This window comes from Vanessa atalanta, chromosome Z (genome assembly GCF_905147765.1).
Source record: "Vanessa atalanta chromosome Z, ilVanAtal1.2, whole genome shotgun sequence".
Classification (NCBI taxonomy): domain Eukaryota; kingdom Metazoa; phylum Arthropoda; class Insecta; order Lepidoptera; family Nymphalidae; genus Vanessa; species Vanessa atalanta.
The window spans coordinates 2,039,826-2,184,004 of record NC_061902.1 but is presented as its reverse complement, the minus strand read 5'-3'; the positions used below and the strand labels follow the sequence as shown (position 1 = coordinate 2,184,004).

At 32.2% G+C, this 144,179-nt stretch overlaps 6 protein-coding genes across 11 annotated transcripts in view; 3 read left to right on the top strand and 3 right to left on the bottom strand.

The window, feature by feature from the left end:
- The window catches only part of LOC125075861 (probable cytochrome P450 305a1), a 33,214-nt gene extending 22,336 nt beyond the window's left edge, over window positions 1-10,878 (bottom strand). Inside the window, exons 1-2 of the mRNA XM_047687679.1 lie at window positions 10,660-10,878; window positions 391-645 (exon numbers count right to left, since the gene is read on the bottom strand). Of these exons, the coding sequence (XP_047543635.1) occupies window positions 391-645; window positions 10,660-10,747 (343 nt within the window). The 5' untranslated portion in view covers window positions 10,748-10,878. The remainder of the gene's footprint in view (window positions 1-390; window positions 646-10,659) is intronic.
- A 20,530-nt stretch (window positions 10,879-31,408) lies between these two features.
- On the bottom strand, window positions 31,409-46,865 carry LOC125076217 (probable cytochrome P450 305a1). Its single transcript, XM_047688278.1, has 8 exons — window positions 46,835-46,865; window positions 40,504-40,758; window positions 39,554-39,772; window positions 37,259-37,440; window positions 36,957-37,053; window positions 35,508-35,685; window positions 34,685-34,944; window positions 31,409-31,596 (listed from the first exon to the last, which is right to left on the bottom strand). The coding sequence occupies exons 1-8, from the start codon at window positions 46,863-46,865 to the stop codon at window positions 31,409-31,411; spliced, it is 1,410 nt and encodes a 469-aa protein (XP_047544234.1).
- A 7,427-nt stretch (window positions 46,866-54,292) lies between these two features.
- On the top strand, window positions 54,293-68,281 carry LOC125075959. Of its 2 annotated transcripts, XM_047687844.1 has the most exons (7): window positions 54,293-54,551; window positions 55,039-55,123; window positions 55,333-55,366; window positions 56,135-56,181; window positions 57,703-57,796; window positions 58,819-58,961; window positions 67,709-68,281. In XM_047687844.1, exons 1-6 carry the CDS (start codon window positions 54,399-54,401, stop codon window positions 58,952-58,954), a joined length of 549 nt encoding a protein of 182 aa, XP_047543800.1. In that variant the 5' UTR covers window positions 54,293-54,398; the 3' UTR covers window positions 58,955-58,961; window positions 67,709-68,281. The 2 variants fall into 2 exon arrangements, 1 of the variants encoding a protein (XP_047543800.1); XR_007120267.1 differs by lacking the exon at window positions 57,703-57,796.
- A 1,424-nt stretch (window positions 68,282-69,705) lies between these two features.
- Window positions 69,706-75,273, top strand: LOC125076077. Its single transcript, XM_047688025.1, has 6 exons — window positions 69,706-69,717; window positions 69,853-70,047; window positions 70,236-70,346; window positions 72,553-72,642; window positions 74,439-74,570; window positions 75,071-75,273. Exons 2-6 carry the CDS (start codon window positions 69,930-69,932, stop codon window positions 75,211-75,213), a joined length of 594 nt encoding a protein of 197 aa, XP_047543981.1. The 5' UTR covers window positions 69,706-69,717; window positions 69,853-69,929; the 3' UTR covers window positions 75,214-75,273.
- Window positions 75,274-75,792: 519 nt separating this feature from the next.
- Window positions 75,793-114,758, top strand: LOC125075945 (cold shock domain-containing protein E1). 4 transcript variants are annotated; one of them, XM_047687824.1, is made up of 16 exons: window positions 75,793-75,864; window positions 76,568-77,014; window positions 77,093-77,316; window positions 77,591-77,967; window positions 78,111-78,318; window positions 79,972-80,160; window positions 87,511-87,662; window positions 93,342-93,474; window positions 94,581-94,778; window positions 98,327-98,449; window positions 98,981-99,162; window positions 100,765-100,982; window positions 103,133-103,309; window positions 106,458-106,629; window positions 107,448-107,608; window positions 110,427-114,758. In XM_047687824.1, the coding sequence occupies exons 2-16, from the start codon at window positions 76,897-76,899 to the stop codon at window positions 110,441-110,443; spliced, it is 2,649 nt and encodes an 882-aa protein (XP_047543780.1). In that variant the 5' UTR covers window positions 75,793-75,864; window positions 76,568-76,896; the 3' UTR covers window positions 110,444-114,758. The 4 variants fall into 4 exon arrangements, with proteins under 4 accessions (XP_047543780.1, XP_047543777.1, XP_047543779.1 ...); XM_047687821.1 differs by having other exon boundaries at window positions 107,445-107,608; XM_047687823.1 differs by having other exon boundaries at window positions 75,846-75,864; window positions 76,571-77,014; window positions 107,445-107,608.
- A 1,718-nt stretch (window positions 114,759-116,476) lies between these two features.
- On the bottom strand, window positions 116,477-142,183 carry LOC125075947 (peptidoglycan recognition protein-like). Of its 2 annotated transcripts, XM_047687825.1 has the most exons (5): window positions 141,769-142,173; window positions 123,871-124,029; window positions 119,952-120,153; window positions 119,513-119,625; window positions 116,477-119,108 (listed from the first exon to the last, which is right to left on the bottom strand). In XM_047687825.1, the coding sequence occupies exons 1-5, from the start codon at window positions 141,977-141,979 to the stop codon at window positions 118,834-118,836; spliced, it is 960 nt and encodes a 319-aa protein (XP_047543781.1). In that variant the 5' UTR covers window positions 141,980-142,173; the 3' UTR covers window positions 116,477-118,833. The 2 variants fall into 2 exon arrangements, with proteins under 2 accessions (XP_047543781.1, XP_047543782.1); XM_047687826.1 differs by lacking the exons at window positions 116,477-119,108; window positions 119,513-119,625; window positions 119,952-120,153; window positions 123,871-124,029 and adding exons at window positions 133,195-135,676; window positions 135,893-136,051 and having other exon boundaries at window positions 141,769-142,183.
- Between the last annotated feature and the right edge of the window lie 1,996 nt (window positions 142,184-144,179).

The following is a 144,179-nucleotide window of genomic DNA, read 5'->3' as shown; positions in this document are numbered from 1 at the left end:
AAATTTAAAATTAAATATCAGAAATTATACACGCGATTTGAAATTTTTTTACTGAAAATAAATTTCGTGTTCAGTGATAAGACTTTAACTGAAGTTAAGACGTAATAATTAAACACCATTAAAAAAAGAAATTATCAACAAAATAACATTCAGTACCAAATTGATAGGTATAATCGATGGAAAGTCTAATAAAGATAATTCGAATGACATACCATGACCCACTGCGCTGCTTTTTTTTAAAGACGCTATAATAACTTTTATCAAGTCGCAATAAATTTCGATAGTCCAATTTCAGTTATCGAATACAACAGCAGAAAACAAAATTTATTACGAGCAACGAATGAATTAAGACTTGAACATTAATACTTATGATTCTATTAAAATTCTTACCCATTCTCTTGCCGAGACAACGGAGCTTAATAAAAAAAGTATCGGGTCGTCCTTCGAACTCTTTCTCAGTGAAAACTCTTCGAACGTTATTTTCTCCAAAGACGACAACGATCGGTTCCGATCCAAGCTTTATTCCGAGAACTTTCGTTGAATATTCTTTCGCTATTTCTGATAAGCCTTTCCACTGAGATCCGTGCTTCCTGACCATATTTTGAACGAGCGCGCTGCATCCGAATATTGGGTACCATTTTGGACCTGTGAAAAATAAATTATTTGATTTTATATGTCTTTCTACTTTGTATACTAAAATATCATTATTTGTATCACTGTTAATTTTTTTGTTTCAAATCAGGTCAAATTATGTTTTCAACAAATAAGCAGCTGTTGCTTATTGATATTTAAAAAAATCGTCGTATCTAAGAAGCACCGGAGAAATAAACCCAGCGGTGTTAAATTTCTTTTTTATATATTTTAATATATATTTAAGGAATTTAATAAAATAATTTTGAATATACAAAGTAAAGTCAACATTGTAGTTAGTGACGCCCTCGTTCGTTTTAAAAGAAACTTAATATGTCCACTATGGAATAACCTATCTATTTTATTCTAAACAAAAATAATTGAAAACATTCCATTTGAAAATTTATAGTTGTTCGATTTCCACAGTGAAATACGAAACGCGGAGAACTATTCCATATTAAACTGGCCCGGAGTTCCGACGTGGTTTAAACTCTCTTTGTGTCGCCCGCATTTATTAGCAGACAATTTTCCAGCACAAATAAACTATTTTTTCCCATCGATACAATGTAACGACATTGTTGGTTTTAATTATTAAACGAATTGACTCAAGCAAGTCAGCGTTATCTAATTAATTTAAAAAACGGTAAGAGACATACGTTTGCCTTGCATTGGAATTAGAGATATATTCAGAATGATTTTAAAGCAAAAGATCACGTCATTATATAAGAGCAACCACGTAAATAATTCTAATGTGGGTTGCATGCAATCAGAGTCTCTTTCAATTGAAACGTGATTGATACTTGTTTTTGATAATTAGTTTACTGGCGGTATGAAACGAGACATTCATATTTCATTCGCATCGTACGATGTCGAATGTCATGCATTTTAATTTATTGGTTTCCTACCAACAAGTCCTACTAATTTCGTTCCTCATAAAGCTATGAAGAATACACATAAAAACGTTTTGATGTTGAAATATTTCAATCAAGCAAGAGAACAACTAACTATTATATTAGACGGTAAAATTTGTGTCTCCTGTTGAAAAACGTTCAACGATCTTTTCATTTCTGTTGTCAATTTATGAGATGCCAAAAGTTTGATATTGGTATCAATTATTAGTAACCTTTTAAAACACATTGGTCTCGACTAACGTCAAGTGTAGACCGTTAAGGGCGAAAGCTAAAACAGTTAAATCAAGCCAACGTTACAAAAAATCATCTTGTTAATTCCACCAGTGATTCAAAAATTACAAATGATGGGAAAAATGTCGCGAACATTCCTTTATTGCAAGAGATTATGATTTGTTGCAGTACAAATTTTAAATTGTATGTAATATGATTTTGGCGTTAAAGTTAACTTTTAACGGAATTACAGATTTATTTATAATACAAATTATGAAGACTCGTGTAAAACAGATAAGTTACACGTGGGAGTTCAATATCAATATGCATTTCTAGCATCGTATTTGCTTTTGACGTACCCTCACAATTATAACACTATTCAAAGCTGAAACGAATGGAGGCAATCAAAGCGCTTAACAAATAGACAGAAGCGGTATTATTTTAAATTTTCTATATTAGTTAGTTTGATTGGATATTGTTGAGTAAAGTTTTATTACAACTTCAAGGCTTCAATTTCGTTTAAAAGTATGAATACTTTCCGGAAACGCCTCGTTTTCACCATTGCGTTCTGTTCCTTTATCAAATAGTAACTTGTATCATAGAACTAATTAACGAACTAACTAATTAGCTGAAGTATCGAGAGCTAAATGAAATCTTTCGATAAAATCGTTATTAACCATTATTTATATATAAATTTTATTTTACTTTTATGTAACATTTAAAAAAAAATAGCTAAATAAATTAACATCAGATCTTTCTGAGATTTTATATTGATATTTAACATGCAGAGGAGCAGCTCAGTATCGGAAAATAAGTCTAAAAGGGACACCTAAACATGGAATCTTACATCTAATCTGTCCAGACTAGAACACAAAATCTTCTGTTAAGATCCACGTGTTTTATAAACTGGACGGTCGCTGCTCTGTTATATGAGCAGTAGGTATAATAACAGCAATTGAAAAGCTGACGAAAGCGTCACGTTTGTGTTCACAATTTACTTTGAAAGGTTATACCGTATTCTTTTGTTTTAACACGAACTGCACGTTTTGATCAAATCAAATATACTTTATTCAAGTAGGCTGTTACGAGCAACTTTTATAAGTCCCTTTACAAGATTTATTTTAATTTAAAGTTACCACCTGTTTTAATTTAGACTGTACCAAGAAGAATCGACAAAAATCTATATAGTTGCTTTTATCCGACAATTTACTAGAAAAGAAAGTGGAACTGATGAGAAAAGAAGACCAACAAAAAAAAATGGCCATCGAAATCGGAATATATAACATTCATTTGTACAAAGAACAAACACAAACTAATTACTCCTGTAACTTGACTGCATAGTGTCAGCAACTATTTTGTGGGACAATGTTTATAGTTTCACTATAGGATCCCAGAAAGCGTACAATTAGAAACTATTAAGTAAATGTAAATGAATACACAGCCGAGATGGCCCAGTGGTCAGAACGCGTGCACCTTAACCGATGATTTTGGGTTCAAACCCAGGCAGGCACCACTGAATTTTCATGTGCTTAATTTGTGTTTATAATTGATCTCGTGCTCGGCGGTGAAGGAAAACATCGTGAGGAAACCTGCATGTGTCTAATTTCAACGAAATTCTGCCACATGTGTATTCCACCAACCCGCATTGGAGCAGCGTGGTGGAATATGCTCCAAACCTTCTCCTCAAGGGAGAGGAGGCCTTAGCCCAGCAGTAGGAAATTTACAGGCTAATGTATGTAACTAATGTAAATGAATACTTGTGTGCGTAAGATTAATAATGTCTAATATTGTACTGGTCGTATTTCCGACTGATTCGATCACTTTATATGTTGTTCTTCAGTGAATGGAAGCAGTTTTACTAGTTTATATTGCCTGGAGAACAAAATCAATAAAACGGTTTATAAAATCGTTGGAAATTTGTTCAGTGCGATCTTACCCCATTGTCGATCTTGCCCCAACTCACCCTGGTATTCTTGCCACCATTCCACGCGGTCAAGATTTATACAGTAACTATTTTTAATAAATATTGGTATATATTTAAGGAATTAACGTACATGAATAATTCTTATGTAAATAAACTAGGTTCATAGAAAGTACAACTTGGGAACAAAATGATCGCCTCTTGGCGACTTCTTTGCTATGAATATTTGTAAACAATTTCAAATTCTGACAAATCTTATAAAATTTTATTTTTCGCCAGTTCTTCTTAGTTCAGGGTATTTTCTTTTCTGAACCAGTGGAACTTTTAAATCAAATATTCAACAATTTTAACACTTTTCTAAATAAAGTATTTTGAATTTGAAATTGAAATATCTTGAGTTTCATTATTTTACCTGTACGAATTACGGACTACCTTGCATATAACATATAACATGCTAGCTTATATGTTTTGCCCTTTAAGATTTCCGTACATGTACTGATTGAACTGTTGTTATCTACTTAAGAAAATTGCTCCCATCCAAGATGCTATTCCGATCGTAAAATCGCAGTAGTTACGGAAATCACTCGGAAAATAAAACTACTGACTTATAATACTATATATTATATGTAATTGAATTTTATGTATTTTCGTGTGTTTTACATCTTTAGAGATACGTATACTATATTTAAATACATACACACGTATGTTTTTTAACCCTAAAGTTGGTTGGAAGAAATATCTATTAAGCGAAATTATGCCGAGAAAAATTTTATTATTTTTAATTAAAAGTACCTTTGCCTTTAAAAATATAATAAAACACTATCAATTTATATCTAAATATATACACGAGGTGGATGATACGATTGTTTAATAATTATTAAAATTTAACTTATGATATTTCGAATTTTTTTAGTAATAGTAGATGCTCTTTATCGAAAACAATGTTTCGAGAACGAGACGTTTTGTAAACATTTTATGGGGACAAATTCATGTATCAGTTACATAATAAGATATTCAGCCTAATGACTGTATTGTCTTCAAAAAACAAAGAATTTATAAAAGTCAATTCAAAAGTAAAAAATTTAAATAGTCTATGTACCATACTTCTTTTACCTTGTAAAAAAAAATAAAAGACGTCGTACATACTGTCTAAATCATCCAAAAGAAAAAAAATCCATAATTCCATCATACATCTATGAAACTGACTAATCAATACCAGACAAATATTGTTTTTTTTTTTCCTTAAATTTGAATTTATTAAAGGAAACATAAGATCTGTGATAAAAAGGTAAATTTAGCTTGTAATATTAAATGCAATGTGCATATAAATATTTTCATTCACCTTCCGTGCAACCGAACAAACTTTTTATCTTAGAAGACCGTCAACTGTTCAAGGTATTAATTTCAAATATTATTTAATAGAAGTTTTAAAACAACTAGTTTATATGAACTTGATTCAAAACAAATGTTGGTAGAATTATGAATCTTATGTATTTACGTCAATATTTCCATATATACTGGTATGTTTATTTCATAATCATGAATGGGATTGATCAAGGTAAATATTAAGTACGGATGGCTTTTAGCAAGAGGTGTAAAGTATTATATGACGTTATAGCGATGTTATTATTAGAGGTAGAAATTAATAGAAGAAAAAAATTATCCTGCTAGTTTAAGGTCGGCTTTCTCATATTTCTAACACGACGTTTCCAAATCATTACATTGTATATATCTGTCCCTGTATATGCTTAAATCTTTAAAATTACACAACGGATTTTGATGCGGTTTTTTTTAATAGATAGATCGATTCAAGAGGGAGTTATTTATGTATAATATATGCACAATACAGTAAAGAAACACTGATAATTTTAGAGGTTTCTAAAGTGATGTCATAAATAAACACCTTTTTGCGTTTACATTGCAAACGCTAGCTAAACCCTGCGAGATAGATCAAAATAATGTACTACAGTATTGCACACCTTAAAAAGGTCTTCAAAAAAATCCACCATGGTATACAATGTCTATCTCTTAGGGATAGCCCACAAAAACTATTTTTTATCCTTTACTTTTAACGAGGAATAATTACCTATTTTCGAAGCAATTTTAAGCAATACAGCATTAATCCAATTAAGTACCTTAAATACATTGTGCATTTAATATATATCAATATGGCCCTTCACAGCATGTAATTTAAATGAATATTTTCGAAGATATTACAGATTTAAAACGCAGGGACATAGCGGTTTTGTCTTGTCTAATGACTGAAAAACTGTGAACGTTGTAAGACATTGTGTAGTATATTTAGTATCAGCATTGCACCCGTGCGAAGCCGGGGCGGGTCAGTAGTTATTAACATATAAACAGACCCTATATTTAAATTTATCATGCAATTTGCTAAAAGCTCAGCTACATTACTTAATTAATATATTATTCATTTATAATACAATAATATTCCACTAAACTATTTAAATTCACTATAAATTTATGTCCAAATATAAATTTGTACAGAATATCATAGATTATTTAAGCTCGCGTGAACCAATGATATCGCGTCCATTAAATGTCAAATGTAATCAAAGACAATGAGCCATAGACATAGACAATTTTATTATTTCTTACTATTTGATATTTTCCTAATCGAAAACAGCTGATCTGACAGAGATTTCTAATGCAATACTAATTAATTCGTTCTTGGAGTATATAAATAGCTTTTTTAAATTGGCTTTTATGTATGTAAATTTATGGGCGTGTTTTACTGACATCAAATTGTATGATAGGCAAAATTTTTTTTAATTCTCTATTACATCCTTGGGTTTATTAAATGGTTGGAAGAGCACTTACGTTAAACGTCTATTCTTTCGTTTTCCAGTCAAGCTATTTTATCAAAGTGCTAATTGAGATATACATATTTTATTGCATAGTATCTAAATAATAATCTTGACTAATATTATAAAGGCGACTGTAACTCTTTCTGTTACGCTTTCTTTTTCTTACGACTAATTTTACACTGAACCAAATTTGATGAAATTTGGTTTTGAATCTGAGAAAGGACATAGGCAATATTTGATAACTGAAACTTCCCCGACTCCCCCACTCCCTAAACACGCGGGCGAAAAGTAGCATACAAAAAAAAAACAAAAATATCAAAATTAATTAAATATCTGTATTTTATAATAATTCGGAAATTGCCATTTATGAGTAATATATGAGCATGGCATATGGTATCTAAACCTTAATATATTATACTATTATAATCAGATAAAATAAATTAATTTTAGATTCAAGAATAATTATTTAATGTAGACATTTACCAGCGTCATTCATTTATTAGAAGCACATAATCATATAGCATATTTGTCTGTGTACATAATCGGTAGTTACACGTACAGTAATCACGAAGAGAAAAGGCAGCACACATATTTGTCTCTTATTTCTGCATCTGGACAAAGGAACCGATAGTGCAAAAACGTTTCTAATACATATAAAACCCCGTCTTATTGCCTCCACTGGCGACAAGCGGGCTGGTACATTTTTCATCCAGGGAATTGGAATTGCGATTTAACTTGGAAATTTCCTAAGATTCTTGCCACCATTCCACGCGGTCATGATATGCGGTATTTTTAATTTTGATTTTTATATACTTATTTAATATACCTTTGCATAACAAATAAACTACATTTATTTTATAATTCAATGTAATGTTTTTCCGAAAATACAATTCGAAATATTTACCAATCGGGACAGAATCTTTCTTTGAATGATAGTTTAGTTAAAACCATAAATATATCATAAGTGGTCTAATTATAGAACTGAAATGGCCTAGCGACTAGACAATTGGATCTTAACCTCGGATGGCGAGTTCAAGGCCGGTAAACTAACGCAAGGTTTTCGTGTGTTCCATTTGAGCTTATAATTTACTTAATGATCATTGGTGAAGGAAAAAACTATAAAACACAACATGTGTGTGTATACAACACCCCGAGGAGGAATTACTACTTATGGTGGAATAAGTTTGATTTGCCCAGCAGTGGGACATTTGCTGATTAAATTCGGTAGTAACATATATAAGTTTTAATTTTATCTACTAATAATAACCTCGCTTATTAATGTTTTTAAATGTGCTGATAATATAAATAAATTAATTTTCTTAAAAACTAATGACTTTTTATTTTATTTGCTTTTTACAAAGGACATATTTTCTCTGTGATGGACAGCGCTTTTACTTTGTAAGAACTTGGTTCTATCTTGAAAATGTGTCCATGTGAAGATGAACCATGAGAATGTCAATTAATTCTTCTGCCTTCCTAATAAAATAAATATAGTAATATCTGTTTTATTTTATTTAGTTTTATTTACATAGAATACATAAAATATTCCTTTGATTTGAGACAAAATTCTTTTCAAATGGCTTTATGAACATCAATACTAAAATTAGTATAAGTGTAATTAGTGGTGTGTACGTACATGAATTTCAACTTACTTTGGTAAAGCAGCTTTATGTCGAAATGTGGCAAAATGTACTTCGAACGTCTAATAATAATGCTGCAGTACAATTCTGTAAGAAATTACTGAGTACTAGCGAAATGTTTACAACCATTTAATGGTAATGTGACTTTTTGACTTGTGTATTCTATAAATTTTATAATTATTATAGTTAACGACAAGATCACATTCAGTCATTTCACACTCTTGTACGTTGAGTAAACTGTTACAGTATTTTTTAAATTAATTTAAATAAATATTTACAGTTATAAATAAAAAATATAAATATATATGGTGTCTTTTTCTAATACTACACAAATAAATATATTATAATATTTTTAAATCAGTGGGTTCAATGCCCTAATTCTCATCAGAATCAATCCCAAGACTCCTGTGAGCATTTTATGGTAATTTGGTTTCTTTAATGCATGTATGGAAATGTATTATCATCTTTTTTGGGTCTAGTACAAAGATATTGTTTTTAATTCAATACTTTTTTAAGATGTAATTTAAGTCACTTTGATTTATATTTTGAGCAGTTTCCATTATATTGGCATAATAATGAGTCAACCAGAAACCATAAGCCAATATGAATAATATAATATAATAATGTTTATTATATATTTGTGATCTCAATAATCATAGTCATATATAATAACTAATAAATAATTTAGAAGTTATTTATCAGACTAGATATTTTTAGATTGAAGTTCAATTATGTGTCTTACAGCAAAGTGGAATGGTGGAAATCATCACATAAGGAATAAGTGACATGCCAAACTTTCCCCTTCTTTCTTTTTCATTTTATCTCTTTCTATTTTACATGGTTTGTTAGACTTATTAATTGTTTTTTCACATAGGATATTGAATCAACCATTTCATCATCATTTAATTATTCTCAAATGTTGATAATTTGTTTCATCGTGTCTGATATGGAATACATAATGACTACTAGCTTTACTTCTAGTAGCTTTACTTAAATTGTTTGTTAAATGAAGATTCAAAGGTGCTTGTAAAAGCCTACTTGAATAAAGTATATTTTGATTTTGATTTTTGATTTAACAAACACAACTTAATTCCAACCAGAGGTTCGACAACAATGCTATTTTTCATTTAATTTAATATTATAAACCTTATGATATTTTTAAAACCAGATGGTTTATGACCATTATGATAGCAACAACTATAATCTTTAACAAATCAAAACAATAGATAAAGAACTAAATATATAATTGACTGTATTATATTATATACAGATGCTTTCACATCAATTTAAGTAAGTTTGAGGTATTTTCTAATATAGAATTTATATTTTTAATTTTATTCCAGTGCATTTTTTATATTTATATGTTATTTAAAACTTGAATAAGAATAGTTTCTCATATAAATTTTACTCTTACAGTCTGTTGATGATCTGCAAGAATTCGTCTATTATATTAACTCTTTTCGATGACAATTATTGACTGTTACTTGAGTATTTTTAACGTACCATCATGATATAAAGTTATAAGATTAAGTTTAAATAAGAAAACTATGTTAAATGTGCGTATAATTTTTTTAAATTATTAGTTAACCTTATCAGTAATCCTTTACATATTAATAATTAACATAAAACAAAAAAGAACAGCAAGCAGAAAAATTCTTATTTTAAAAAGAGTTCGTTACCTGCGGCCTGCGCATTGGCAGCCGACGAACACAAAACGTAACACAACCTTACGATAATCCATGTATCCACATATATATTACAGCTTCATATCAGCTTAGAAATATTAAAATTAAAGATTTTTTTTTAAATAAAATCCTACAAAAAATATTATTATTGACATCTTCTTAATATTAGTGTTGCCACTCTCCACTTCTCAACAATAAAAAGAAATGTGTTAGTTTAGTAACAGACTTGCAGAGTCTAATTGTTGTTTAACTGCACGAAAAAAGTACCCAATCATTTTAACGAAACTTTATCAATTACATTATTCCATAATGAAATGTTAACATGCATGCATTTGCCTTCCGATGTTTTCCTCCATATTTGATTTGGATGCACGTCATATTGTATCAACTAGATCACTCGTCTCATTAACGATAACGTACACACAATGATATTCTTATTGAACTATCTACATGCACAATTTATTTACAATATAATTGCATTTTTAAGAGCATCGCTAGCAACACTAAAAGTAATCACCGCAAAAATTTGGATTTTTTTTATCACAAAATAGATGCTGAAAATTTAATATATTTAAGGATTTTTTATTCAAATAAGCAACGTTACTAGTGTCGACCACAGCGTTTCAAATACATATGTAATAACACTAATTGGTTAGGAAAAATAAACATAGATACAATAAAATAAGTATCGCTTGGCAGTCTTAAACAATATATATCTGACATCGTTAGACAATTTAAAAATAAACATAAGTCTTGAACGTTCAGTATTCGTTCAGCGCATGCTAGAAATAGTCAGGTCGCTAAAACAATTGAAAAATACTATATGAAATGTACCTGGAGGGAAGTTCTTCGGTTTTGTGATAGATTTAAGGATGTACCCAGTGATAACTAAAACAATCAACGCGCAAGTAATAGCACACATATTAATAGTCGTTTGTGAACACGCGCACAGCACTGACGACGTTCAAAGCAAGACTGTTAATGGTGTACATCAAGCACATTCTTTTTATATTTCATAACATTACGTAAAACCATAGTGTCAACTTCGATACTAATTTCACTTGACTTGTCAGTGACACGTTTCATTGATATCTTCGATATAGTTTCTTATGAACGAATACAAAAATCAGTGCCAAATTAATCTATACATAAATGTTATAAAACTACACCAAAAGCAGTATCTGAGTAATTTTTTCTAAAGTTGCTTTTTTTCAAAAATTTCAAATAAACGAAGATCGTAAAACATACTTATGTATTTTTAAATAATAATAGAAAACTTTCCAATCTGTATTGCAAGTATAATCAATGCAAAGTAAGATAATTTAAACAAAAACTCCTGACGATAAGTTATCTTACTCGATGTACATATTGTCCAGAAAAATTAAGCCCTTCGTGAACAGTTATCAAAGCTTTATCTCTTATTTTAACTATTAAAACACAAAATAAGTGAATTCGTGATATTTTATTTAAGGCTTTAACAGAATGATTGTCTAAATAATTTAATAAAGGGTCTTTATTAGATACCTAATTATCAGAAATACTTCGATAAGACAAAAAAATGACAGCAATTTGCAATTGCCGTCCTTGTCCAGTGATGGACTCTATACGATCACGAATTGTTAAATCTGTTAAATCTTAAAACTTAGCGATAAAGGTGATATTTAAATTGAGAGATTTGTAATATTTTATTTTTCAGTTTTTTTCTAATTGAATAACTTAATAAATAATTGAAAATAATATCAGGAATTGCAGGTTCCTGCAATATTTTTAATGTATGATAATTAACGAAATCCAAAGACTTATTACAAAACAAAAATGGAAGTTAAAGATTTTTATAACATGGGTGCATAATATTGTACTGTGTAATTCATTCATTTCCCTCTACTTTTATAATTGGGCATAAACTCCTAATTCGTGCCTTTCAGGAACTCTTATAATACAAGACATCTGTCATCTGATCCTCGTATCAAATTTATTATTTATAATATTAAAAACGCATAGCAACTGTAGTTAATATATATTATTATTATAAATGCTAAGGTAACTACTGTCTGTCTGTCTGTTACGCTTTCACAGCCAAACCAGTGAACCGAATTTGATGAAATTGGGTATAAAGCAACTTTGAACTCCGAAGAATGACATGACATTCTTTTGTACCTAACTTCTGACGTACACCCCCAAATTACGAGTGATACCGCGGGCAACAATTAGTTTAGCTTCCTTGTCATAAAATTGCACCTCGTGCCAAAATGCCAACCAATTCTCATAGAGCTATTTAATGCATTAAAGTTTACGAGTTCGACCCAGCTTACAAATGATTACTATAACTAAAGGCTTGTGTAGGTAAGTATGTAGTGTGCGTATTCGAGGATAAAAAGATCTTTGAGTGTGGTTAAGCTTGATCGATAAAGTTTAAGATGTTCCAAAAAATCAATCCTCTATCTGACACTGATTCCTGAACAAAGAAACAAAGATAACATTTTATGCAATTTTCTAATTATTAAATAAAATACCATAGTTTTAAATGTATATGTACAAAAAAATAAAAATATTATTAATTTTATACAGGACAAAATATTTTTAATTAGACTCTTCGAGCTATATAAACCCATAAAAATATGTAAGGTAAGGTTGTATAAGCAGTGAATCTTATATAGTTACAAGATGAATTAAACGTAGGTAGAGCTACAACCAATTCTGAATACTGACTTTAACGATATCTTATTGTATGTTAAATATCAAGACTAACCTTTACTTATACTTGCAATACAAATAAGAAACTTTAACCCTTTAGGAGTTTCCCCGTCTATTAGGCTATCTGTAAGTCAACTGTAAGTCTGCAAATACAATAAATATATTACGGTTGTAAAAAATTGGCTTTTATTCAATCGTTTAAAAAAACAAAACATAATTGATACGTAATGCATACGTGACTGATTTTCATTGCTAATAAAATATCGTAATAGAACTTGCATATTTTAAACCATTGCTTGGCAACAACACTACCTATATAAGTATCATTTTCGCTCCGTTGATTTGGCTCACTGTTCTGATATAAGCTCATCGAGTTATGAGTGAGAACGAGAACTAAAATTATACTAATGCAAATGTAACCCTAAATAATTATATATAAACACCGACGGTATTAGTAGTATTATGTAACTGAATCATTATTTATTATTATTATCGTCGTCATCATACTACCAACACTCATAGTCTAGGCGTCTCTTGGCAATAGGCTATTTGACAATGCGAAAAATAAAATTTCCATTATTTTAATCAGTATATATTATGAGATTAAAAATGGTTATATTTTAACGAAAGTTGAACATAATAATTAATTTATTCAAAAATCCATAAATAAAAATGCATTTTTTTAAACGTTTGTCACGTGACACAAAACGCTCCTGATTGGTCGGGCTTATGATGACGTCACTTGGTTGGTAACCTCGTTTGCCTACTGTATGTGGATTATATGTGCCATAGATTACAATGCAGGAAAGTGACGTCACCGACCCCAATGCAGCTATTTAAATATTGAATTTTTAATTTGATATTTTTCACCAAATATGTACTAGAATTAAAAAAGAACAACTTTTACTGAGTTCCTTTACCTCTACTTAATAATATAAAACGGATTTTAAAAACTAGTCAAATAGCCTCTTGCGAAAAAGTAAGAATGTAATTGACAGATTTTTTTGTGATATAACGACAGAGGTATCTTATTTTAGTCAGAGACAGATTTCATAACTACATTTGTTTAAAGGTTAATTTCCTTGTCCCAGTGATTATCGGGCGATAGCTGCACATAAATCGGTTATAGTCTCAGTCGGCTTGATTGCAATTTATTAAATTGTTATGAATTAATCTTCGCGTGCGGAAAAAGTTACTGGCCACGTAGAGTGCGTCTCTATAGCTGTATATATAAAAAAAAAAACAACAAATGAAAATTGCGCGAACAGACGTCGTCAGTTTTAAATTAAATAAAAATATTGTATATATACAACCGAAATAGGTATCCAAGATATATATATCTTGGATACTTATTTCTGTTATGGGTGACAACATGAAGTCGGAAGAAATGTTACCAAGCTTAGCAATTTCCCGTCAGCAATCGAAATTTAAATTCACTGGGCAAAACATTCGTTATAATTAAAGCAATAAGACTCAGAACAAAGAACCTAAAATAGAATAATTTAGAAGAAAACTAAAAAAAACTCTCTTAGATCCATATCCGTAGATACCATTTAAGTTTTTCTACAACCAAACCGTAATTGTAGTACGTTCTGTATTTTAGTTTTAAAATTTCCATGACGTCCTCAACAAACAGGAATCCTATATCTGAAATACCGTTACCCTTCTGTTATAGGTCTTATAATGTCAAATTCTTGGGGCAGACGATGACAGTCATTCGACATCGATTAGACAAAAAATATTTCTGCAATAATTTTTCCCTCTGTTCAAAATTTTACTTTAATGGCATTATAAAAATTGTCAGATTCTTTTGAAAAATGTGAGATTTTTTTTAATAAATAAGTACAATACATATATAATAGTAATCTTAGAATGGTCACAAGTTTAAACAACGATATTCTTCCAGATTCATTTATTAACACTATTTTCACATTTATTTTACCCACTAATCCGTGTTTCACAATACATACCGTATTATCCAAATCTCGTCTCTAATTCTAATTATTTTTAAAATTATTAGAATTATAAAAAAAAAACAGTCGCCGCGTTCGATTTCTTGACATTCTTTTTCTTTCCGGCCAGTTTCAGACATTCGGCCAGTATTAATCGTGAAAAATTAAAATATTACATTACAACATATTCTAAAAATAGTCAATCGACATATTATTAATTAAATTATTCTAAATAAAAAATATCTCTAACAGTATCAATATTTCTTATTCATTATCGGGGGCTGAGGAACCGGCATGCTTGCCACGCATGCGTATAACTGACCCGAACTTGTTCTATTATTTTTTTATAATAAATAACGTCTTACTTTAGAAAATATTTATACATGCGAAAATGTTAAGAATTTTTATGTACCTTAACTCTTCATTCGCTTCTTATGTTTTAAGAAATTATTAGAATCATCGACTCCAAATTTGAACCGAGAGTTAACAAATTAATGAGCAACAGTTTATTCATGCTTTGCATCTTTTATATTTAGTTTTTTATCTCACTTATGTTTTTATACTATATTCATTACAATAAATATAAAAGGATAAACTATTATCATTTAAAACGAATCAGCAATTTCTTAACAAGAAACGGTGAAAAGTTATTGAATCTCATCTTTTCAATGCTCCATCCCATATGACGTCAACGAAAAAATTATAACCAACAATAAATTCATCATACTTATTTAGTATTGTTTAAATAAGTTTTAGAAGCTTAACATATAAATGGATGCTCGTAGATAATTATGTTCTGTGAAATATGCTATCTCTGAAATTATTTTTCTCCTCGAGATTCATAATATAATAAATGCGGATGTAGAGCTGTCTTGTTAAAATTATAACTTCTGTAGGTATCTCGTCTCGTTGTAAATTTAGTTTTATAAAAATTGTACCTCCGATACAGGATATAAAAAAATTGATTCAGATTATGGTTGATATGGAGATTATTAACATCTAATGTCCATCCACAGCTTCGAACGCCTTTAGTTGTTGGGGGGAGAGGTAGCGTTAGTTAAACTTAAGCAAAGAAGTTGTCTTTTGGCCGCATATACAGACTTTTAGATTTGCTACTTAAAAAACATCGACCTACTATATATTTAATAAACTTATTTTAAGAACGATTGATTCATCTATTTCTAAGTCATCAATTAAACCAGATACAGTTCCTTTGAATTTGTTTTATTTTTAAGTTAGGATTTTATAGATTTGAATTTATAAAGCTTTGTTCGTTAAAAAACTTTATAAATGTATGCTTCAAATGACCTGTGATATATTATAGGAGTCATACGACGTGTTAATTGAAACTCAGTGCTGACAGTCGATATTTGGAATTGAAATAAATTGATCGATCTCGGCCCGAGACCGACAGTGCAGTCGAATATAAGCTTTTAGTATTAATTAATAGGTATCAATTTGGAATATGTTTTCTTAAACAAACTAATTGTTGTCAATAGATATTGTAACAGTTAAACTTTGTCTCTTGTATTATAGAAATACTTTATCATGTAGATTGTAGAGGATCAGAGCTCTAATTGTAGAAATTCCTAAAACAGAATTTCGAATTTCGATTAGTGTTTCTCTGGTTTAGTTCTTTTAATCAACTGTCTGACTTTAAAAATCTTGAAAGTATTTATTGTTGGGGATATGTCAAATTAGTTTAAAGTAGAGAATATAGTTCTGAAAGAAAAACACTGTGAATTACGGGTGCATATTGTAACATTTAAAAATAAATTCAGTTACAGGAAATGATCCGTTTTTAAGATATCGAAAAACATCCTTTCTCAAACATGTATCTCTTATATCTTATGAGCGATCTCAACATTCAAAAAATTCAAAAACAAAGCGGTAAAATTTTTAATTAGTATAGATACACTAATAATTGTGTTTATCTAATTCTAATAAAAATGTTGTAAAATATTTGTGTAGTGAATAAATAAATAACTGTACTGAAGTGGAACGAAACCAGAATCAATGTTCAATAATAACATAAATATAACAATACATAAACAATGATAGGTGAATCGCGCTAGCGGAGTGGCAATAAGAGGTGTTCCAATAGTAGTAATTTTGGGCCAAATTTTGTTTTTTCCTTTTACGCAAGGGACAAATTCTACTAACATGTAACGGTTATGTTATGTTCTCGTTTCTATTTCGATCCAACTTCAACAATTACTTACAATAATAAATCTCAGTTTAATCATAGCCAGTGCCGGATTAACCACGTAGCAAGAGCAGCAATTGGTACGGACCCCGCGCGAAAGGTGGGCGGGCATATTTAAACTCATCTTTGCCTGAGCGTAATTTTTTCAGTGAAACTTATTAAAATATTAAATTTACTTAATGACACAAAATCGTGAAACGTAGACAATCCACGTCACTTCGAAGACAATCCACATCAGACGAACGGTAATCGACTATTTCCTTGGCGTAAATAATAATACCGAATTTTATACGGTAAACGCACAAGTTTTACAAAATTTGCTTGTACAAACAAGAAGAATACAGCTCTACATAAATTCTGACTTCTTCTTCGTCTTCTTTATACTTAAGAACCGATAGCAGATCAAGTACTCGTTGGCATTGATTATATATAGCTGATGGCCAATTCTGCTTATTCGTATAGGTTGCGAGACGATACCGATTATATTTCGATTAAGTTTCGACCGACCGCAACTGGATTATGTTAGCAGAATAGGAAAACGGTTGAAAAGCAACGATCAAGTTTCGATTCGATTGCGATAGAGTGACGATTTGTCAGAACAATTGGTGTCCAGAAGTATTTAAAAATAAAATAAACTTTCATATCTACGCTTACTATATACAATTAGGTAAAATATATCTGAATGCAAAGAGCAATACAATATACTACCCTGAAAACATTTTGAAGAATCGATAAAATCAAATATTTACCGTCTAATATTTGGAAAAGTTTCCATTTAAAACGATAAGTTCAAGTAAGTTTATGACTTAATATACAAATTTCAAAATAACCTGTTCCTTGATATTGCATAATTTATCTAATGCATGCAGATCAATAAATATTCGCGAAGATATTCTTGTATGTGCTTGTAATATTATTTTAAAATATTGAACATTCTTATTGAACTCAAAATTAAAAATAAATAATTTGTTAAAGTGCGCTTGTTAGATTTTTTTATTCAATTTATAATTAATAATTACAATAAAACCAAACAATTACCTTAATTAAAATATATTTATTCAAGTAGGCTTTTATCGTCATTTAACCAACTATTTTAAAGTAAAACTACCACCGGTTCGGAATGTAGATTCTACCGAGAAGAACCGGCAAGAAACTCAGTAGTTACTCTTTTTCAATGTCCAAAAATACAATCATGTTAGTTAAATACAATTATACTAACTTTGTATATATAATACTAACTTTGTATATTAATAATTGCAAAAGACACAATTCATATATTCATCCATAATTTAACAAGCAATAACAACTATAGGGAAATATTAGTATCATTTTTATACACAAATATTTTAAAATAATAATTTACTAACACTAGCAAAAATAAAAATACATTACGTATCTCGTAGATGTTGACACTTCAGATCGCCACCAAAAGAGGCCGGTAAAATACTTACAAGGGGTATTTATACAAAAATTAAGTGTCAAAGTTGTCATATTACGTTTTTTAATTATGTTATTAAAAACTTTTTATCTTAAATAAATACTATACTGAAAAATAATATAATTTTAATAATATTAAGTCACAATAATTAATTATATTGATAATTTTATACAACTATCTATCACGGCCATACTGACAGTACTTCGTCCACGAAGGACAACTCGAATAAAAATATAATATCGTAATAGTTGACAATCTTGAATAATTGAAATTAATAGTGGAACAAAAATGATAAAGAAGTATTAATAACCAAAAGGAATAACTGTAAAAAAGTTGTAACAATTTAAAGATTTTTTTACGTTTCATTTGATTGAAAATTTTTCAACTTGTTATTTGCACAATTTGTTTTTCTTTCTCATACAATCGCGAGAATTAGATTTTGAAACATTATATAAGGTTTGTATTTGAGCCAGATACATAGACATGCCAATCACATTCACTCGCTGCTTGTGAGATAATTGGCACCAAGTATAAGGCCTAACAGCGAAACAGTTGAGCCAGTGACATAGACATACTGATTCCATTCACCTGCTGGGGGTGAGTAACTAACCAGTACCAAATCACGGCCTACCAGCGAGGTTTCAGCCAATAACATAGACATACTGATTCCATTCACCCGCTGGAGGATGAGTAACTAATCAGCACCAAATCATGGCCTACCAGCAACCTACCCAATTTAAATTTATAACTCGAAAAAAATAATTTAGCAAAAATTGTGCAAATATCAAATTAAAGATTCAATAACAGATGTTTTATAACAATAAAATTTTGTAAGAATTGTATTTTAAAAATATAACTTTAATTTTTATTTATAACTTATAATCTAGAAAAAATAATAATATACTAATATCAAATTAAATGATTTATTAACAGATGTTTTATGTATTATCGATAACAATCGTCTTAATACTATTCGAACATTAATGTTTTATATTTAATTATAAAAATTAAACAATCATTTTATAACATTTTCTTTTTATTCCAAGTAATAACTTCAGAAAGGGCTAATCGAAATTGTATTTATTTATATTATATATTTAACAATAATTTAAAATTTAATGTTTTATGCGACTTAGTTACATGGCATTTTCAACAGCAATGTTTTCGTCAACCCATTCGCCTGGCCAAAAACGCAATTTTTCTTTTGCAATCACAGTATCTCTTAAATTACCGAGTCCTTTTAAAGCGTAACGATCATTAGAAAGAATTGAAGTAATTTCATAGGGGCCCTTAAATTTCGGTCTTAATTTATCATTGCGTCTGTGATCCTGACTAACGTAGACTAAATCACCTACATTATAGATTATATTGTTTCGCCTGACAGAATCAAAACGATCTTTGAATTTTTTTGAAATCTGCTGTAAACGTTGTCTAGCAAGTTCACGATCAGCTTGTACGTCAATGTAAGGATTTAAGCTATTACTGTCGAGAATGTCGTTTAGACGAGCTTGAACAACGGGTATATTTGCTTCTACACCGATCAGTAAGCGCAAAGGAGAAAATCCGGTAGATTTTTGGACTGTGGTATTTATAGATTGTTGTACTTTCCATAACCCATTCGGCCAGTCTGACAAATCGTTACATATAGTGCTTAACATGTTAACTACTGTGGCTACATAACGTTCAACCTGTCCATTACTTCTAGGTGTACCAGTAGCTATCATGTGATGTTCTATAGATAATTCTCTAAAAAAGTTTTCAATTTGATTAGAACTAAAATTTGTTCCGCGATCAGTTATAATCAAGGATGGCGTACCAAATATTGTAATCGTTTCTCTTATGATAGGTATTAACTCTGCGGTATTTAAAGTTTTAAGTGGCCTTAACAAACAAAACTTAGTAAAACCGTCAACTATTAATAAAATATATTTGTATCCCTCTCTCGTTGCCGTGAAGGGTCCTGTGCAATCTAAATGTATTGTATGGAATGGAATAGCAGTTTTTTCAATGGGATGGAGAAACCCTTGTTTTGGACCTGAAGGTCCTTTTCTTTCGACACAAATCAAACAATGGGAAATGTATTTTTTAACAAAAGATGACATTTTAGGAAACCAGAAATAATCTTTAATTTTATGCAAAACTTTATCAAAACCTACGTGGCAATTTTCGTCGTGAAATAATTTTAATATACTCAGTCTATAACCCTTCGGTACAAACAATTTCGGTTTTGCATCTGAACTAACTTTATAATGAAGTAGATCATTTTTAATTAAATATTGATTAGCATCCAAATCACCCGATTGTAGTTTTGAGATAAGAGTTTGAGTTTCAGAGTCATTTTGCTGAGCAATTTTTAGCCATGATTGTGAAATATCTCTTTCATTAGAAATTTCAATAAGACTAACCTCACGAGTTAGCTTTGGGTCTGGGAGCCCGATCGGGTTGCGGCTAAGGAAATCGACATGACTTATAAATTTTCCCTTTTTATATTTAATTTCAAATTTAAAATCTTGCATTAGGGTCCACCAACGGGCGACCCTCGGTGACAAATCTTTTTTTGTCATGGTGGATTTTATCGCATTACAGTCTGTAACAATTGTAAATTCAATACCTAACAAATAGACTCTAAAGTGCTTTAGGGCATTATAGATTGCTAACGTCTCTAAATCATAGGAGCAATATTTAGATTCTGGAGGAGTTGTTCGTTTACTGTAATAAGCTACAACTTTATTTTGATTATTAATTTTCTGTAAGAGTATTGCTCCGTATCCTATGGAACTGGCATCGGTATGCAGTTCAGTAGGATACTTCGGATCAAAAATAACTAAGAGGGGTCTAGAAACAAGATGATCTATTATATAGTTTCTAGCCGCATCCTGTTCGGGTCCCCATTCCCATTTTTGATTTGTTTTTGTTAATTTATTAATACAAGCCGTCCGTGAAGCAAAATCGGGGATAAATTTTCGAAAATAACTGGCCAAGCCCATAAATTGTCGTACTTGCTTGACATTATTGGGTATACAAGAATTTACTAAAGCACTAACTTTAGATTCACTTGGCCTAACACCTTCACGAGATATGTGCCTACCTAGGTATTCAATATTGTCAACAAAGAATTTACATTTTTTAATATTTACTGTAAAACCATTAGAATCCAAAGCCAAAATTGTTTGTTCTAAATAATCAAGTCCCTCTTCAATGTTGTTAAATGGTATTAAAATGTCATCTATATATACTAATACAAATTTTAAATGTCGTAAAGCTTTAGAAATAGCTCTCTGGAACACCGAAGGTCCACCACAAATTCCAAATGGCATTTTGAGAAATTGGCAATGGCCATCCGGTGTTAAGAAAGCCGTGTACTTAGTCGAATCGTCATTTATGGGTATTTGGTAAAACCCATTTTTCATATCCAAAGATATGAATAACTCGCACTGACCTAATCTATCAATTTGGTCTTCAATGAGAGGGAGGGGGTATCTATCTTTTTCTATTATACTATTTAAAGCTGTGTAATCGATACACATTCTGTCAGTTCCGTCACTTTTTTTTTTAACCAAAATCATAGGACTAGCGAAAGCTGAATTACTTTCTTTAATTATCTGTTTATCTAATAAATCATTAACTATTTCTTTAACCTTCTCTCTCTCAATTGGAGCTAATCTATACGGCCTATAATACACAACTTCGTCTCTTTTTAATTTGATTTCTAGTTTACCAGTCTTAACATTTCCAATGGGTTTCAAAACAGACGGATATTTTTGAAAAATATCCTTAATCCTTATCTGTATACTATCATCTAGGTGTTACAATTTCTTATTAAAGTCGTCTGAAAATTATTAATTATTAATTTTTCTAATGAATTAATTTCAAGATTAATTTTAGGTGGATACTTCCGTACTAAACGAGAACCTAATGAATCTGTTATAATCTCAATATCGGGATGCTGTATAACATTTTTACCTATTAAAAGATCATAACGACAATCGTTGTCCTTAACCACATATATATCTAATTCGATACATAACTGTTTAAATTTAACGGGTACCGTAATTTTCGAAAATATATTTATACTACCTTTACCTATACCAAAAAACGTAAAAACAACATGGCGTTAGATGGCAACCTAATCGCTTTGCTATAGATTCTCTTATTATACTGCAATTTGCCCCAGTATCAATTAATGAATTGATTTTAACATTATTAATAGATACTACTGTTAATTTTGACTGAGGCTGGGTTCCCCTAAAAAATTGACTTCCTTATTATCATGTTTTTTATTACCGTACCGACAAATATTATCTGTATGTCCGGGTTTTCGACAAATAGTACAAAATCTTTTTTTTTTTTTATTTCTGTTTTGCCTATTGCCTAGACATGTCAAGTCCCTCCACCCGCTGCTAGTGGGATAGACTTGCATCAAGCAAAAGACCGACCAGCGGAAACAGATTTTTTTTTATATCGATTACCTCGACATGCTTGACCCAATCACTCGCTGCCAGTGCGTCGGACAAGCACTTTTTTTTTTATTTTTATTTATTAACAATCACAACTTTTGTATACTTCAAAATTTCCTTCCTAATCATATATAGAAATATAAATAATATGACATTACAATTTAGGCAAATATGTCATATCTAGTAACAATTAGTTATATGTAATTATTATCATCTAAGGCTATTTTCGAAAACTATGTTTTCCAAAGTTCGACCTCCAGAAGGCGCCAGACTCGAAACATTTTAAACGGAACCCCTTAGGGTCTTACCAGCCTTAGGAACAGCCATGCTGCTCCATCGAAATTCTTTTGACGGTTTCTTAATTTTCTGACACCAGCCTTCCGCACTGTTGTCACTGGTTGCTCGATCGTAGACGGAGTGCTGCGTCGTCATCAATACGGTGACGGCCAGATACAGCTCCTCGAATCGCGTTGACGAGACCATTGAAACACAAAAAATAAAAATTAGTAGGTACTTATGTGAATTGCATATCCCACTTCTGATGTTAGATTTTTTTATTCAATTTATAATTAATAATTACAATAAAACCAAACAATTACCTTAATTAAAATATATTTATTCAAGTAGGCTTTTATCGTCATTTAACCAACTATTTTAAAGTAAAACTACCACCGGTTCGGAATGTAGATTCTACCGAGAAGAACCGGCAAGAAACTCAGTAGTTACTCTTTTTCAATGTCCAAAAATACAATCATGTTAGTTAAATACAATTATACTAACTTTGTATATATAATACTAACTTTGTATATTAATAATTGCAAAAGACACAATTCATATATTCATCCATAATTTAACAAGCAATAACAACTATAGGGAAATATTAGTATCATTTTTATACACAAATATTTTAAAATAATAATTTACTAACACTAGCAAAAATAAAAATACATTACGTATCTCGTAGATGTTGACACTTCAGATCGCCACCAAAAGAGGCCGGTAAAATACTTACAAGGGGTATTTATACAAAAATTAAGTGTCAAAGTTGTCATATTACGTTTTTTAATTATGTTATTAAAAACTTTTTATCTTAAATAAATACTATACTGAAAAATAATATAATTTTAATAATATTAAGTCACAATAATTAATTATATTGATAATTTTATACAACTATCTATCACGCTCATACAGTTCCGATATAATGAAACACTCTTTCAAAAGGCACTGGCTTAGGAGAAGGACGAATTTCAAAGAATTTTGTAACACTGAATTTTAACAAATGAATATTTCGTATTCAAATATATAATATAAATAAAACTGTAAAATAATATTTTATGAATGATAATACATTTTACAGAAAATACAACTTTTATATCCCTTATGGATCAAATTTCTCTTTGTATGTCAGTAAAATGAACGAATTATATAATATCAGATTTAACTTTATCTCAATACAACAACCCACGCGATTGCACTAACAAAGTGTACATTTTATTTAAATGATGATGCCGTTCGTATGCCTAAGCTACGCCCTATCGTGAGTATCAAAGGGTAAAGGTTGTGATATAACAAGCACCAGATCAAATCCCCAAGAAACAGCGCTGGCGGATAATTTAAAAATAACGCCTTCTTTGCTCTTGAAATACTTTGTCCGACTCAGTTATCCGAACTAAAATACAATGAAGTAAAAATAGAATATAACAAGTCCTATATAAATGTTAGTATAAACTTCCGAAAAGCCTATACCTCCGATTGATTTTGGTATTTGGATTTGGAATTTTGGTATTAGACCTGTTCACACATAGGCGCGCCTTGGCGGGCGTTAAACTACAATTTAAAAATAACCTTTATTTTTGATTCGATTGTGTAATCTAATTTGCATTAATTTTCTGTTTCTACTCTTCTGCTAATCGTCTCATGCACACTAAGACACCTTATCACGATCGTCACTCAATACTAATGACCGCCGCTATATAAAGGTGACCAAAAGAAATCACGTCCACGAGTGACAACTTGTCCGGAAAATAATAACATTTATTTGTATTCCTATTGATTATTGAGAATACAAACTAAAATGACATTAATTAAGTACGAAAAGTACCAAGTGGTCATAATCTAACTATAATTATTATGACGCCATCAAAATATCCAACATGGTTTGACATCATATTAATTTGGCGAAAAAATTAAATTAATTAGTCCTAAGTAATTTTTTGTTGATATATTACGCTTATAATATTTAAAATTTATATTGACACTAGTCGTCGTCCGCGGCTCTCGCGTTTTAGGGGTCGATTGTCCGGTGTTAAGTATAAAAAAACCTATGTCCTTCCTAGTTGAGTTCATCAAAATCGCTTTTGTGGTTTCGCCGTGAAAGCATAACAGACAGACAGACAGTTAGTTTCACATGTATAATTTTAGTATAGCCATTTGTAAGGAGACTAATTGCTTTATATAATTATACATGAGTCGTGTATCTATGTACATCGCATAATGATTTATATGTGATTACATACTAATTAATATTTACGTGCGTACATTGTGTAACAGAAGTAATGCAATAAATAAATTATTATTTAAATTTACATATTCTGCAACTTAAATAATAATCAAAAACATAATACATAAATAATAGGTACCTATCTTACAAAACGGGCCTCCGACCTTGGGAATTAAGATTTTATTTCCCTTGAGCTACAAGTTACACTGGCTCACTCATCCTTTGCTGTTTGGCGGTAGAATATATGTCTATATGGCTGAAGAGTCGGTCATAACTCATACCTAACCAGACCATATTATCACTGATTGTTACTGAATGTTGACAAAATTATTGCTATCTCGTTTTATTGTACCTAATTAGTTTAGTTTAGAAAATGTGCAACAGAAGCATCAGAGTTTTGGAGTAACAGTCTCTCTGAAAACTGTAAACATCAATTCCCACTACAGTCAGATCTGTACGCCAATAAACAAATTCAGAAATTTTCCATCGGATTTCGTTTCTAGAATATTTTATTTACATGATTGTTTTTAAATATTTGCACGGGCCTTTGTAACGGAGTGTAGCTAACCACATAACAATGTATCTTCTACATAGTTATTTACGAGGTAATTACTGTAGTGTGTGCGGAAACTCAAAATCACCCCTTTCTCACACTTTCAGTATCCGACACGGCGTTAAATATTTCAAATTCCAAACTTCGGGCTGTTGTTGATAAATGATTAACAAACATATTCAATATTTTTTCAATGACGGTTTGAAATGAGAACTTCAGGATCTCCGGTTAATAATCTAGCTACTAAACCAACAATACAATCTTCCAATGAAACAGTATTTTTTTACTTATGCATACATTATACTGATAGACTAGGTATTATTATAATGTACGAAAGGAAAAAAAAATACATTGTTAAATACGTCATGTCGAACGAAATAATTACAAAATGAGTTGTTTTTATAACAAAAGAAACTTATCTCTTTATTTTTACTGTTGGTTGTTTTAAAATATCAAATTTTAAAACAAAACTTATTGTTTTCCATAATATTATATTTCATATCCATTAATTGTAGGCGCCTTAAAATAAAATATAGCAAGCCGATCATAGTAGGAATTGCATTATGGACGTCTTAAGGTACTTTGAAGTTTGCATTTAACTTTGCTATGAGCTCATCATCATTCATATTTACATTTATTCATGTCACTGCTTCAGCAGACATTTTTGCATACGACACCTAATACGTTTAAAGTTTATATTAAAAATTAATTAATAAGCAAGTCGTAATAATTGTTCCATACAAGATTAGCTATAAGAATGACTAACGGCTCGTACCTACTGTGCACGTATAAAATATTGATAATTAAAATACAAATATTCACTAAGGAGAACATTCACCAGCGAACGTTTTCATTCACTCATTTATTTAAATATATCCTAATTTTCTCAGAAAATCATGTTGTTTGAGAGTCTCCAAAATATCTAGAGAAAATTCAACGTCATTAATAAATATATCTATTATAGAACTTAAAGAATATCTCAACAAAAAAATCCATACGTAGTTGGGTCTTCGGAAGTGATGTAACTATAAAATTTAAACTTTTAGGTTGTGTCCCTTTGACCAAAAAAAAAACAAAAACAAAATGAAAAATGATTCCAAATTAAAAAAGATGCCTTTTATGTTTTCAGCTTAAAAAGTTCAGTTACCAGACTTTATTTAGGTAGAAAAGACTTCGAAATATTCTGGTATAACAAACAACGCAAGTGTTTTTTTTACTTTTAAAAATTCCATTTGGATGTGTTTAACAATACCGTGATGGGATGTAAAAGCGTACTATATACGAGGCAAACAAAATGCACCTTAAAATATAACAACGTTACGATCAGCTTCGTCATTCTTAAAAAAATATTCAGGCAATTATTATTAAAATTACGATCTTCATATAAGTATTTTATTATTGCTTTCGATTAAGATAATCGAACAAAATTTTGAGGGGACTGATTACTTTTTTATTTCGGCTGGGATATCTATAAAAGATACAAGAGTCTTGGAGGAACCGAGGGTACTGGATCATTGAGTTTAGTATGCATTCCATCCATGTCGTGTTCTACGCGTAACTTGACGGAGCACTCCTCAGGGTGCGAGAGTAATCTTGCGTTCCTGCTTTCCTGTGCGTGCTTTGTGAAAGGCTTAAGTCGAGCAGTAAACGAACATGAGCTGAGAATTATGAAATGTTAATCAGATACAAAATATACAAGGTATATAGTAAATGATGTAATTAATATTAAAAATAATACAAAACTAACATTAAATATAAATGTTACAACACAGACACCGTTTTAAAATAACTCGTTCACACAACATACATATTATTTTAAAGGAAATAATATTAAAATACAATTTTAAATATAAATTGATATGACTGTCAGTGAGCTGTGGTGTTGCGAGATACTGTAACAGTATCGATCTGAAGGGACACGTGTAACCTTGCTTGTAAAATCTCAATAAAAATGTACTTGCAATAATAAAACATCAAACGCTAAGGATAGAATATCATTGAATTAGTTTGTGCAACGAACATCAAAGCTTAGAGAGAAATCTACTAAAATATCTACTAATATATTAATAACGTAAGCCAATTTCGTCCCAGTGATTACGAACGATAGCTGCACATAAAAAATCGGTTACTGTCTCATGTTGAAGAGCTCCAGCCGTAGATGTGCAGACAATTAAAGAGGACTCTTGATTGCAATTTACTAAATTTTTCCGATTTAAATAAGAATTAATTTAAAAAAGTGTAAAAAAGTTACTGGTCGGTTTGAGAGCATTAAGTACTATAAGAAAAAAATGCAAACGTAAACATTCCAACTGAACTAATATACTAGAGAGAAGTAGTATACTAGTTGATATTAAAAATTTCATTTAAAAGAGGTTTCATTATTTTGGCGCCGAGTGTAAATGAATGACTTGCAGTTTACAATGAAATGAAATCGAAACTAAACCTGTCTTAGGTTTCGAAATTCCTAAAAAATCTTTTGAATAAACGTAAAAGTTTCGCAGAAGACTTACCAATTTTATATAAATTTCCAATGTACCAGCATTAGAGCTGATAAGTAATTTTAATAAGGTACGGCTTCGTACATTTTTACAGACGTTTTATTTAATTTATAATTTAGAAGCTGTTCGGAGTTTTATTAAGCGTTAAGCATTTACCATAGCGTTAACTTTATAAAAACTCTGATACCTACTACGCCTGTTTAAAGTCGATACTTGCACCTACTAGGTTAATTCAAGATGTTTAACTGGACCCACATTCTTTCTTCCTGTATTGTTATATATTATTGAAATAATTTATAATATTATCACTTTAAAATAATATGAGATATTTAAAATAAATTCCGTCAACGAGAAAAGCAATCTGATCATATCATTATTATGCTATTTCTTTGATAAAAGAATGTAGGTACTTTATGACTTTTATTTTGGTATATAGTAATCGTTACCCCATTTTTGTAAATATACAAATAGTAATTTTATTTCATACCTATATATAAAACATCACATATGTTCATTAAATTAATATTGTAATTATAAAGCACTAAAATTAAAGGAATTAATAATTATGTCCTCTTGACAATTGTATATATATAGTGTATGTGTCTCAAAAATTGTGTCGTCGAGGATATGTATCTAGGGAAGTCATCGGTGGGTAATTGTGTTGTGCAAACGTAATTTATTTTAAGTTCATTTATGATGATGTTGAAGTATAGCTGGTGACGTCGGCGTAGGTGTAAATATGTGATTACACGCTCGGTTTTCATACACTCCAATGAACATGCGGAAAATAACCAAGTTTAAATCTGCGGTTATACATTTGTATAAACTATAATAAGTAATGTAAATTAATAGCGTTTACGCCTTACGGCTAGAGAGCTACTTTTTAAGAACTCGCTTCGAATTTAAATTTTGGAAAATCACCTTTAATGATATGTTATTTTAATGTCCGTCCATTATCTAAATATGCCCTTGTATATTTGTTATATTAATAATCATGCAGGTCTACGATAAAATCGATCGAAACCTATCCACAATTATAGATCGTTAAAACTAATGATTTTTTAATCGACAACATGTATCCGCAAAATTCATATAATCGAGATATTTCGATATTAAATCCATAAAATTCAATGACTTGATTGTTCAACGGGCGGCCATGTTTGACGTTTACGGGTGCATTCAAAAATTGTGTTCCAAATTATATGTTGTTTCTACCGTTCCCCTTAGACCTGATGGAAAATTATCCATATTACACTATAGATCAACGTTTATGAAAAAATTATATGTTATATGAAAAGTAAAGCATTTTACTCGCGCGAAGCCGGGTTTTCATCTATATATATATATATATATATATATATATATATATATATATATATATATATATATATATATATATATATATATATATGTATTTAGAAACACTATATTATATATAATTTTAAAGGCTTAAAAATTCTTCAAAAAAGTCTGCAATGGAATGTGTCTAATCTCTTAGGGATTACCCAGAATAACTATTTTTTATCCTTTATTTTTTACGATAAATAATGGCTTATTTTCGAAGCGATCTTAAGCAGTACAACATTAATCCTTATCCAATAAAGTACCATAAATACTTACATTGCGCATTTAATATACATAGAGATTTAAAACGTAGGGACAGGAACGGTTTGTATTGTCTAATGACTAAAAGCTGTGAACTTTGTCTATAATGACATCCTGTAGTTTATTTAGTATCAGTATTGCACCCGTGCGAAGCCGGGTGGGTCGCTAGTATATCATAAATTAATAGCGTTCACGCCTCAACCGACCACAGAGTTACTTTTTAAGAATTCGCTTCGAATTTCACTTTTGAAATGTTGAAAAAGACCTTTAACGATACGCTATTTTTATGTCAGTCCATAATGTAAATTCCTAATTTTTTTACTATAGTATATGAATTTATTATTATATATTATATTATAATGTTTTCCACTCCACTTACTAGAAAAGCTGGTAGAATTGTGCAGTACTTGACTAGCGAAGAATATAAGTTAAATAAATTCGTTTAATTTATCTATTCACGTTACCGCTTCGCAGTTAAAGCTGCCCATTTGCATTTGTTCTGGAGTCTCGGGTTATATTCTATAAAAGGTCTGCAACTCGAGAAAAATATTAAAACAATCAGTAATACATTTTGAAGTACGATATTTTATTTCGCAAGGGAACTTCGGAAACAACGCACAAACGAAAGTCACGAATAGAACTAAATATTCGTGACTTTCGTTTCGTTTCGATAGAAGGATCGTTAAAAAAGATAAACAAATATAAATATGATGATTTATTTGTACTAATATTATAAATGTGAAAGTAACTCTGTCTGTTAGCTGTGGTGCTATTACGGTTCTACCATAGCAACTGATACAATCAAATAATTGTTGCGGATTGATATCAAATCAAATCAAATCAAAAAATTATAAATCAGTATAATGGACTTATACAGTAGCATAATACTCCATAATACTTGATCGACTGCAATATCTACCAATCCGGTACAAATATTTGATAGCAACAGTTTCATTGCTATAACCGTATAAGCCCCACTGTTCATGCTTAAACTGCTGAAACGATTAAATGATATTTGATAAGGAGATAGTTCGAGTTCCGAGGAAGGTTGTTACGAATTTCACAAGAAAAAACCGCAGATGCAGCTAGTTTTAAAAATAAAGATAATATGAAGTTTTAGTATTCATTTGTCTTAACATTAGTTTTGCGTAAACGCTAATCAGGGTGAAATTAGTTTAGTTAAATTTGAATGTTCCCTGGTAGATGACAGCCGATAACGCTGTATGAGAAGATATTATTAGTTTTACTCGGTGTTAACTGAATATGCATCTTTATCTTTTTTAATTTTGCTTTTGTAAATCCAGGCGGAATACACAGTCGACTATGACACTGTTTATACTAGTACAGAAATCAGCTAAATCTTCCTCATAATGTACTTAACATATCGACTGCTATTGTTTCAATGAAACTAAAATTTATTTTAAAGTTGACAAATGGAGAAAGGTTAATAAATTATAACAGATATTCGGTATTTAGTGTTTGTTAATCTGACTTCGATTAGTGTTTGGAAAGTGGATATAGTAATTAATTATGAAATAAAATATATATTATTTATTAATTGATTTTATTCTATAATAAATGCTTTCCGTAACCGTCTGTCTGTGTGTCTGTCTTACATTAAAAATATGTTATTACCCAGCAATATAAATAATAAGATACTACTTCTATTAATAGAAGTCACTGGCTTAATTTTCTTTTAATAAATCTTGCAGTAAATGGTCGAGGTTCTGCGAGCAACCCGATGTGGGGTTCACCTGAAGGAAGCACTCCATTACTGGATACAATTTTGTATTTCTGTAAGATCGCTACTAACGATGTCAGTAAGAAAGGCTTAGCCAACGGTTCCCCAGGACAACGTCTGCGACCTGTAGATGAAAAGACAAAGTATAACATAACGCATCATGAAAGTTAAATATATAAAATAACTAAACAAGATTCTCATTTATAAATTAAAACATAGTGAGGATTTTTGTACGATTCGAAAGAAACTCCGATATTTTTTTTTACTGGACTGGATCACATTGATTTTTTAAACTAACCACCGACCTGCCCTGGCTTTGAACGGATGCAATTTACTAATCAAGAACTTGAGAAGTGTCTATTTTACAGATTATTTTATGTCAAATAGTTGCCGTTCGCCATCAGGCGGGAGGTATGACCACTTATCACCAGGTGCCGGACGGCCCATACACAATGGTACTGTAAGAAATAACAATTTCTCATTTCTAACAATTAAGAATTAAAAGTTCTTCGGAGCTAATGTCTGGCTTGACTTCTACAAATAACTTGTTTTTTTTCTACTTTGACGCCTCAGTATTTTTATCCCGATCGAACAAGAAAAGATATACCATGGAATATGACCCGATTGCAAGGGCTGACAATGCTAAGCAAACTGTAGAATAAAACTTTATTTAATAGTTTACTGACACGACTTTTAACTCCATCTAGTGACGGTTGAGAGTAATTATTTTAGTGACATCTAGCGAGGAAAACAAGTATCGTAAAGCGTAGAATTAAGGAACTTGTATGTACTTTACTTTAAAATAAAAACAATATACTATCTGAATTATATATATAGAACATATATTTTTTCAGGCATGTTTGTTTGTAAGGTAACCCTTTTCAATAGAAGGCATATTCAGTTTAGGCAGCGTTCGTAAGAAACGCATTCGCTTGTACGGTTTTTCTTCGACTTACATTGCGAAATTGGTCTTCATGAATAATGCTTTTATTTAACGGGGTAATATTATATAGCCTATGTGTGAGGTCATCATCATCATTACATAATGTAAAAGTCGTTTACAACTGTCTGTCCCTATAAATGCTTAGATCTTTAAAATTACATAGTGGATTTTGATGCGTTTTTTTAATAGATAGATTGATTCAAGAGGAAGGTTTATATGTATAATACATGCACAATACTGTAGAGAAACACTAATAATTTTAGAGTTTCTGAAGTTCCGTCGTAAATTTTTAAGCTTACATTGCATGGCTGAACCCTGAACCTGAACGAGATAGAATAAAATAATGTACTACAGTATTGTACACCTCAGAAAGCTCTTCAAAAAAGTCCGGAATGGTATATGTCTATCTCTTAGGGATAGCCCACAACAACCATTTTTATGCTTTATTTTTTACGAAAAATAATGGCTTTTTCTCGAAGCGATTTTAAACAATACAGCAGTAATCCTTATTCAATTTATTACCTTAAATAAATTGTAAATTTAATATAGATCAATATGGCCCTTTACAGCATGTAATTTAGATTAATATTTTCGAAGATATTACAGATTTAAAACGCAGGGACAGGAACGTTTCGTACGTATTGTCTAATGATAAAAACCAATGAACTTTGTCTATAATGACATTCTGTAGTATATTTAGCATTGGTTGCAATTGGATGAGTAAATAATGTCTGTACATAAGTACAAACTTCATGTTTTTATAATCCGGATAGTTCAATTCATAGTAACTAGGTTGTTTTTCAACAGTATTTTTATATAATTTAAACATTGGATTTAAGTATAAATAGTGTTTATAAATATGTTTATTTCGAAATGATTATGTAGGTGTTTTAATACTTAACAATTGGAATTATTATTTATCTGTTGTATTAAAACTTTCATTGTAAATGAAAATTCGTGTAGGTGTTTCAATTTATATAGCAAAATTATTTCTCAGTTTTATATAATGATTATTAAAATACAAAATCAATACAAAAATATACTTTATTCAAGTAGGCTTTTACAAGCACTTCTAAATCGTCATTTAACAAACTATATTAAGTAAAGCTACCACCGGTTCTGAATGTAGATTCTACCGAGAAGAACCGGCAAGGAACTCAGTAGTTACTCTTTTTCAACATCTAAAAATACAGTCATGTTAGTTAAACACAATTATATATGTATGTTATATATCCTGCCTGGAATTTAATAAACATTGACTCCATTAATTTGATAAATTAGGGAAATAAAAGAATAATCTACACTACTATTATAAACTACACTACTATACTATTATAAAGAGGAAAAATTTGTATTTCTGTGTGTGTTCCGATCTCAAAAATTCTTTCACTATTGGAAAGATACATTTACCCCGAGTAACATAGGCTATATTTATTGCTAGAAAACATTGGGAATCCTTACTAAAACTGAAGTACTGTAACCCAAGGTGTAAAAAAGTGCCCTAAAACGTCTTTCGTCGCATGCGCTGCGGAAACTATTGATGATAGAACACAAGTATGTTCTACAATATTAAAGAACATATCAATATGTACAAAAAACTTCCCGATACCTTACGTCCAACTAATATCGTTATGTCACAATAACCACTTTTTCTAATTTTTAAGTTAATAGAAATACCACATTACCAATAACATTAGACCAAGTTATTCATACTTCTGTTTAATTCAGTTTTCAAGATTTTTTCATATCATATACTTAGATTACTTTTTTAATTGTTCAAATCGGCTATTCCATTTAATATATATTACGAATTTAATAAGTCATAGAAATATAAAAAAAAAATCTTTCCCTCTAACATTAAATACGTTACTAAAATAAAGAAACGTTGAACAAATTCGGATTGTAAATATAAATCGATAATGTGGTACTGCAATTAAAAAAATATAAAATCAAATCAAAGTGGTCAGTCAGTACGACAAAACGCTCATTTCATTTGTGAGGACCTATAATATAAAAAAAAACTTTTTTCAAAATTCCTAATAAAAGAGGAAGGAACTTAACAGTAAACACTTAGGTATGGAATTGATGGTAGAATATAAATTAAAACCTACTATCGTATTATCAAAGCTTAAAAAAAAATATCCTAACTTAAATAATTTGTTTAAGTATGTTTTAAATCATATAAGCATTTTACAGACAAACAATAAACACGAAAAATTATTATAACCTAAAAAGAATTAAAATAGATGTATGATAAAAAAACACTTACCCAAACCAAACGGCAGTGAAACTGCCGAAGTTTTCAGTGAGCCGTTCGCGTCGATAAATCTCATTGGTTCGAATTTAGTCGGCTCTACCCATAGCTCCGGATCTGTGTGCAAATCGCCGAGCGACACGAGAATGGTTGTACCCGAGGGAATTGTATAGCCATCCACGATGACGTCAGTAAGCGTCCTTCTAGCACCAGAAAATACGGCTATTGTATAATATCTTTGGACTTCACATAGAAACGCTGTAGTGTACACGAGTCTGGAATAAAATAGTATTTTATTTTATCAGTCGAAGTCAGATTTAGGTTAAAATATTTATAATATTAGATCCAAAAGTACTGCTTATAACCAAACGGATTGGTTTAAGTGAATAATGATGGGTCAGACGATGTACAATTAAAGTTTTTTAATGTAAACGAGACCAAAAGTAAACGTAATTTTATTTTTTATACAATTGAAAGTGAAACCTATAGAAAATATATACTTAATAAATAATGTAATAGCATCACAATGCTTTATATCAATTGGCTCGACTGTAGTAGTTGTGATTATACAGACATGCAGTAACACGCACACATGTTTAAAATGACAAAAATTGACGATAGGCTATTAGAATAAACGCTCTTAAAATGTTTCAAATATATGACATGTGATATGGAATATTAATTGAATTCGAAAATATTTTTTTTTATGGACAAGGTTTTTATTGCTTGTATGATATTCACTTGGTTGTAATTTGCCAACTTCCATAACGATTTTCAAGATAGTTAACATATTCTTGTATACACAAGCAGCTCTGCCAGTTTTCGTTATTATATTTACCTCTTTATGTCTAACCAATTATAATCTTCTTCACCTAGAACACTAACAATTTCTTGGTATATTTTTTCTTGAATATCTGCGTATCGTAATGTTGCTAATATCATAAAATCGAACGAACTCCCCGTCGTCTGCGCACCCGCAATTAGAAAATCTAAACATATACCAATCAATTGATCGTCTGAAAGAAAGAAGAAAACAAGATAGAATAATACGGTGTGATTCGAGCACGGTGTAAATTACTAATAAAATTCAACACGAACTTCGTTAAAGATACATGCAAATTAAACTACATGTTCATTTTAATGATATAATTTGATGGACCATTTAAATGATAAGTTGTATTTAAGATAGAATCATACAGTGAGTAGTTTAGTTCACACATTCAAATCATATTAATTGAATATGAGTATATTTACATTATAAAGCGGACTGTTTATAGTGATAGCTTATTAAAATATATCATAGGGGCTTTTTAACAACACGCAATTAACGGATGAACGAACCAATAACAATAAACGTAAAATTAAATGAGAGTAAACACTAACTATGAAACAGGTCACAAAGATATGAAAAACGGCCTCAAATAAATTTAACGCGGAAAAATCACAAAAATAGTGCTAAATTTTCTCAGAAAAGACAAATTAAAATCGTTTTCAACGAATTGAGATTTTAGTCTTTGGGAATTTATTCTTCACAAAATTTTAAAAAATTTACATTTAGCTGACATGGCGAAGTGGAAAGAACGAGAGATTATTAACCGGATATTCCTGGGCAAGCACTATTGAATTATCATTTGCTCAATTTGTGTTTATAATTCATCTCGTGCCGGGTGATAGAGAAAATACAGCATGATCAAATAAGCTCAAAAAGATAGGAGGCCCTAAGAGGCTTAGGGTTTAACCCTTCAGTGAGACAATAACAGGCTATTAATTATACTTTTTAATAATATAGCTAGAACAGTTGCGTAGCTATCGTAGGGCCTGGTTGTGCAGTGCACTAGGGTCCCAGACCTCAGGGGGCCTTCTAACCTAAGCTTTGAAGAGAGCTTTGAATAGAGATGAAGTATGGATTTAACCTACTAAAGATAAGTTCAAATCACTGTATCCTGTATGAGAATAGGATTATTCTTATTCCTATCTATAATTTTGAAGGGCCAATATAATTTAAAGAGGGGGTTAGGGCCCGAGTCTTTTTCTATGCACCTTAACCCTTGCCCACTTAGCTACGCCACTGAGCTATATGGATGGTATCTAAGATGTTACGTCACTTGTACCCGCATTTACCTTTCAAATCGAAACGTAGGTATAATACTACGATAAGTAGTAACTGTTTGGCGATAGAATATCTGATGAATATGTGATACCTACTTAGATGGGCGTGCACAAAACCACCAAGTAAACTTTTTACTTATATGCTACTTTATAAATACTATATATTATATTTACTCACCTGTGTACGTTTCTTTATTTTTATTCATTTCATCCATGAAGGCATATATATAATCTGGTCCTTTAACTGATTTATTTTTGTGTTTATTTATTGACTCCTGAAATTCAAAACGTGTTTTATTTAGGGAAATAATTTTTATCCCCGTTGATCTAGTGGTAAGCTTATGTGACTGCAAATTAGATCCAGGATTTTAATCCTTGTTAGGTCCAAGTAAAGTAAAAAGCATCGCTGGCTATTATTCAGAAATATATTAACCCCATCCCACTTACTGTAGAAATAGAACTTATTATTATTTGACTTACAATAATAATGTCATATAGTTGATCATTCATTCTCTTAATAACAGCATAACCGCTCCATTCAGGTGCTATAAATCTTAGGAAAGGCCACTGGTTCAGCCACCCTCCGGCCATCGTAAAGATTTTCGACCTAGCGCTCAGTAATTCTATAATTTTCCTAAGTTGTGATTCTTTTATATGTTCGCCTGAAATTACGTTAACTTTATAAATAATGATAATATATATAATTGAATCAATACCTAATATAGATAGGGTTGTTATATAATTTCTATAATTGCTTTATTCAAAGAAATCAAATATATAAACAAGCAAGCATTGTGACATTTTTTAAGTCACTCGACTGCTAACTAATTTTACAATGTTCGCTTAAGATGTTCTATTGAACTAAATAAGTTTATTGTACTCTTCTGTATCATCGTTAAGTTGTTTATTATGTCGATGTAAATTTATATGAATTAATGAAGATGTTGTAATTCCTTACTAGAAAATCTATAACACATAACACTAATACCAGAAGGTGCAGTGCATTTTGGAGAATGTTTTAGTGTATAAAAAATTTTAACTTGCTTGTCTATTAACGTCCAAGACGAAATACAATTATGGCAACTATGAGTACGGACCGCCAGCAGTATGTAGCACCACGCCACTGCTACGTAAATTTATCAAGACAAACTAGGCGTAATAATGCGTAGCATTGTAGCATCAATATGTAAGATGTTGTTTTGCATGACATACAGCTGGTTTAAATTAGGCCAAGATAACATATCACATCTGACAACTGTACATAGGTGTGAACATTTTAATATCATGATTGAGATTACTAATACGACAGGTCACCTATGAAATTGCCGTTCTGCAGTACTGGGCGTTTCTAATCAAAATATTTCTTGTTTGGCTATAAACTCTAGTGTTTTTATTTATTATATTTAAAAAAAAGGATTTTTTTTTATATTTAGTAATTTGTTCATTTATTACCGTTATGTTTTTTCATTGCATTTAAATCATTTTCGTCATCGTGGATACGTAAAAAATTCGAGAATTTGTTGAATATGAGTACCGTCATGGTAGCAACGCGGCATAAACAGCATGCAACATCAATGATTTTTACGGAGTGAGCAATACAAACAAACGCACCACCATGGTTTGTTCGCTTCCGTTCTAGAACGGGGTTCACATTTCAGGTCAAAATGTCCAGACAACGCCATGGTCGTACAAAATCTTTGATCGAAAAGTGAAAGTGGAAGAAGATGGTACTCCATCTATGGCTGAATTAGTTCATTTGCGCCTAATCGTTAATATAGAAAAGCTTTACAAATGGCTGTTCCACGAACTCGTGCCTCAAGGCATGCCTTGCACAACAGGCACACAAACGAATGAATTTTGATCTGCATTGTTACAAGCGATAAAAAATGCCGACTTCTATTTTATCTAGAAATTGGATAATTCTTTTTTGTACAAAATGGAATGAATTTATTGATTCCATCTGATTTCGTCAAGAATTGCATCAATAAACTGTCTAACGTTGACAAAAATACATTGAATTCATTGGATGGATTACTTTGATTAATAGAAATAAAAAAATATAAAAAAGAAATACGTTACAGTCGGTATAAGCTGATATTTATATTAGGTATATAACTATAGGCCACGATATTATTACCGTCCGTCCCACTTAAAGCCGTAAATGACGGCAACTGAAGAAAGGCAGTGACGGAATTGTGGCTGAAATAAGGGTAGCTTATCATTGGACATCCAACGGCAAAACACCCGTCTATAGTCACGGTCAATTGTGGACCAGACTATACCAGATTGAAACAGGCTGGATGCAGACGGCTTACAAAGAGGATGGATGGCTTACAAGTAGGATGTTGATGTTAATGATAGTTTTGTATTTCACCATCAGTTATAAGTTGACGTAGATATGACTGACAGTTTGGTCCTGTCCTGTAAATACCTGATAAATTAACTAAGGTCTAAATTTGATTCCGTCTTTGTAATATGAAACAGTAGTATCCGGTATATTAGATAAAATCTCAAGAATAAAAGTATAAGGCGTAGGTAGGACTTGCGTGGGATGTGTACGGGCGAAGAGAACGTTTCGCGCGATTACTCTAATCGATCAATCTCCGATTACTGAAACGATGTACAAATTCAGATGTACCCAACTAAATTCTAAACGCTAATAGGTTGAATATTCCGACATCAGTTGCAATCGACCAAATACAAATCAGCATTTTTAATCATTAATGAGAGTTATGTTTCATTAGGTTGTAGTGAGCTGTTACTTTATATAATTACCTGCTACATACTTCCATAATATGTTCATAGCAGTCATCGCGACTGCAGTTTTTATATTTATTGGATTTCCATTGCTACTGTCAATAATATTTAGTATATTTTTCAAATTATCTTTTATGTCGTTATGCATCGAATCTTTTCCATAACCAATATTTCTTAAATATTTAAATGTGAAGGATCTGTGTTCTTTCCAAAGAGGACCCTCTACGAAAGTGATCCCTGAAAAAAAAAATATTTCATTTTATTCAATCTGATCGCTTATAGTCTTTATATTAATAAAATGGTCGTGAAAAAAAAAATATATTTGTACTGTTCTTAAATTAAAAAAAATAAAATTAAATTAAACTTGAAACTGTATTGAATAATTAAGTCTCATAAATTTTAAAAAATATGGATCGGTTTTCCGTCATATATCAAAATATTTGTATGGAATGTTGATACCATCGAGAAGAACCGAGAGTTCTCTCATGGCTTTTATTTTCCACCAATCTATAACAAATACTAATAAAAATTTAAATACCTTACCTGAAATTCAACAAATGGTACCACTAACTAACGAACTCATCGTAAGGGATACTATTAATAACTATTAAAACTAAAAATACGAGACTGAAGAATGAAATAAAATTATAATTTGTTTTTTAAAAATCCCACTGCTCCTTAGCGTGGGTTTCTACCCACTTATGAGATTCTGATTATGAGCTCCGGATTAAGGTTGAGTAGGGAGAGTTCGAGTACAAGGAACAACTACCATTTCATTATATCTCTATACCAAAACATGAATGTAATCAATGAACTGTATAATGATGAATTATCTGCTAATAAAGTATTTATTCATGTGTAAATTATAAAAATGAGGACCTTTTATATCTTAAAAGTGAAATGATTCCTGATAAGTTCATTGAACTTTTCATTGTTACACAAGACCAATGTTAAAGACCAAAACTAACCGATCCTTTTGTCAAACGACCTTAGTCTCAAAAAGAAGCTGTCTGGCCGAGCATCGAACTCCTTGTCATAGCTGACTTGCCGGATATTTTTCTCTCCATACACGACTACTACCCTCTCATTCCCCATTTTCAATCCTAGCACATTTGTAGAATATTCTTTCGCCATTTCTGATATTGCTTTCCACTGCGACCCGTGTTCAGCAGTTCTTATGTGTAAAATATGATTACAACCGAAAAATGGGTACCACCTGGGACCTGTAATTTAAAACTATTGTAAATATTGAACTAGATCCACTAAGATTTACTAAGATACAGCCTGATTATACACGTACAGAATATAAAAAAGTTAAGGTATTTAAAGCTGAGCCGAGATGACTCAGTGGTTAGAACACGTGCATCTTAACCGATGATTGCGGGCTCAAACCCAGGCAAGCACCACTGAATTTTCATGTATGATTAATTTGTGTTTATAATTCATCACGTGCCTGGCGGTGAAGTGAAAAAATCGTGAGGACACCTGCATGTGCCTAATTTCAACGAAATTTTGCCACATATGTATCCACCAACCCGAATTGGAGCAGTGCGGTGGAAAATGCTCCAAACCTTCTCCTTAAAGGTAGAGTGGCCATATTCCAGCAGTGGGAAATTTACAGGCTGTTAATGTAAGGTATTTAAATATCCGTCTTGGACTGCGCTTGAGGAGATAGTTAGGAGTTAATTTCACCACGCTGTTCCAATGCTGATTTATAGATATACAATATAGCAGATGTTAATCCGACAAATGCAGATTTCCTCATGGTGTTTTCCTTCATTACCGAGCGTGAAATAAATTAAAAACTAAAATCAAGATAAACCCCTATAATAATCAGATAAGCTTGTCCTGGTATGAACTCGCAATCTTCGGATGGAAATATAATTGTAAAGCGTGAAATAAATTAAAAACTAAAATCAAGATAAACCCCTATAATAATCAGATAAGCTTGTCCTGGTATGAACTCGCAATCTTCGGATGGAAATATAATTGTAATATAAAAACAAAAAATAGTATTATTAATAATAATTATTAGAATAAAATTCATCAAGTGTATATAATATGCATATTACATATGTTAATATATATAATTAATGTATTGTTTTTTTTTCCTTTTGCGTCATACGCTTGAAACTAATGTAGGCATCGGAATGAAAGGATGAATCCAATCGAGGAAGTGGAATCGTCCGTAGATGGTTATTAATTTTTTTGTACTACCAACCTTTGTTAATAACCAACGATGCATTCGAATAATTGTTAGTGTATATATATATCCTTTTTTGTTTTATTTTTAACTTTATACATTTATGTGACATTTTACTTACTTTGTTTTATATCATAAATTACAATGAATTAATTACTTTCTTGACATCTCATAAATTTAAAAAAATATTTAAAATAAATTGTATCTGCTTCGATGTCACTTGACAAAACATTCTGATGACTAACTTAAACTATCAACATTTTTTTTTAATAATAATTATTATTTTTTCTATAGAAACTAGAGACTGATTAAATGATTACAGAATAATATATATAATTAATTAACTTAAGTTAAATCTGTAATAATCGTAATAACATTTTGAGCAATTTTATTTAATTCTAATATAAAAAAAAAATCTAATTGATTAGGACTTATTACAATATTGCAATAAATCGTTATAACACAAAATTGCCAATTACTTCATTCGATACGCCGTAATGGTGACTTCAGTAAGAAAGAAAAAAAGAAAAAATGAAGATCGGGAAAAGTACAAATTATCCGTCCACGGTTTCCTCGAATGCAGATAATGGCACCGAGTTCTCGAGATTTAAAAAATAAAAAATATTACAGGGAAATTTACTGAGCGAGTACCCGGGTGGACACGTGTAACCTTGGACGGGAGCTGAGTCTAAATGCAATGAAAGACTTAATCCGCTTGTACGAGTACACTATACCAATATCACGTTCTGTTTAATATAGGACTTTGTGATCAACTTGTGTGGAAAACGTCTAATAGCAGAACGTCTACATTTAGTTTTAAAGACGTGGTACCCATAAATTGCTCTCACTAAAACTCTTTAGTTTTAAACTTAAGTTTTCATAAGCTTTAAAATTAAAAGTCATTTTCTAGAATATAAACTAATCTATATCTCGGTATATATTTTAGCTATACTTTCATAAATGCAACAGTAACTCTGTTTGTCTGCCTGTTACGCTTTTGGCCAAACCACTCAACTGATTTTGTTAAAATTTGATACAACAAGCTTGAATCCACGGAACATTTGATCCAATTAAAAAAAAAACACGCTGATAGAAAGCTACCTTATTGTTGTGTGACATAGGGTATAAATTATATTTATAACATATTTTAATTTTTTATTAATAAATTGCACCCGTGCGAAACTGGGGCGGATCGCTAATACGATATATCTTTTCAAAATCTTCAGCTTTATAATGAAAAATGAGATATATAACTAACAATTTTTAGTGTTCCTCGTAACGTTAAAAATTATCCATGACGGTCCCAGATAAAAGTATTTAATGTTTAGTTATTTTCCAGTTAAATACTAATTAAATAATCGATTTGTCCTAGTAAAGCAAGGCCAACAGAAAAACGGTCAATTACGCTCGGTATCATTATCTTAATTTCATTAACACCGATTCCTTATTGAGCATCTATTACTACCGTACAGGTCTAATGACTTAGCTTATAAAGCATGAACCTACAGTCCCAGGTTATAACGGATGTCGGGCTAATAAAATGTTCTCTTCTCAATATCAATCATTTTTTTGCTAGGTACCGGCAGTACCTTTATTTAGCGATATCGATTAAAATAATTATGTTGTGATTAAAAGTAAAAAAAAATATCGTAACATAAATTTATATAAATGTTTTCCAATTTGAAACAGTCGTATTTCTACCAATGAGCGAAGAACGTCCAGTTGTATTAATTCCTTGTGCACAGATTATGTAAATAAAAATATCTATAAAAAATATTTTTTATAAATTTTGTTTGATTAATAGACATTACTAATATCCACTTTGTTGTAACTTGCCATCGGATGGCAACACATAAACTTCTATCTTTCAACAAGTCGCCATGTCAATTGATACCTACGAGTATACAATATATAAAAGCCAAAATTTAAAAAAAAAAAAAAATTCTTAGATCGTCTACGATACTTCAGCCGGGCGTGAACTTTTACACCTCAGCAATTAAAATAAGTATAATTAAATTTATGTAGCTTGCAAATTGACGTAAGTACAAATTTAAAAATAAAATAAAATATAAAAATAATACGTGCAGAAAAAAATATTTATAAATGGCATTAATTATTATTATAGTAGTTCTAACAAGCAATTTTTAAATCCCTAATAAAACTGACTATGAAAGCAAATTCAATAAATTACATTGTGTTATATATTGCTTTTGTAATTAGATAATTTTTTTTATTGTTATATTTATTATGTAACTACTACAAAAATGATCTAAGTATCTGCCAAGAAATTGAAGAATTACAAACTTAGACTTTAAAATCGATGAACGTACTTTAAAAAAATACGCATCAAAAATGTAACCTTCACCTTTTTTTAAATCAATTAAAACAGGTATGTCGACATCAAAACCCGAATATAAAATTAAAAAAATATTTATATTAGATTCAATTACGATGCATATTAGTATAATAACGTAATAACTGGAAAATAATTACGATGTAAATTAGGATATCCAGTAGTCTGTGAAACAATATCGGCATAATACGTGTTCTGTGTGTGCAGTTAAAATACATATCAACAGTATTTATTCATAAAGCTTAGTTTCTGAATGTTCGAATGTTTTTCCATCGTTTGCGTGAAACAGATACTTCTTTTAAAAGACCTTAAGAGCTTTATTCAACTGGTAAATATAATAACGTAATAACTGAAGTACCTACTATGTGAGTGGCACTTTTAAGCTAGGAGTTTATCCTACTGAGTTTCCATATGAATAACTTGTGTGTAGCATATATCTTGTGGACGGTTTTGAAAACGTAGCGAGGAAACCTGCATGTATCAAATGAAAATATGTAATCTCAATTTTAGTTTATTGTACATTCTGATCCGCACCGTTCATACTTTCTCTAATTTATAACTTAATGCTATTAAACAAATTATGAACTAGAATTCACAGACATTTATTAAAAAAAATATTTTTTTTCAGATTTTATGTTTTAAAGCCATTCAGAGAAAAAAAACAACAGAAAATAAATATATTTAACGTTTTTTTTTTTATAAATATTTGTCCTGGAGGAAATTGTTTATTTAGAATATTTTTCGCTGTAAAGGTCTGTTCGGTGCTGCGCCAACCTAAAAGTTTTTGTGTAGTACAATTGATTCGTTACGATTAAATTACCACACGAAGTTGGATAGAGACAGAACACACTATCTGCTAGATATTTATTAATATAATTTACAATTAGATTGGCGTCTACTTCAAGCGTGGAGGCAAAGGCTATCTGAGAGCCTGAATGGTTTCAGCAGCAGGCGAAGTTCGGTTTCTGTACTATCAGAACTTCATCACAGGGCCAGCCTAGAGACTGAGATGCTACTAGGGATGGATCGGACTTAATAGACAGATAAGCTTCTACCGTAACAACAGGCACTAGGGACATATCATCCCAAGGTTGGTGGCGCATTGGTGTGATGTAAGGAATGGTTATTATTCCCTACAGCGCCAATGTGCATTGCCGATGGTGAAAACGTTCCACAAGGTTCCCCGCATACCTACTCCATAAAGAAATATACAATTTAAGAACTTAAAAATGCTTATTAGTCAAAACATTTTAATTTACTTTTTACAGGTAAAATTTAAATTTGGAACTTTACACGTATTAAGTAGATTACTTAAGGTACTTAGTAAATAAATCGCATAAGATATATAAGTATTGAAACAAACTTAAAATTCGCAACATACATACAATCTCATACAAAACCAGATAAATAGATAATCATAATACATTTCTTTGTTAATTATAAATAAATATATTTATTTATTTATTGGAATAGTTACACCATCAACTTATCACTAAGCACTTAAAATTAATATCTGATTTGGGTAACATACAAAGTGATACGTCTTTAAAGGTGTAATCACTATAAAAACACGTCATCGGTAATCCCGGTATAGGAATTTCTTAGATTTTGAGCGTATACATAGAAAACGGTATGATAATATATACTGTCATCACCATTCGCCATAATTATACTTAATTAGAAACAGTTTAAACATTCAACTTAAATTATTATTAACTAGCTGTGGCTGCGACTTCGTGCGCGTTTGAATTTAACAAAAAAGTTACTGTTATAGCCGAAGACAAAAATTGGAAAAAAATATTATTTTGGTATATGTACCGTGTATACATACATTTGCATTTAGTAAAAAGTGGTTATTTTAATATTAGAAACAGACTTCCAGTTATAATATATAGATTATGTCAAATAAAATTTATATCATTGGTTATTAAAAAATAGAAAGACAAAAATTAGCATTTACGATGTTAATTATAACAATAATAAAATAATGATTGTAAATATATATATACTTAAATATATACTTAAATGCACTTATTTTATGGTTATTATTGAATACACAAAATATATCATGCAGAATTCTATCCCAAATCAACCACATTTAAATATAGAAGATTCTTCATCTTATCCCAAAAACGCAAAAAATAGGTACCTAAGTATAGATCGTCACAATACTTATTCATTTACACTACGATCATTAAAGCTACTTCGATAACGACGTTTGGTTCCAGTTAAAGAGGAAATCGAACGAAATGTGGGGAACTAAACCATCCTAAAAATAAATATTTTGCGAAATTGTACCTTCGCAATATATTTATTATGAAGTAGATAATTATTATTCAAAACGACTTAAAAAAGAAAATCAATTGTTTTTAATTTTCCCAATGAATCGGATTTTTTTTTTCTAAATATCGCATATGATAATGCATTTAATTAGAATCGTTAGTGTAATCATAAAATCCACATTTTTTTTTTTAGTTAACACGAGATGTTAAGCTACCGACTTTATCAGCCATTAATCTATAGACCATTGTTATTCCAACAAAAGTAAATTACAATTATTTAACCATTAAATTAACCATTTAAACATATTATTAACATCTGATCATTGACTGTTCCATAATGTTTGTTAATAAGAAAATATATTTATTAATTAACGCCAATAAAAAATGATAACAAAAAAAAATTCGAATATTCACTTAAATTTCGAAGATGTAAATTAAAAAAAAATGGATGTCGCTCTCACCTGGTGGATAATTTTTCGGCTTAACGATCATTTTGACGAGAACGGAAAGCAATAGAGCAGTCGTGATTAAAACCCATAGTAACATGATGGTATCGAAATATTACTATATAACTTTATTTATTTGAGACGACCGTTTTAGGCTAAATGATAATGTAATTGAACGCTTTGGCGCTATCATTCTCATTATATACCTCTCCGAACCTTAATAAGTATATCATAATATAACTGTTATTCTCAAGCGAAACCTAACGCCAGGAAAATCTCACCACGAACAAAACGAATTAAATTAAAAGCAGCGGGCTTTTAATTTAATTTAACTAACGCCTTTTTTGTTGTTTTACGAGAAGGAAATACCGGGACGGATATGTGGGACTCCTGGGACTGAAGGCTACGTCCTACCCACTAAAACCTCCTCGGATTTTCGCCTCACCGCAAGGCGACAGGGCTACGGAAACGCGCGTGGCTTACCACCGCGGCCCTGCCAGCAGCCGTCGCTTAAAGGCGACCCGCCACGAAAGGTACGCCAGGGTGTTACGGCGCACCTTCTGACTCCACCTCCGTCTGAACCGTGCCGGAGTCTCCCCCGAGTCCGCCACTGGAGGCTGGGCGTCAGAGAGTGACGCCCCGCAGCGGATAAGATGGAATGTTCCGCTGCAACTACACTATCCGGCCTGCAAAGGCTCGTCGTCGTCGACCCGGTCTTCGTCGACGCAGCGGGAGGGAGTTGGTATTTAACTAACGCCCTGTCCCAACTTCGTTCAGTTCAAAATATCTAAAGTACAAAATATGTTTGATCACAAATAAAAAAGGACGTCCTTTCATTCGATGATCCATAAAAGTTCGATATCAGGACGTAATGTTCTTGGAATTATATGTGATTTACAATTATGCTACGATTGAACGGATTCTGGTGTGGTTTAGTACAGAAGTCGATTTAGTCCTCGTTCGTGCTCAGTAGCCCATAATCTGCTGCCTATTTTTGATTAAGGATCACTGCACTGCTCGTCTTTTAAAATTGCTAGACGCATTACGCACGATTAACATATAGATTTGCGTTTTACGTAGTTCATTAGTCTTAAAATTGCAGGATACCGTTACAATCTGTGGAGCTTTCCTATAGAACGGGATGATCATTTATATATAGGTATTTGTTTAACGTTTTCGGGATGTGCGCCTCGACTCTTTCGGTCTTCATCAATTGTATTTGTTTACCTACTATTACTTCTATATTATAATAATATAATATCTTTTGATCTAATTTAAATAATATTGTTTTTATTAGTTAACTTATTTTTAAGTACTTAATAGTTTTATTATATTATTTTACCTTGTGAAATCACTTCATCTCGCTTCTCTTTCAATCATATTCAGTCTGAGAGTTATCGTAGAAATACACTACCAGGTTGATGTATGGTAGAAAAAGGTAGGCAAAAAAGTTAACTATAATATATAGAAATAGTCAATAAAGCCCGTGAAGGTCAAGTAATTAATATAATTATGATTTTTTTATATGTGGTATGGGACGTTTAAATAATAACAAATTAAAATTACAACCCTCTGGGGTGAACGCTAGAGGATTGAGAGGGTGAAAAGCGTTTTTGTTTATAACTTTGTGAAAGAAATTGTTAGATGGTTGAAAATTGGACAGAAGGTATAAAAAATTATAACTTACCTTGTATTAAAATTTCAACCTTTTTTGTTTAGTGCAAAATTAGTTATTAACAAAAAAGAATGTTTTTTGAATAACAGTTGTAAAAACTTGTTTAAACGGGTTAAAATGTTTATAGAAAGTTGTTAATTAGTAATTAATTGAAGTGTCACCCTCAATGTTACTTGTTTTATTGTTTTTTCATAAACAAATTCAAATTTAACAATAATAAATGTGAAAAAAAGGCGAAAATACCCATTAGGTATGAAACCTTAGAACTACCACTTACCAATTTTTTAAGTAAATATTTTATCTAAGTTTAGTTCGTAATTTTAAGTAGAATTGTTATGTTTTTTACAAAATGGTGATGATTGATTAATGTTAACATTGATTAATTTGAGCTTTAATTGTTATATTTCTGAAACTAATTAAGATTTTGTATATAATTGTATTTTAATTTTGTGTAAAGGCATGGGGTGCATACGGACAGTTAGCCAGGGGGTATATTCGTACGCGTACGAATGTGCCTTATTAAATTTTATTAACCACCAGTACATCAAAATTGTTTTTTATGAAATAAAATGCATAAAAACATATCTTCCCATAACACCAGAAGTCGTAAGATCTTACCCTACACCTGTGAGAAACAGAAAATCCAATGAAGGGTGAAACCGGGAAAATAAATAACATTGCTTTAGTGGGAAAGACCCGACAGCTAGCGCCGCTGCTATTGCTGGTGAGATGCTGTTGGGGATGGAATACTACATTCCTAACTCAGATCTCATCAGTAGGGGTATGCTTAAGTGCATCACTCGGGTGTGTGCCGATGCTGTGTCATCTAAGCAGGAGGCATATCGCGCGCGTGTCTATGGCTGCGCTAATAGGGTTCCGAACATTGACTCAATGAAAGCAACCAACAACAAAGAATCCAAGTCCTTTAAGATGGCATATATAAGAGCGGATGCTAAACGCATTGTGCAGATTAGCCATGACCTTATCTCGTATCCTACGAGCTCCCGTAGTTTTTGGCGTATGACCAAGTCTGTGCAAAGCAACTTCTGCCAACCTTCGCTGCCACCGCTAAGGAACCCGAACGGATCGGTAGCCTATAGTCTGCAGGAGAAAGCCGATCTTCTGGCGATGTCTTTGCCCACAATTCTGTGATCGATGGTTGTAGTCCGATGCCACCAAAAATACCTTCATGTGGTCGCACAATGCCTGACATTAAAATCAGCAACGTGATGTGCGTGCAGACCTACAATCACTCGACGTACGGAAAGCTAGCGGTCCTGCCGGAATACCGGCTATAATGCTGAAGAAGTGTGCATGCAAGTGTGTGTCTCCAGTGTTAACGCGCCTGTTCCATTTTTCGCTTTCTACAGGATATGTGCCTGGAGGCCTGGAGGGAAGCTAATGTGCCAGCGGTTTCTAAAAAAGGGGAACCAGTCTGACCCGGCAAATTATCGGCCAATATCTATCACCTCAGTACTTTGTAAGGTAATGCAACGGATCATAAACAACCAACTGATCCATTACCTAGAGAATCACAGTCTAATTAATGATCGTCAGTACGGGTTTCGACCAAAACGGTCCACTGGTGATCTTCTATGGTATTTTGTACTGTTAAGTACAAAATTGTAAGGATGAACATAGTTAATACCTGAATGTACTTGAATGTAATGTAATGTTTGCACTATCCTGCTTATTTTTTTCTCTAAATTCGAAATTTAAAACAAACGCCAACAGATACCATTACTTATGTCTTTTAGTTCGTCTGCTTAATTTCTAATTATTTAAATGCTTAATTAAAATAGTGCATAGTGCTAAGCAAAAACGGTAGATATACATTCCATTGTGTATTAATGTTATACTTAGTTAGTACCTTTCATGACCAGATACCGTCAACGACCCACCCCCCTGATTTTTTGTGTAATATAAAATAAATTTAATTGAATTATCTCATAAAAATACTTTTTTTTTATTAAAGACTTGTTTAACCAAGAAAAAATATTTTGTCTTTAGTTTTTTATTTATATAATATTTACCTTCGTTATTTTTATTTATAAAATTTATGAACTTTACGCCTTAATTCGGTATACCTACCAACCTTCAAATATCCAGAAAATAATAATTATTTAGTTAGACGAATGCGGTTCAAACAGTAAAAATCATAATATATATTAAGCATCTTAATGCACTCTGACCGCACCCTATGCTAACAAATAATTTATAATTGTGTTTGCGAGTGACAACCTTATAGCTAATACATTACTCGTAATTAAATGTATTTTTATAAATCCTACGTTATGAACGCGCAATGAAAATTTAATTTATTCGTTGCACCTAAAACAAGCAACTAATTGTCTCCGGGGATGCGTACGATACACTGCACAATGCAACTGTATTATTGGAAAGTACCTATGTGTGTATTCTAAAATAAATTCCCACGCTTACAAACTACGCTCTTAACATTCGGATTACAGGTACGATGTTTGCAAACATTTTATTATTATTTGTTAATTAACAATTACATGAAAATCATTGTTTTTAGTTTTAACAGCTGAAAAAAAATTAAAGCAACCTTTAAAACAAAAAATGGAAAGACACTTCTTACACAATCCTATGTTGCCTCTCCATCACAGTCATCTGAAAGTCGTAATATTATTACTTTAACTATCTATTTAAAAATATAATAAAAAAAAAAATTGTATTCAAGTTTTGATAAAATACGTACGTACCATCAGCAAATTTGTTGTGATTTACGATTCGTCTTTTTTTTCTGGTTGGAGACCCAGGTGAAGTGGAATTGCCAAGCGATTCGTCATTTTCGAGTTCGTCAATTGTTGCTTCCTGCAGCTGCTTTTGTTGGTGGTAAACCAGCAATGTTGAACTTGCTCATTGTAAGGGAGCGAGCGAATCCTTCTTACCGTAGATCCTTCAGGGATTTCGGCGATTTTCCTCCGTACATTCTAGCCAAGATTTTTTCTCCGGCATCAGCAATTGTGACTGGGTCAGCATTGAAAACGGACGTCTTCTTATTTGGCAACAAAGCCTTGTTTCAACAACAACAAACCAACAACAACTTCAATTTCCTGGATTGAAAAGAGATGAAGAAGTATCGCATCCAGTGAACGCATGAAATGTTAAAATGTTAAGTGTTAAAGTTTTGTTTCTGAGACTGTCACTGGAGTATACAAATTTCGATGTCTTTCCTGAAAAATTTAATGAAATTGTTAAATTAAATGTAACTTCAGGGGATGTACGATATGTCATAGATGATGGACACTTACTACATAAGGTTGTATGTGTATGTAAAGGCGACATTTACGGCGTAATTTTCAAAAACTACATCGACTAATTTCAGAACCACTACGGTGGCTATGCAACTGTCGTTTTTAACGGGTATCCAGATACCACGAGGCATTTAATATAATTTAGTAAAATAACGATTTAAAAATAAGACTTGTTAGAATTAATTTGTTAATATGAAGACAGAATCCAGTTCAGTAAGAAAAAACACTATACTCGCCGCAGAACACGAGGGTGAAATGGCTACGAAATTGGCTACAATAGTTACAAAATTATACTATATTATTAGTAAGTCGGTGAGTCGGTCGGTCGGTGTTTCACGAGTGAGATACGAAGTGAATTCTTACAGAATAACACTGCTGTATATGCGACTTAATGTGCATGTGCTACAATTTTGGTTCTAATGTGAGTTTTGTATATGTTTTTTTTCTTAATACACAAGGTTGATGGCGATGGAGATGTAAGGAATGGTTAATATTTCCGACAGCCCGAACGTGTGTGGTTGATGTTGCTCGTTAGCATGCCTATGTCATTAAAAAAACTACAATGGATTATCGAAATTTTTGGAAACAATTAAATAATAACAGCTTGTAAAAACCCCTTGCTTGGCTAGGGTATTCTCTCTGTTTGAGGAGAAGTTTACGAGCGAATTCCACTATGATGTTCAAATAAGGACTAGTACGATACAAAAATTAAACACATAAAGTTTCAATGATACTTCCCTGTCGAACTAGAATATTCTGTAAAGATTCAGTTGTTTTAACCACTAGACCATATTCGCTTTATCTTGAACACAAAGCCATACTCCTCTAATAACTTAAAAGTGATTTCATATAAGGGTCGCTATTGTTACGCTTTGTCGTTATATTGTTCACGAGCCTTAATATATCCAAGGTAATATCGTAAAAGTACGGTCATAAAATTTAATAAGTAAAATAATTGAATAATTGGTTTGCTCTTGTTGGAAAGGGTCGACAGGAAAAGCCATATAATTGCCTCTTTAATAAATAACGTTTGGTATTTATTTCAATCTTAATTACGTTTATTTTAATCATTCAAATATTTATATATATAAAATATGGCGATGATTTCAATGACACTCGCTCAAAGGATGAAATTAAAACTACACTAAAACATCATAATCATAAGCAACCGCAGTTATATTGCAGAACACAAACTTGCTTTTAATAACCGGAGGGCTTGCAGGTACGTCGCCGGCATTTAAGAAATGTGTCCTTTTCTTGAAGGTTCGCAAGGCATATCGGTTCAGAAAAATGGCGAAAGCTGCTTCCAAAGACTGGTTGTACGAGGCAGAAAAGGCCTTAAAAATTGTGCTGCTGTCGATTTTCGGTCATCTAGGCGGTTGGGGGTAGACTTGGCAAAATGCGGTACATGATGCAGAGTAACCCACCATCTTTACGCAAAGCTTAAGGATCAAGCAGATCGGAAAGAGCTAGATCGTCAATAATTCGAGCCACTCTGCGTTGAATACGATCAAATGGTAGAATCTGGTACTGGGGAGCACTCAGCCATAGGTGAGAACAGTACTCTATGTGAGGCAGAATTAGCTTCTTATATAGTTTTAGCCACTTATAAAATTATATTTCCAAAACATTTTAACAAAGCCATGTAAATGACAACCGAATTATACTTGGAATTCCGACGATTTGCTTTACCAATACTTAGAGATTTGAATAAAGAAATGCATTTATTATTTTATTATTTCTCAATTATTTCCCCAGAAATATAATAGAATTAGACAGAAAATGGAGAACTCTTCGCAAGACCAATTTTAATTTTGACGAGACTGAGACGCCTAATGTACAAAAATTTTTGGGTTCTTTTACCCAAATTAAAAAAAGCTCTGCAATATATCCATTATTATAGATTTTTACCATAAACTTCTATGATTGCCGCACTGTACTGCTACGGAAGATTTGATTTTGATTTACACTTTGTTTTTGAGCATTAATGTTATGAAAGCGAAACTACGAAATAAACTTTCTACGACCACAATAAAAGATACCTTGCACACAAATTCAGAAATTGAAAATTGTTTCGAGTTAAATGTGACATGAAATTAAATAAAAAGATGAATCGCAAAATCGCAAAATCGATAGTTATTATTATTAAGGCAAGCTTCCTCAAAAATCGCTGGTCATATTTTCTGAAGTGTTAGATTAGCATATAAATACTAGTTTTTGAATATTACTAATTTTATTTTACTTTATCTTTGAGAATTTTGACATCTTATTTGATTAAAACTATGATAATTACATGATTTTTATTGTTTTTAATTATCCCTCTTTATGATGTTCATGTAACTATCATTAAATAATATAAAATAATAAAAATATACAGATGTAGATTTATTGTTTTTTAATTTGATATTTTGTTACTACTTTTTTTTTAACATATCTGCAATTTTGCTCTGTGCTGGGGTTGGCAACACTGCCACAACCACAAGTCACAATTCACAAACACTATGTATTATTCTACTCTATGGTCACAAAGTACTAATACTAACGCTGCAGTTGTTTACCAAAAGTGTATCAATAAAAAACTATATTAATATAAATATAAGAAAATTAAATTAAATATAAGACAATGGTTATAAAAGCAAATACTGATTTACAAAGTGAAATTGAATATAATGAATTTGAAGTTCCTAAACCCATCAAGAGGCTACATAAAAATCAACACGCAACAAACGCTAATCATGGAAATTCATGCCAAAAACCTACGTGCACAAATAACAATGTAAGTTTTATTAACCTTCAAACAAATTAGTCTATTGAATAAAGAAATTAAATAAAAGAAATCCCAATATCTTGATATCAAATGACCATTGATAATACTAATAACTTTAATTAACAATGGTTAAGGTGATTAAAACCTTAACTAAAACATGACTAATGTTAGGGTCATCTAAATACTACCTAACTATCAGTTATTCTACTACCATCAATACTTTATAATGCTATAATCTGGTTATTGGTAAGTGACACCTCACTGGTGAAGTCCAGTGTAATTACAGTTGTAACAGACACAATCTCTTTGGAAAGACTTACAGCTTCGGCATAAGCAGACTAAGAAATAGTTTATACCTAACCCTTGTAATAACAATATTTCTAAATATGGTGAACATGACTACTACATATCATCAAGTGGGATGTTTACTGCTATGTGACATTTATAGCTATATATCATTTAAAAAGTCATTAAATATTATGTACAAATTTTACAGGAACCCAGTGTATCAAGTAACAGTCAGCCTTTACAGAGATTCAATAATTCCATTCTGACAATGGAGCTACATCACCATCCCGAAGGTAAAATGTTAATTAAAGTTCATTCTATACTTTAAATGCTAACAGGCATGAAAAATTATTTATAATTTGGCTATACTTCAAAACTTCTTACTTTAAATTCACTCATTTGTCCATCTCGGACTATCTATTGATGTATTTTATTTTTATTTCTTAACTGTAAAAACAGGGTATAAAATGCTTGATGTCATACTATCATGTTATTATTACAGAAACTGCTTCACATCATTCTTCTGTTCCTTATGAGTGAGTAATTATAAATTTACTTTATTGAAAAATAATAAAATTGTCTGATCTGTGTGGAAGTGTGTGACTGTAATCTTAGACTATTTTTCTATGAGCATTGATTCAGTATAAAGTATCATTTTCTCTCAATTAACTCACAAGTTCTTCTTTCATTATTTTTCATAATGCATAATTTTAACCTACTTTAGTCTCCAGTAATCATATGCTATGATGTTGATGGAAATTTACGTACATTTTCAAAGTGTATTATGTTTATTGGTTTGTTTGTTACATCTGTGTGTTAAATGCTTTGGTATGAATGTTTGCCAGTACAGACTAACATAGCCGTTAGGCTTTCTAACAAACGAAGGCAGAGTATTGCTTTGTTTTGGTTGTGTGAAGACCTTGCCATCAGATGCACAATTAGTTCATTTTTTTTTTATGGCATACTATCACATGGACCACCTGATGGTAAGTGGTCACAATCGCCTATAGACAATGGCACTGCAAGAAATATTAAACATTCCTTTCAACGCCAATGAGTCACCAACCCTGGGAACCAAGATTTTATGTCCATTCTGCCTGTAAACACGGGAACACAACAATACAGAGTACTATTGTTTGGCTGTAGAATATATGACAATCTCATTCCTCTTATTTAAACATTATACTACAATATAATATTTGCTCTTTATACTAAATAATATTACATGTTTTTTTAATTATTAGTAATCTGTATTTCTAAGTACTTATTAAAATTATTAAAAAATGTTATAATTATATTTTCAGAGAACAAAACAACTTCATTGCTCAACCGTGTACTCCATCTAACCAATGTGAGTATAACATATACTAATATAATATAAACGTTTTATATGTATGGTAATATTCTCAATAATATCATATAAAGTGTTTTTGTTAAGTTTTTTAAAGGTTGGAAAGGCCATGCTATGAGGTCATTATTTTTTAATATATAGGCAATGCGAATTTGTTATTTTATGGTTTTATTGAAGCGATTGTTTTACATTTTGTAATATATTATGTATTAACAATTTACTTAATAAATAACACATAAACCAAAAATATTAATAATTACTGTGATGTAAAGTCAAGTTTTTTGACGATTATTCTAAATGCATTTTGCATCATGTTTCGTAGTCTTTATTCAAATTCAGTTTTCATCCAAATCTTTGGATATATATATTACAAATTAAATATTCTTAACCTTAATGGAATGTTTAATAGGTTTTAATTTAATCTGACGTGGTGGCGGGTTGAGCTAAATGGGGTGAGGCTTCAAGGCCAAACTTTCCCTACATTGATGCTACGTCCGATAGATGTCACTATCATTCATATTAAATCGCGCTAACAAAGTTCTCGTTCGCTGCAATATATCGTTCAGAGCGTTATGACTATTTATAACTAGTTGTAAGTGTTGAATTTGTTAATTTTAATACCATTTGACTGTCAACACCTTCAATAAACAATCAAATATAAATTTTTCGAAACGGGTGGAACATCCCGTGTTAAGTCTCGATAATTTCCACATAATACTTAATCTATGTGTTATTAAGAAGAGCCAGAATGGATTAGTCGGTAGAACGAAGATAAAAGATACTATGATTCGATGCATAAAACTCTGTCACACATGTTAACACATGTGTGTGCACATCAAATTCGTTTATTAATCGAGGTATTTCTAATAAATATGAATATACACACAAATATACATTTTAATATATGCGGGTGCATTTATATATCAGTTGCACCCCTGACTTTGTCCGTTTGAAATAAGATTTTTATTTACTTCCCTATCGCAGCGCCACTTACCGAATCCAATCCAAACACATATATATATATATATATATATATATATATATATATATATATATATATATATATATATATATATATATATATATATATATATGCACATAAATCTCCCGTACATGTATGTAACTATGGACTCCTTTTGAACCGTTGGACCGATTCTACTGTATTTTTTTGACAATTTTACTGAGTCCCTGAATGGTATTTAAACATATATAAAGAAGATGTTAATTCTTGAACCTTAATCCAGATATTTCGAGTGGACTAGAGCATGTTCATTAAATAGTATGAAAACTGAACGTAATTTTTATTTATGTTACACGAGATATTCCATTATATTTTTCCTTCTGAATTTCAATGTGAACAGGCAAATCTCATACAAACTTAAAAAGCCTATATTAAATTATACTATACTTAAACTTTACTTTGAGTACAGTACAGTTGTTCCTAGTTGTATAAAAAATTGCTAGCTCCGCATGCCGACCATTTAAAATATTTTGCGATCTTACTTTTTCTTTCTTCTTCAGCTCGTAATTTGCCAAAAAAGCGAAAGCTGCGCGGTCGCCGTGACCGTCAATGTTCAAAGAAAACATGCGCAAATTGCGAAATAAGCGAAAACAGGTTTGATTGTATATTCTTGTTAAATTAATAATAGCAGATAACGCTTTACGTATAGTGTGGTCACAAGCTTTCATTTGAAATTACCTTTTCATATCTGTGGGTTAAATTTTGCAACTCAATTTTAAATAATGCAAGCTAAGTACTAAGCAATATGAGCATATTTAGTTAAGATAATATGAAAGCTTGTTTATATCAAGACTAGTTATAAATATTATATTTGTAAGAGTTTTGCGAAATAATTATCATTGTGTGTTAATGTTAAGGCCATTTTATTACCTAAACTAAAACACTGCGAATGTAATAACAAATAGGCACTTTAAGCGCATTATTTGTGGAATATATTTTGAATTTCATACCGTACTATGATGGTTACAATCTACATTCCGAAGTATTTTAAAAATAAATCGAACTGAAGGTAGTGGTCACCACTACCCATGGTCGTTGATACTAAGAGTTATGAACCCTTCCTATCATTGTGAATGCGACGCCAACCATAGGAACTATGATGGTGATGTTCTATCTTTAATTACAAATTTTTAATCCTTCTGCTGTGCAATTTACCGATTTTTGTTTATCGCTTGATTGATGACATTAATATGAAATCTCTATATGACAACTGTCATTATTCTTGGTAGTAGGGCTTTGTGCAAGCCCATCTGGGTAGGTACCACCCACTCATCAGATATTCTACCGCCAAATAACAGTACTCTGTATTGTTGTGTTCCGGCTAGAAGGGTGAGTGAGCCAGTGTAATCACAGGCACAAGGGACATAACATCTTAGTTCCCGAGGTTGGTGGCGCATAGGTGATGTAAGGAATGGTTAATATTTCTTACAGCGCCTTTGTCTATGGGCGGTGGTGACCACTTACCATCAGGTGGCCCATACGCTCGTCCGCCAAACAATGCCATAAAAAAAAATATAGAGATTATTGGTTCAAATCGACAAATGTCAGTTGTGACCGTGTTGTTATTATTATATGTTTGATTAATATTAATCTCACAATAACAATGTTAATTTCAGGTTGCGGTATACCGAAAAAAAAGTCGAAACTATCAGAATGACAAATGAGTTACTAAGGAAAAATATTTTCCTATTGAATAGGAGGTCTGAACAGTTGTGCAATATACTCGTCGCAACCGGATTAACGGAGCAGTAAATTCGAAGTAAGTACATTTTTACTTATTTTTACTGAGCAATTTTTTGTCGTAAATTTTATTAGGTAATTTTAAATTGATATATAATATTTCTTAGCATGTCGAAATACTGTTTTATAAACTAGATCTCACTTGGGGTCATTTGCTTTTGGGAACAACTTATTGTCCATATTATTTTATTTAATTATATTCCACTAAACTTTATATAGATATAAATAATCAAAGCCTCGGCTTAAGAAATTCTGGAGACAGGAATCGAGCGTGTTCAAAATAATTTATAATTCTTTACCGTACATGAGGATGTCGTAATGAACAATGAACATGGCACTGGTTCATGACCACAAGCAGCTTTTGATTCAATTTACGTTTGGGTCATTTGATGTCCTGTTCTGTATTTAAAACGTGCGAAACACATTTTCGTATGTCATACACATTCCACGTTTCATCACAAGTGAGAATCTGAATTAGAATCATATTCTGTGGTGCCCATTGGTGGCAATCCCAGCCCTGGTTTGGTCTTTTCTGCAAAACGGCCTCACGCGGAAAATAGGAACGTTACCAAGATTGGGCTAACGCATCGGCGTCTCGTGATGTAAACACCAGCGCATTCAAAAAGGAATATAACTCTGCATCTAGGTCTTACAAAGACGTGATGGCTAAGGCGAAGACGGAGTACATTGGCAGAATTGGCGAGAGACTGGTGCGCCTCCCTTCAGGAACACCTGCGTTCCGGTTTCTCGCTAAGGATGTCTTAAGGAATTTCTATCTGCCTTACTTTCCATCTTTGCACAAGGACGGTGATTCATTGACACATACCGCGAAGAAGAAAGCTGAGCTCTTTTAGGTTCTCTCTTCGAGTCGAATTGGGCTCTGGATGACCGAGGAAAGTCATCACCAACAATCCCGCGATGTGATACCACAATTCGGAAAGTTAAATTCCGGCAAAGTGCAGTTCATAAAGCACTTCTTTCCTTGGACATTCATAAGTCGAGTGGAACCGATGGCATCCCTCCAATTGTGCTACGGACATGTGCTCCCGAGTTGGCACCGTTCTTACCGCGTCTTTTCCCTATGCATCCGTTCCCTAAAAACCGCTCAGACCCATCCAACTATAGGCCTATAGCCCCTGGAGTCCATTAGAAACTGCCAGCTTCTGCGGTATCTAGAGGAGTACCAGCTGATTAGCGACCGCCAATACGGTTTCCGTCGGGGTCGCTCTGTCGGTGATCTTCTTGTTTACCTTACTCAGTAGTCGAGAGCAAGGAAGGGGCATTAGCAGCCAGTCTGGACATAGCGAAGGCCTTCGATCGCGTGTGGCACAAAGCACTTCTTTCGAAGCTTCCTTCCTATGGGCTACCCGGGAAATTATGCAAATGGATTACCAACTTTTTGGCAGATCGGAGCATAAAGGTCGTTGTCGACGGTGCATCCTCCGACTTAAAATTCGTCAATGCTTGTGTTCCACAAGGCTGCGTTCTATCACCCACTCTGTTTCTTTTGCATATCAATGACTTGTTGCAAATCAGGAAATTATGCATTTACTGCTGTGCAGGCGACAGTACTGTAGAAACCTTATACAACGGCCGTGCTAATATTTATCGGGAAACGTCGATGAAAACCGGAACAAACTTGTGTCCGAAATCGAGTCTTCTTTAAACAAAGTCTCGAACTGGGGCTGGCTAAACCTAGTCCATTTCAACACCAAAAACACGCAAGTTTGCGCGTTAACCGCAAAAAAACACCATCCATCGTATCTCCACGATTTGAGGACATTCCGATAGCCGCCACAGCTAGTATTGGAATACATGGCGTTGATATTTCGAGCCTCGTTCAGTTCCGCGGTCAATTGGAAGGCAAAGCCAAATTGGCATCAAAAAAGCTTCTTTCTTCTTCTTTCTTTCACATCGGCCCATCGCCTAAGGCGCTATACAAGGCGCAAATTCGGGCTCAATGGAGTACTGTCTCACCGCTGGGCGGGTGCTCCCCAGTACCAGCTCCTTCCATTTAACCGTATCCAACGTAAAGCAGATCGAATTATCGACGATCAATTACTTTCCGATCTGCTTGATCCTTTGGCTCTGCGTAGAGATGTTGGATCACTCGGCATCTTCGAGGTGTTTCGAGGAATTGTTTGGATTAATCCCGGCAGCTGAATTTCACCTTCGGACATCTCGTCAAAATTCTAAGTTTCACCCGCACCACCTAGATGTCCAAAAACCCAAAACAGCGCGTTTTTTATGACATTTACTGCCAGCTTTCGCCGGCGGTTTTTCCGAACCGATACGATTTGAGAACCTTCAAGAAAAGATCGTACTCCTTACTTAAAGGCTGGCAACGCACCTGCAAGCCCCCCGGTGTTGCAAATGTCCATGGGCGATGGTAGTCACTTTTCACCAGGTGATCCTCTTGCTCGTTTGCCACCGCCTATGACATAAAAAAAACATCTCATGTTTGTGTGTGCTGATTCAACAAGTTAAGGCAAGCTTCAATGCGATTTCATTTTTATTCAATGACTTCGTACGGTTTTCAACATCGTAACGACATGATGCACCACCATCATCATCATCAAAGATTTCACGCCTTTCAGGGTGGTTAAACGAAATAAGCCTGAATATTATTTACGAATACATTTCGGTTTTCTTTTTTCGGTTTCTCATTTCGGTTTTTTTTTTACAAAGTAAACGGGACAATGGGCGGGCTTAATGCCTGAAGGTATTCTATGCCAGTCAACCTACAGTACAACACCAGTCAAACAAAAAACCATGAAGGCGGTAATTAATAATTAAGTCATCATCATCATCAGCAGCCCATACTCGTGCACTGGATATAGGCCTCTCCAATTGCACGCCACTGCGATCTCTCTTCACAATCAACAATACATAACAATATATGTACATACCTATATATATAAAAAAAAACATTTACATACATACCCATATAGTATCTACAAAATAAATATTGATCTATACTTTCTATAGTAAAAACATATATATAATATAACATAATAATAATAGAAGTCATAAGAGTAAGGGGCTTTCTGACAATATGTGCTCACGTAGACGAGTTTTAAAAGTAAATTTAGAGGTAATATGTTCGTATGTACTTTGTTCCATATAATAATCGGATAGCCTGAACGGAGTAAAAATTAGAGACGAAACCGGAAGTGTAAGTAGGGACAGAAAGAAGGTAGGAATTCTTGGAACGTAGTTGACGATTGTGATTATGACAAAGAAATTTGAATTTTCCTTTTAAAAAAACCGGGGAAATAGGATCAAAGAGAAAAGAGATGAAGGTAATCGAATGTCTCTACGTTGTCGATATATATATATATATATATATACCATTTTAATTTATCACGATACTGAGAGATATGGTCGAACTTACGAAGACAGAAAATAAAGCGCAGAGAGTTATTTAAGAGACGATCAAGTTTATCCAGTTGATTTTTGTTGAGATCGTATTAACATACCTCTGTATAATCAATTTTGGGAAAGACCAAAGCGTGCACAAGTAAAATCTTAGTCTTGATGGGAAGAAAATTTCGAAATCGATTGAGACACCTTAACGTGGCTGTAACTGAGCGACTAATATCAGAGATATGCAACTTAATGTGGAATCTATATGAAAACCAAGGTCTTTTACATGATTTCGTTAAGGAATATTGATGTCATTGAACAAAACTGGCCGGTAAATATGTTAAACCCAGAACGGCGATAAGGCGAGAGCTCCCAATAACGATCGCCTAACATTTATTGATTGACCTTTACACCGAATTTTTGAGACCACCTATTTACACCAGCTAGATTATTATTAATAGGTGCAACAGCCTCATTTATGTCATCCAACTTGGTTTGATAGTAGAGCTGCAAGTCGGCGTAAAAATGATAAGAACAGTTGATGTAAGGAGTAAGGAGATTTATAAACAGAGAGAAAATAAGAGGAGATAAAAAGCGACCTTGTGGTACGCCAGTATGAAGATCAAACCAATCGGAGAACGATTGACCCAATCTAACTGCTTGCTGGCGGCCGCGATGATATGAAGAGGACCACTCCAAAACTAATGGCGAAAACTTGAGATGTTCGAGCATAGCAAGGACAATATCATGATCAACCATGTTAAAAGCATTAGAGATGTCGATTAAGATTAAAATTTTATTTAACCATTCTATTCTCCACACCATCCCGAACATCCTCCGTGACTTTCAGAAAAGCGGTAGTTGGAATATAACCGGACCGAAAACCCGACTGAAATAAACTATAGATATTGTTAATAGAAACGAAGGAGGTCACTTGTTTGTAAACTGTAAGTTCAAGAACTTTATACATAAAGGGTAGGATATAAAATCTGGCTAGGATTAGATACTTTAGGAAGAGGAATGACAAAAGTCTTGCGCCGAATTATAGGGAGCATCCCGGATAACAAGGAAAAGTTAAGAATGTGAGTGATAGCGGGCAGTACTTTATTTACAATAGAGGTAATCATCAAACGATTGATACCATTACAACCAGTAGCATTTGATTTAATTGAGAATACATTTTTACAAATTTAATAATCAGTTATCGAAGAAAAGACAAAGTTGTCACTTGAAGAAACGGCCGTAATTGAGGAAAAGTGTTGAGACAACAACTGTTCTTTCACGCTTGTTTAACCCCATGGTTTGAAGGAACTTCCATACAGTGGCCGTGAAAGCATTGGTAATATTACTGTGACAGTAGTGGCGCTTTGCTGTTCTCACCATTATATTACACAAGTCGCTCGTAGATTTTATAAATGTACCAATTTTCAGCACTTCTTTCATTTTTGTATCTCCGGAAGGCGCGACCACGTCGTGTCATGGCCATATGCACTTCTTTTGTTATCCACGGTGCTGGTGGTCGCCTTATCTAAATAGGTCTCAGTGGAGCATGTTTATCGTAGAGCGATAAAATGGACGAGTTAAAATAGGAGACTTTATCGTCGAGTGACGAAGAACTGTATACCACTGATAGGTCAAGTAAGTTCGCGTCCCTCATTAAAACCACATGATCGATTTTAAAAAATTGCGCACCCACACAGTTGGAGGATTAATTTTAGGATGTCTTAGTTTATATGCCAAATATAAGAGAACAATTGTCCATGTTTGAAAACAGCCACGATAGAGGAAATCAAAGTTACGTCTAACCAAGTATCGGGAGCATCCGAATTAAGATTAGGTAGGACCGGAAGGAAGAAGAAGATTGATTTTAAAAAGTTTGAGAGTCGAAGAGAGCGAGTATTTGATTTTAAAAGGTCAGTGTTAAAATCACCCATGATAATAATATGTGAATAATCCGAAGACAGCGATTCAAGGACGGTTTCTAATGAATTAAAATAATCACAGGTCAGAGGGCAATAAATAACTCCAAGAACAGCATGAATGTCCTTCAGTTGGACTTAGAGAAAAATGAATTCAGCAGTGAAAGAGAAAGCAGAAGGAGAGGTTAATAAAATTGTATAAGATACTTCGCTACGGAGATAGATAGCAACGCCTCCACCACCTTTACCTGTTCGGTCATTCCGTATCAGAACAAAACCGGGAAGGCTATAAAGGTTAGAACTAAGTGTAGGTTTAAGCCAACTTTCAGATACCAAAATGGCATCTACAGGGGCATTTGAAAAGGTGTCTAAGAAATCAGAAGCTATAGAGTATTTGAATGACAAATATTAAAAGTCTGAGAACAATTGAGAGGGAAGTTGCACAACAGAGAACCAGGAGTTTCAGGGCTTCTGTAAAAGATGTTACATCTTTGCTACTTCTCTATCTACATCAATAGAGGCAGTTAGATTCTCTTTAGATTCTATACAATGTCTTGAGGCATCGGGGAGCTTAACTATAACATTGCCTTCTAACGTCCAACAGTTTCTCATTCCAAGAGTTCTACGTGCGAGGAGAAACAGTGATTGGCGCTGATGAGTTAAGAATTCAGATACAACTCAAGGAGAACTTTTTAGGCTTGCCTTCTTCTTCCACACAGATGCCTTAAGATTCAAGTCGCTGCTTCTCACAAGAATGGGGCGAGATTTATCCTCAGTGCTTTTGCCTAGGCGATGACAGGCAATAATTTTATCAGCCGTAGCAGCATTTATGCCAAGCTTATTAATACAAATGTTTGAAATGGTTTTTGCAATATCTTCATTACCTTCTTCGGGTACTCCATTGAATAGAAGATATTTTCTTCTGTGCCTCATTTTAAAGTTATCAACCACTCGGTGTATATGAGCAATTTGTTGCCGTAAGATGTTTATGATTGCCCAAACTTGTTCCTTGAAACAATTGAATTCACCATGAAGACTATGTCAATATTTTCATTTCCTTAAATTTGATCCTTAGAAGTTTATATAGCAAGATAAAATGTTTTAATGGGTTCCAGGTTATTGCTCGAAAAACCCTTATTTGCATGTCAAAAAGCGTATATGTATATCGGTTTCATTACTGCAAAGTAAAATGCCGTAAAACATTGTAATGTTAGGTTTGACCACGAATGTTGAATCTACTGCAAACTATATGAGGGCTAACACTAAACTTGGGGTTTTTCTATCTAAAGAGAAAATATTTTATGTCAATGATGTATAAAGATTTCTCATTTAAAAACACTTTTGACAAATCAGAGAGGGCATAATTCATCTTTATATAGTTATCCATCCATATTGACCATTGTTTCATGTTGTACACGATCGAAGATTAGATAAATCACAAAATATCCCTTACTAGAGACCCGCCCCGGTACGCACGGGTGCAATGCTGATACTAAATATAGTGCACAATGTCATTATACTCGATGTTCACAGCTTTTTGTCATTAGACGATACAAACCGCTATGTCCTGCAATTTAAATATGTATATAATATCTTCGAAAATATTCATTTAAATTACATTCTGTAATGGGCCATTCTGTGGGCCATATTGATCTATAGTAAATGCACAATGTATTTAAAGTACTTAATTGGATTAGAATTAATGCTGTATTACTAAAAATCGTTCCCTAAATAAGCCATTATTTCTCGTAAAAAGTTAAAGATAAAAAATTGTTATTGTGGATTATCCCTATGAGATCGACATATACTTTTGTTCAGATTTGGTTCAGGGTTCTAAAATTATCTCTACTATCTATTATGCATCTGTTATACATAAAAACCTTCCTCTTGAATCACTCTATTTATTAAAAAATCTGCATCAAAATCCGTTGCGTAATTTTAAAAATCTAAGCATACACAGCTGGGACAGACAAAGCGGAAAGCGACTTTGTTGTATACTATGTAGTGATACATGTTGTGAATTCTCCGAGGCTTCAAAAATATTTTTAATACTAACCAGCATCAGTTTTTAAGCGATCGCTTGATACAAATCGTTGTGTAGCGACTTTTACACTAATACCATTATTTTAAGCTAAAGTCTAAATATTACTTAATATAATATACCTATGTTAATTTTAGACTTCATCGATCACCAACGATCAAATAAACAAATCTCATCTTTATGCTGTCTTACAGGGTCGGTGTATATACATCTGGAAATATTTCCAGCATTAAAAGTAACCTATGTTATTGCAGATTATAATCTATAAAGGTTCCCCATTGCAGATCCGTACAATAGGCTTGTTTCCACTAATCATAAATCGGATGGCTTTGAGTTTCTAATGATAAATCATGATAATTAGTAAATAAAAAAACAACTTTTCTACAAAAATAATAAAAGATTAATTATATTTTTGGAAAATAAAATCGACAAAATGAGGCATTTAATCACGTGACATTAAACACCAATCAGAGTCGCGTGACGTCACACCTCGCGAAACAAGCGCGTGAAGCGCGGAACGCTACGTTGTTGCTATCAATTATCATTATGGCAGATAAACTGGGGATACTACTTGGTTCTGGATCTTTCAAACACTCTGCGATTATTGACAAAATTTGTTTTTTCAACATATATCTTCTTGGCATTCGAACTTCGTTGGTATACAACCTGGTTTCATACGCACTTGTGTCTTTACCCATAATATGATACTCTGTATAATTAGTCATATCATTTGGCAACTAAAAAAGTAAAAAGAGTTTGAATTATTACATTTTATAAAACAAAATAATATTTTAACTCAAACAAATCATAAAATCCTATTCTAGTCCTAACATTTTATAGGTTATGTGTGATATATTATATTTGCTAAAATCATTTCTTTTACTATACATTTATAAATAGATATATCAAGTTGTATTTAATACTTACATCGAAATGATCTTCACAGAAATAAATTGTGGAATTAGTTGACAAAATAAGAGCATCTTGCCTCCATGCCATTTAACCACTTTATTCGTATTTATTTATTGTTTGGTACGTATATGAATAATTTGTCTGGCGTTTTTATCGTTGTACTTTCACATTGGGGCACCATACAGTATTTATAATACGAGGAATTCATTATTTATTAAAAAATACAATTGACTGTCATACACAAACACGGCTGTTTCGCGAGGTGTGACGTCATTCAAGACGCCATGACAATCTTGGCCTTTTTCGCGGTCAATTTCAAGTTCATTTCTAAAAACTCAAAATACTAACATAAAAAACCTATTTTTCTTAAAATAGTATATTTTTGGGGTGAAATAGATGCTAAGCTATAGTTTTAAACTAATTTCCAAATTTTGTCAACTAGCCTATTGACATGATTGTGTAACAAACTTCAATCCATCCGAATTTAGGCATTTATAATATTAGTAAATTTGTTTTTTCTTGTTTCAGAACATGGACTGGACCATCTTCATGAAAAGAAAAATAGCAATTATTCTACATTATCTATAATAATTGTATTACTCACTATATATGTTTTTAAACAAGGTTTTTGTTGAATCTTTATAAATAAAATTATATAAGTATCAATCGATATCATCATTGGCATCAAATTAATGCTCGTGTTATATACTAATGTGTAATTCGAGAACCTTGGATTGACAGAGACAAAAATGTTTATTTAAAATGGAAGTGATTACACTTGCTTATTGATAGTCAAAAATCTACGACCGAGCCGGAAATATACAGATACGGTCCTTCATCGTTTTCAAAGACGACTTGTATATATTTGGTGAATATTTGTTCGGGTGGAAGTTATTGCAGATAGCTGCAAATTTTCGTGTTATCTCCCTCAATCCGTTTGAATACGAGCTGTATTCAAATTAATGTTTTTCCAACATTAAATACGACGGTATTTATGTGTATATCATTTTATTTTAACAATAGGTTAATAAAGGTTTGAGACCTTTACCATATTTTTATGTTCTTGTAAACACTTCTTCTTTAATAAATTGATAATTTGTATTTATTGTGCTTTTATTTTAAAAGGTGTTCGTGAGTTCATGTTAAGTTCGGGATCGGGATAAATTTAAAATTATATATGTTTCGAATACGTAATTTAAGATCAGGAAATTTAAACGGATAAAAGAATATCAAACATTTTACCGTTTTCGGATAGGGTTACGGATGCGAAATTATTTCGAATTATTCGATTGTTTCGGATACCAATAGAAGGTTATTTAGAAATTCTATAATAGAAAAACGAATAACCTTAAATACAATAAGCTACATTATAAAATCATGAAAAAAATGTTACGGTTATGGAGCTCCATAATTTGAGCATCCATAATTCAAATCACAGGTCGGGTTGATAGAAAGTTATTAGGTTTGTCTGACGAATAATTTTATGGTAAAATGCGTAACCTTCCATGCCTCGGAACTTAAAGCCGATGGTCCTGCGCCTGAACTCTAATCAGAAATGGGAAATTCTAAAGGGAATATTTGCATTATAATATTTTCCGCGATATTGACTAGTTTCTATTGATTTTGCTGTAACCGAAATCGTTATCAGAAAGACATCATCACGTTAGTATACCCAAAAAAATTGAAAAGTATTTAATTGTTATCAGAGAATTGTTTAGATTTGTTATTTCAAAGAGGTAAATATGCAGCGCATCATAAGTCGAAACGACCTTATTTGTTAACCTACTTTATTCCTCATCCTATTAACGCAAGATCCATGAAAAAAAAATGTCCATTAATATCTAGATGGTTTCGATAAATCACAACAATGAATGAACAGTCTGAAAATATTTCGTATCCAAAATTTACAAGAGGAGAAAAGTGCATTTTTGCGCATTTGGTGCTCACTTTCTCACTAACATTGCTCGTTACATTAATATACTTGGTTCATTTGTTTCTCGTCGATCATAATGTTCACGAAGTTTTTATAACAAGGAAATACTTTGCTGATAATAATGGTAAGTACGATAAAATTGTCATTAATAACCTATAAAATATTCTGACCAGAACTTCTTTGGGACTGATTTAACTAATTTTCCCATACTTTGTTGTAAACATTCAGATTATTCTCTATGTTATTTTGATTACTTTTTCCTTAACGAATTACTATTAAGTAATTTGTTGGTTTCGGTTATAAAGATTTCTTGGGGTGCAATCGATCTCAATGGCAGATAAGTGTCACACACACAATGAAACAACATGTACTTAAACAGGTTTGAAATAATATAGATTGATTTCAGAATGAATAGATAACTGAGATTAACATTTTGTGTTCTGATAAATCAAGTACCTATAAACTTCATGGAAAGGTCAATGACTCGAGCCAACATATACCTACCTTATAAATCTTATACATAATGCGAAAAAAAACATAATTTAATTTCAGTTAATTTAGTTTTTCAAATAATAGTAAAATTTAAGATTTTTGTGTAAAAAAGGTTAGTCATTATTTAATTTCTTTCTCATTAATTATTTATAAAAATGTCGCAGATACCCATATTTTTTGGCCTGCAAAATCTGTACATAATATAGGTACGCCAGAAAAAACTATTAGAAGCCATTTTTATTTTCAGATTATCCTGAACTCGATACCGTACCAATAGGGCAATTGTTTATAAAAGTAAATCCTATTATTAATATTTGCAACATTATGTTATTGGCTCCTGGTTGGTCGGTTGGTCCCGGACATTGTATGGCCATGAGATCAGACCCCGAGCTATCCCATCTATTATTCGCTTGGAGAATAAAGTATAAATTTAGAAATACAGGTAAATTCAAAAACACTAACTTATTATTTAAACAACATTGCCTTATATTTAATTCAATAATAATATCACAGAGTTTTTTCACACGGAATTTTAGTTTGGTAATAAAATATCTGATAAATACTGATACAATGTGAATATGAACTTGCATAACAGGATCTCAGAGAGACTAAATACTACTCTTTACGCAGATGTTACGATCAAAAGAAGTATTGTTCATCCACATTTCAATAGGGACACGTTTGCTAATAATATTGGCCTCGTACAACATGTTACTATTCGTGGTCATATGAAGGATAATAGTAAGTATTTAAATTCACTGTGAGCATTTAAGAACTGAGCGATGAATTCCTTTCAGGCGAACGTTGGGGGCTCATAATCGAATAAGAAAAATGGTTTTTTTTATTTATAATAATGGGTTGTATTCCTTTATGGAAGTTGCTATATTTCTGTTACATCAGTACTAACATATTGATGATTGAAAAAAGATTATTCCAAGCCAAGATAATATTTATAATATTATTAGTTTGCTAATGAATACATCTAAAGTAAATCTTTTTTATTTTTAAAAATGGGAATATTTTCTAAGATTCTAATCTCAAAACATGTTTTACGTGGGCTTTGTATATGCCCTGTCTGGGCAGCCTACCATTCATCATATCTAAAGAACAATACTGTGATGTTCCAATTTGAAGAGTGAATGATCCAGCGTAACTACAGGCACAGGGACATAACATCTTAGTTCCCAAGGTTGGCGCATTGTTGATGTAAAGGTTGATTATAATTTCTATAGTCTATGGGCAGTGGTGATCACTCAGCACAAGGTGGCCCATTTGTACGCCCGACAACATGTAATATAAATACAAATCGGTAATCATAAAATACTGTAATCAATGAATACCATTACACGAGTTATACGATATTTGACCGTGAGTGTGTCCCATTTAATTTTTGTAATCATAAATTAAGTAATTTATTTTCGAGCCAATAAAACCAAAAGAATTCATAATCATTACTGCAAACGTACTTTCAGCACTGCTACGTCTCGTTCGATTCATTAAAATAACGAATTCCTATTAGTGATTTCTTATTGCACGAAAATTTAAAATGGTAGTCTATGAAAAAAAATTATACCTACTTAAGTATGCATAATCGATTATCGGTATAATAGCATGTAGTCAATATGAAATGCAACACAGACACGCGCTGTAATGTCTCTATATATTTATTTTTGTAAACCATCGATAGTTACGATTCCCGTGCTACTATAGTTGATAGTTGGTACTATGACAGAAACCCTTACGCAAGTTCTAACAATAATAATTAATTACTGGAGGCATTACCGTCTTTACCATAGGGCACATGAGGCACGTGCCCAGGGCCCCCATCCTGAGAAATTGTAATTTCATGGGTACCCAAGGGCCCCAGCATAGCTTGAGACGGCTCTGACTGTAGGTAACCTACAATTTCAACACAATCGGATGAACGATGCGAGTTATAAAATTAAACACAATATTCGATTTTTTCTAACTTGACATACAAAAATAATTGATTTCATACTTAGTTATCTTCGTCGATCGTTTTTCTACAAACACTGCTGTTCCTTTGGTAATTAGTAGATAACCAGAAAATAGCACTCGTTATGTAATGCAAAATGATGCTCAGATTTTTTATAGGTAACTAAGATGTAGGTATATAAGGAGATCAGTTAAATTTTCTAGGTATGACGTATACCTATCACCCATTTTATTTTTGTAAGAGTTAATGACTAGCTATTTTTAACAGAAATATTTACATTAAAAATAATCCACATTATACATGTCGATGAGTCGATGTGAAGGGATCTTGTAATATTTTTACTTCTACTTTGCACTGCTGAAACTGCAACTATTTTTAATTGTTATATTTTTAACTGAGCTTTACACTTTAAGCGCCGTGACATATGAACTGAATTCAAAACGAAACTGAAAGAAGAAATATTCAAAAAAACTTTTTTATGTTTGTAGTTTACATAAATGCAAATAGCAAAAAAGTTTGACTAAAGCGGTCGTGGGACTGGTCGAACAGCCAAATCTTAAAGAAGGACAACAATTTCTCGTGTTCCTAGCATTCATAAAAATATGCAAGATCGTCAAGTCAAAAGACATGTAAAAATATCCTGCAGTCTTTCCACAATCAACATAGATACTTATCGATAGGTTGCTCAAAGTGCGGTGCGAGAGAGAGTTCGCAACGGTGTGTGAAAAGGACACCTGCCAAATTTGATTAAAAGACATATATATTTTTAAATCTTTTTATTATTGTAGCTTTTATGTTGTCATCCCTCCAGCTTGGCATCAAATTCTAACAGGTTTTTACTTTGTGGTGTATTTCAGTTCTCATTTTTTGCTTAAATATACATATCGTTTTATTTTATTTCACTTTATCTCTAAGATTAATTTCTTGAATTATCTTAATTTATCTCAGTGTTACAAATTTAATATTTTACAGCTTTATAATTTATTGCAGTGGGCAGTCACATCGACAATACCTTAATTAATGATAAAATTGATAACATTGTTATAGTAAGCTGGAATTTTGATACAGCCCAACATAAAGGTAAAGTCGTTTTTGTGAGAATAATTTGTGGGATTTTTGTTTTACCGTATCATTAATTAACCAAGTATCACTAATCACATTCGGAAAGGAGAATTAGGCTACTTATTCATCAGTGTTCCGTCTCTGTCTTGATCCATTGTATCATAATGTAACGTTTACGAATATATTACGAACAGCGAATTTTCCTTTACGCGATACATTATTAAAAGTGGAAACCTTTTAAAGTACGTGGTATGGGTCTTAGACAGGACCGTACGCAAGTCTTTTCAAAAGGGGTTCATGATTATGAACTATTGTAGGTAAAAAGGAAGTCTTCTAATATAATTGGCCAGTAGATTATATTGTAGGCTGATTATCCCTTGATAAAATCAACCAAGAATATAGTTCTAAAAAGTTCGAAAATTTATTACATTATTAAAAAATATTTTTCTTGTATTAATTGTCTTTTTAGAAGATTTTCAATATGATGTATGCAATTTTTTCATGGCCCTATGACATTGATTAGACTTTGTTACAACCAGGTTAAAAAGACGTACACAGCTATGTTCGTTTTTTTCAGAAATCACATCAAATACATACATAAATAGTCAAAGTGTAAACTTAATTAATTTTGATTCATTATTTAAGCCAATATTTAATATTTCATAGATTCATAATAATTACTTATTTGTTTCCCAAATAAATAAATAGCATAAGTTTTGTGACGATCAGACTTATACTTATGTAGTATGTATTAAGAATTGGAAGAAAGTTTAATTGCTGTAAAAATAATTGTATTATAAAGAGACAAGACAAGACAGGACTTAAATAAATTCTAAATGTCCATATTTTGTGAATTATACATAACAGATAAATGTCATTGGGTTATTTAACGGGATAATATAAAACCTTTAAGCTAAAGGTTCATTCTAAATATTAGTGAAAGTATTATTCAAATCAGCATTGAGATTCTGTAAGTCACTTCGTATCTCACTCGTGAAATGTTGACAACCAACTTACAATACACCATTTTACGTATTATTATCTCCGTTGAGATTCGTAAAATTGACGTATCTCAACGGAGAACCGAGTTATTATGAAAAATGGAAATTTAAACCTTTTTTCAAGATGGATGAAATTGCACTAGGCCCCTCCACGTAATATACAAAATTTTGCTTTCTCAGTTCATTTGAATTTCTCACCCGTTTTTCTCGACGACTGGACTATACTTTTTATAATTATTGTAGTAAATGTCACAAATCAAATTCTCACAATTCATACTCTTGTTCTGCGGTGAGTTGCGAGTTCCTTCATACAGAATACCTACAGAGATTATCTGCCTACATCTGAACTTACAAAGCTTATCTCTTTATAATATAAATCGTAAAATCGAAACTACTCATATTTACATAAAATTTTCTAAGAAAAGGTAAATTAAATTGATGAAAATTATTTATCTATAAATTAAATATTATATAATCCTCCACTATATAAGTTACTTGATATAATAAATGTATCTTTATAAATAATTCCCAGGGAAAAAATGGAAGGTTCGAAAAATTTTTTAATAATAAAAATAATGTTTACTTTATTTACCCAAAACATATTTTAAATATCAATAATAATAACCATATTTGTATAGATTGAATACATCTTAATTTCATTATATTTATAAAACAAAATACAAACAATATTTAAATTATTGCTCGCAGAATACTATATACTATAAATTTGTTTTTGCATAGGATTATAGATCCACGGGTGAATGACATTTACACTGTAGTTTTAAAAATTAATTATATTTCATATCATTTTAGATGAAAATATAGTAATAAATCCTGTTCAATTATTAAACAAGGAAAACTGTTCACTATATATGACACCAATAATAGAATTGAGAAGCTATGAATTTTGTACAACAATTGGAAATCATGTTAATACAATTTTAGGTTTGTCTAATTCTTATGTTTAGTCTATTCTCACTAGTGGTACCAAACAACAATTAACTACATGTAACAACTGAAAACCAAAGTAATCTTCAATGTTTACTCTCATGTTAATCATCGTCAAATGATTGTGATGGGGTCCGCCTTCTTGCGTGAACAGATCTTTAAGTGGAAGATTTATTTTTATCATCTTTTTGAAAATTAGAACTGTCTTGTCCAAGCAAGTATAATATTGATTCTCAGTAGTCATTTTGAAATTTACTGCTATGATCCCTTTATGTGGATTACTTATCATATTGAATTGCTCATACCTAACTTATGTAAAACTCTTCTCCTCAATATGTAGTCTACATTTCTCAGAAGCCACAGTGCGACCCAGATTTCCTTGTTTAACATTATATACCTAAGTTATTTTTCGTAACATACAATAACTTAGTTAAGAATTCGTACTTAATGAAAATTTCTACATTAAAATGAAAAATAATTAAGACTTATATTTTCAGGCCATGGTGCTTTGATTGTTAATAGGAAAGATTCACATACTTTGGGCTTTTTTACGTGGGGAGAGAGACAGGAAAGGTCTTTGCCACTCGTTATTCTTAACTTAACCAATTTTCAAGAGTGGTTAAAAATTATTATAACATAATTAAAATATGACAGTTTCAAATATACGTTTGTGCATGAAAATAGTTTTATTTCAACAACTGAAAATTTAAAATATTACTTCCCAATCTCACTTCATAAAATTTCCGTATAGAGGATTTATGGCAAACAACAATAACAAAATACTAATATTAACAACAAACATATGTCAAAAAATCATCTGTGACTTGACATTAGAAATTCCAGCCACAGATTAGCGTACGAATAAATGAAATTTAATATATTGCCAATGGTAATAAATGACTAATTATCATATTATTTGTAAAATTAAGTAAAAATAATATACGCAATAAATAGAGAAAAAAGTAGTTAGTTATGTTTAGTATCAGCATATATTTATTTAATTTAAAAAGTAAGTAACAAACATTAGCCACCTCATTTTTAAATAGAAGCTATAAAATAGAGAAAAAATAAATGTATGATTGATTTTTCGCTTTAGACAAAAAACAAGCACAAAATTTTAAAAAATTCTTTATATTTACAAATCCGTAAGTCAAAGTAAATTATTTTATTAACAAACTTAGAAATAAAGGAATTTGAAACAAAGTTAAATTTGTTTGTATGGCATGATCAAAGGCGCGATTATGTTGACATTCAATATGGCGGTATGTCGTCAGTGCTGTGCTGTGTCGTGGTGAGATTTGATAATTTTATGGATTGTGTTTATATACTTCCTCTATTATTTATTTCTATTTAGCCTTAATTTGCCATCACCTAATAAATTCATACGAAGTATTGAATTAGGTTCAATATATGTCGAGTAAAGTCGAGCGGTAACAACGTTATAATTTCTGCACATCGTCGGTCGGGTCGGGCGGCCGATAGCTACCTAGATAGCAATAATAAAATGTAGAACGATATTCCGATGCGACGCTTTGTTATAATTCAGTTGTTTCATGAAGTTAATGTGCATAAACGTGATAGTATTTACTTATAAACGATTATTATCCGTGAAGGCAATTCTCACGGCTCGATTTTCTGACTAGCAAGATTTTGTGTCGTTGATCGGATAGTATTTTTCAATTGAATCAACTATAGGCATAAAACGTCAAGTGAGTTTGTGAGGGTATGAGTACATTGCGCTATCAGATGTTACCCCACTGTTGGCGAGTGCGGACACATTTTCTGCTAAAGGTTTAATAAGAAAATTTGCGGCGCGCGCAAGCAGTCTGTTAAATTACTTTAAATTTAACATCTCAATATTCAAGTTAGATTCAAGTAGGTGTTGTGTTTGAAACGTTTTCAATTCAAATCAATGATTAGATTTTTAAAATTAGTAAGTTTTTTTTCCTGAAATCGAATAATTGTAAAAAATAACGAATTATAATTTGTTGCAGTAGGTAGTGTGAGTAACCAAACCATACAAATCCAAACAAGCCTATGCACAGGAGAGCTCCGATTCAGCAAGCATTGAAGACATCTGAGGATCTAGTGTAGTTTATTCTTAAGTACATATTCTTTTGCAATAAAAGTGTTTGGTGTATAAATTTGTGACTTCTGTGAAGAGACTTTGTGTTATCCTAAACATTTAGTATAAAAAATGTGATTTGTTTTTTAAAATTTATATCTGTTAGTAACTTTAACACCACACCTTCTTCTGTGATATATTGGTACATAATACTGAGATTTTTTGACTTATATACAAGAAAAAATACTGTCAAAAATTATGTCGAGTAATCCTCAGTGGAAAATGTTCCAGCCGCCAGATTCACACTCCTCACCTTTACAGGAAATATTAGATCTACAGCAATCAAATATGCAGGCAAAACAGGGGTACCGTAATGGTAAGTTTGATTAAATTTTTATTATATCCATAATTATTTCCATTGTATCATTTATAACTTTTGTTTAATTATTTATAGGTACTTATAGTAGTGAGTATCCAAGCTCACCGAGAGATAATTATCATAATATGGGCAAGTCAGGCGGTAGTAATAGATTTTCCCTTGGCAATTTTAACTTGGACTCGTGCCCTATGGGAGATTCAGCGGGAGTGTACTCATCTAGTTCGAACAACAGCCAACCTCAATATGATTCAATGAATCATCCTCCTATTAGGGAGACGGGAATTATCGAAAAATTACTTGTGAGTTATTTTTTATTCATTGAAAATTAAAATATCTTGCAGAATTTTTTAATTAAATTATGGAATAGGATTTTTGGAAAATCAATTAATTATAATATTTTAAAATACACTAATTTTATACTAGGTCTGATTTTAGCATCTTTGTGTGTTTGTAGAACTAAAAAAATAATATAAATTGTTTTAACAATTAGATAAAAATATATTAATATAGACATATGTTTATATTGGATAATGTATTTGTTGGTTGGAGTACAAGTTATCTTCTTTATTGTAGCATTCCTATGGCTTTATACAATGTTGTGAAAGGCAAGCACGTCTGTTCTTTCACTTTAGCCAGTTTGGGGGCAATATAGACCATTTAAAGATAGGAGATCCCGTTGAATTTGAAATGACATATGACCGTCGTACTGGTAAACCTATCGCTTCAACCGTAACAAAGATAGCACCCGAAGTGGTGTTGAGTGAAGCCCGTGTCACAGGTGTTGTTACCACTGAAGTCAAGGGAGAGGGTTCAGGTGATAGTACGGGAAGGATTTCCTATGAGAATAGAGGAGAATGTTTTTTTCTGCCTTACACAAAAGACGATGTTGAAGGCAATGTCACTTTGAGAACTGGTGATGCCGTTAGCTTTCAAATTGCAACCAACCAAAGGTGAGAACTATGATTTGACTGATTAACACTTACCAATAGAAAGCCATTAGTAATGCTAAGAACTGATTTTGTTGCTAAGTTATTTTTTTTGTGACAATTTTTGCACGTAATATTATTAATACTAATGTCATAATTATTTTCAGAGGTACATTAGGTGCGTGTCATGTACGTTTCGAAAATCCAGCTCATCCAGTGAAATATCATGGTGTGGTTTGTTCCAAGAAGGAAAACTTTGGTTTCATTGAACGAGCTGATGTTGTCAAGGAAATATTCTTTCACTATTCCGAGGCCAAGATCAAAGAGGAGTTGTCTCTCGGTGATGATGTCGAATTTATTATTCAAACTAGAAATGTGAGTTTTTTTTTATATTTTCATAATTCATTCAAAAAATAAGGTATAATAAATATATACGTATTTAGTGAGAGATTAATCCCATACCATAGTTTCAATGTCTAGATGATAAATGATAATAGAACTCTGCCGTCGAAATTATACCAATAGATATGTACTTGAATTGACTATAAAGGGATGTGCTTACATTATGTCGATTGACATAATAATTATGGAAGGGTTTAAGGCCGGTTTGATTTTAAATAATGTGCATTTAATTCGGGCAATATGTGTTAATAATGCAAAGGGCAGATTGAAGCGTAATTCGCCGAGTTACACATTTCGGATTATAGTGACTTTCATTAAACGGAACGTTCGGAATGACGAGAGAAGTGGTGGTTAATTTGTTTATTGTCGACGTTGAAATTTCGATTTTGTGTCTACGTCACTAAGTTAATATTCATATCGTATATATGTTTTAAAAAGAGAAAGCGAACCGCCATCGTTCTTTAACGGTTAAACAAGAGATTTTTCATATTTTATTTTAACGTTCAAAATATCTCCGTTCAAAAATGTTGCGTATTCTAATGCCATTTAGTCTGGAATAGTTTTTCATTTCATTCTATTAAAAGCACTTGAAACCATCGTAAAAAGAGGAAAAATATCACTCCCGATACGTTAGGAGAGATTGTTTTTTTTTAAGTTCGACGTACCAGAACTATGGAAAACGTGGAACGAACGTAAAACGACCTCGCTCGCAAATATGCAAATATTTTGCATATCCACCCCGCTCGGATTCGCGTCCATTAATCTAATCACGGGCGCTAAACGTTAAAAAAAACTGAAATCCAGCATTTAAAAAAAAGTCTATGAAATTCTACGGTTAGTTGTTTAATACGATCACTTGTTCAGGGGACGTGTGCTTCAGACATACGTATACTTATGTTTATTTGTGGCGTTTTTATGTGTATATAAAATGTTTTAACTTGTATTTTTTTAAATAATTCATTTTTTCGCATATAACATTAGTGTATAAATATAATCAATAAGTTACTTATTCGTTGTAAAATCATTAGATAACAAGTAATATTATTAGTGTTATTTCATTTATTTGATTTGAAGTAATAATATTAACACGATGCGGGAAAAGCCGCGCAAAAGACGTAGCTAAATACGTTACCCCCCTGTACGCGTCTGTCGCGTAATTGCGTTAATTAGTAAATTAAATGCACCGCATGCCCTATCTAGGGATTACTGTTTGCATGTTTTCCATTTTGACGCGTTATTCAAGCTCACATTTCAATAAAAGGAATATCTTTCACTCGTATCAATCGAATTCGTACGAGCTGAAAAAATACCATACAAAACCCACGCTATCGTCTATAAATGGTTAACTTAATTGTGAATATTTTTAAAATATTTATGTTTTATAAATACAGTAAAAGGTTAAATGTAAATAAAAATAGTTTTTTATTTTTATATCACTGACTCTTCACGTGCTTTGCTCCGTTTAATAAACACAAGCTTAATTCTTAAATTCCGTCTAGAAGTTTAATTGAATCGTTTATTCGTGATATTGCGCTGCGTCTTTTAATCGATATTTATAACATCACAAGGTATTAGGACGCGATTGGTTTACATGATAATATTTAAATAAAACAAATGTATGTATAGGGTAAAGAGGTGGCGTGCAACATAACAAAGCTGCCCAGTGGTTCAGTCGTGTTCGAAGATGTCAGTCCGGAGATAATGCGAGGTCAAGTTTTGAAACCTCTGGAGCGAGGGAACATGGTACGGGTACCGCAGAACGATCCCCTACCAGGGCGCATTAGGTATCGTGCCGCCGATCACTCTGAAGTTGAGGTAAGTTATTTTCAGTTATAATGCTGATACATAGATTAAAAATAATATATTCATTATAATGACAGTTGACATTTAACGAAAATAATCTCGTACTTCTTTTAGAAGAGTTACAACCCTACGTTTTATTTACTTAATATATTTTTGTGTGTTCTTTCGACTCATTGGATTCAATTAAGATATTTTAAAATATATAAAAAAAAATCTATTAAGGTATATACAGGCTTTTTATTAGATATAGTTAAACATGTCGACGTAGTCGAAAAGAAAATTGTTGGTCCAAGCGCTTTCGTAGCGAACGCTGCCAAAACTATAGCAAATACGAAACCTGAGAGATTTGGGGGTCTCCGATACGTATAAGTTTATAGATAGAAAGATACAGTAGAACTTACAGGAACAATTTTTGTTTAAAAGAGAAGAAAAAATTACTACAACTGGTAACCCTTATCGAAAATGACGTTCGTTTTAAACATTTTAAACAAATAAATATTGTGTTTTACACTTTCGAAGTAGCCTTTGGCTATCTATATGATAGACTGTCTAAACTGAGAATGCGTCGAAACGCCTTATTGGCCACTAAGTAAACACATACAAGAAAAGTAGTGTGGCCATGGGCGAGTGTCACACACATCAATATAATAAAGTTGGCTTGTTTGTTTTATTTCTTTTGTATTACACTCTTATATAAATATTCTAAGCCTTATAAATGTTACGAGATATATCAATGAATGTATGAAAATTAAGCGGGTTGTTGTACACACTTTGTAGATACATTAACACAGTACTGGCTAATAGATCGGTTTGCGAATGTACACTTGTCATTGGTTAAAAAATAGCACGTATCCAATTGCTTACTGTATATGTACAAAGTCGGGACGGACAGCTAGTGCATTATACAAATGATTTTATGTACAAAGTAGCTTGTTCGAAACCGATAGAGATGTTAGATTAAATTCTGTATTCCACAAACAATTCTTCGTATTCATCCCTGACAGTCCCTCGCGTATCTCGGCCTAGTTAAATCTCTTATTTATTAATACCTATTCATTTCACATCTTGATTCACTTTAATCTACTTGAAGTCTGACTTATATTGCCTACAATTGTATTATGCTACTATGAATTCGTTGGAAAAAACTGTGTAGAGGATTTGTTTTTTTTTTATATAATGGTGTAATTTAATTGAATACTTCCTTTTATTTACAATCGTATTATATTACATAAATATTTTTATAAGTACTCTATGGTTCGAGTTGTTAGAATCTGCATTTTTTTTATTGTATGGTAAGTGCTCACCACTGCCCGTAAAGACCTTAGCGACGTAAGAAATTTTAACCATTAAGGGACCATGGGTTATTACATCGGAATATTTTTTTAGAAACCCCTCAAATTTTCAAATGTATTCGAATTTATTTGTATTAAACTTACATTCCAAACTTAACCTCCTTAAGAGATGAATTCAGTCTTTTACTCATAAGCAGAAGCCTAATACCGTATTAAATATTTTCAAAAACTTCCATACAAATTCGTCGTAAATTGCACCCTCTCAATTGATCAATTGAAGCTCTACAGTTCTCTTTAAGTCATTACCAAAAGTCCAAATACCGATATACATATTTCTAACATCTGTAATGACGAATTTCCAAGCAAAATTTCATCTAGTAATAATCTCCTTAGGGAGTTGAGATTTGAAAAATCCTTTCATAGAACTCACCTACTTCATATAATGAATTCCTGTGCAAAATTACATCCTGTTAGACCGAACAGTTAAGGCTTTGCGTTGTATGTATAAGTAAGTCTTTTTAACGTTTTATAAAGTTGTCATGAATTTAGTAGGAAATAATTACGAGGCGTTATTTCAATACTAGATGTACTACTGCAAATCGAATAAAAGGTTATTATATTATTTATATATTAACACGCGAAGTAGTAACTTTGACTTTTTAAGCTAATAATCTTTTAGAAATATGTACATTAAAATAATAAAAAAGCATTACACACACTACGACACGTTTAACACATATACATACGTTTACCTACATAATATTTAATATGAAACATTCGTAGTTTACGTATATAATGCCAATGACAGCACACGTCATTGACAAAGATGAAAATCAATGTTTTTTTTTTATTGTAGTAGTGACGAGTTACCGTTCATTTGAGCCTCATTTTTCCTAGGTATATTTCGAATCATCGCATCTAATATTTTATTAGCAATGAATTAAGGTCGAATTTCGATCAATGGGAGACCACTATTTTATAATATAAAAGAGTTACTGATTCTCTTGTCGGGTCTTCTCGATACTTATTCACGCTGTTGTGAAATAGAATATTGTTATAAACCCTTATTTATGCATTTGTCTACAACATGAAAAGGTATTTTTTTTTTTTAAGTACTCGACAATTACTAAGAATGCCAAGAAAAACTATATAATTCAATGCAATAAAATATTACTGAAATTAAATTTACTAAGTATACAGATTACCTTTCTGCATAAGATATTATTTATTCATAATATTATTTTTAAATATAAAACCTGTCTCTGACATATAATGGTTTAAACTTCGAGGCTTAGGTCAATTTGTTCTTCAATGAGTGTACGCTGTACATATACTTACATATAATACGAATATTACAATTGAGATTATTTTTCCTCTTATATATTTTTTTGTTATTCATAGTTTTATTTTGGTGTTAAAATCATTTTTATAGAATAAGATGTAATTATATATGAATATATACAAATATATTCGGTGGTGGTACACCTTGTAAAACGATAAATATATAAAAATAAATAAATGAATCCCCGGGCATTCATATATTTTTTCTTGAGGTCTTGAGGGCGGTAGTTTTAACAATCAATCGATAAGTGTTTGAATGAAGACTTTGACTTGACTTTACTCTATATTCCTATTACTTGAACATAGAAAACATTACATTTTTTTACATTCATTTGTTTTAATATATATTTATATAATAAATAACTTTCAAGACATACGTAACTGCTAGTTTATTTCGCCGTTTCATTACATGTCTGAGGCGTGTCTCTCCGGATCGGTGTTAGAATTATGACAATCAATAAGAAAGTGCAATACTTCTATCTTGAATAAAAACATTTGAATTTGAATATCAAAAAATGTAGTTCGAATTAATTAAAAATATATATGTATATTTGTGAATATTGATATTGATCCTACCGCCGTGATTACACCTAAAGATTACAATATATTATAAATGTGAAAGTAATTGTCTGTTACTCTATCCAAACCTGATTTGATCAAATTTGGTACAGAGCAAGCTTAAATCCCCATGGAAGGACATGTCTACATTTTATGACTAACACCTATTGACCGACCCCTAAACCGCGAGCAAGGCCGCAGGCGACAACTATATATTCGACAATTCCCCATCTCGTCTCGTCGTACCTTTCAATCCACGATTAATATTTCGATTCAATTCGAATTGTATAATGTCACTACTAATTATTCGATGGTCGAGATCCATAGGAAATGTTTCCCCATCGCAGACACATCGACGGCTAAATTAATTTACAAAGTACGACATACGTGTATTTCACTTTGTGCAAGCCCGTCTGGGCACGTACCATCATATATTCCATCGCCAAACAGCAGTACTCAATATTGTTGTGTTCCGGTTTGAAAGGTGAGTGAGCCAGTGTAACTACAGGCACAAGGGACGTAACATCTTAGTTCCCAAGGTTGGTGGCGCATTGGTGATGTAAGGAATAGTTAATATTTCTTACAACGACATTGTCTATGGGAGGCGATGACCACTTACCATCAGGTGGCCTATTTGCTCGTCCGCCTACCGACATCATAAAAAAATAACGAATATGACTATTGATTCTAAACTCGATTGTTACACGTTGATAACCCATCAACGGTGTTACGCCGCATCGTATGGATCATATCGTTTATGGGGTCAGAAAGAAAAAGGTTGTAAAAGAAAGTTAATGCCGGTCGCTCGTTTGCTTGCTGGGGAAGGGGGTTGGTTTCACCATACGGGTTGTTGAGGCGTGGAGTGCTAATGGTATGATTATTGTGTTATGCACGCTTACTGTATACATTTCGTTTGTATTGCCGATAGTATAATTATATTATTATACTTTATATTGGCATGCTTCTTAAGGGTCAGAAGTTTATGAATAAATAGTATTTAAAATTAATGTATACGTCAATTAGACAATTTACTATCCATAGGCAAAATTACATTTAAATACATCAAGGCTTTGATTGGTTGTTCTGAATGGCACAAATTGAAATGTGTCTCTCTATTGGTGATTATTACGATAACCATCATACGAATGCCTGTATCGTTTATTATATTTGATTAATTTTAGTTAAAAATCGCAGTCTAATTGGTCACAAAAACAAAAGGTCCGTCGGTTTCCGTTGGGAAGAATCATGGGAAGCAACGTAGTGGGAGTTGACATCTCTCAATTTGTGTTTATAATAGGAAAATATCGTGCAGACTATGTTTTGCGAAAGAAGTCTGGGTCATTTTAAGGTTGTTAGTTTACTTTTAATACAAGAATTTCATAAACGGTAACGATCGAGTTCTAGTCGAGTCCTGTCTCAAAAGTAATCTCGAAGAGAAGCCCGCACAGGTTCTATTCATACAGTCGCCATTGTAACGATTTCAAAATGTTTCAATATAGCAATTTAATTCTATAAAATTTATGAGGTTTTAAATAAAATTTTATAAAAGTCTTAAGTTCTCGTTGCGGAACTAAAGCAATTGTTTAGTTCTTTCGCCGTGAATCCCTAGAAGGTTGTATCGTATTTGATTTTCTTCAAAAGTCCCGAGTTAAAAAACCTCCTTTGTCTTTAACTTTTTTTTTCTCGGTGAATTTGCGGTGGTTATTATGGCTATAAAATATACTTATTAAAATACTGTTTGCTTTTTAAATTTACATTACGAGTACATCGTTAAATTTCATAAAGACTGCGTACTATAATTTGTATAATAATAGTGTGTAAAGAGAAGGATATATTTTAAATATTTAATACAATATGGTATACGCCTCAAACGGGCAGGAGGCTCACCTGGGAAGTGACTATCACCGCCCATGGACATTTGCAACAACGAATTGCTTGCAGATGCTTTGCCAGCCTATACAGTACTAGGGAAGAAGAAATAATAAAAATTGTAATAGAGAACTCTTTAATAGGCAGATAGATAGTCAGCGATAAGATGATTAAGACGATTGAACAATGTTGGGAACAGTTAAGACACTTCTTAACTCCTAGCCATTTAAAAGTTACAATAGTCGTATTCTGGCTCCAATATCAGATCAGCTCGATGATACAATATTATTGTTGTAAAATTCGAATAAAATGTAGCTAAGTTTGTAATCGATACGTATTATACATTCATAAATATTGACTCTGTGACTTGCCTATAAGTGAAGCTTTTCAAACCATCTTAAAATTGTCTATAAATATTCTACTCCTAAGCAACCGCTGCTGTACAAAGGCTTTTAAATTCCTGACCGGGTTAAGAGAACTTGAAGCGTATTGCTCTAGGCTAATTTAAATTAAAATTTCGTATTAAGTAAATTTTCAATTACCTGTCTGAATAAAACTAGTAAAGCTATATATATGATATTTATTTTAGATACATAGATACACCAAAATTCGAAAAAGGTAGAACCTTCTGTAAGCTAGTAACCTTGTACCTTGTGTAAGTATGTGATATTATCATATAGATATATACACTTCGCAGTTTCAATTTAGAGTTGACGTGACAAGCGTGAATTTTATATTCTTGAATTATAAAAATAACCATTAGACTTAAGACTCTAATATACAAGGCGTTATCAGAAGCTACAATTAGATTATTATTTACGAATCAGCTGGCTACTAATAACGAATAGTAGGATTAATATAAGAATAAGTCAGATACTAGTATCTCAGTCGCCAATTGGACTATTCTACCATCCGTAAGCAAAACGAATCAAATTCGAATAAACTGAAAAACTCACGAAAACTCACCTGGATGTGAACCCTAGCTTAAGTATCGATCTAATTTAGTCAACCAGACAACCAGTATATCATCGCGGCCCTAAATTTAATCAAGTACAAAGCTGTTTGACAAACACTTTTGATACGTCATTTATAAAAGACTAATTAAACATAAAACTCGTTTCGGAAAGTCAATTATTTTGAGAGGAAACGGAAAAATTCAGTGGTTTCGTGAATTTAGCTTCAAAAACTTTCTTTATATTCATAATTACTTTTTATAATTTTCCGTTTCAAATAATGTTATATTATATTGAATAGTCTAAAATCGACAGATAAGGTTTTATAAAGATTGTATTTTTTCATGAAATAATATAAACTATTTAAGTCTATGTCACTCGTGGGCTAATGGTTTTTCTCCCTTCAAGCAGGTTTGGTGCTAATTCCACCAAACTTCTCCAATGCGGTTTGGTTGATAAAATGTGGCCGAATTTCGTTGAATTTAGAGACATGCAGGTTGGCTCGCGATGTTTTTTTTCGATAATGATATAAATTATAGAAACAAATTGGACACGTGAAAAATGTTTGTATATTAACGAAAAAGCAATATATGTATAAATAAATTTGTCGTTACGGTATTGCAGATATATCTTTGATCAGTTTTATTTAATCCATACAATCACAATATATATTTAGAATCAGTGACTACGGTATATTTTTTGTTATCAATAGTAAGATCATATAGAAGTCATTGTAGTACATTATTTGTAGTATATTTCCAGTCAGGATTACACATAGTGCTTAAGCACTGTAATCAATGAAATTAAAATAAAATCTATAGAAAATTAAAAAAATAACGCTTTGTCCGCCTTTGTTCAGGCAAAGGTATCTAGACAGTGCAGCTTTGTAACTGTCCTTTAAAGAAGACCACGTTTAAAAGGAAAACCTATGGCAATAAAAACACCGTAGTACAAAAAAGGATTTTCACAGTTCTTTACTGCTATGAAAATTCTACTAGCTTTTCATATTACTTTGCTGAAGTATTTCTTTTTTTTTTTAAATCAAATTACCGTTTAGTAAATACCCAGCTCGTAAATGTGATGTATTGCGTAGTGTTATATTAATATTATTCATTATAAATCGATTTTAATTTCACGTGTAAAGAGCACGTGAAGTTACAAAGTTAAATTTCGTACAATAGTCAGTTGATACGTAGGATGAAGTTTATAATAATTTACGTATTTCTTTTTTTGATATCTCCAGAAGCACTTTAACATTACGAGCGCGTTTTGTAATCCAGACTGTTCAGATTCTTATTTAAAATATTCATAAAAATTGGTGTAATTAAAAGATCGAATTCCTCTATCAGGTGCCTTTCGGGGATAAAGACCAGTGTGGGGAGTTCACGCTGAGGCATGGCGATTGGGTCCAATTTCAAGTGGCTACAGACAGACGGGACCAGTTGAAACGTGCAACTAATATATCGCTGCTCGACGAATCTTTCAATGTTTCGGGTGAAAGGTAAGAAAGATAACTTTTTTTGTTGGTTTATATTTGATTGTGTATATATGCCCTTATATTCTATGTTGTTGTTGTTTTGTTTCTTTTAATTTGTTGTTGTCACGTGTGTCTTGTTCCCTTTAGATCCTCTATTTATTTGATGTGATAAATGTTCAAGCAGTTTTTTGTATGGGAAATTTATTAAGTAGAGTTTGATAAGTCTAGACGTATTCATAGACATAGACCCGCGACACGAGACGGCTAAAGTCAAAGTTCCGGTACTTCTCGGAACTTCGAGACATTTCTAAATAAACACATACTCCAACAATAAAAACAAAACGGTAATTAATCAGCAACATTATTGTTTTAAGATTTATTTTAACATAACTCAAGCAATTTGAAAGTCTTAGTAATTTGTTATTAAATTATTTTTGGTAATCAAATCTGTATATATAATACAGATTTAATTGTTATATTAATCTGCCTTCCTGTAAAATACAATGCGAGCAGTTTTATCAACAAAGTAAAAATTTAGTAGGTATTTGAATATTTTCAGTAGAACGTCATTAATTGCTTCGTTTGCGGAAAATGAGGAGCTTTTTTAGGCGCAGATTAAAAACAGCAAGCGGAAAAATCTTATTTCGATTTTTTTTATATAATAACATCATCGTAATCCGATTTTGCAAGCAGAAGCAACAAGCATGCCTCTAGTCTCGAAATCAGGAAAAATACCGAGACTTCGGAAATACATCATCCACTCTGATCTCAATTTTCAAATTCTCAACCCAAGAACAACCTTTAATAGAATGGGCCATAGCCCATAGTTTAGATAATACTGCCATCAGGGCTTTTAGCAAATAACTTGGAACATGTAGATTTCGTTCGACTCCTTCGATTAGAATAGGCTATAATTATATAAGGATTCAACATATGTCTTGCTTAGGGTAAAAATTTAAAGTGGAATCTGATCGTAACGTTTCTGACGCGAGGTTTCCCTGTCACCGATACTGAAATGTGCCGCGCTGTAATTTTTTATTTGTGTCTGCGACCTTCCCTAAAATGAATACCGTCGTACGGATTATTTCGTTACGGGCTATATTAAACTTAAATATTTCTTTATTAAAAAATTAATTAAAGATCAAAAGGATCTATGAAATATTTCTATTGAAAAATAATATCAATAGTATAAATAGAAATATGAATACTTGTTGACGCCAAAGTTAATATTTGATTAAATCTATATGAAATTGATTTTCGTAATTTAGTTACTGTTATGGAAAATTTTATTATTATTCTAATAGAGACTTGAGATAATTATATTATAAGTCTAGTCTCTATTGCAAGTTTTTCTCAAGCAAAACAAAGGAAACGTTCACTGATATAATATTACGTTATTCAATGATTGTGGCTAGCTTATAACGCCGCGGACTCCTAGGTCGTGGGTTAAATCCCCGGGTCGAGACGCTAAAGTTTTCGGTAGTCTCACTAGCACTTCAGTTTGGAAGTATTGTTTAGTGCCCTGCCGTTGAACTCACGTAAAATCTTTGGACGTCGCGAAAGAGTTCAGACTGTTTGTGATTGTTCGGATTACCTATAGTATTTTGAGATTGAAGGAGTAAAGTCTACGTGTGATTGAGGACACGGCTGCAGTGTTATATCGTGGGCAGCGGTCTAATGTCCCTTTATAATGGCCGCCTGGCCAAACTTGTTACCGATTCATTCCCGAATTTTTGTATGTTAACTTTAAAAGTATCCGTTCACAATTTAGTCATAGTTTCCTTGCTAAGAGTTAATATGTATACAGTAACGTGGCCGGATTCATCGCAGGGCGATTGTTCTATCACCTGCAAATCTCAGTAATTTGACTCTAATTATTCGTCTATCTCGAGATAATAATTATCTAGAGATATCAATTTGCTATAACAACCGGCTAATTGTCAATCGCACCGGTAGTTGTAATCGAGTAAACGTCTGAAATGATCGTTTAGAGCAATTAGTAGATGATATGCGATTTAATTGAACAAATGTTGCTATCATTTTTGTTTGTAAGAGTAACGAAAATTTGCCTTAATGTTTGTTATTGAATCACGGCCTATTACTAACGACTAGTGAGTCTCCCGCGACACTTCGTTCGACCAACAGATTTTTTAAGAATTTTGAAACCCATGATAGGTTTTGTTGTCGCCGTGAACTGCATGTCACTCATCTACATTTGGCGCCAAAATTATGAAACCTCTTTTAAATGAAAATTTTAATATCATTAGTTCAGTTAGAATTTGAGTTTGTCGAACCGATCTCTAACCGGCCAGTAACTTTTTTCCTCTCGACAATCGTAACAATTTAGTAAATTGAAATCAAGAATCCTCTATAATTTTCTGTACATCTACGAAGGCTCTTCAAAATGAGACCATAACCGATTTTTTATATGCAGCTATCGTCCTACAATCACACGACAAAAATCGATTTACGCTATTAATATAATATTTGATGTCGAAACCTAATTGGTAAGTTTATCGCATAATTGCTAGGAATAGGCATATATTATTAACTAGCTGTTACCCGCGGCTTTGCCCGCGTAGAATATAAATGTATTTACAAATTAACTTAAAAAATTACGTTAATATAAGACCTCTTTATATACCACATTGGTGTGTATTTTAGCCCTCAGGGTATAATATTCAGAAACGCTTAAATACATATCTACTCATTTTTAATCAGTAGCCCAAAATAGTTTCCTGCTTCTAACTTAAAAAATGACGGACTTCTAGACTAACCTGTATACGGAATGTCAACACAATTTCCCTCCTTAGGCGTAAAATATCCAGAAACGCTTAAATGCGAATCAAGACACTTTTAATCGGTAGCCCAAAAATAAAATATCATGCTTCTAACTTCAAATTGACGGACTTCCAGGCTATCCTGTATACGAAATGTCAACCTCTATTTCTCCCCTCAGGCGTAAAATATCCAAAAACGCTTAAATGCGAATCAACTCATTTTTTATCGGTAGCTCTAAAATAAAGTTTCCTACTTCTAACTTCAAAAATGACGGTCTTCCATACTCAACTATATTAAAAAAGACAACTCTTATTAAACCCCTTATAGGTTGAATATGCAGAAATGCTTAAATACGTATCTACTCACTTTTAACCAGTATCCCAAAAATAAAGTTTCATATATTTAATTGAAAAAATGACGGACTTTCATAAAAAATTTACATCCCTTATTTCAGCCCCTCGGAGGTAGAATATCAAGAAACGTTTAAATATGTATTTACTCATTTTTAATCAGTAACACAAAAATAAAATTTCATGCTTCAAACTAAAAAAATGACGGACTTCCAGACTAATCTATATAAGAAATGTCAACCCCTATTAAACCCATTAGAGGTAGAATATCGAGAAACCCTTTAATACGTATTTAATCATTTTAATCAGTATCCCAAAAATAAACTTTCATGTTTTTAACTTAAAAAATAACGGACTTCCATAAAAACTTTCAACCCTTATTTCATCCCCTTTGTGGTAGAATATCAAAACACGCTTAAATTCGTATTTACTAATTTTTAATTAGTATCCCAAACATAAAGTTTCATGCTTTTAACTTAAAAAAACTCCCATAAAAAATTTCAACACTTATTTCACCCCTTTAGTGTTAGATTATCTAGAAACGCTTAAATACAAATCTAGTCATTTTTAATCAGTATCAAAAAAATAAAGTTTCGTGTTTCTAACTTAAAAAATTACGGACTATCATACATACTTTCATCCTTTATTTCACCCCCTTAGGAGTAGAATATGCAGAAACGCTTAAATATTTATGTACTTGTTTTTAATAAGTATCCTATAAATAAAGTATTATGTTTCCAACTTAAAAAATGACGGACTTCTATACAAATGTTCAACCCTATTTCACCCCTTTAGGGGTAGAATTTCCAAAATTCCCTTCTTAGTGGGTGTCATGATATGTTAGTTTATAAGTGTACAGCCTAAAATATAAGTTGTATGCTTCTAGTTCTAAAAATGACAATACTTTCAACAACTTACAACCTTTCATCCCCCTTTTCAACCCTTTACAGCATTTTTCCAATTAAAACGTAGCCTATGTCCTTTATCATGCTCTAGACTATTTGTATACCAAATTTCATTTAAATCGGTCCAGTAGTTTTGGCGTAAACGCGAGACAGACAGACAGAGTTACTTTCGCATTTAAAATATAATATAATATGGAAGTATGGATAGTATGGATTATTAGAAACAAAATACTATCCTTAATACAAACAATACTAAAAAGAAAACTATGACACCTAATTATAATTAATTTTATCTACATCCAAACTAAAAAAAGTGTTAATAATTGTGAAATTATTAGAACCAAAATATTATCCTAAAACAAAATTAAATAGTATTTAAAAAGTATTATTATACACGACGATATTATATCGCAAAAACAAATAACGCTGCATACAAACGCTCAGAAGGGAGCCGACCGCGCGTCGATTTCGACCAAATTTGATTACCATAAAAACGGTTCTAGCGAGTTAATCTTAAAAGATAAACATATACTGTTTCAAACATTTTTTTAGATCATTTCAAGAGGAATAATTCTTTCATACATATATTTTTGATATCTTGAACCGTTTTCGCAGCGCACGCAACGGAAGCCCTCAAGGATGAATAATTTTCCCCGCTTTTTTCACTTTTTCCATAATTTTTTTCGCTCCTAATAATTGCAGCGTGATGTTATATAGCCTAAAGCCTTCCTCGATAAATGGTCTATTCAACACAAAAAGAATTTTTCAATTCGAACCAGTAATTCCTGAGATTAGCGCGTTCAAACAAACAAACAAACAAACTCTTCAGCTTTATAATATTAGTATAGATTTTTAATTTAAAAATTAACGACGCATATTAATATCCTCCCAACGAAGCGAGTGGGCGGCAAGAGAACACAACATATTATAACATCGATTTCCTATAATACGACTTAACAGCGCCGAACTCGGAGCACCTGATGAGTACCAGATCATTTAATATTGCAGTTAGGTATTTTATTTATTATTCCAAGTTGCTCGTTATATCGAAACACGAATAGTATGATTTGCTCAATTGACATTCCTCGATAAATTTCGTTTCATTAGTAATGTGTGAAAAACTTTAACTTGAAGCAGGCTATTGTTGAATCGATAGAAAACTAATTCATTTTAACATGACATTGTTTAATATTTCGATTTTGAAATGTCATTAGCGTTGTCGATTAAATTATTGTTGAAGTTTTATTAAATACTTGTTTGTAGCATTTATTCTATCACGTCAAAGATGCGTTTATTACGAAATAAATAAACGGAAACCATTTTTTATGCCTCTATTATTTACTCTTACGTATATTTCATTTGATATGTATTTTGAAATGCATTCAGTTTTCGTCTCGTCTGACATGAATTGTTAGGTTCAATATTGGGTTACATTGATAAGTTATTTGCTTGCTAGTTTATAACCTGTGGTACATGAACACCGTATGCCAATTAACGTGGTTCAAACTATCCGCGTGTCGAATTGGACGACGAACGCTTCAGGCATTTCGGCCGCATTAACAAATGACTCGTCGACATTCTGTATGTTAAACATTAACACCAAATGTATAATAATTATGATCATTGGAAATTTGTATATTTGAATTGTTTTTAATATATTACAACAGGAGGGAACAAGGCGTCGTCTCTTCCCTTAAGGAGGGCTTCGGGTTTATCCGTTGCGTCGAGAGGGAGCAAACCATGTTCTTCCACTTTGCTGAGGTGCTCCGTCTCGGACAGGAGCTCAGTGTTGGTGATGAGGTACGTATGTCACACATATTTCCCTTAAGATATTTCTTATTTATTCTGCTGTATTGTTGTTATCGATTAAAGCCCGGTTCCTAAGTCGTTCCTATGAATGTTTACGTCGACTTTACGAAACCTTTTTTTCTCTTGGACACTTTTCAATTGTGTAAACAATTCTACAGTTCGTAAACAAACGGAGTTTATTATTTTTCTGTAAATTGTGACGTAAATTCGATTATACTTAATAAAGGTGCACGTTGAATATTGTACCTAACAATAGAAGTACGCAAGCTTGTTTATTTCAATGACAATTTATACGTTTTTAAAAGGATTCACTTCCAAATTTTTAAAAATATCAATTGTGTAATGTGGCTTTTGTATCAATGTGAATATAAAAGTCACGGTATTCCATATTATAAAACGATTCAACGAATATGAAATAAAACGATCGTCGGTTTAAATAAAAAAAAAAATATAATACATATATTATAGTGAGTTTTGTTTGTTTGTTCCGATTGATATGAAACTTTCATATTATTTCAGATTATATCTTCCGGTAGTGATATAGTATGTTGATATATTGCATATTATTGAGTGTTTAAAATGTTGACGTACTTAGAGAGAGATTATTGTAGAGAGGCTTAATTGCTTTTAAAGCGAACGATGTCCGAACTATAATAGATAGGCGAAATAAATAAACGGACGAAGGTGGAAATTGAGATTTTCAGCTCTTCAAAACATTCATGTATACCGGAACCGGGCATATATTTTTGGCCGTGACTTTGTCTGGGTAATATTTTGTACAGAACAGGTACAGCCTGTATATTTCCTACTGCTGGGATAAGGCATCTCCACGCTGCTCCAATGCTGTTTGGTGGATGTGGACACATGTGGTAGAATTTCGTTGAAATTAGACATATGCAGGCTTCCTCACGATGTTTTACTTCACCGCCGAGCACGAGTTGAATTATAAACACAAATGAAGCACATGAAAATGATGTGGTGCTTGCTTGGGTTTGAAGCCGCAATCATTGGTTAAGATGCACGCGTTCTAACCACTGGGCTTTTCATGCCGGAATTATTTTAACAGATAGCTTAATATGAATGATGTTTCTCATCAGGTCGAGTTCACAGTGGACCCCGTGTCGACGTTCTCCAATATGAACACCCGTCAATCTGCGATACGTATCAAGCACTTATCGCCCGGTACCGTGCAATTCGAGACGCTCCTCGAGCGTGGAGTACGCGGTATCATCGCCAAGGAAGCCCAAGCGTTTTCGTCGTCTTCATCGTTCAGCCCCACTAGACAGCCGCCTGTTGTGAGTTAAACATTTTTTAAATATTTTATGGACCGATTTTATTGATCAACAACGCCGCCTGCGTTGGCGTTGGCTTTGGCGTTGGCGTTGGCGTTGTGACAGATATAAACCAACACTGGCTAACTCGAATTTTAAACCGGATCATAATAATACTAAGTTTTGCTGTTTCACTTGTCTGGTAGGATGTACGAGTGAGTGGTATCTACCCCAAGACGAATTTACATTAAGCTCTACTACCAAGCTTATACTTCGAGATTTAAATTTAGCTCATGTAAAATGGTTTACCGGCCGGTAAATGAATTAACCTTCGCCCATAGACAACATATTACTTCGTCGATGTGACCAAATTATGCTATTATACGAGGTAATATTTGTAATTAAACCAGCTCACTTGCCACTATAGCAAAACCGGGATACATTGATTTTTGCTGGTAGACAATCTGATCTGCCTACGCACTAACTACCCAGACGAGCTCGCGACGTTGGAAAAATGTAAAAAGTTTTTATATAAAATTGAAACATTAGGATGCAATAGCTCTTATCCATATACGTACCTTGTTACCTTTGTAGTCTATATATAGAGTTGGGGGAGAGATGACGAAACCGCGTCATGAAACTGTAGAATTACAAATCGATAGGTAGGGCTGCTCTTTGGACACATCTGACGTTGATCGGATATAATTATTTTATATATTTTATAGAAGATAAACTACAGTCATGTTTATATATATACCCTGTTGCACTCGGGATTCATACAGCTTTGTACCAGTGAAAAAATATGACTTATTAGTTCCGAATTTCCCCTTCATACAAACAAACTAGTTATACGTCTTTGTAATATTAGTACAGATATATATTTATAGAGAACTATTTTTATATCCTCTTCACTTGAAAATAAATTGTTTTGTAGAGCTATGTTAGGTCTTATGTTACATTGCCACATACAGACGAAGCTACATATTAAGTACAAAATTTAACTGATTTTATCAAAGTTTTTTTTAAATTTATCATAAACTAGTTATCGCCTGCGGCTATGCTGACGTTTAAGGAGTTGATCGTCAGGTGTTTCAAGCTTGCTTAAATTTAAAACTTCATCAATTTCGATTCAGTTTATTCGTGAAAGTCCAGCAGACAGACATAGTTATTTTCGCATTAAGAATATTTTTTCACTAAGATAGCTTACATAGTACAGTAAACTGAAGCCGATATTTTTTATCTTATTAGTGGCTCCTGACTGCAAATAATTTGATCAATTTTTGTAATAATATCGCACTATGCTTGATGCGCTCACACGTAAAGTTCAAACGCTCCAATATAACGCTAGCGATTAAATATTGGTTGTGATAGCGTGTACGCTATTTATATGCTTATTACTCTGTAATAAGGTGCAGAATTGTCGAAAACGTAACACCCCTTGGTGCGATACGCACACAGCATTAATGACAGGTAATACATAAGCCGTTGTATATATGACATGCTTTTATTAGGCGGTTTGGACGAATATTGGGACGGATTGAATGCAATTTTTGATTGTGCACGAATCTTTGTATGGTAATTGAGAATTGAATGCTGGGTCATATTTATTGATCGCGATGCTTGTTTATATACTATGTGGCGAATTGTTTTTTTTTTTTTTTGTCTTTTATTTTTATTTTGTTTCAATCAAACTAATGGACATTGGTTGCGTGCTATTTTTGTCGAAGCGATATTTTTTTTAGGTTTGGAGGGATTTTATTTTTACGTAGCTTATAAATATTGATATATTTAAGATTAGTCTCGCCATGTTAACTTTTTGATTTGGGGAGGTTTGTTATTCGTACAATTGACGTACAGAATTGAAGATTACGGAGTGATTAGTCTAATTTCGTAATATTTATTTTTTTACAAAAATAATTTAAAAATTTAAATATATCTTAATATGTTACTCGATTTAAATAAAAATAACAATATACAAGGACAAGAAAATGAAAACTGGTGTTATTAAAAATATGCGTTTTACGGATAAGAGAATCTAGGTCGGTTCCAAATGAAATTTAAAATATTTAGCACAAATACACAACACGTATTGTTAAAAGTGTCCGGAATTTACTTAAATTGTCAACAAAATACGATGGCTTTCTGAATTATTGCATATGATACAAGTATTCCATTGCAACTGTTTCAGTGTCATGCAATCCTCTTAGATTTAAACATGGTGGTGGTTGAGCAATGGAGTTATAAATTTGCAACTTAAAAAGTCAAAGTAACTCAAAGCGTATTACAGCTAGCCGACCTCGTTGTCCCGTTTGTGTCATTTCTGCTTACGAATTTACTGTACGAAGAAAAGTTCTAAGAAAGAAATCGTCGTGGAAACGACGCGTTTAACGCGTCTGCAGTAAATTGTAATATTCTATTTTTTTCGATTTTGAAAATCGTATTCTTGTTGTAGATTATAGAAAAAATATTCAAGTTGAATTTTAATTGTCTATCTTAAGTAATTTTTCGTTCCATCCAAATTACTCACGGTTTAACGAAAATTTACTCCAAAGTTATCATTTTTAAAATTATAACATATTTTTAAATGCTTAACCAGTATATTTCAATCGATGGGCTTTGTGCAATCATGTTTCAGTGGTTACCAGCTTGCTCACGTCAATGATTCTATATACACAGAAGTAAATTGTACGATTGTTTTTCGGATTGGGTTATGTTGAGAGTGACCCATTGTAACTACAAGCGACTTTAGGTATCTCTGTTTTCAAGGTCGGCGCCGCATTGGCGTCTTGAACGATTTATATTTCTCACATTGTCTATTGGAAGCGATGATTACTTATCGTCAGGTGGCCTTTTAGCTTGTCTGACTGTCCATATTAAATAAACACTATGGAAGTTAGTTTTATTGTAAAAAACAATCTTTGTTTTTGAACGAAGTTCTCATACTTGGCTTACAGTAAAGTGAATTGCTAGAAATCGTAACGACAAGAAAAGCCTTATGCACAATCCAGACAAACTTTTCTTAACAGTCTCTTTCTTTTACATGGGATTTTTATCAACTAAATTTTTGGTATCATTACATAGTATAAAACAAAGTCGCTTATCGTTGTCTGTCCCTATGTATGCTTAGATTTTTAAAATTACACAACGGATTTTTATGCGTTTTTTTTTTAATAGATAGATTGATTTAAGAGGAAGGTTTATATATATAATACATGCTCAATATAGTAGAGAAACACTGATGATTTTAGATGTTTCTGAAGTGATTTCGTAAATATGTGTTTATTTACGAAACGTAAATATGTGTTTTTTTGCGCTTACATTGAAAACGCAGGCTTGAACCCTTAGAAAGGTCTTCAAAAAAAGTTCACGATGGTACACTATCGTGAACTATCTCTTAGGGATAACCCACAATAACCATTTTTATCCTTTTCTTTTTATCAGCATTGCACCCGTGCGAAGCCGGTGCGCGTCGCTAGTTGCATACATTTAGCGAATGCAACTTCGTTCCAGCAGCTATCGTTTATTTTTTGTATTATATAATAATTTTATATATTTTTTTCTCTTTTTTTTAGGAAACTGGTATCATAACATGTCAAATCAACAATATGAAAAAATCAATCTCGTATACGGCAAAGAAATGCGAATCGAAAATGCTTCCACGCGTCGGCGACAAAGTCACCTTCGATATTTATCAGGTGAGTAGTTTTTTTTATATAAAAGCGTCTAATGAAGAGCTTCGGATATAATGGTGTATTTATGGAGCTTTAGAGGGAATTATCTATTTTTGTACGAAGATAAACCGATATCCATCTCGGTGTTCCGAGTACTTGTTATCTCGTATTTTCCTCGGCCCGAGATATAAATAGTTATTTCTAATAAATGTTTTTCGATATTAAACTTTTTGCTTTACTAAAATAATCCTACTTGATATATTTATACCAAGTATTAATAATATTACAATAAAAACTGCTAATTATTTTGTAATTATTAATTTTGTAAATAAACTAGCTAAAATAATAAAATATATAGATATAGTTTGTACCACTTTACCGTTAATGTTAAAAATACTTTTTTTGTTACACTTTTATACCAGGAAAAAAAATAGGATTGATCAGGAGATTTTCGCCTATATACAAACAAACAAATGTTACCTTGTTCTTTATAATATCAGTATAGCTAAAAATATTACTATAGTCTTATTGAGATTTTTTATTTTTATTTCACAGGTGAAAAGGACAAAGGAGTTAATTGCGATGTCTATCCAGATACAGCACAGCCTCACGAACGGTAATTCAAACGGTGGTAACAACATGCGTCCCATCATGCAGGGCTTCATAGCCGCCCTGAAGGACGGCTTCGGTTTCATCGAAACAGCGGATCACACCAAGGAGGTGTTCTTTCATTTCAGGTGAATTAAAATGAGTTTATTAGTGAAAATATCTGTGAACATTAAACATGTACTGCGTAATGATTTGTATGTAAGCGTTGCGATTGACTATTTATAGTGTATGTATGTTATCTTTTTTTGTATGAAAAGCGACTTCGCTTTCTCGTGCTTTGAATGTTCGTGTATTGTCGTTTTTTTTTTTGCGTCGCGTTTTTATTTAATTAGTATTTTTGCATTTATTTTTATACTCTGTTATCTATTGATATCGTTGCAAAGCGAAATGCATGATTAATTATTTTACGTATAATTTTCATTTGCTACTTATTTTGTTTAAGTTTTTGTTTTATATCGTGTGCCGAGCGAATTTAATGTGTCTAGCGCTAATTTATTATTTCATGGATACGTTTCTTGTTATTAATCGTATTGATAAAGTATTTCACGAGACAAAGAAAGCGGTTAAAACGACTACAGATCGATTAAGGAACATGAATAGTATGATTGTTATAATAAAGCAATGTCCATTCAGTCTGATTGTTTGACGAGCTGTATGAAGCTTCTTTATGTCATGTACGCGTGTACTCCTCTGTAAAAACGCTCAGCTTTATTGGCTAATGCATATAAGATACATCTTCTAATATCTTTGTCTTACGTAAGCTTTTAAACATTTATAATAACAAACATGACAATATCTTTAAACATTCGAAATATAAACAAAAATACTAATATATATATATATATTTGTATATTGTATATTGGTGAAATGTGAAACAAAATAACGGGGTAGGAATGTATGTTTGTATTTAATTGTCGTATGTTTAATAGTAAAATTATATTTTAGCGCTGTGCGGATAATTTATGTAGCATGGAACGTTATTTACAGTAACAATATGATGTTCGATTTTTCCTTTAAAATAATAAATTCAATTGACCTACTTTTTATTTAAGTGTGTGAATAATTTATTTGATCGACTACACTCGTGTAGGTTAAACTTTATTTCATATTCAACGCTGTATTGTAATATCCAACGTTACGTTTCATATCGTACTGGTTGTCTATATTAGTTGATCTACGTAATGATTTCAATATATGTATTTAAGGTTGTATGATGATTATATCTAGGATATAGTTAGCTATTTGACAGATTAATTTTGGATCTTGATCGTCTCATTAATATCTCAAATACTCTTAATGTGTATTTGGTTAATTTAAGATAACTTTGCATTTTTAATAATTTTTTTTATAAATCTAGGTGACTTTGTGGCTTTACATGCGCGCAATGTATGAAAATTTATAGCGCACTAACCTTCATGCTCATTTCGTTTACCTTCGTTTACGAGGGGTGAAAAAAATACTATAAGTCAGCCTTCCCAAAAACTCAAACTATCAACATAGGAAATTTCATTTAAATCGGTTCAGTGTTTTAAGCGTGAAGAGTGTACTTTCGCGTTAAAATATTAGTAGGACAGATTACTGTATAGGGTACATATAATTATTATCAGTTGAATTTGTTTGTGCGTTTGCTTGCCAAAATTAAAAAAAAAAACATACGAAATACGCTAACGGCAAACCACGTGTTGCTGAGTTATTAACCCTTCAATACCATAAATAACATTTCGTTTCAGTAATTTGGAAGGCAGTCCCGACGGTTTAGAGTTGGGTACAGAAGTGGAGTACAGTCTCGGTCGTATCAACGGCTCCGGAGGTGGCTGTGCCAGTGCTGAATTCGTACGAGTGCTGCCAAGGGGCTCGGTTACCATTGCGAAACCTTTAGACCCAACACTCAATGGAACGGTCACACGTACGCTACGAGCGTTGAATCCTGATCAGGCGAAATATTCAGGTGATTGTATATTATAATAAAAATATTTATTCCACAAATAAAACATCTTTATGAATAATTATATGTTAGAGCCGAGATAGCTCAGTGGTTAGAACGCGTGCATCTTAACCGATGATTTCGCGTTCAAACCCAGGCAGGCACCACTGAATTTTCATATGCTTAATTTGCGTTTATAATTCATCTCGTGCTCGACAGTGAAGAAAAACATCGTGAGGAAACCTGTATGTGAATAATTTCAACGAAATTCTCCCACATGCCACATAACAGCAGCGGGATGGAATATGCTCTAAACCTTCTCCTCAAAGGGAGAGGAGGCCTTAGCCCAGCTGTGGGAAATTTACAGGCTGCTAATGTAATGTAATGTTGGACAGTAAAGATCTCAGTGCTTAATAACATAGTCATCAAACGAAATATAGATTAAGAACTGGCTATCCTAGCTGGGCTAATTCAATAATCTGTGCTAAGCATAATAACAAGTCCTCTCTCCAAAAGTTGAAATAATCGAAATACAATATTAATATCGCCTAGGTTATTACAAAATATATTATTTAAATATATACGTAAAAGTATTTTGCACATATCGCGTCGTTGAAGGAGTTCTACAATTGAAGCGGCAATGTCTGGGTCGATATCATGTCGTTAACGTCATTATTTACCTGTTCGCCTTCGTGTTGTACATATAATATATATCGACTCGAAGAAATTGTTTGAATGCGCTATTCTGTTTGAATGTAATTCTCTATTGGCTGAATGTGTGTTTCCATTTTCGCATAGGATATATACATGTGCACTCAAAGATATACATTAACTTTCATTTACCTAATATAGTTTGTTAAATGACGATTCAAAAGTTCTTGTAAAAGCCTACTTGAATAGAGTATATTTTGATTTTGAACTGGCTGACTGTTGGTCGAGTTGCTCGACATTACCACAGATTCTGAAGTTCATGGTTCAAACCCACTTAAACAGAAACACAGAAATTGACACTGATGTGCCTCGTAAAACATGTAAATTCTACGTCTAAACTCTAATCGTATCGGATTATGAGAGAGAGAACAAGGAGTTGCCGAATAAAAAAAAATGTTTAGGAACTCGTGTGCGAAAGGTTGTTATACAATTAGTGAGTTTATGATTGATAGCACACCTTGGGAATGAAACGATCGCCTCCTGGCTATTTCTATTCATATTCAATGTATTTAATTATAAAATTGACAAAAAAAGACCCGCTGAGGTTCTTTCGCCGGTTCTCCTCAGGTCAGGGTTCTTTTCCGAACTGGTGGTAGTGCTCACTTTGACTACGAATAAGTAAATGTAATGCTTCTATATTGAATAAATAGATTTGAGTTTGAGATTGAGAGCACCTGTGTTTGCGCAAACACTTCCATATCCCACGTAGTTGCAAGTTTCCCTTGAGATTGTTCACCGTGGTCCAAATCGGCCAAGGAGACATTTGAAACATTGACACTTGAAACCGTATTGCGAGTTGAAATTCGGGAAAGCACTACTAGGTTATCAATTTTTTTTTTGTTTCTGATCCATCTCGTGAGGATAGGAAAAAATTTATTAGGTAACTTGGATAAGTCGCATAAAATGCAGCCACATGTACAATCCCCATTGCTTTCTGCTTTGCAAAAGCGAGTTGGAATATCTTCTAATAAATATAACCTTTCTTTCCTTAAGAGCATTTTTTTATGGCATTGGTTGGCGGACGAACATATGGGCCACCTGACGGTAAGTGGTCACCACCGCCCATAGACAAAGGCGCTGTTAGAAATATTAACCATTCCTTACATCACCTATGCGCCACCAAACTTGGGAACTAAGATGTTATGTCCCTTGTGCCTGTAGTTACACTGGCTCACTCACCCTTCTAATCGGAACACAACAATACAGTGTACTGTTATTTGGCGGTAGAATATCTGATGAGTGGGTGGTACCTACCCAGACGAGCTTGCACAAAGCCCCACCAGCAAGTAATTATAGTAATAGTCAATCGCAGGTTGACTAGATAGTTTTTATTATTTTTTTATTTAAAAAAAAAAACACAAGATTGTTTTGTGCAGTTTCCAAAACTTTCGATGTATTACGAAGTATAATAAATATATCTGACCTTGAAACGGATTATATAAATCTTATATTATTTTCATTAGGTCTCATTCAAATGGAGGGAGGTACAACCTACGAGTTTGGAATCATGGGTCTCGCATGCAAACGGGAAATCCTTCAAGTGGGTGACCCAGTTACCTTTCAAGCAGACGTCGAAGGCAGAGCTACCAACATTATACCAATTAGGAAGAAGAGACGCGCTACTGTTGACGCTATTAAAGGTAAACATATAATCCGTTCATTTGTATTGACGGATCTCCTTGAATACAGGCTGCAGGCTATGACGTCTAGCTGTTGAATTTGTTACAATTTCTAAACAATAACATAATTTTATTGCTGTAGAAAATTTTGGGTTTATTATAAAAAAAAAACTGCGACAAGTATTGTCATCTCTTGGTATAAACTTCATACTATATAAAAAAAACTGAAGAGGCCGAAGCAAATCCGGTTATAATCTGAGGGTGCAAGATCAGCCGCTATATATTGGATGCATTGACACTTACCAACCAAGGTCTCTCAATATTTGCTGAGTGGCTATATAATTTGCTATAGCAGTATCATGATCATGATTCCTTGCTCGGGTGTTTCATCAGCTGTAATAAATTATTTCCTTCCAATACCACTAACATAGCATAATAATCTGGGTTTCGCTATAGTCTCTGGAGGTTGCCCTTGAAATTTTTTTTCGCAATCTCGTAATCGTAGGTAATTCAATTTTCATTACCAGTTTGGTTGCAATAAGTTTCAATGGATAATCTCAAATGAATACACGATTCATTAGGTTTCTTTCACTGAACTCGTGTGACGCCCAAATGTATTATTGTATATCTAGAATTTTCCAAATGGGTCAAAGCTGTTTTATGGATGGTCTACTCTTCATCTACGTCGTAACTACTAATATGGCATTTTATTCGTGTCTCTGTTTTTAAACACGATTATTCTTTTTTTCCTATTTTGAACTTATACGTGGATCGATCTGTTGTCCCGCTAATTGCGAGCGATTGTAGATCGGAGACCAACATAATTGTGCAGTCGATTTGTTGATTTTGAATGTTGTCTGTAATATGCTTTTAGTCTCGTTTCTTAAAGTAGATTAACGAATTTCAAGTGGTTATAGTTTAAAACTAACCAAGGGCGAGACTAAACGAACAATATGAACCGTATTCCGTATTCAATCTGCATTCTAACGAAAATAAATTTTATTCTCTTCATAATAAAGACTAGAATAGAATATATTTTTATGTCCAGCAAAAGTCTAACAAAATAGAGCTATAAATAAAAATAATATCAATTAAATGATATGTATGTACAAGATCTCTTTCAGATATCTATTGGATATAAAGGGGATGAAAACGATAAAGTGGTAAAGAGGTGTACAGTTCGAAAAATGTATTATTCTACACACATATAATGTAAAATATATATACATATTAATTTATAAATACACATAATACAAATATTTTTAATTCAGGTACACCTTGACGGAATGTGATCCTAGTAACAAAAATTAACGTCAAAAAAATTATTTTTTACATGATGTTTTGTTTTATATAGTAAATTGTGATAAATACACATCTCCCCTCTCAAACACTATATGTTGCTCTGTTCCGGTTGAAAGGCAGCCTGCCTAATTACAAGCAGATGGGATGTCGCAGATATAATGGCTGTCAGAACATTGAAGATGGAATACAATAGTAGTGATACAACAGAACAGTTTCAATTACAATTATTAACAAGTGTCACGATTCGTGAATAGCCTTGAGTAATTAATTGACTCTAATTGTTTATCTATAAGCCGCTCTTGCTCTTGATTGGTTAAGATAATCACATGAATACAGCATAAAGAATTGTATATGTACATACTAACCGAGCCTGCTGTTTAATCCGCGCGAAATTAATAAAACTTTACCTATAACATAGAAGCCGCCACTGTGCTTTTTGAGCTCACAAGTGTATATAAAAAGTAGCTTAAACAGACAGACAGTAACGGACAGTTGGTTTCGCATTTATGTTATTAGTATAGATGTTACTACTACTATTATACAAGAAGTAAAGATAAACTTATAACGCCAAGTTTCCGACTCCGCAAAGTCAATAAATCATTCTTGGGTCAAGGTATCCGTTTCTACAATAAAATTCCGCAGAAATTTTTAACTTTGCCGTTTCATAGATTCAAGTCATTTGTAAAAAATACATTGGTAAAGAAGGCATATTATTCGATACAAGATTATATAGATGATAAAAAAGCGTGGAGTTAATGCTTGTTGACTTCCAAGCAGGATATATAACATACATATATATTTAACTAACATGACTGTATTTTTAGATGTTGAAAAAGACTAACTATCGAGTTTCTTGCCGGTTCTTCTCGGTAGAATCTACATTCCGAACCGGTGGTAGGTGGACGATTCAAAAGTGCTTGTAGAAGCCTGCTTGAATAAAGTATATTTTGATGTTGATTTTTTGATTTTATTAGTACTATTAGGCCAGGCGTGGCTATTGCTACATTATATGTTGAATTATATTGTATGATATTAAGCAAAGAGTTTTTTGTGATGCGCGTTCAAAAAAAATCAATTATAATTAGATTATATTTACTAAGGTCGACTATACCTACGGTTAAAAGTACGGTCATCAATTGGTTAGTTTCTCGTAAGTCGTTTTTAAATCGTGCCTCGTGCAGGAAATAGTTCTAGGCAAAAATGACTTTAGTAAAGTCATTTTTGCACATATTTAGTGCGTTTTGCTGAAACGATTTTGCCGATATAAATGTAAATAAAAAAAAAAAACAAACAAATTTTTGTTCTTTTCCAATGTATTCACCTGCAAGACGGATAAATTTTTCAAATCTTACATACATACCCATATATATATGGGATATAGCAAAAGTCATATTTAACTATTATTACATAACGTTTCGAATTTATAATTACACTACATCATGTGTGACCTCCGAGTTCATTCGTGATTAGAATTTAATTAATTAATTTTCTGAGTATATAATTGTATTCTAGATAAATAAACTGCTTAATGAATTAACCAATATTTTTTTATGCTTCCTTATCCAAAGACATGTTTGTATACAATGTAATAAAATTTGCAATTAAATAAAATCAAAAACAAAATGATAACCATTTACTGTGCGCTTTGGATTCGGGTTTAATGACTGAAAATATCTTGATAAGATGTTTTATGTGGAAAGATACTTTCAAGGATTTAGGCTAGAACATGCTAAATAAAATCTATGTATTTATACAGAATACATGAATAATTTTAATACTTTTTCATATAATTTATTATCATTAGAAAGTACAATTTATTGCTGTACTTATATAATAATAATAATAATAATGGTTCCATTGATTACAGGTGGGTTTGGTTTCCTATCAATAGAGGGTGAAGACAACCGGCGGCTGTTCTTCCATATGTCCGAAGTGCGCGGCAACCCGTCAGATCTGCAATCCGGTGACTCGGTTGAGTTTGTAATGTTAACCAATCCCAGGAATGGGAAGTCGTCGGCTTGTAATGTTGTTAAAGTCGGGTAAGATATTGGTTTCAACAAATTTTTCTTATAGATTATTTTTGTATGACCATAGTCTTTCTCGTTTGTTTGTATTTTTTTAACCGTCTTATTGCTTAATTTGTAGATCGATCGTTAAACAGATATCATATTTAATTTGTTAATATTTGAAATTGTCATTGCTAAAAAACTGGCAAAGGTTTTATGTAATTTTGAGAGATATAATTTTGCGGAAATGTGTATCGGGTACGTTATATCATCAGTACTCTCATTCTACATACGTTATATTACATATATTATAAATATTTAATTTATTTTAAAGTAATTTTGCATACGTACGTTGCGTGTAATTCATTTTTATTGATTATTTCATAATTTGTAGATATTGCATAGTAAAGGTAAAAAATGGTTAAAATAAATAAATTAGTTCGTCGTATACAATATAACTGCTGTTTTATATATCAATAAATATTTTTTGCCAGTATGTATATCATGTAATATAATTATGCAATGTGAGAGAACTGCTAAAGGAAAGTTCATATGCAGTTCGTTAAAATTCCCTCTGATAAGTAAATAATCTTTTGCCTAGCAGTGACGAGTAATCGGTACCGCGACGAATAGTCATTAGCTTATCGCGGGTCAGTGTCAGATAAAATAACTAACTAAGTCTAATCAAGTAAATAAAATATATCGAAACTTCTGCCAAACTAACATTTTATTAATTTATTATAAACTAATGCTACAATTAACTAAATTACTAATGCAATTATTCGGTTACATGTACGTAGGATAAATAGATGTTTTTTTTTATCTTCTTAACGATACAATATCAACAGCAGCAAGCCGATAACGAAAGCCCGCAGCGAGCGACCGGAGCGACTACTAGCGAGACTGCGTACTGTCTCGCTCGAAGATTCGGCCGGCCCTCGTGTCGTGGTGGCAAGAGCGCCGAGGGGACCAGACGGTAGTCGCGGGTTCAGACCTCGACGGCCGCTGGCCGGTGAGATATTTAGAATTACATTCCTGTTTTTTTTTAAATGTTTGATATTAATCTGCAGTTTGCCATTTTGGTTCACATGTTTGTTTTTCACTACTAATGGTCGTAAAGTTAAATTTGAACAAGCTAGAAAGCAAGGCAAGACAGTATTTCACGTCGACCCATCACCTAAGACTGTACAAAGCGCAAATTCGGCCTCACATAGAGTACTGCTCTCACCTCTGGGCGGGTGCTCCCCAGTGCCAGCTCCTTCCATTTGACCGTATCCAACGTAGAGTAGCTCGAATTATCGACGATGAAGCCCTTTCTGATCTGCTCGATCCTTTGGCTCTGCGTAGAGATGTGAGATCCTACACCTTCCCTGTTGGACCTTCTGCTGACTTCCCATCCAGATGGCTACCTAGGTTATCGTTGAACCCCCTCTGGGCTCGTCGGACCACTGTCTCGTCCGGAGTACAGTGCCGGTTGCGCGGTACTCACGATCTCGTTTCGTGGACTACCGCCGAGTGTGGCACTTGTGGTCAGCAGATTGGGATGGGACGCGATCCTTCTTTGCATCTTACCCATGGGTGCAGGCTTGTTTCTCGCCGGATGATCAGAGCGTTGTTGCTGACTCTGTTACCGATGTGGTGTTTCAGGCTATGGAACTGTTCATTCGATATTCTGTGGTGGCTCATTGGTGGCAAGTTCCAGCCCTGGTTTGGTCGTTTCTGCAAAACGGCCTCACGCCGATAATGGAGACGTTACCAAGACTGGGCTAACGCATCGGCGTCTCGTGAAACTCCAGCGCATTCAGAAAGGAATATAACTCTGCCTCTAGGTCCTTTAAAAACGTGATTGCTAAGGCGAAGACGGAATACATTGGCAGAATTGGCGAGAGACTGGTGTGCCTCCCTTCAGGAACACGTGCGTTCTGGTCTCTCGCTAAAACTGTCTAAAGGAATTTCTGTCAGCCCTCTGTTCCATCTTTGCACAGGGACGGTGAGTCATTGGCCCATACCGCGAAGGAGAAAGCTGGTCTTTTAGGCTCTCTCTTCGCGGTGAACTCGATTATGAATGACCGCGGAAATTCACCACCCACCATCCCGCGGTGTGATACTACGATGCCGGAAGTTAAATTCCGGCAAAGTGCACAGCGTAAAGCACTTCTTTCCTTGAATATTCATAAGTCGAGTGGACCCGATGGCATCCCTCCAATCGTGCTACGGACATGTGCTCCCGAGTTGGCGCCGGTCTTAAAGCGTTTTTTCCGGCAATCCTGTGTATTCGGCGTCGTTTCGAACTCCTGGAAGATTGATTTGGTGCATCCTATCCCTAAAAAGGTCAACCGCTCAGACCCGTCCAATATATATAGGTCATAGCCATCAATATCCTTGTTCTCCAAGGTAATTGAGTCCATTATAAACTGCCAGCTCCTGCGGTACCTAGAGGAGTACCAGCTGATCTGTTTCCGTCGAGGTAGCTCAGCCGGTGACTTTCTAGTTTACCTTGCTCATAGATAGGCGGAAGCAGCTGAGAGCAAGGGGGAGGCATTAGCAGCTAGTCTGGACATAGCGAAGGCCTTCGATTGCGTGTGGCACAAATTATGCAATTGGATTACCAGAGTTTTGGCAAATCGGAGCGTCAAGGTCGTTGTCGACGGTGAATGCTCCAACTTAAAATTCGTCAATGCTGGTGTTCCACAAGGCTGCGTTCTATCACCCACTCAGTTTCTTCTGCATATCAATGACTTGTTACAAATCAGTAACATTCACTGCTATACAGACGACAGCACCGTAGACACCTCATATACCGGCCGTGCTAATATTTTTCGGTAAAACGTCAAAGAAAACCGGAACAAACTTGTGTCTGAAATTGAGTCTTCGTGAAACAAAATCTCGAAACCGGCTAAACCTAGTCCACTTCAACCCCAAAAGACGCAAGTTTGCGCGTTAGCTGCTAAAAAAACACCATTTGTCGTATCTCCACGATTTGAGAACATTCTGTTAGCCGCCACAGCTAGTATCGGGATACTTGGCGTTGATATTTCGAGCCTCTTTCAGTTAGCGGTCAATTGGAAGGTAAAGCTAAATTGGCATCAAAAATGCTCGGTGTGCTCAGCAAAGCATGACAGTATCGTCTAAGACTATACAAGGCGCAAATTCGGCCTCACATAGAGTACTCTCACCTCTGGACGGGTGCTCCTCAGTACCACAACCACGGCAACGCACCTGCAAGCCCATCTCCTACTCCCATTGGAATAGAGTATACATATACTAATGCTGCAATAGAAAGTAACTCTGTCTATTGCCTCATCTTCTTAAAATTTGGTATGGGAATAGGGACTCTACGATATTAAGTAGGTGCTATCAACTTTGCCTACCCGTATTGGTCCTTTTTGTTATATTTTGTGTTATTTCGTTATCAAAATAATCTTTCTTAAATCCATAAGGTGATATTACTGTTATAACGCAAATGTTATATGGACAAAGTTGATTAAATGTCACAAATACTAATATGTATTTGCCTTTTCGAAAACACACAAACAAATAGATCTTATATTATGAACTACAAATAGTTCTTGATTAGAAATTAATTTGTCAAGTGCCAGTAGATCCTTTTCGTACTTTAGATATGTAGATCCCAATTATATAAATTCTAGGTCTAAATTGTCTATTCATCTTAACGCCATTGGAATTCGTCGTTCATATAGCATATAAACGACTTATATATTTAAATAAAAAGACATTCCACTAAAGCCTTTAGTATATAAGATAATACTACTTTAATATGAAAACTAAACGTTCACATTGTACTAAACATACGTTTGTATCAATTTCAGAACAATTGGCCGAGTGAGACTAGAAGAGCGATCAGCGAGGCCTGAACAGTTACATTACTGCTACGTAGGTAAACATCCTAGGTTTGATTTTCAAATTATCAAAGGAACGGTAAACTATATCAACTACGGCACCCTCCACTATAGAAGACTTAATAAGTTTTAATAAACACGCAAGTCCAATTACGTATAACGTTTTTTGTAATCTATTTGTAATTTTAGCCGGACGATGTCGTTGGCTGTTCGTTTGTTTGTTGGAATCCTTTCGGTGTTCGGTAAAGCGCGGAATGTTATTTTGTAAGCGATATATTGCGACGCAGTAGAATTTAAAGAGAGAGTGCCTTTTCGTTGTATAGTTTACCTGAACGTCATTTGTATTCACGAGAGACTGATCCTTTCTTTAGCAGCATTTAGGGAATTTTCGTTATTTTTACTAATATAATTTAGGTGAAAAAAAAAAAATATATTAAAATATGAAATTAAAATCAGCTGTTCATTAAACGAATCGATACATCACCGATTATAGTTTGTAAACGAGCGAGGAACATATCAAAGTAAACTAATATTGGTTTTGCTTTTTGAGGTTTATGTTTATATGAGGTTCTTTTTCGCATAGACACGTTGTTCAAAATTCCGTTCCGTATTCCGAGTATGTAGTTCCCAATGTTCGATGTCGGGTGACGCATAACATCTGCAGTTGTTTTTAGACACGGACGTCCGTGATGTCCTTAAACCCCTCGAAATATCAAGATGAACTTTAAATACGAAGCGATCGCTTGTTTTATCGGTTTAATTTCAAAATTGATCGATTTCGATTTATTTAAGCGATAAATTATCTCGTTTTAATGGTAATTTTTAACGCCAATTATGATTGGTTTAATTTAATGGATGCATTACTTTTTGCATGCGTTTTAAGTATTTGCTCTATATGAGGTTAGCTGACGTTAAGTTTTCTTTTTTAATTGAAGGATAAGGGGAAATAAAGGTCATAGCTAAATCACAAAAATATATGTTATTTTTAATATTTTTTATTACTACGTAAGTTCGTGACAAACCAAAGAAAATGGTTTTCGTGATATCGATTTTACGGGGACATCGATATATCTTTATATCGATACTTTTATCATCACAAGATAGTTTACGCAAAAATGAACTAGATGGCGTTCTTATCTCAAGTTTGTAAAAACACTGACTCAGATCCTTCTTCCCCCTTATCCATTCGATTTATATAAATTATTATCGTTCTAGAAACGATATTTGACTTTTCAAAACCGGTTACTCGGTATTATAATAGATTTTAGGTCAATATAATAAATATAAAAAATATATATCATTGCGCACTGTTAGAATTTAACTTATATTTTAAGAAAAGTCGAGACAAAAAATTTCCCCTGGTTGTCATCTTTGCTTCCATATTAGCATTCTTTATAAACGCTTATAAAGCTATTCAGACATGTTCTTGTGGTTATATTACAAAATATTAAAAAAAAATTGTCGTAGGTGTTAATTCTGCTTAATAACTTTTAGTGAAGTCTCGTTCTAAAAGTGCGATATGATATAAATATTTTTTAAAAATGTATAGGTTTTCCAGAGTGAAGCCCTTTAACATACATCGTGTCCATTTGTATAATTCAAAGTTTACCTACTAATATCACATACCGCTAGTTTATGATACAGAACTAATTGCATATCGTAAAGAACGAATTCGTAGGCAAGACTGGATGGTTATTAAAAATATTAAATAATAAAATTTGGACTTAAATTTTTGAGAAAGATACCACATCATCACAAACTTTGAAAGTATGATAAAAGTACCTCAAAGTCTGTTTATTTTTTAAAGAAGCTTATTTATTTTTGATATACACAATTTAAATTTTTTTACTCTGATCAAATTTTCAAAGAACAATTTTTACTAGTTTTTTTTTTATTGATTAAAAAGAAAACAAAAATATATGAAATTTGTGATTAATAAATGAAATCAAATAAAATTATATTTGTTCGATTTCGTTATGTTTAATATTTAATGATTGTAGATATGTATGTTATCATCTTATGTTTAGAAATATAAAAACTCTGGAATTAAAAATAACAAACGAATTTGTGTTAGTGAGAAATATGATTTTAAATGACACAAGATCAACTCGATATTGCCAAGACAAAGTATTTTCAAATATTAAACATACGACGTTTTGTTTAATGACTTCGTGTATTAATCCGTTAAAAAATATTTATTTTTTATAAAAAAGGGTTATATAAAATTTTGAATGTATTATATTTTTTCGTGTACAAACTTATCCTTATTACCTCCAACAAAAACGCGTTAATTATAAACCTTATAGACTCTAATAGATCTCTATCGGAATAATCTGTGATTTTGGATAATTCATGTGCAATAAAAAAATAACAAAAGTATTGAAGTTTTATAAGCTCTTAGGGCGTAGAAATTAGTTTTATCCCAGTTAGATATAGAAATCGGCACCACCGTCGGGACCGTTCATTCATACTCAGTATGAATGAAAACATAGCGGAGATTATCGTTTATGTGTACCGACAGTAGAAAAATGCAAATTAATTTGCCACAAATATTCCTTTCGCCATATTCATAATTATATAAATAAATAGAACTCTTATTAATACTTATGCCGTTGAACTTTTACATCCGTCAACAAAACTAAACCTCGTAGTAATTATTTATTACTTTGTTATAGTCAATACCGAAAAGTTAGTTGAAAAAGAGGTCATGCAGTTTTGCACAAATAATTTTGCGTTGGATACTGTTTTTGCTATCGGTACACAGCGTAGCTATGTGTGTGTCATATTTAACTAACGCCGGTGTATATAACTACAAATGATATGCGTCTCCGACCGACCCTGAGATTGTAACGAACAAAATTTTTATATTTAGCTAATAAACATTATAATCGGAATAGAGCATTTAAATTATGCTAAGTACTGGAATGGAACCAAAGACTGACAAAATATTTATTGCAATAATACTATTGGTATTAAATTATTTTAATAAGAAATATTTTGTAAACTCATGTGTTCTATGTGGAGTCATTTTAAGGGAAAAACGTCGTAACTGTTTAATTTAAGTAATAACGATAAAATATATTTAAAGAATCGCTAACAATTGAAACTACAGCAATAATTCATGATCATAGGTGATATTGAATAATTTCATATAGTGGTTAGGATGTTTTTCCAAAAAGTATTTCGTCGTGACATCATCGATTTAAAAAAAAAAAAAAACATATTTAATCTATGCAACGATGATCAGTGATTTGTAAAAATAAAATTGGTTTTTTTTTTTTCTAACTATTGTATTTTGTTTTTTTTTCTCTCTCTCTTGTATTGTTAAAATCAGACTGATGTTAATAAGAGCAATATGAATTGTGTTCATATTTGCATTCACAGATTAATTAGATGTCGTAGATGTACCTCGAAGTGTGAAATTAATTGAACAGAACGTTGTATCTAATCGTTAGATGCCACATTCACAATGGAATGATTGATTTGTCCGAATAGGAAAATGTCGCGACTTAGATTAAGTTTCGAGTTAATTGTTAAATTTTTAAGGTCCACTATAGAAACTCAACCTCTTTTAATTGTATATATATAATAATAATAAAAAAAAAAACTTTACAATCGAATAATCGGAATTTATTTGATAGTAAACCTTTGATTGGATAATTATGACAGTATCAAATAAATACGTTTCGATTGTAAAGTTAATTTTAACATTTAATTCAATGTAAATAGAAATGGCAGATTTTAAATTAGTCGCGACAGTTTCCGTTCGGATTTTAAATTGTGTGATTCATGTCTATGAAATTGTTTATGAATAATTCCAAAGAGATATATAGGAATTTTGAACAAACGTTATATGCTGTAAGCTTAAACCGCATAAGATTATTTGCTTGTATCATATACGCCCATGTAACCATATATAGTAATAGTGAAAAAAAAAGATATAATAATCAGGATATTGATGTTGTAGTGTTGAAAACAATATGTCCCGGATCGTTTCGGGTATAGTTATTACTATATACTAGTCGTTAATTGACGCCCGGTGGATGAACATCGCAAGTGTACTCTTGAAACCTATCGCTATACAATGAGATCTGATTGAAGCCGACGTCACACTGAACCAACGCTTCGATTGTGTATATCGCAGCGCAGTGTGGTGCCGTCCGAAACTGTAGCTAAGAAAATTGGCTGACTTTTTAAAAATATGTAATGCAGTGCCTAAAAGAACCTCGATTTGAGATACCAAAATAATGTCTAAAATGATTTTTAGCCTTTCAGAATTACAAAACTTTGGAATTATCATAAGGGTTTATTTTATTTTAGTTCGTCGTTTAACGTAAGTTATTTATGCCAAATGTTAATACGTCGTGTATGTTTGAAAAAAAAAATGTGATTATATGTACACGACTTCCGACTTACAGCCCCCGCAGACTACAGACTTGATCGGCGGACTATACATTTTTTTTTTACCACAGCTATCTTTAGGCTAAAATATATTCAACAGAAACCACACATTATACTTTTTAGTATGAAGATTAAATAGTAAAGAGAGTGATATGGTATTAACTATTATCAAAGATAATTATTTTTTTTTATATCCTCCCCTTAATTTCCGAGACGTATGCGTGTGTATTAACAGCGTTTAGTAGTTAGTTTTATATATACTGCAGTATCGACACTTATTTAGTCTGCGGGGGCTCTTAGACTCATCTGTCGCCATTGAGGCATGCCTTCCTAGGGTTCAAATTAATCTTAACATAATCGTGTCGTTCACGAATAAGACGAAAGTATATGTGTTAAGACGGTCGGCCGACTGTTGCCATGCCAACTATATTTAGCTATACGATTCTTGCAATAAAGTTCATTAAACATATACTAATAAACGATGTCATTATAACATTTCGGGCTTTTAGTTATTTGTGTCAACGATAACATACAGTGAACACATTTATTTTTACAGAAAAATATGTTACATGATAAAAAAACAATTTACGCACTGATACAATTGTTCGAAGTGATAAAAACGATCTTCCTCGACATACCGCTAGTGGTCTTTGACGTCATTTTGTTATCTGTAAAGTATGTCTATCACAGTTTTATCTAGTCATTTCATAAGAAATTTCTTTTTTTCGATATGCATTTATCTGAAGATAAATAAAAATAATCTCGCGCGCTGTATAGAAGAAATGTTGAAATCAACAGTTTATATATATGTAAGTTTATATCTATATATTTAAAAGCGAAATACTCGCTGATTAATCACGAAAACTCAGAAACTGTAACACCTACATACTTGAAATTTTGCAAGTAGGTTCCTTATAGGGTGTAGACTGAGACGATTTTATGAGTATTTTATGAAACTCCACCCATACCTAAGGGGATAAAACGCGAATCGGAACTTTGTATGAAAGTCCTTTGTTTTTCTAGTTAGAAAAAGGTGTATTTATCTTTAGAAATCAACCCCCTTTTGGGGTTAAAACAGGGGGATGCTTGTTGGTCACAACTAGTAATGTATATATATTTATATTGTTACGATCAATCGTATTATCAATAATAAAGGTATAGTATTGATATACTATAATAAATTACTTATGACAGACGATCAATTTAACCATCCTTAATGGAAGAATAAACTCAAGTATTGTACTTAATATCAAACTAACTTAACTTTTTTAGAACTATTAGCAGACATGAAACCAAGTTATTCGCATATCTAACAGGTACTACGGCTTATTCAACAGATAAGCTGTTTCGACATTTTTGTCTATGCATTTTGTTTTTTTTTTTGGAATTTGGCTGATTTCTGCGTGAGCTCGCGGAGGTTTCCTATAAGATACAAGATGCAGTGCTTTGTATGTTTGTCCTTCATATATTTCATGTAGATCCGTCTCTAACGGGAAGGGTAAGGCTACATAATGGCAACACATAATTTAGCGTTGCGTTCTTGTTCGACAATCGTTTTGATGGGAAAATATTAAAAAGATATAATTTTTTTTTTAAATAAAAATCATTTTATGAAAAGTATTATTTATAGTAAATAAAAAACATAGTATTTCCTTATTCTATAAAGTCTTATAACTGCTCTCTGTAGCAATGTAATTTTTATATTATCTACGACGACATATTTTCTAAAGGAGGATACTCACCAATCCAATATTGTATCGGTAAGTATTACAGAGTACTGACACCTTTATAATTGTATTCATTGATACCTTTTTTTAACATTACATACGTGTTGCTTGGTGAGTAACCTATGGATACACATGTAGTAGAATTTAATTGAAATATATACATAATATCATCTACTATGATATAGACGCAGATATAATTATTTTATGGTTTCATTCGTACTTCCAATGTTTAAAATGTAGGTATATGGTACATACATTTTGTAAATAACAAACATTAAACTGTAAAGTATGTAATAGTAAATTAAAAGGTCGTAAATGCCCCACTGCTGGGCTAAGGCCACTTATACATTTGAGGAGGTTTTGGAACTCTGTCCACTAGACTACACCAATGCGGGTTGATACACATGTAGTAGAATTTGATTGAAATTAGATGCACATGTATGTTTGTTCACGATTCTCCTTCACCGCCGAGCACGAAGCGAATGATAAACAAATTAAGCACATGAAAATTCAATGCAGCTGGCCTGGGTGTCTCTCCGCTTTCAGAAGAGAAGTTAAGATGCACGCTTTCAAACCACTGGATCATCTCGACTCGACAAATAACACACATTACAGCAAAAATATAATATCGTAGATCATTACATAACTTATTTTATATTCTTTAACTACTATATAAAAATCGCTGTTGTTTTGAATATATAAATGTAAATACCTCTGAATATTTTGACATGAAATATGTACCAATAAAGGCTAAACATTATCATACAATATAATTCAACGTATAGCGTGGCTACATCAATGCGTGGCGGGTCTACATGTGTGCTGTTGTAATCTGATTCGTGGAAAACCACAACACAACTTAGAACCGTTGACCGAATGATAACAGTTTATTTACAGACGAGGAAACACGAAGAAACTGCAACAGCTGCTTACGAGCCGACAAACAACAATTTACTGTAAAATATGAAATAGTTTTATCGTTGTCACAAGCCTTACAATACAGTGCTTCATGTTTTGTACTGATATGTATGACTAAGTGCATCGCAAACATAATGAAGTAAGGGTCCAGACTACTGTATTGTTAGATTCTCTTCTTGGAGTCCATCAATCATCAAACAGATTTGCTCGTTTATTTCATTTAAATAATATATACATTCTTCAGATATATTCGCAATTATAACAATTAGTCTGCAAGTTTTTAAAAGTTGAGTCGATCGATCATTGGATAAGTTATTTGGTTATTTACTTCAAAATAAATTCGTCGTTATCTCTTATGTTGACAATTATCAGATTATTTTAAATGAACAGAAATAAATAATGACAATTACATTTTCTACTTTGTTCTTAATTGCATTTTTATTTTACAAGCAATTATTAAAATTGATTTGTTAGTCTGTGATGGTATAATTTTAAGACCGTCCCACACTAGCGATTGCACAGAGTTTAGGACGCTGTGTTGGTTACAATATAATTTGAGTACATTGATGTAATAAATCATTTTTTAATAAAGCTTGTACGAGTTTATTTATTAAAATTCCATCCCATTCATTAAATAACGAAATACATAAATTTACCAAATAATAAAAAATAGGCCATAAAATTTAAAATCGAGATATTATTACTAAATTAGTATAAAATGTCACACGTGCAATTTTGTTATCACAGTAGTTGCAATTGAAATTATATTACATCACTTCAGGTAAATTAAAATAAAAATTCCATTGGACTAGTTCAGTAATGGTATTTTCAGAAGATTCCGCATCAAGGTTGGTATTTCATTTAAAATCTCGTGATATGGTATCGGGTATGGTTCACAGTATAAACTTGATTGACGAAATATTTTTTTATGTGTGGGGTTGAAAAGTTGTCTCGCACAATTATAACAAAATTTTCTTGCAAGAAAAAATGTAAGACTGGCAGTATATTTTGCAAAAACACGCAATAAGCACAAAAAACAAACTTATGCACATTAAAAATTTTAAATAATTTTTTATCGAATGTATATTTTTTAAAATATTTGTTAGTTAAAATTATATTATACTTATCGAATGATTTAAAAACTCATCAAAATGCTAAAGTTAAACCCCCTTCGTTTTTCGTTTGTTGTCTAACCTTTTGCTTTTGATGCGTACGTGACTACGACCAGACTACAATAAGACGTCAACAGCGACGTATGTTTGTTTGATCCCTAAAATTGAACAACAAAAATAGAAACTAGTTATGATTTCATTAGCCTCCCTGCTCTTATTCTAGATCTGAAGAGGTTTATCTCCAAACTTTTCTTGTATCTGAGTGCAGTTTAAGCCGCGAAATCGGTGTTTATGATCGTAGTTATTAAATAAATACAGAGCTTGTAAGAGGTTCGATCCCGGGCTTGCTGTATCTTGGATGTCCCTTGCACCGACGATTAAGAAATCGGGTCGAAGATATCCCATTCTTACTCCATCCTCTAGTAACATTCGTGTTCTATTTAACTGCAAGTCCGTTACTTGAGTATGATGTGGTCTCTCTCCTCGATAATCTCCTGTGATGATAAGTATTATAAAAAAAGTGTAAAATTTTAATTATACGAGAGATGTGCATTAAGCTCTAACTATATCGTACTAGTTAAAAATGTTGTGTAGCGGGTGTTTTATCTTAGACTTGACATAGATAAGAAAACATTGCATTGTTTATAATGAACCTCCTAAACAATATTAACATGAGTCGGCTTAAGGATAATTGAAAAAACAATTAACGTTATTCAATTAATCAATGACAGATAAATATCGAATGATATGAATTTATGCGTAGTTTTTTTTTTAAATTTATTATTTATTTTGAAAATTTTATCATTCAAAATGTACTTTGACATAATTATCAACAAAAATACCTCTATTATTGTCCAAAAAATATTAGAAATTGACGAGTAAGAATTAATAAATTTACCAACGAAACCTATTCCCACAGAGCACCTATTATAGCCGAGAGTGTGAGCACCTTCCTTATTCCACCCGCGTCCTTCGTATACACGGCCGTCATTCCCGATAATGAAATTATATCTGAAAAAAAAAAATCGATAAGTGTATCGGTTTTTAATTTTAAAGATACATATCATCGTGTGGCTCATTAAATATTGTCTAGGACATGGTCGTCTTTTGTTTAGAATCTAATCATAATGTACGTAACATAATCAAATGCTACAAAATTTACATACATAATATTATTATCACCCTTACTTAAGTATTCTCTTATATTCGTTATAATTCACTTATTGTACCTACTTAAAAGAAATCTAATAAGCTTAGAATCCCTAGGTACCTGCAGCCGTATAAGCCCCATACCAGACCAGCTAAATACTATTTACGGAATAGATTAAATAACTCACGGAATATCATAATGGTGGAGTGCGATGTACCAGCCCTGCATGGTGCGTAGTTCAGCAGCGCATTGAGCAAACTTCGTGCACTCCCCGCTCACTGTATGTTGGACAATTACCAACATCAATGGTTCGAACTTTTCGTGTATGTCTGACGAGTTGAACGACTGTGCTAGCCACATCTCACGGGTTATGTTCCATTCGTGTGGAGCTGTTGATAAAGATAAACTTAAAACAGTTTCATCCTGATCCTTTCAACTTACCTTATGCTATTTATTGCCATCAAAGATGGGCATTAAAATGTTATGTAACTTTTGTATTTAATTAATAAGAGCTTAAAATATATTGAAGTTTTGTTATTAGGCAGTAGCAACAAAGCTTGTTTGAGAATAAAACTTGAGTTTGTTGGTTATAAAATGGTCTACTGCAAATATCATGGTCTTGAGTACCTAATACAGAAATGAGTAGGATCTTTATTTAGCCAAAGAATGAATGAAAATTGCTAACCAGGAGGCGTTTTTGGCGGAGACGAATGAACGAGCTCTTCGAAAAGGACGGATAAAAATCGTATTGGTACAGTATTTAACTATAAAATTTCAAATGACAATTTTTTTTTTGCGATCAATTATAATGTTAGGCTAATGATGGATTTTGTTTATGTTTCTATTATAATACTTGCAATTAAATACAACACCTAATTTACAAGAAGTAAATAATTGCATAATACTGTATACATACATAGGTACCTAATTATGTGGGTATGTATTTATTTTATCAGATATTATAAAAACATATATCAAGTTAATTTCTTAAAATAGTTGTTTCTAATAGATATAATAGACAAAAATGCGTTCATTTAAAAAAAATATAGTGTTCTTGTTACATTTTGAGACTACCTACTCTCCTCGAATTTTAGAATAGTGGTTAAATTTAAGGGCATCGTTATCCTGCAAAACGTAAAAACGCATAATATTACGTTTTTTTGTTTGCAAAGCAAAGTTGATAGCAAACCTACCCTAACTCACCTTCGAATTACTATATGGTACTTGAAAGTCACATGACTAATAAAGTGGTCCACTGTTCTAATTAGTTATTTCAAGAACAGATTTTATCTATAAATTTATAACATATTCATTCGATAGCACACTTGTTATCGACAAAAATGACCGATAAATTAACATCGATCTCTAAATAGATATATATTTTTTTTCATAACAAACAAAGCACAATGCGTAACTGGTCTGAATGATTGATACAGGAAGTAGGTATAAGCACGTTGTTTCCACTTTGTATTGACCTCGAAATGACGGAGCGATGGTAGTGTACGAATACAAATTCGAACTCTAAATGAATACGTATCTTTATATAATAGATATCTGTCACTAAAAAGACTTAATAAATCGAATTGTTATAAACTTTAACGTGTCATTAATATTAAATATTGTATGTATATATCCTTCCAACTGAACATCAGTAGCTCTACTGAAATTGTTCGCTATAATTTTTCTACTTTATTAAGATCGACTTAAAAAAAAACCTCATTAAGCTACATTTATTGTAAAACAGTCAATTAAATACTTCAAAACAATAGTTACGTCAAGTAGTGGATTACGGATATTGTCAAAAAGTGTTCAAATAAACCATTCATTAAAAACAATATTTTTTTCAACGGTAAATAAATGAAGATACGACATTGAGGAAAACAAAGGAATAAATAATATTAATGAATAATCAATTACATACATGACCCGTATTATTCGTGAAAGTTTCTATATATCATATATTTTTTTCCAATTAAGTATTAAAATATATTTAAATTATTAGGGACTTAAAGGCATACCTAATACGCTAGGTCATATTCATTGTAAGATTCGTAATGGGAAATTCCTAAAAATTTACCCTTTGACACATAGCTAGCAACTAAGTACTCAGCGCCTAAGTCACATTAAAACGATCAGACAGTCACATATGATTACTGGAAAGATTTTTTTATGGTTTTAGGTAGGCGGAAGGGCAAATGGACAATTTATGATAAGAGGTCACCATCGCCCATGGGCATTGGTGCCGTAAGAAATATTAACCATTCCTTTCATCTTCACCAACTTTGGGAACAAATATGTTGTCTCTTGTGACTGCAGTTAGATAAGCTCAGTTAACCTTCAAACCGGAACACATCTACACTAAGTATACTATAAATTACTGTTTATCGGTAGAATTTGTGATGAAATATGTGATGATGATAGAAGATGTGATTGCACAAGGCCTTACCATCAAAATAAATTAAGTTAATAGAGATAATCCACATTAAGACAGAATGTACACCATTTATTTTCAAGAGTAGAAATAGGTAAATATATCGAGATCGATAGGAGTGTTTTCAAATATTGAGGTCCTCACTCTTTCTTCTACCTGTTCAGCTCAAAATAAATGAGCAATATGTTTGTCAATATTTGTGATTGTAAAATGCATGTCCAATCAAATGGACGCAACTAGATCATTTGCTGGACTAAAGTTGATTTTTTAGATTTTCTCAAATACGACCCATAATTATGAAGAGCTTCATGGATTGTCTTTGTTTCCAGGGTAACGTTGATCATCAGAGGTAGACAGAATTTATTTTACAATTTTGAAGCGTATTACGCAGCGACGTATTGTCAAGGAATGTATCAAATATTTAAGATCGCGCTTTACTAAAATATGTATTGATTAAACATAACTTTAACGTATGAGTGCAGTGAAGTGCTATCCTGGCAAACAACCAGATTATCTTACCGCCCGTCGTTCAAAGGCTTTTAATGAGAACTTTTTTTTTAATTTGATGTTTGTAATTTTTGTTTTACAAATGCTGAGTATTGAAAACATGCATCATTTTAGACCTTCGAGAAATCCTAGGTTACAACGTGTGATGTATACTTGATAACGAAGGTTTAGTATTTAGTTTATTTCTATTTAAATTGAAATTTAACTAATCAAAATATCTGATATATTGTATATTATAATAGTATAGACTGTTTTTATATCGAATTATAATCAATGTTATAATGTTCCTCTATGAAAAATACAATTTCTACCTAAATATTTTTAGCCTAAATGTGTAAGCAATAAGGTATGAATTTATGGATGACGTATGTTTCTCAAAGGAGGGGCATGTCGAACCGAATTCGATGGTATGGGGAAGAGGGTGAGGCGCAATATCTACCCTTACTGATACCCCTGCCAATAGATGGCACTGGACGAAGTTAAATCGCGCTGACGAGTTGCTCGATCAAAATGTATGTAAGCGTAGAAAATTTTCAAACCGTCAGCACTAAACGCCACTGCCATGAGACCATGATAGTTGTAGAGTTTATTCTGTATTTAGTTTAGACTTAAGTTACCAACTTCATAGAATCTTGGCAATTTTTGTAAACGGGTGATTATGTAAAACCCGTAAAAAAGTTCTGAAATACGCTTTTAGCAACTAAAATATTATATATTTTAGTTGCTAAATAAGAGAGTTGTCCTTTGAATAATTTAATTATTTTTGATTTTTTGCAAGACTATATCGACATAAAATTTTAAGTGCAAATGTATGTGATGGTAGAAATATTTGCAAGTAGATAGTGTTTTAACAAAAATAAAAAAAAAATCGAAACGGATTAACATTTTTGCCATGAAATAACATACTGTAATAATATCGATGATTAAATGAAATGTGTATGTGAACTTGTTTCTGTATTAATAGTTAATATAGAAATGACACATGAATGATGAGAGTAATTACATCCATCGCGAAATATTTTTTGAAACCAAGACCTAAAGATCTAAAGGACCTATAGGCGATAAAAGCGATATATACGTACATATTTTTTACATACAGCTTATCACTACATATTCATGATAAATTGCTGTAATTGCGATTTTTCATACAATAAAGTATCAAACTCACGTCTATCCCCACCACTCCCAGATTTCGTGCTCTGTACTGTGAAATGAACGATGAGAGTAATGCAGACGATGAGCACGATCAGGGCGGCAGCGCAGACCAGTCTTTCGGTCCTCGAACTGTTCTTCACCACGTTCCAGAGGTACCGCGGTAGGGGTAATTCTGAAATATAATATGTCAATTTAATTATAAAATTACGTTATAGTTTTTATTAACTTATATGCCTTTAATATTTATTAAATGAACGAATAAAACCTTAAGTCTTTTTAAAGGTTTGATAGTTTTTATGTAAACGTTCGTTTTCGACTATCGCACCAAGCTCGGCGTAGTTTGACTTAAGAAAGCTCAATTAAAGCTTAATTATTATTTGTTCAAACAATAAGAACTCTTACTTCTTCTTCTTAATGCCTCGTGTTAACGGAATCATTCAGTTCAAGATATTTAAAGCATTTTACTTTTCGTAGTGATTAAAAGTAATTGTAATAATATTATAAACAATACTTTACATTAAGAACAATACTTATATGTTGCAAGCCATTAAGTAAATATTATAATTTGTACTTCAAGTAAATAAACATTATTAACACTTAGGAATAGAGACGATGAATATAGTTTCTTTATCTCTCTTTTCTGAGAAGACTCAGTATTTCCATAATCATTAAAAGTAAATATCGAATAGTAGTAGTTACTACATAAACAAGTTAGACGATTATACCGGACCTTTAACTGGTTATAAATGCCAATCATCTGAAGATTATTATTTTTTACGAAGTACGTTAACCAATCAAAATTTAATAATACAAAGTACAATCCACTGGTAACAATTCGCAAAGGCGCAATCCTTTACATCACTAGCTGAATATGTGGATTTATCCTCGCGAAATTTATAAAACATAAACTCCCGTTTCACCCCTTAAGGGTTAGACTTTTGTAAAATCCGTTCTCAGCGGATGTTTACACCCTGTAAGGTAGGTAACCTACCTGTCAAATTTCAAGTTTATAGGTGTTATAGTTTCTGAGATTTTGTGATGAATTCGTGAGTGGTATGTCGCTTTTATAAACTCATTTGTACAAAAAATGGGCACCCAAAACTTTTCTGTACAACTATGGAAATATAAACCAAAAAAGGTTTAGTAGAAACAATTGCCTACGTATTAAAAAGTACTGGCAAGTAAAATAAAAGGTTCCAAATTTGAAAATTTCAAAGTTATTTAAAAATATTTTGTTCGATTCGAACATTTTCTCGCATTTTTATTTAGATAATTTGCTATAAACTAACAAAAAAAGGTTTTTTGTAAATTTTATTGACAAATTTTCTATCGTAGTATGGCAGACAAGGAAATTATCGCTTGTAATATACCTAGTGAACTTCAAGAAAGCTGTACTGAAAGTTATGTGTTGGAACGGTTTGGCGTCAGTCGTTCAACTGTTCAGAGGACCTGGACTAGGTTTTAAGAAACCGGTTCTGTGAAAAGAAGACCAGGATTAGGAAGAAAACGATGTACTGAGCCTAGGGACGATCAATTTATTGTTAGCAAAACTTTAAGAAATCGGAAGTCTACCTACAATAACATCAAAAATAATCTTGAAGATGCTAGAAATGTGCTAAGAAGATTAGGAGAGCGTTATGCAGTGGTATGTTTTGAAGAAATTACGCCGTACAGTGGAACTGCTGCTGTGTTTACGACAATGCTCGAGCACACCGAGCGTCCGACGTAGAAGCTTACTTAAGTGAGGTCGGGATCCGCCGTTTCGATTGGCCAACACGAAGTCCCGACCTCAATCCTATTGAGCATCGGATTCGGAGAGTTTTCCCCAAAAACTAAAATACCTCGTCCAAAGCATGCCACGAAGAATTGCAGCAGTTATTTCATCAATAGGAGGCAACACTCGATATTAATGTTATTTTATTGCTTATAACATTTAGTAAATAAAGGAGAAAGTCAATTGAAGTTACCTTATTTTTTTGTCAAAATAAGTACACTTCTAAAATCTAAATAAAACAAATTAAAATCGATTTAATTACCAAACAAAAGTGCTTTTACATCTTTAAATAATATTTATTTTATTTTGTTGCATCAAATCGCTTTTACAACGGTTAGTATTAAAAGTACTCGAATTAATCAAGTGTCCGATTTTCTTGCAAAGGAGTTTATATATATTTTCATATATAAAACGGGAAGCATTTACTTTGGTTGTTGATTTTGATAATTAATTAATCGAGTAGTTGGCAATAATGTTTGACGGATGATTTACTTTTAAGAGCGGGTCACCCTGAATGGAGTTGTAAGTGTCATGGCAACGCGAGCTATGTTTTGACAAGCGACTCGAATGCGATGGATGCTTGCAAACCCATATGCTCTTAATTGAGATTAATTATTGAAATACTTTGATATTTTGGTGGTGTACGATTATTGAGTCAATTTATACAGTTTTTAGACGATATTAAATACGTTTTATTTTGTAAATATCTCCATTTCACGCCCACATAGTCTTCCAAATGTCGGATCAATCCCCGAAACCAATTGTTCGGCATCCTGTTCATATATATAGATTTCAAGTTTTTAACGAGACTAATTTCATATTCACAATTATGTCTGTAAAACATATTTTACGATGAGTTTTACAAGTAAGCGATACCTCAAACCTCTAGCGCCACGTTTAATGTATAAGAGATTTGTAGCATTTTTATAACAGGGATTTTTATAAAATTTGTTACGATGGATGTTAGGTACCTTACGTTTTAGAAAAAAATACAGGATATCTTATATATTGAAAAAATTAAGTATTCCTATGATATCGGTTTTTAGCATAATATTGCCAGTTACTTAACGTTAACGATACGCCTAAAAAGATTTTTAACACAATATTTTTTAATTAGCATAGTTCTCTGATTCCATCTTCACACTAAAACGACAAAAGAATTTAATGTTTTTTTTAGAAAATTATAATATAAGCTAGTTTCTTTGATCTTCAAATATATCCAAAATTGTGATTTAATTTAACTTGTGTGTGTGAATACAAATGTGTGTGTGTGAATATAATATTTGTGTGTATTAATTCTATAGACAGATATGTTCGACATCCTATTATCAATAATCACTAATCGTAAGCTCCATAATGATAATTGGATTTTAATAAACCTTAGTCTGTTAATAAGAATCAATAAACATGAGTTATATCAGAAAAATGTAATCACGATTCTTCTATACGAGTCCGTATTGGGTATAATAAAACCTGTCCCCTTTGCTAGCAGTCATATTTTTAATAATTTATGTAATTTATATATATTTGAACGATACACGTATGTATATATGTAAATAAGGTTATTTTAAGTATTATGGGACTTAACTACGTTGCAAAAAAAAAAAACAGTTTTAATTCTCGTCCATCAAATTTTAAATAAATAAGATACATCTGTGTGTTTTTTATTTTGAATGTTATCTATTAACTAAAATCAAATTCTAAAAGCAACTTAATAAAAAGTGGCCAACATTTTATTGATTATATAATTAGACACTCATAACATATAGGATTTTAAAATAAGGAATTCCGAGAACGCATAATTTTGAAGATCATACACGTTCTCGATAAGAGCAATTTATGGTAGGGCAATGATGAGTATATTATCTTCGAAATCTATGAACTAATTCTTATAAATATACTTGATAATTAATTATTATTTTTATCTTTATAATAGTGAATAACAAGAAAGACATCAAGTGGAAAAATATGGAATATATAATAAAAAAAGTAAAACGCATTGTCATTTGTAGATAATATTTGCAATCAGATAAGTAGAAATAATAAAATACCAATAAAAGTTTAAGTGTTTATTTTGTTGACCTCATTACTGTACGTTGACACATCAGACATAGTTACTTATCAAAGTAATTTCAATCGAAATTACAGCTGGATTAATTATTGTGTTGTCAGTTACTTGGTGGTAGGGCTTTGTGCAAGCCCGTCTGGGTAGGTACCACCCACTCATCAGATATTCTACCGCCAAATAACAGTACTCTGTATTGTTGTGTTCCGGTTAGAAGGGTGAGTAAGCCAGTGTAATCACAGGCACAAGGGACATAACATCTTAGTTCCCAAGGTTGGTGGCGCATAAGTGATGTAAGGAATGGTTAATATTTCTTACAGCGCCTTTGTCTATGGGCGGTGGTGACCACTTAACATCAGGTGGCCCATAGGCTCGTCCAACAACCAATGCCATAAAAAAAAGCTACAAAAATATGCACCTGCTATAATAACATATTTTATCGATTCTTCAATTATAATAATTAGTTGTTATTTTCGTGTAGGGCATTTTGTAAATATTGAACCATAAATAAAATAAGTAATAGATCCGAAAAAGACGAAATTATTTACTGCTCTGATCACCTACGTCGACTATTCCAAGACATCTTTTTAATACATATATGCTAACAAATTGAATATACTACTTAGTCCATTCGCAATAACGAAACTATATGGATATTTTTTTAATATAGCAAGGTTGACATAAATTGGGTCAGGAATCTTGTGAGCCGTTTTGTACTGAGGTAAAACCATAATATAAATTATGCGCGATGACCCCTCCTCTGAAAAAGAAGAAGTATATCTACCGCACCGCTCCATCTTGTGACAAATGTTTTCCTGTCCTATATGAAGCTCGTGAAAGGCCTTATAGAGATTTTTCTTTCGGCTTAGTTCACTTGTACGTTCTACCTACTGATCTTTTGGGTACGAATCGCAAATTGCAAGCAACTTCCACTTAATGTCTAAACTTCGAGATAGATTCGAGTCGAGATTGAGACACATAGTTTTATCACATTGTTATTTTTCGGATATACACAGACCGAGTTTAATTATCTCAAGGCATTGTTGTAACAATGGAGTGAAAGCCTAATTATTTTCCAAATATTTAAAATATTTTTTCAGTCTGGTTTATCGATAATTTATTGCGTGACAAATTAAATCGTTTTTACACATAATTATTTGTACTTTTATCTATCCGTATTATATTACAATAGCGACGCGCCCCGGCTTCGCACGGGTGCAATGCTGATACTAAATATACTACAAGAATGTCTCACAACGTTCACAATTTTTCAGTCGTAATTTTTTTTATGTTATAGGAAAAGTTAACAATGTTTAACCGTCGGAATTATTATATTTTTGGAAATCCCAATTGTTAAGGCTAATTAATCTAATATTTACGAAAAAAACTATCGGAACCGATTCGAACCAAATATAAAGTGAAATAGGTTCCTAGTAAATTTACAATTAATTTTTTCGTTATACCGATAAGATTAAACAATTAAAGGAAAAGTCTTGGATTTGTTTAAACAAAGTGCACAAAGTGCAGGTCTTTCAATCGATAGTGATTATAGTATTATGATAAGCAATGATAGTGAAAAGATAAATTAAAAAAAAGATTAAAAGGGATTTGCTAGTGATAACCGCGACCGCTATAAAGAAGGAGGAGCCAGTCAGCGAAGGAGTGGTCAACTGGTGAGAAAACTAGGGTAATTGATTTGAGGAAGATAACGACATGAAACTTTTTTTTTTTTACATTATGCCCAATCTTATTATAAATAATCTCACAATAAAGATTGTCTGGTGAGATTGTTTGACGCAATAAGAAAGTCTTACTACACTCGTAACTAATTGATTATTTATTTATTTGATAATCCATCGATTTACATACATAACTTATCACAGTACGTATAATATCTAAACCAAAATAGGATTAGTTTTAATTAGTACTAAAAAGTAAAAGACAGTGATTAAAGTAAACTATAGGTACTAATCTTACGTTATTTGTACGTATTTAACATTTTGGTTAGCAATGAAGTCTTTCTTTGTAGTTAATAAACGCTGACAACGATATTAGTCTCTTAAATCAAAAAAAGTTGACCTCCATGAAGGTGCGGTGAGTAACGATAAATGATTGTATAAAATAAGGCATCGAGGATATTCGCGCACGTCACACGAGGAAAACATATCAGTTACTAGCAATGAATATAATTAACACCGAGCGAACACTTTAACATAATATTTATACTTCAATATTTATAAATTATACAATACAATTCATAGAAGGATCTTCATCGTTATTATTTTTAAAGATATTTGAATTAATGAACTTGTCTTCACGATTTTTTTCATTTTTAGTACATAATTATATGATTGGAAGAGTTTCTATGGATGTCCTCTTTTCAACAGTAACGAATCGATGAGAATTTTTCAATTGAAATGTTATTAGTTCTGAATCTACAGCGTTATTTGTACTTCACTTCATACATCATTATCGTGATAAGCTTTTTTGATGATTCTCTTTGTTGGTTTTAGAGTTTGTTATTTTACGACATTCTACTTGTCTACCTCACTCGATATTATCAGAGGTAATGGCTTTTTTCACTTAGGAATGCTATATGCAGGTATATTGTACTTATATCTCAACAAAAGATCAACATTATAAATTATATCTCGAGTATCTATCAAGCATTGTGTAATGTATAGTTCTAATAAATACATTTGAAAAAAGTACGCGAAAATGGTTTCCCTCTTGTCACAACACTTCAGTACCCATCTGGGTACTGATGTTTATATATAATGAATGGAATTCTGGTCTATCTAGCCAGTTCATTGGGAAAGGTTATTACCCAATGTGCTTCTCTGCCCACCAAGACACCGTGTTTACAAATTTTCATGGTGAGTGGTTAAATACGTGAAAATATAATAAATAAATGGACACATTCACATTTACAATATTAAGTAAGGGTTATGTAATGTGGTAATTATTTTGTTGGTCCAGTTATGTTTGGACCATTAAAAGCTATTGGGCTTTTATAGAACAGATTGCCAGTGTAATTTGCAACAATAACTGCTCAATACTCCTCCCTACTGTCTTAATACACGTAAAATTGTAGCTGCGTCAGATTCTTCTCCACTTAACTCAGAATATCGTTAGATCGGACTATGCAAAATGTACAGTTGGCGGGACTTCGTTGTATATTGACCTGGGGCGAGATAGCCCAGCAGGAAATCATTATAACACAAAAACCAACACAAAAACGTATTGCCGTTTCGTTTATTGACAATTAGCAAATACAAAAAAAAATAGGTGGAAGAAATGTTCTTGGAATTCCGAGAAACAGTCTATTGGTATATATATATCTACAGAAATTGTTTTATAACAATTAAAAGAGAGAGATAGAGAGGTTTCGGTCACCACGAATGAGCCATCAAAGAACGATTTCGTTTTTCTCTTCTGTCGAATGGAATACGACTAATGTCAGCAAAGATGACAACGTCACCGTATTCAATTTAAATCCTATTGAATAAGTCAAGGGCAATTTCGAAAGACGTGTTCGAAGTCGACCACTATAAGTTAAAACAAAAGTTGTATGGGTACAATGCCAGATCGTTTGAAATAGTCAAAAGGTAAAAAGTGAAAATAGATAATATCACGAAAAGTCTTAATCTTATGTATTATAGCTTACGTGTGTTGTATTAAAATTTATAAATATATAATATGAAATACATTGTTTTATGTCTTTCCTTAATTAAGACTTCAGTACAAGAATAAGAGAAAATATCTTATATATTAAACGATTAAGCCGATTTTTGTCCCAGTGTTTATGGGGCGATAGCTGCACATAAAAAATCGTTTATGGTCTAATTTGAAGAGCTCCCGCCGTAGATGTGCAGAAAATTCAAACGGATTATTGATTACAATTTAATAGTTTGTTAAGATGTAACAAAGAATTAAAATTTAGAGGAAAAAAATTACTGGCCGGTAAGAGCAGATTTTTAATGGCTAAATAAAAAAAAAGAAATGAAATAATAACTTTAAATAATGTAATTAAATAATCAGTGGTGAAGATGTTTTAACACCAAGAGAGTATACATACTCGAAATAAGTAACTATTATTATTTCGCTGCTGACGTTCAAAGTTTATTACGAAAAAAAGAAAAATGAGTATGACTTTTTATAGTAGGTTAATAGAAATGGGAATGTTCAATGGGGCTGCCCGTATTCATAGCTCCTCCTCCTTCTCTAAGTGCTGATTCAAGACATGCTGCACTGATACAGAGAGAAGCCATGAAGGTTATCGCAACTACATCGCAACGAGCAATAATTGACGAAATTTTTTTGACAATTGAGAAGCATTCAAACAGCCGCTCATATTTCATTCCGGAGGTTCTGGAAAAAACTCTGTGTACCAATGCCTCATCAACCTTTTTACAGGATCAGGTGATACGTGGGTGGCTGTTGCATGGACTGGTATCGCCCCTTCCTGGTGGCTGCACCGTTCATAGCTCAATCCATATTCTAATGAACTTGGCTGATGAGACATTGTCTGGCATCATATACACCAGTGGCGATGGTAACATGTTAAGGGTCTGTAAGCTGATTATATGAGACATAGCGCCAATGGCAGGAGCCTCTCTAAAAGCAGTCGATCGATTTATCCGTTTTATCACCGGCAATCATCAGGTGTCGTTCCATGACAAAGTCTTACTTGGAGGCGATTTTCCTCTGTTCTACCCGTAGTAGCTTGCTGCGCCCAAGTTGAGACGGTACTGAAATCGATCAAAATGGGCTTACTTTGGTCTCTGATTCAAGTGCACAGCCTAACAGTTAACATGCTTACTGGAGAATCTGACTTTGCTGCGTATTTTTTACGCTTTTGTGATGATTGAGGAGAAACTGCCGAATTCTGAACTTATTCGTGACCCTGAGCAGTTTAATGTTCAAGACGTAATTGAAGTCACATTTTGGACTGACTTTTCAGCAAAATGTAGATGTAGTTTACAATGAAATTAAATCAAAACAAAACCTGTCATAGGTTACGAAATTCCTAAAATATCTGTTGAATAAACGCAAAGTTTCGCGGGCGATCCACTAGTTAAATATTAATCTAACCTGTTATATGTAGAACATATATATCGAAATAAATCTATACTAATATTATAATTATAAAAGTAGCTATGTGTATATTATTGTTACGCTTTATCTACTACTACTAACTAATGAAACAAATTTGATGAAATTTGTCATGAAGCAGGCTTGTACTCCAAGAACGGACATAATTTTTAATACATACCACTAGAATACCTATTAAAACACAAGCAAAGCCACGGGCACAACTATTATAATAAAAATTCTGTGGCTTACCCTCATAATGACAAGTCGCTTTATACGAAATACAACACAAGGTAATATTGTATTTAACAATGACACGTAGAAAATAAGGCGAATACAGGTAACATAAATAAAAAAATATATATATCGTATATAAAAATCTAATTTTATTTAATTAACGTTAACCTTGTATTGACTATAATCATTTCACATATAAAACTATATTATATTATATACAAACATCTGTTCAATACATAGACTCATGTTTACTTTAGCCACACATCCGTTGCAGATATTATTTATATATAATTATTTAAAACTTAACATTGGTTTCAGTGTGATGCATATTTTATTAATCAGGGAACAATTTTCTAACTTCAATAAGAATTTAAAAAGAACAAACAATCTGATATTATTTTTTAAACTTGATAATGTTTTGTATTTAAGTCCAATCAAATACTAAAACAAAAGAGACGCTTAAATACACTTTTCACACTTTTTCCTCTCATACTGGGTTTATTGTCACTTGTATTAATTTAAGAAAGTCAACAATAAATCTCATTATTCCATGATAATCTATAAGCTTGTAGCGAAGTTTATCCATATCATATATTAAGATACTATTCTAAGAATAGACTTATAGATATACTATACAATGTCGGTTCCGCCAAATAACATAGATAAAAGTTTTTATGGCTGTAGGTTATCTGTACAATTAAAACGCTAAAGAGTTTATTTGCTTGCACGCGCTAATCAAACGATCTACCATTCGATTAGCAACAATATTTGCATCAGATAGCCCATTAAGAACATTTATAGATTATATAACATAGCGCTGTATTCTACGGAAGACGATCAGAGTAGTTATTATTTTAGGCGGTAATACCGCGCTTACCATTTAGTATCATATCGGATGTCTAATGAAAGAAACGCTGATGAGCCTAAATTTTACATACTATACAAAACAATATAAATCCAAAATTGCTTTCCGTCTACAACAGTCAGTAATAAACTGAGTTATTCAAGAGACTTAAATGTATAAAATAGATGAATATTATATAAGAGAAAAGCCGACGATAACTACTTTCATAGACGGAAAACAATAATTAATTTTTCCGTTTTGATCTAACAGTTTTTATTGCTTCAGTTCTCATTCATGACCTAACACAAACAGAGTAAACACTGTTTGTTTTTGTAAAATATATACAATACAGCCTGTAAACTTCCCAATGCTGGGCTAAGGCTCTCATTTTAAGAAGAAGGTTTGGAGATTGTTCCTCTAAACCGTTTCAATGGAAATGGTTCCTTGCGACGTTATCATAGACACTAAATTAATTTGCATTTTAATCGCAAATTTTGTTTAAAATTCGACTCGGCTCTCTCGGGGTTTTTATGTTCAACGGAAAAAACATAATAATATTAAATATATGATATGTTTATTAGAAGAATATATTTAGACTGTTCATTGTTCTATGGTAATGAGATTATTTATAAAAATAAATAAAATATTTAAGCATTTATAAAATAGCATAATTCAAGAGAACTACGGAAAGGACGGTCACTTTATAATCTCAACGAGTTCACAATACATATGCCTGTTTTACAGATTTATTAAAGTTTCAAATTAAGAATTAATACATACAGAAAAATTTAAAATTTCTTCTGAGTATAAAGATAACTGACAAAAATCATAATTCGGTTAATTTAAAAAAAACATGTCGAGACTTCAATTCAGTCTTATGATGTATTAATTTTTACAAAATTTTATATTAAACATGTTTTTTTTTTTTAAATATATATTTACTTATAAATAATTGGAATCATACAACTGATTCTTTTATATTAATATCCTTATGTTGCTTGTTACAAACCATAATAACATTAATAGTTTTTGAGATATAGCCTTTCATCATGTATGTCTCATGACTGACAAACACATACAAATGATAAAAAATAAAACATTGTCTTCGGTCCGATGTGACCTTGAATACCGAGTTCCGACACAAACTTTTAGGTCTCTGCGACACTAAACGCAAAACTTTTCAATAATTATTAAACGTCTTCAATAAATATTGCTCATGAGATGCTATCACTTTTAAAACTCACAGGTGTATATTGTGGGTCCATAACGTCGTCATCTTCTTAGACAGCCGCTCGTATTCACTGGATCCCAATGAGAAAAATGGTGCAGATTTTTCATTACTAAAGGTCCAGGGCTGACCGTTTGTGGGTTAACTTGACACTGTCCATAAAGTGTGTAATTTGGCCGGAGGACACCATCTCTTACCAAAGTCTCGAGTAAGATATTGGTGTGATTAAATTGGGCGAGGTCGGGCACGTCTGTCACATAATTCCCTACGAACATAATTGATATACTTATTCTATTAAAAGACGTGACCATCGCTCCAAAAACATTTGCGCCTCTTCCTTCGAAGACGTATCCGTTGCCAGCGACGAGGAAGTTCGGCCCGATATCATAATAGCCTCGTCTTAAATGATTCTGCTGAATTTCTAGCATTTGTTCTATGCATCGATACCTTTGGTTACAGTAATTTGCAGCTGAATGTCCTATGATGACGTTTGCGAGTGGTAATTGGAGAAAATCGGCGCCGTACGCCGGCATCGCCTGCCAATCGTCACGACGGAGATACCAAGACTCGTTCAAACCTTAAGTAAAAAAACGCATATGAGCATTTCTACATTATAAGAAATTAATCGGAAACATTTGGAGGTTGAAATGATTTAGAAGAAATGATATTGATTTGAATAAATTGTATAATTATATAAAATTGTTATTCAAGGAAAGTGATTTTGAGAACCAAAGTCAAGTTAGGTGATCATTTACAACCGAGAAGATGCAAAAGAACAAATAAAACAAATTACCTATGTCTAGCCGCGTCTGTTGGCTAGGCAGGGCAACGTAAATGAGATAGATGATTAGGCCAGTAGCAACAATTAAGGCCCAACATACGAAGACAGCCACACTGCATCTCAATCTGCGGGCTTGTTTCGATGACACCAATTCGAGGCCCAGAAAGTGGCCTGAAACAATGGGAAAAAAACCATTATTGGTGAAGAATAAAAATGTATTTGTAACTTTTCTCTAAATCTTTCTTAACTTTAATGTTGACTGGTGTTTGTGGTAACAGCTTCCGTGAACGTGTAAAATACGAGCCAAATAGTAGCACCGGTTTATGTGAAATTAAGGCTATGTGAATCATGAATATTTAATATCGACTTATTAAATATATTTTCTTAGAGTATTTTGTGAAAAGAAACCTAAGAAATAGATGTAGATTAAGATCGGTTTCGTGTAATATTTTCTCTTTCCGTTCTCAGAACAGTTTATCTTGTAACTTCACGATAACTGGTCAGGTATACATTTTTACACGTAATATACCTATATAAACAATGTACTGGAAATACCACTTTAATAATCACGTGACCGCAAGTGTCATAAGTCTAGCCATGACAAAGATCTTTGAACATGTTGGTTAGAATTATTTTTAAATATTCATACTAGCCTATATGCTAAAGAAAACTGCGTTTAGAAAAGTGATTATTTTCAGAACAAGACAGTTCTACACGTGAAAAATAGAATTTGAATACATCGACAAGAGAAACTAAAAATGACCAATTGCCATGACATAATCGTCACCGATGTAAATATCGTTAGCTTTCTTCTTTTCTACTAAATGATGGCCTTCTGATATATTTTGGCTACGAAGGACATTTAGCCACTTATTTATCTCATTATTATTTTGTCCAGGTTTTTCATTCCAGGATTTCGGGCCTTATAATCGAGCCACTAAAGACGAAATGCAAGATACAGACAAGGACAAAATATGCCAGGTTTTGTAATTATACAAGAGAGGATAATGTATTCATTAGTAGTCAATATTTACAAAACAACAGACAAGTACAATACGAAGTAGAGAGTAGATAATGCTATCAACGTTTTCCCTTTTAATAAAAAAATAATTTAATAAATTGAATTATATAAAAATAATATGTTTATATTCAATACGGCCAGTATTGAAAAAACGTATTGCTTATACAAACTAAACATTAAACATTGTCTGGTTACAGGTAATTTTATATTCTTCCGACAACGCGTCGTGTTGTTTAAAGAAAACCGCGTGATGACGTCATTTTCTTGTAAATAATTTGAGTCAATAAAGTACATGTGTGTGATACTCAATTATAAAAATATTCTTAAATAATTTAATCGTTTCATGATACATTTTATAGATAACATTCGAATCTTGACTCAGATCGAACCGTGCTCGGCGGTGAACTAAAACATCGTGAGGATAGCGTACTCACAAGATGAGATATTGATACGTGTATCCCATTAATTTAAAAAATATTATAGTCAATATAATTTATCCCTTTCAGTCATTTCACGTTCGTGTTCTGTAATAAGATTCCAGTTTTTTTTACAGAACGCCTCTATTGATCACAATTCAGAACAGAAGAAACAAAGTATTATGATAACGAGAACTCTAAAAATAACTTTTGAAAATTGAATATCGCAATAATCCAAGGCCCTTTAGAGACAAGAGACTAATTAATGGCAAATGTTAAAAATCTATAATTAGATTTTTATTGCTTGCCGCTAATTAGTCGAGCAGTAGTTAGCAAACGACGGTAGGTGTAGAAAAATCTCTGTCAGTTTGCTCGTGAATAAATATAAAATCTATTATGTAATATTATTATTATTATTTTTTATGATATTGGTAAGCAGCCGAGCAAATGGGCCATCTGATGGTAAGTGGCCACCACCGTCCATAGATAATGGCGCTGTAAGAAATATTAACCATTCCTTACATCACCAATGCGCCACCAACCACCACCAACTAAGATGTTATGACCCTTGAGCCTGTAGATGCACTGGCTCAAACCGGAACAAAACAATATTGAGTACTGCTGTTTGGCGGTAGAATATCTGATGAGTGGGTGATACCTACCCACATGGGCTTGCACCAAGTAAAAGAATAGTAGTATTGTGAATAAGTACTTGAACCAATACGAACTAATTCATGAGTATAAATAAATATTAAAATATCGTTCACCTTTTTTACATAATAAAAGAGTACGTAATAAAAGAATGCTGTAAATTAGTAGCCCGTATAACGAGTTTGGCAAAAACACGAGTCGTTGAGGCCTTGGAAAACTGCTTGTATATAGGTAGGGTCGGACTGGGCCGGAAAGGTCCGGGTGACTCTAAGTATGCATGTCTCTATTTTTATTCATATTCAATGTATGTATTTAATGAGCTTGACAAAAAGATCCGCTGAGTTTCTTTCACCGGTTCTTCTCAGGTCAAGGTGTTTCCTTTTCCGAACCGGTGTTAGTGTTTAATTTGACTATCAATGAGTAAGTGTAATGCTTCTATATTGAATAAAGGAATTTGAGTTTGAGTTTGAACAGAAATCAATTCACATTCGAAGGCCTGTGCCTTATGCCCTGATTGGCATGCGTCTTCTCAACAGTCCGGTACTGTATATAGACTAATGTTTGTAAAGAATGGATCAAACTGTTATTAAAAAAATAGGAGTTATTGGTAAAATATTTATTTTAAAATTGTTGAAGCTTATAAAAAGAGTCAAAGCATAATTATTATTATTTTAAATATCGATTATTTCATAAATTTATTTAATTATTTAATTATAAGTAGTACAATAAAGTCGGTGTGAGTTGATTTGCCCAAATTCTAAGAATATTTGGATCCAAACCGAATATTGCGGAATTGAATCACCAGAGCGTTTTGATGTATTTAATTTGTGTTCATGATTATATTTTGGCGCTTGACGGTGTAGATAAACGTCATAGGGAATTTGATCGGATGTGTTACACGTGTTGCTACAAATATAATCCTTGTAAACTGAATATACATGTGTTTGTTTAAATTAATTTGTAATAACGTCCAGTGCCTTAAAAAAAGGTAAGAACAAAGTTATTTTACACGTCATTAAAAAAAAGCGTTATACCGCCTTCAGACAACCTTTGCATCTTTTTCTCTATACGGTTTTATATAAAATCATTAAATAAATTTATTTTGTGCTAATATTATAATTCAAACGGGATTTTTCATAACATTTTTATTTCTCGACATTTATTTCATTATGTTGATAATATTTGTCACTATACAAATATTATCGATATAGATTTACAGTTTATATAAATACAGCATGGAAACATAAAATTTAAGTGTGACTTCAAGTTAAGATTGATTTATCAATCCTTGGATTTATTCTTGTTGCCTGCTGACTTGATAACTAGTGAGTTTGAAACTTGAACATTTTAATTCAATTTTAATTTATTAGCTAACTGAATTAAACAAATAGTTATTGTTAGAAATATTACATATTAGTAAAAAGTACTAAAATTGTCTACGTTTAAAATCCATTGTCTTTGATTAGTACCTGTTGTATAGAATATTTGTCAGTAGGGTATGGCAGAAAGCTGTATATATATATATATACAGCACATATATATATACAGTATATATATATATATATATATATATATATATATGGGCCTGAACTCTGTCGTAATAATCAGTATATACTCGTTGTGTAAACCAAACAAGACTAAGATTTCAAAAGTGATAATTGTACATTTATTTTAAGTTATGCTTTAGCTTTTGTTTATCTGTGGATTATAAAAGTAAATCCTCCGATAGCGTATAGTTGGAAGCGCTAATCTAGATAGATCGGGTACTAGACCGTTTTATACGGGTACTTTTTTTTTCAATATACATAACATATATAATACATAGTTTATAATATTTATTATAGAATTATCAAAAGTTCAATGTTATTATTACAAATTCTGACAACTATTATTGACACTTTAATTATTGTTTTCAAATTAAAATAATCGTAAAAATACGACTAAAATTAGCTCCGTTTAATTGTGACATAAAAACAATCCTTATCTGAAACAGTTTAAGCTCTCTCTAAAGATAAATATTGATCTTTGAACGTTATAATTTGAACCAGTAGATTTACAGATAGTTAATGTTTGACAGATCGAGTGAGATGTTCAAGAACACGACGAGTGAGCTGAGAGACGTCTTATCATTGGCTTGCATGACTTGCATAGAGATCTCGTATCGCGAGATTAGCATGATCGTAGTATTTTGATTACAATATTATAATGATTTTCGAAGTGAATAATATTCAGATTTTTATCGTTATATAAGATACTTCTGTCAAGTGTAATACACGAGGCAGTTTGTTTCGTAGCAATTATAAAAAATGTCCCTAAATTACATAAAATTTAATCTATGTTGATGTCAAAACATCTAAACCGGTTATTACCGCTTATAGCTATTTTAATCCGGTTATTGCATATAGATAGAAGTAATGCTACAAAGATATGGTGAGCAATGGATGTCTTTAAGTCAAAGGTGAGACAGATGGGTAGGCTGTGAGATGATATAGGACGCTGATCTCACATACATGGGAAACGGGAAATTTGGTAGATATATTGTTACCAAATATTTTTAACGAGCAAGTTACATTGAGTTAAATCGAATCTTACTGACGTCAGAATATACAGATCCGAAGTAGTTTCGGGTCGTTTTCCTTATACATATTTTTTCGCATCAAATAATTATACTATACTGTAACAGAATAATCTTATTATTTCTTTGTTTTATTAGTCATATCTATTAAACCAACTTCATTAAAACAAAACACGTATTATCTTATTTTGTTGTATTTAAAAAAAAATACATTTATCTTCTCATAATTTTATAAAGTTATAAAAAAAATCTATTTTAATATTGATTACAAAGGCAATTAGTAGTAATACTGTTAGGGTTTAATTAACCGACATATGCGATATATTTATTTATTAAATTAATATAAACTGTTGATTACGTCCTAGAGAGAAAGAGACAGCGAATAGAGGGAGAGGTAATGCGTATAACAATGTTCTGTTAAAAAACGATTTCAGTACAAATTAACGGAATTCGAAGAATGATAAAAAATCTATATTTCCAAACCGTCAACATTGCAATCTAAGAGAGATTCTTATATAGATAATATAAAGAGTATATTTTAATATTATAATGAAGACGATTTATCTCTCTAATTTATCCTAAAGAGAGAGACAGAGAGAGAACGTCTCTGCCGTAAGCAATTGGCTCATTTCCTTAGTCGACAATAGCGTTTAAATATCAAGACAGAGGTGCGTATTCACCAGAACCAGTTACATATGTCAAAACTGGCTTTAGTATTAATATCCTCAAGAGTTTTATCATATACTTTTAAAATGATGTTTACGTATATCAAAGGTCAACTGATGTTCGAATTTTGAAATATTTTTATTTAACTATTTTACACTATGATATATATCAATATACAGTTTATCCAGGACATTAAAAATTCAATAATTGTCTGAAAGAGCGACAACGGGCAACATTGAAATAATTATTTACGCACTTAAGCCTCTAAATCACTTTGCAAATGTTTGCTCTGCCTCCTTATCACTTGTAAACAACTCCGGCCATATACTTATTTATAACTGGAATATGTATTTATAATGAAATTCGCAATTCGCATCGCAATAGTTCCTATACCTACTTCGTTGGTAATATTTCTAATTAAGTATATATTTACATTGATAATGAATTTGTGTCAAAAATTATATATTTATATTATAAATCGCAGGCATAAACGCAAGCTTATCGATACAATTACAATGGCGCAGAACAAAGACAGGCAACATGCGTATGCGTCGCTCACCTTTAACCATCTCTGCGTTCTGGACATTCTGGGTGACGGAGACGAACTTAGGGCCGATGTGAACTTTGGAAGACTTGGTGACGTTGAGGGTCGCGACATTAGGTACAGGCATCGCAGCCGCGATCGCCCTCTCGTCCATGACGACCAAATCCGAGCCATTGTTCACTCGTCCTCGTTCCTCGATGTTGTTCCCATCGTTCGGTGTCCACATCACAAACACAGAACTTGTATGACGTAATCAATAACACGCTTGGAGACGACGGTTCGCGGTGTTGTCCGCTGCGCTACTAACTTCGCTACTACAGTCCACAGCTCTGACTCAATCGGTAAATCCTGATAATAAATAGTATATAATCGTTTCCACAGATTCGCGAAATATTTGAAACGATTATATTTATTTATTTGATAAGAGAATAAGCAATGTTAGACCATTAGACTCAAGAGTTCGATTGGGTTTGTTAGTGATAATAATATACAGACACTCTGACTGTTTCTAACGCATGTTCTTTATGTCTTAAGTGATTGCGTTTGGTGTTATCTGTTTCATAAATAAAAGTGTTAATAAAGATTCGCTGTCACGTGTAATTAGGACACTTACATTTGACTGATAAAGATGCAAAATATGAGGCCATTATTGACTTTAGGTATTCTTACCTTATGATTGTGATTGAAAATTCAACACCTTTGGCTTTTCCTTCTGCAGAGAAACGATCTTGTTCTTTTTTAAGCTTTGAGTTCTTTGTAGTACTGGTTAAATTACTCATTAAAAATTTGTTACAATATCATGATAATGAAATGATGAAAAATTATGAATTTGTAAAAATTTCAATCAGATATTGTTAAAAAAAATCGGCACGGGCTTTTCGTAATATTTATCCATTATATTAAGTTTATTATTAAAATGCATTCCAATTTATCGCTAAGATTTATTTATTTTTTAAATACATATATTGAAATCTATATCACACAACGAGAAATTGTAATGTCATGTTAACACTCTACACGACTCTTACAACATAGATAATTAATTGTAAGTATTTGAAAACGTGATTACAAATATCTTATAAAAGATACAAAGAATGGATCGAATGAAATCAGAACTGAATGCTCCGATTAACAAAGAAATGATTAAATAAATTAAATAACCTAATATTCTTTTAGCATTAGCAGCCCGTAAATGTCCCACTGCTGGGATAAAGGCCTCCTCTCCCTTTGAGGAGAAGGTTTGGAGCATATTCCACCACGCTGCTCCAATGCGGGTTGGCGGAATACACATGTGGCAGAATTTCGTTGAAATTAGACACATGCAGGTTTCCTCACGATGTTTTCCTTCACCGCCGAGCACTAGATGAATTATAAACACAAATTAAGCACATGAAATTTCAGTGGTGCCTGCCTGGGTTTGAACCCGAAATCATCGGTTAAGATGCACGCGTTCTAACCACTGGGCCATCTCGGCTCATATCAATAGTAAAATATTATATATCAATATTCTTATCAATAGTAAAAAATAACAAAATTGTCTATGTCTAAAGTCTTTGATTAGTACCTATTATGTAGTATACATAATATTTGATAGTACCCCCGAAGGCGATGTTAGAGAAGGGTCTATGGCGCTGAATCATGTATTGACCAAACAAGACTAAGAACTCAATAGTGATAATTTACACCTAAATTATTTTTGTAGTAAACAGCTAAAACAAATTTTAATTTAAATGCTCCTTTGACCAAACTAAATCGTACAATTGTATTTAATCATTTAAAAATACTACAAGTACATTTGAAGCATTTTCAAAATTTCAAGTAGATTATTATTATTAGGTAAAAAGTCATATTGGATGTCAATTGTGCCTTTAATTACATCTAGGTAAGTAACGCATCATTCTCTTGGACGAAGGATATGATTAATTACCCGGCTTAAATTGCATCGAATGTCTAGAAAATTGACGAAATTGAACATTATGTGTTTTAAACTTTAAACACATAACAATATATTGGTCATGATAACAAGAAATGAATTGGGCAATCTGATGATAAGTGGTCACCACTACCCATTACATTGGCTCCATATGAAGTTTTAACAATTTATTACGTAACCAATCGGCCGCCAACCCTTGTGCCTGTAGTTTGGCGCATTCGCCCTTCAAACCAGTACAAAATGTCGTTGAGTATTATTGTTCGGCATTAGAATATGTGGTGAGTATATATAGGGTATAACCTATCTATTCGAACTTGCACACAGCCCTACCCGTAAGAAAAACACTCTCATTACTGCTAATCCAAAATAGTAATTCTAAAACAAGGTGTCCTTATACGTATAGAAATGGTTATCCGACATTTAACACACACATGAAATGCAAAATAAATGATCTTCACCTTCGTATATCTTTATAAAGAAGCGGTGACTGTCG

Bases quoted from the DNA above. Each gene is read 5' to 3' on its own strand.
- LOC125076217 (XM_047688278.1), bottom strand. From the start codon at position 46,865: ATGATCGTTAAGCCGAAAAATTATCCACCAG. The intron at 39,773-40,503 runs GTTAGTTTTGGT...TTTTTTTTTCAG, and splicing joins GTCGTTTGACAAAAGGATCG to GGATCACTTTCGTAGAGGGT. The intron at 37,054-37,258 runs GTAAGTCAAATA...TTTGAATTTCAG, and splicing joins AACTATATGACATTATTATT to GAGTCAATAAATAAACACAA.
- LOC125075959 (XM_047687844.1), top strand. From the start codon at position 54,399: ATGGTTATAAAAGCAAATACTGATTTACAAAGTGAAATTGAATATAAT. The intron at 55,367-56,134 runs GTGAGTAATTAT...TTATATTTTCAG, and splicing joins CATTCTTCTGTTCCTTATGA to AGAACAAAACAACTTCATTG. The intron at 57,797-58,818 runs GTTTGATTGTAT...TGTTAATTTCAG, and splicing joins TGCGAAATAAGCGAAAACAG to GTTGCGGTATACCGAAAAAA.
- LOC125076077 (XM_047688025.1), top strand. From the start codon at position 69,930: ATGTTATTGGCTCCTGGTTGGTCGGTTGGTCCCGGACATTGTATGGCC. The intron at 72,643-74,438 runs GTAAAGTCGTTT...ATATCATTTTAG, and splicing joins TGATACAGCCCAACATAAAG to ATGAAAATATAGTAATAAAT. The intron at 74,571-75,070 runs GTTTGTCTAATT...TTATATTTTCAG, and splicing joins TCATGTTAATACAATTTTAG to GCCATGGTGCTTTGATTGTT.
- LOC125075945 (XM_047687821.1), top strand. From the start codon at position 76,897: ATGTCGAGTAATCCTCAGTGGAAAATGTTCCAGCCGCCAGATTCACAC. The intron at 77,317-77,590 runs GTGAGTTATTTT...TCTTTATTGTAG, and splicing joins GAATTATCGAAAAATTACTT to CATTCCTATGGCTTTATACA. The intron at 100,983-103,132 runs GTGATTGTATAT...TATTTTCATTAG, and splicing joins TGATCAGGCGAAATATTCAG to GTCTCATTCAAATGGAGGGA.
- LOC125075947 (XM_047687825.1), bottom strand. From the start codon at position 141,979: ATGTGGACACCGAACGATGGGAACAACATCGAGGAACGAGGACGAGTG. The intron at 124,030-141,768 runs GTGAGCGACGCA...ATTATATTTCAG, and splicing joins GAACGCAGAGATGGTTAAAG to AATTACCCCTACCGCGGTAC. The intron at 119,626-119,951 runs GTGAGTTATTTA...TTTTTTTTTCAG, and splicing joins CTCCACCATTATGATATTCC to ATATAATTTCATTATCGGGA.